A 144,179-nucleotide genomic window follows, 5' to 3' on the forward strand; every position below is an offset into this window, starting at 1 on the left:
TAAGGGACTCCCCATTTGGCCCCATAGGGCTGAATGGGAATTGGGAGCTCGGATGCCCCGGCACCGTTCGTAACGGTGCCAGTGCATCCACGAGTTGTGCTTGCAGGTGCCGCACTGCCCGCCAGGTTCGACCTGCCTGTTTGATCATGCTTTGCTCTATGTTTTCATAAATATAATTTAACCCACTTAAAATGCATTTTATAACAATGATAGATGCCCACATAATGGTATTTTCCAAGCTCTGTTATCGAAAAATCTTTTTGTAGTCCATGATTCACTAGAAGATTGTGATTTTTATACACGTGGGTCGGTTGCATTAATAGGCTTTACTCAAATTAATCTTTCCATCATGGAACGGCCCAGCGTGATAGCAGACGGGGTGTCTGAAGCAATCATATACTAAATTAAAATAAACGTATTTTATGGGAGAAAGTAGATTTGTTAAGCTTCAGAATGGGACTGGAGCTTACATGCCAACATGCCCGATTCCCGGCGGCAGCTGCATTGTCTGCTCTGGTTTTAATTTTGCATTCTGGGACTTGTAGACTCAGATTTCCCCATTAGAAGCCCAGGACTAAAAGTCCCAAAATGCAAGTGTTAAAACCATGACTGGATTAGCATCTCCCATTTGGACTGGGGCATGTTGGCCTGTAAGATGGAGGCTGCCCTATATTTACATCATTTAATGGAGACCATTTTTAAAGAATAGATTGTGAACACAGGACAAATTACCAATAATCAGAAATGCTGGTGAGGAACATAAAGCTCTATACAGGGGTGGACTAGCCTATAGGGTTGGCTTGGCTCATAAAATTGTCTCTGGCACCAATTAAAAGGTGGCCCACAGTTGCAAATGGCTATTCATTCCTTTTGTGACAGGCTCCGTAGTACACAAGGGGGAGGTTTTCTGATCAAATGTGGTGCAAATTGTGCATATTAAAGAATATTTATTGAGTTACACTGGTCAAAACTATTAGGCACATAGTGAAGTAACTTATCAAACTGGCCCACATTGGCCAAAGAAGTGGCCCACATTGACTCAAATAAAACGGGGCCACACCAGCATTTTGTGTTTTTGGTTTAGCCATGGGCCTAATGCCCTATAGGCCAGTCCGACCCTGCTGGCCTATAGGGAACAATGGAGTTTTCACAGTAGGCCTCTGCACCCTGGGCTTCTTTTGTGTAGTAACCTATTTTATTTCCACATTTTCCCATAGGTTTGGTCTTGCTGAAAATGTGTAATATGGGGCCACTTTGAAAGTTATTGCCAGGGCCTCTTTTGGTTCCCAGTCCAGCCCTGGCTGCGTGCAACAATGCAAGTGGCATAACCACTTTCCCAGTGTGTTGTCATCACTCAGAGTATGATTCCCATGGTGACCACACAGATGACGACAGTGGTGATATCTCTGCCAGTCTAGGACATTGACTATCTGGGATACTCCATCTTCACCATGCTGTGCTGTTTCTGCCCTCTGGGGCTAGTTGCTTGCATCTTCTCCATAAAGGTAAGCTGTTTATCCTTTCTTCTCCTTCACAGACACGGGACAGGTAGTTCCACTATGGAATTCACCCATTGTAACATGCACAGTTCATTAGATGAATCCTAATCCTGGTGAAAATCCCAAGATACCTGCTGCAAATAGTGGCCCTCATTCCAGGGAAACACTGAATCTGCTGACTGACTTCCTGGTGCCACCGGGACATTACAAGTCCCGAAAGCGCAGTAAGTGAGGCAGCGGTTTTGGTAACTCCTCATTGAGTGACATAGAACTCCATGGCAGTGGGGAGACGGAAGCACCGGCATTGTTTGTCACGGGGCCGGTGCTTCCATGAAAAGTCTGCCTGCAGGGGCCGTTGTGCCCGGCAGGTCTGACCCTGCCGGGCACAACGGCCCCTGCAGGCAGATTGGGAGTATGGCGGTCGGGAAACAAGTATGCCGGTAAGCTTACCGGCACCCTTGTTTCCGGACCGCCACACTTGGAATGAGGCCTTTGTATCCAATTGCGGCAAATGCAAGCTTTTACAAGAGCAAAGGGCTTTCTACTGTTCAAATAAACATGCAAACGGGAACAAAACAATACCATTATATACCAAGCGCTCCCGTTGATGTGCACAACCCCATGGGCCAGCAATAGGTCCAGGACAAAACATGTGCCAAAGTTCAACTGGAATTACCTGCCAGGGAAGACACTAACCTACCCAAGAACATGTATGAGTCTTCTCAGTAGGAATCGGTGGCGGATCTTGCCAAACATGCTTGATTACAGTCCCTGTGTTCCTGCCAGTGGACTCTAAGCGAGCCGCTAAACAGCACATCCAGACCTCATGGCATTCCTTGCTGCAGATTTTCAAGCGTTTCCCCACTTGCCCCTGACTGCAAGTATCGTCCCTGGTAAGAAGGATGGGCGTGGCAGGGTAGGAAAGGTTAGCCCTTTCTTTCTTTTTCTGGAGGGTACACAGTCAACGTAGAACAGAGATTTTATTTGTCTGAACTCGATGCAGAAACCACGTCAGTCTTTGCTGTTCTGCATCACTGAGGAGCTCTGTTCTTTCACCTGCTCGCCTCTGCCAGTCCTTTGGCGTTTTTACCAGTGGCGTCTCTAAAAGTCAGGCAGGCACCAAGAGCCATTGTAGATCATTATTATTGAAATTATTGTTATATATAGGGTAAAGTACGCATTGCGTATGTTATGAGGCCGAATTCCTTTATAAAGTCACAGCCTTCCCAGGGGACTTGCAATATCTTTTTATTACATATTTTAAGGGCAATAGTTTCCTTTCTAATTCATGTCCATAGACTGTTATCACCTTTATTTAATACCTGCCCTCTTGCCTAAAGTTATTTAAGAGATCTTTGAATGTAGAATTTGGTTGGATTTAAAAAACAATAAATTAAAACAAAATACAGAAACAAACAATATGCAGCTTCCAATGTGTTGCTGCAAACTCGTTTCAGCAGCCTAATGAAATGCTTTGAGAAAACGTTTTCATTATGTACTTTAAGTAATTATGTATAGATCCGTGCTCACGTGTTAAACTCCAGCAGTGCACAAATTAAATATACTACCACAAACAGATCCTTGTTAATTAATGGCTGTAAAACTAGTTTACAACCTCTGGCGTTTCAGAACAGAAAAGAAAAATCAAAAAAAGGCTGCCAGGGAAGGGAAAACACGTGACCCCGCGCCGGGTACTAATGGACCACAGCTTAAACCAGAATAGAAGTGGTTTTAAGTGCGCATGATAGTCTACTCCAGACTGCCCTAATTCCAGATTGACCATTATGGTTAGGGCGCGTATAGGTACCACTAAGAGTTTATTAAAGAACTTATTCTCACAAACCTTTAATTTACGCATCTTGCTGTGCCCCCACATTTCTGCTGAATACAAGACTACTGATTGTGTTAGGGCTCTGTAAAGCTCTAGTGCGGAATCCCACATTTTTTCAAATATTTAGGAGTGCCCCGGGGCACCTGTTCATAATCACTGTACACTTCTGGGTATGAGAGCTCCAATCCCTATGTATATTTGGCCGCACGCCCTAATATTCTTAAAAAGCAACAGTTTCGATGTTTGCTCCTTTAAATCTTTGTATTTCCTATGATAACATTATCTTTGTGTTTTATGCATTGGTTGCTAAATGCATATTACTGCTTAATGATGCAAATGCAATGCACGCCCTTCTTATAAGCTGCACGGTTGTAGGTCATAGAACTGCCTCATCAGCAAACCGTAATATACTATTGAGGTCATCATTTAATAATGGCACGTCTATTAGTATTCGCAAAAGGAATTTGTCAAGGGCATTAATAAACAGAGTAATAGGTATGCTGCCATTACACATCCCTGCCTTATCCTGTTGCCGACCATAACGGTCTCTCTCAGTTCATCATGCCGACCTGACAATTGATATTGATATTTTAGTTGTATCACGCTCGTACACAAGTGTTTCAGAGTGCGACAAGGCAAGGGAGAGGAAAAAGGGAGAACAAAAACAATGATCTTACTAGGCCCAGTGACATTGAGAACGCGCAAGTGCATGGGAGAGGGAAAGAGGGAACGTGCATGGAGGGGGGGGGGAGTGGAAAGTGCAGAGCAAGGAAAAAAGAACAGTACATACATAAATAAATAATAAATTTAACAAACAGTGGTAGTGCAGCCAGCAAATGGCAAGTGCTGGGTTTAGGGCAGCAGACAGGGTATGTCTGGTAAGTGCAGGAAGAGAAAAGGGGGGCTGTTTGGGTACAGATTACAGACCCCCAGTGCAAAGGGTGGCCCAGAGGCAGTGCAGGAGGGTGGCAGGGTGAGCAGGTACCTGGGCCCAGAAGACAGAAGGTAAGCCAGGTGCACAGTGCCGAGGGAGAACAGATCAGCAGGGGAGAGGAAGGGCGAAGGCAGAAGCAAAGAGGAAGGTCTTGAGGTGCTTCCGGAACCGGAGATGGTTCTCCTCAAGTTTCAGAGTGACAGGGAGGCTGTACTAGAGGGAGGCCCCACCCAAAAGATAGATACCTACCCCCAGCTTGTTTCTTTGAAAAACGACTGATCCTGAGGGAGTTAGAGGTAGAGGAGCGAAGAGCTTGAGAGAGGAGGTATTTGCGGAGGGATAGCTGAAGGTATATTGGACCCAGGCCCCAGAAAGCCTTGTGGACAATGCAGAGGGATACAATCCCAGGGCTTGAGGCCAAGGACAAGTCTCGCAGTCCTGTTCTGGATTAGGTGTAAAAGGAGGAGAGTAGAGGCAGGTAGATTTAGAAAGAGGCTGTTATAGTAGTCCAACCTAGAGAGAACCAGGGCGTGGGAGACAGTGAACTTCTGGTGGAAGGAGAGGAAAGGCAGAGTACCTCTTAGGAGGTGCAGTAGGAAGTAGGATTTTTTAGAGACATCAGAGATGTGGGCAGAAAAGGAAAGTGTGGAGTCGAAGGTGACCCCAAGGTTCTTGGCCTCACAGATGGGGATAAGAGGGGGGCCAAGAGAGGCCGGCCAGAGAGTGAGGGGGAAGGAGGGTGAAGGTGAACCGATGAAGAGGATCTCCGTCTTGTTGGCGTTCAGGCATAGATCGTTGACGGCACACCAATCTTGAATGGCAGTTTGGCAATCAGAGATGAGAGAAGGAGAGGAGGTGGCCGAGGGAAGCCTGCAGATGAGTTGAGTGTTGTCAGCATAGCACTGGAAATTGGAGCAGAAAATGGCTGTGCAGTGAGCGAGAGTTGCCAGGTATTGGTTGAAAAGCCAGGGTGAGAGGTTAGACCCCTGGAGAACACCACAAGTAGAAAGGGAAATAGATGATAGGAAGGACACAATTTGGACCTGGGAGGATCGATCAGAGAGGAAAGAGGTCAGCCAGGCCAGCGCCTGATCAGTGATACCCAGGTTGTCACGGCGACCATTGAGCAGGATGGTGTGGTTGACCGTGTTAAAAGTAGAGAAGAGATCAAGTAGGATGAGAACAGAGGGAATGTTAGAGCCAAGGCTGGAGAGCAGATCTTCACAAATGGTCAGAAGAGCAGTTTCCATGCTTCTGGCAGTTCTAATGGCAGACTGATGGTCGTGCAGACAGCCAACAGAATCGTAATGAAGGTTAAACTGAGAGATGGCCAGCTTTTCCGGGAGTTTGCCCAGGAAAGGAGTAATGGAAATTGGGTGATAGTTAGCCGGATAAGAAGGATCAGCTGTGGGGTTCTTGAGAAGAGGATGCATAAGGGTGTGCTTCAGAGGGAGGGGAAGGCTCCAGAGGCAAAGGAGAGGTTGCAGAAATCGGCCAGGGCCGGAGCAAGGGTATCAATGTGGTCCTTGATGGTTTTAGAGGAACAATGATGAACCTGTTTTGGTGAGGCTTTCATAGATCGGCCTTGTCTAGTGACCTTGTGATCAGGGGAGAAAAGAGGAAAAGAGGAGAAAGAGGGTGGGGGGTGGCTGAAGGAGGGTCAGCATGCATAGAAGGCGGGAGGAGAGGAGGGGAGGGGAGTAGTGGGTGGACAGGATGTCCTGGGCTTTTGAGATAAAGTGAGAGGCAAGGGCATCCCAAAGAGCTTGTGAGGCAACAGGAGGGGTAGAGACTGCAGCAGGATTGACCAACTCCTTGCAGATTTGAAAGAGTTCGGCCGATTTGTTAGAAGCCGCAGAAACACAGGTTTTAATGTGACCTCTCTTCTTAGTGAGGACAGAGAGTCTGAATTGCCTTTGGAGCAGTCGACAGGCCAGTTTTTCAGAGGATGAACAAGAAGCCCTCCATTTCCTCTCAGCCCTACACTTATGTTTAAGTTTAGCTAGGTCAGAGTCATACCCGGAATTGCACTTGGCTTTGAACTTCAAGCGGATCCTCATGGCAGGGGCAAGAGCATCAAGAGTATCAGAAATAGAAGAGTAGAGCAGTGACAGGGCTGTGTCAGGATGCGAGTCAGCCCGAGGTGGTGGGAGGAGGGGAGAAGGTGGTGGCAAAAGCCTCAACTGACACGTGCTTCATGGGCTTGATGTCCGAGAAGGTAGATGGCAGTGTTGGGGTAGGATTGGCCTGGGGGGAAAGAGAGGGAGAGATGAGAGGAGAGGAGGGAATGATCACTCCAGCAGAGAGGAATGGTCAGAGGAATGGAGAGGGAGAGGTCAGAGGAGATCAAGACATCAAGTGTGTGCCCTGCAGAATGAGGCGGGCCAGAGAGGAGGATAGAACAGGAGAGGGAGTCACAGAGGTCACAGAAAAGTGCACAGGAGGAACAAGGGGAGCCTAGATGGATATTGAGGTTACCAAGGAGGAGGAGTAGAGTGGTCGAGGCCAGGAGGTAGGAAGAGAGGTCCGCCCACTCAGGTGATTTGACCAGAGGGCCGGTAGATAGTAGCCATGGTAAGAGAGAGCCTGCACAAACAAGGCATTCAAAAGAGAAGTTGCTCTGAGTGGGATTGGTAGAGGCAGGAATCCACTCAGGACCGGGAGGTTCTGGGTGCGGAGAGGATCTTGAAGCCATCTGGGAGGAGAGTGTAAAAACACGTGACAGAGCTGGCCGTGAACCTTGTCTCAGTAAGAGCAAGGACATCGAGGTCAAGTTCTTCAAGGAGGTGACAGATGTCAGAGGAGTGTTTGACAGCAGAGCGAGAGTTGAGAGTGGCAAGGTGAAGAAGGTTGCCAGCCTTAAAGACCTTCCGGGGAGGGGTACAGATCAGAGGTACGCCATGCAGAGGAGAAGGAGCCCTAGGTGGGTCAGAGGAGGAGGAGAGAGAGGGCAAGGTAGCCAAAGGGTGAGAGGGGGGGACATCAGGAGAAGAAAATAAATTGATAGGGCGAGGGAAGCGCCAATCAAAGAGGAGGAGATTGGCCTGAGGGCCTTGGACCATGACGGTGCCATTAAGGTAGACATAAATGATGACTTTAGAGGAGTCGAAGGAAGCCATGAGAACTTCCCTCGAGTGCCAGGGAGAGGAAGAGACTGGACAGAGCACAGAGATCATATGAAGGGTCCATGGATCTGGTGAAGGAATGACAAGGAGGATGTTGGTGAGGGTCTGTCTGGAGGAAGCATTGGAGTAGGTGTCCAGGGTTGGAGGCCAAGATATCCTTTTTAAACTTCGTTCTACCAGACTTAGTAAGAAGGGAAGGATAGTCAATGGAGAAGCAGTTGGAAGAGATAGGAGAAACAGAAAGTGCCATGGGAGTGGTAGTGAAAGGAGGGAGAAGAAGGGGGCTAAGACAGGTAGGTGTGGACACAAGAGGGCGGTGAAGTCACTGGGCAGGAAAGTTACAGAGAGGCAACAGTTTACAAGCAAAGTATGGAGAAGTTAGTAATGGATAGTAAAATGTGACTTTCACATCAGAAGCAAAAACAGAGAAAATGTGACTATCAAACCAGAAGCAAAAACAGCAAAAAAATTGGCTTTCAAACCAAAAGCAAAAACTGCAAAATTTGACTTTTCAAACAAGAAGAAAAACAGCAAATTTTGACTTTCAAACCAGAAGCAAAAGCAGCAAAATTTTGACTTTCAAACCAGAAGCAAATACAGCAAAATTTTACTAAAAACAGAAAATGTTGAATTTTCAATTGGGTTCAGATGTTAGCAAAGGGTTTTGAGCAGCAATGTGAATCAGAATGACAGCATGTGAGGAACAGGCAAAAAGAACAGTGAAAGTCAAAGGTGGTAGAGTGAGTCCGGAATGGAGGGAACTAACCCATAATTAAGGAGGTGACAATGTCAAGGCAGTCCAGATTTCTTAGAGGGGTGTGGTGGCAGCATCATTGTAGATTAAGGTGCTCGGGAGTGGGGAGGAACACAAGTAGCGTGCTGGTAGCGGACAGGGAGCAGACAGGGGCCGTAGAAGCGTGCCTTTGAAACAGTGGGCCGGCTCTCACCTCCCGGTCCCACCGTTGGTTGTTGAAGGCAAGGCAGTCAATGGTGGGTTACTGATCAAGGCTAAAGCACTATTGTTGGTATAAAGTGCTTTAATACAGATGAGCAGCACAGGCTTGTCCAAAATCAGACAATGGCGACCACAGATGTCCTCGGTCAACATTGTCGAAGGCCGCGCTAATATCAACGAAGACCAAGTACAGGGGCATGCCCTTTTGGGCAATATATTTATGTGTGAATAAAGAGAGCCGGAAGGCCTACTCCATGGTGTCCACCCCCTTTAGGAATCCTGCCTGTATATGGTGCAATAGGATATATTCTTTATTCTGATAGAGAAGGCGGTTTGCCAACACCTTGGCATATACCTTAACAAGGCTGTCTAACAAAGATATTGGTTTGTAGATCAATGGATCAATGCTATTGCCCTATTTAAAAATCAGAACTATAATCACTGAACGCCAGGTAGTAGGTGGTTTGTCCTTCTCATTTATCGAGTTGAAAAAAGTAACTGCTGGGCGAGTAAGCAAGCCTGTACTCACTGACTCCAGATAAAATTGATTGGTGTATCCATGATATTGACACTCGAAAAAGTATGTGAGTGAAGAACAGTATTCACAGAATGTCCAATAAGGTAAATCACACCATCAAGGAGGAGGTCTCCAAGCTTATGAACCTAGGTGTAATTGAGCCTTCCAACAGCCCCACGGCTAGCCCAGTGGTACTGGTCCATAAAAGTCCATTAGTGGGAAAATCAAATCCACTTTTGTGTGGACTATGGGGGGCTCAATAATGTCACAAAGATAGATGTATAACCCATACCAATGCAGATGAGCTGATTGACCGGTTAGGAGATGCTACGTTTATGAGTAGGTGGGTTTTAGGCTCTAGGAGTGGAACCTGCCAGTGCTAAGCTCCAATTCTATTGTGATTGTGATTTGGGCAAGATCACAGGAGCAGTTTTGGGGTTTAGCCTAAGCCCCAGTTCGGTGAGTAGGAAAAAAGAGGTTTGTTGCTCCCGGCTATCTTGCTTGGAGTTTGTGAAATAAATATCTTTAACACTCTGGTTAGTACGAATTTAATTCGTTTATTGTTGGTGTTTTTCTTAGGTGATTTTTACATAAATACATGTGTTTTTGAGAAACACTATTTGGAACGTGACGAGCAAGTTTAGGTCAGCCGACACGTGTTTCGACCCTACGGTCGTTCTCAAGGCTGAACAATATACAATGGTGCCCAGTGTTGAGTAATTCGTGACAATTTAGTGACATGTTACATTATTTTCAGCAGTGGTGTTAAGGTGATGTGCAAACATAGTGACAGGTAATGACATGACATCAAAAAACATTGATGTGTCGGTATAAAGAAAGTTTGCAATTGGGAGAGAAGAAGGGGGGAGGAAGAGAAGAGAGAAGTAAGTAGCTGGTTGAAAATGTACTAATGGTAAAATAGATTGAGGTAATTGCCTCTTACCCAATTACGGTTGCTGTGTGCCCTCAGTGGGGTTCTGTAGTATTAAACTGTCCTTAAGGCAGTCGTGGCTCCTGTTGGGCCCTGGGGGGAATAAAGAGGGAGTTGGAGCTTGCATGTGGGCATTGCTCCAATTGATCCCCCAAGGTTCGTCAATGGTCCCGTTTGCCCTGTAAAGACATGTTGGCTCTGGTCGTTGCACATGAGCACTGTGGAAAACATCAAGGGCTTTTCTTGAATAGCCTTTGTGTGTTCCCAACCGATGTGCGTGTTGGTTGTAGCAATTGCAGTATCATCTAAGTATGGGGCTTTCAAGTGGTTGGACCCAAGCTGTGATTTCGGCTGGGGTTGTTGAAATGGATGGTCTGGGATGTACATCAGGGGCTCTTAGAGAAGTGCTCCTGTGTGTACCCAGCCATGTGGTGCATTGGATTCCATATCCTAGTTGTTGGAAAGGAATAAAGAAAATCATTGGATATAGCGCTAATTGCTAAGCACTGCCCATGGGTTGGCAAATGCTTACTGTCCCTGGGATGGGTGGGGAGGCTTACCTGTATGCTCTGTCTGGCGTCCCAGGCGGTGCTCTGCTGCTTCTGCACACCGCGCTGGGTGCCGCCATTAAGAGCTGTTTGTTTTCTTTTGACTCACGTTAGTCTTGGATCGCGCATGCGCGATGGTGTAGTGTCTTAGCGCTAGTTCTGGCGCATGCGCGTCGTAGTGTGCGACTTGCGCATGCGCCGCGGATCAGCGCAAGACACTCACCGAGTAAAGCTTGTGACTTAGAATTAGGAGCGGGGGCTGGTGGGCCCTAGCCAGTAGGCTGCGTGGCAGAAAGGGGATCGCTGGGGAAATCGAGTTATTGATGCGGTTGTGTGTTGAGGTAGTCTGTGGGGGTCAAGGGTGTGAAATGTGTTAGTATCATAAGGAGTATGACGGTTTAGGCCATACATGGGGTATAGCCCCTTGCTGAAGTGAGTCAGTTTGACATGGGTGCGTGTAAGTGGCATCACTTGCATCATGCCCATAATTGGGTCAATACATTTGAATAAAAGGTGTGTGTGGCATGGTCTCTTGTTGGGCCGTGTATACCCAAAACCTAAGGTCATGAGTCCCTGTGGGGGTAAAGGGATAGGAGGAAAAATAGAAAAGAGGAGGTTTACAAGAAGACATTTAAATCATGGTCTTTATTAAGGACATTTTTCACACATCTGAAATGGCAAATTAAACGTGCTTCCTCTTGTCTCAGTTTTTGGATTCTGTCTCCTCCTCTTGGGCCCAGCCGGACCGTCTTTAGCCCGATGAACCTTATGTCACTCTTGTTCTCCATTTGGTGATTCTTCTGCCAGTGGTTTGCCAACAGCAGTTTGGGGTCTTGTGAATATATACTATTCATGTGCTCTCTAATCCTGAAGCGTGTCTCACGGATGGTGCTGCCTATGTATATTTTATTGCAAACACAGATAATTGCATATATCACACATTTGCTTCTACAGTTGATGTGCTCAGTGATGTTGAAGATTGGGCAGCCTGAGAATTTGGCACATTTGGTCTGGGTTGCATGCTTGCACATTGAGCATGTCCCGCATTTCGTGAAACCAATTGGTGTCATTTTACTGAGCCAGTCCTGTGCCGTGATGTGTTTGTCTGCAAGAAAGGAGGGGCTCAGTAAGGTCCTTAGGGTTGGTGCTCTGCTGTATGACATGCTGGGATATGTTTCTAGTTGCGGCTTGATGTGTTCGTCCATGAGGAGTAGTCCCCAGTGCTTTCTCAAAAATTTTTGGAGTGCATAACTGTCTTTGTTGTATCTTGTTACGAATCTGATCGTTGGATTGTCATCCTGTCTTCTGGGTTTGGGTGAGAGCAATGTTGATCTTTCTAGTTGGCAAGCTTGTTTTCTTGCTTCTGCCAAGTTCACATGGGAATAGCCCCGACTTCTGAATCTTTGATCCAGCAGGTTGCATTCTTCTATGAACGATTTATCTGTGTTACAGTTCCTTCTTGAGAAAGTTTATGAGTATCTTTGACCTCATGGCAGGGTACTGGTAGGTCAGCCTAATGGACAAACAAAAAAAGAGGTCAGAATTCTCCACACAAGAAGGGTACTACCAGTTTACTCCGATGCCCTTTGGCTTCAAGAGTTCCCTTGCCACCTTTCAGAGGGTGGTGAATCAGGTCCTATCTTGGTTAGAAGTCTTCAGTGTTGCCTATATAAAAGGCTTCTGCAGTAAAGCTTGCTTGACTATCAAGGCATGCAAGTGCCAAATAGCGCAGCGTACTGTTACTTACCTGGGACATCATGTGGCTGGCGGTGACAAACAGCAACTTCAGGCCAAAGTCCAGGTAGTGGTAGATTGGGATATCCTCACTACCGGGACCTAGATAAGCGCCTTTTTTGGCCTTACCATTTACTACAGGCCTTTCATCAATGGATATGGGACCCTTGCTCTCAATGTTGTGACATCTAAGGAAATGCCGACGAAGGTCACTTGGACATCTGCCTGCCAAACATCTTTCTAATTCTTGAAGGGTGGTCTGTGCAAGGCCCCGGTTCTGAAGATCCTGCAATAGGGGCAATAGATCATCATACAGACAAACACTTGTGATTGGTGCAGTGTTAGAACAGCTAAACTCTGAGGGGGTGGGTGAAGGGAGAAGGTAGAGCAACCTTGCACATTTCTTAGCAGGCACTTGACCAAGTAAGAGAGCAACTGGGCCACCATTGAAGAGGAGGAATGTGTGGTCATGAGGACAGTTCGTAAGCTGAAAACCTACATATTTAGGTCTTATTTTACCATCCATACGGTCCAAAGAACTCTGAGGTGGCTCATGGCTATGGAGGGTGAGAACCCCGAGTTGTTGTGTTGTGCCATATCCCTACAGAGTTTGGACATGGACATCAAACATACCTGGTTCACAGCGTTTGGACATGCAGACGGCTTCAGTAGATACCATAGCCTTGTAATCCTCAATTACATAATGACATACCCTTAGAAGGGTGAGTATCAACCTTTTGGCTGGGAGTGTTTGAGAAATTGTCATCTGGCAAGGGTGTCAAAACCCTGGCTATTTTGATTTGATGTGTATTCATTAGTAAAAGGATGTGGGTAGCTCCATTTCAAGAAGGGAAAACTGTTGATCAGATTCCCATTCTCTAAACCTCTATGCTAAAGGCATTGTTGAACAGCTGCCTCAGAAGAGTGATGTACAGTACATGCTCTCCAGTGGCACATAGCAGGTTCAAGGGTCACATTTGCCCTCTTGACAGTTGCAGTGACCATCATTCTCTGCAGCGCAGGCACTGCATTTGAGAGATGCACCTCTTTTTCAAAAACAACATAACTAAAAGACTGCCCTCCTGTGGCAAGCTAAACTGTAAATATAAGCTATACCTGAGTTGGGGTATGGTGGCAATCAGCTCCCATAGTTATCCTGGCCACATCAATTTGAAATCAAGCATGTGTCAGTCCTGTAGAGGAGGAGCCAAGTACCCCTACTCCAACCGCCCCGCCCTTATTACCTGTCTGTTGGAAACCAGAGTATGAGACATACACGGAGCAGTTGAACAGACAAAGAGCAGAGCGTGGACTCTGTGCAGTACCAATAGGAATACCAATACCTACGAAAATCTGGGAGGCAAGGTACCAATTGAGAAAACCGTACCTGCATACAAGACAATATGATGGCTATTTAAATGAGATTTCTGAAGAAGCAGAGTAGATGGATGGTAAAGATGAATGGTGACGTCTCACAGAGAGAGATGGCGCACACAGAAGAGATGCAGAGAACAGAGAATGCAGATATTCTATAAGGCATCAAGAAAGTACCAAGGATAAGTGACATTTTGGGATTAAGGTGAAGAAGCTTATGCAAAAACAAGGGGGGGGACCTGGGAGTTTCTCTTCTTCTGGCCAATATCCCGGGTTAGAGTCTCAACCAGAGTCTTTAGCTCACCATCCTTTCACAAAAGAGAAATTTCCACTACATATCAGTCTTTGTCCTGCCCAAGGGCAGTCCAGCACCGAAATGCCTGGCAATTCTCTTCTGAACAAGAGTACCAACAGCAACCCCAGACACGTGTTTCGGCCTGGTTGGGCCTTGTCAGTGAGGTGAAGCTGTGCCTCTCTAAGAACAGTGAGCAAGGGTTCCACGTCTGGATTACCCTTGTAATTTAGGGTAAAAACCCAAAGCTACTTAATATGCAAAAACAAGGGGGGTTGTGGGGGTTTCTCTACTACCGGACAATATCCCGGTTTAGAGTCTCAACCAGAGTCTTTAGCTCACCATCCTTTCACAGAAGATACATTTCCACTAAATATCAGTCTTTGTCCTGCCCAAAGGCAGTCCAGCACCGAAATGCCTAGCAATTCTCTTCTGAATAAGAGTACCAACAGGAAACCTAGGCACGTGTTTCGGCCTGGTTGGGCCTCGTCAGTGAGGTGGAGCTCTGCCTCTCTAAGGAGAGTGAGCAAGGGTTCCACGTCTGAATTACGGTAGTAAGAAACATATGCCGCAGGAACAGATGAAGATATTAAGCTAGTTTATGCATGTACAGATGCAACAGAAATGCAAGCAGCAAAGTAATCTTAAAAGCTAGCTCAAGCTTTATAGTAAATAGATTGTGGTAAGAGCCAATACATATATAGCTGCATATGAACGAGTGAAAGATGAATGTTTCCACTACGCATTATAAGCAGTGCTGAACATTAAGCAAGAAGGCCGCATTTCAGTGTGTTGCAGTTAAAAAGCAAATTGAATTACAAAATGAATCTCATCGGAAGGAGTTGGATGAGCCAAGAAGCCATGGTCTTATCAAACTGGAATTGGCTGACATTGGATCCAAATCGTGTGAAAGAACAGAGACTCCTGTTCAGAAGGCTTGAGCAAAACAAAAAATGTCAGAGGACTATTAGAAAATAATATTAAATACACTGAAAGGCTCGATTCTATGGTCTCCAGTCATGTGGAAGAATGAAGTTGGCTGATTCGAGATGGTCACACCTACGCACAAGGGCAGGCTGTGCCCACACGTCTTAAATTTCTCAGAGCACAGGACAAACTCAAAGCCAATCTTCAAAGCACTAATTGACACTGGACCATTGAGGTGATGATGGATTGATACATTAATTGGTGGGAAGCTAGTGTTAAGACGAACACACCAGCACCTGGATGTTCAGTCTGCATGCTGCTAGACGTAGATGGAAAAGTACTGACGGGGGTTAGAAGCCAACCAATTGTAGAGGACCACGTAATTAAGGGTCCTATAATTTATGTAGCCAATGGAACGTTGTGTATTTAGTGACGTTCATAGTGGCCATTTTGAGGGGAGGGCTTAGTTGCCCCATCTGATGTTAAGTACCCTATCACTTTCCTTCACTGTTCTATACTGGGAAATGGATACATGAATTAGAAAAAATGACAGGAGGAAATACATTGGTTGCAGGTGTCATTAAGGGTCTTTTAATCGCCATGCTAGGTGAGAGAGCTGACGACGTGTGGACAAGGGCAGGGTACCCTGGTGTGACTACAGTCAACACTACTCACGACGGATCACCATTCAATAACTGTAGGATGCCAGTCTGGAAAGCGCTTCGAGTACTATATCCGGACACGTCTGATATGGGAGCTATAATGACAAAAAAGATGCAGGAAGGAGATGATCCATTGGTTTATATTAAACATTTTCAGGAATCTTGGGCCTTGGAAACGCTCGAATCTTGGGGAAAGTCTATACCGGTATTCTATCATATATTATGCGAAGGGCTACCAGAGCCAGTGCAGAAGCAGCTCAAGATGTTAGTGGGTATAGAAGCTAAACCGTGGTCGGAGATTCAGCTGACCATTGAGCATTACTGCAAACTCTTTCAGGAAAAGAATCGCAAGAAAGACGATATTCGAAAAGGCGAGGAGGCGAAGTTGGTGCAGAAAAAAACTGTCCAAATAAGCCATTAAAGGGGCAATGTTGACCAGCGTAGACGGATCGAATTCACAGCAGATGGTGAACATGCCGCAGGTGAATAATCAAAGGCAGTTCGATCAAAACAATAGTGGATATGCTCCACAAGGAAGAGGATTTCGGGGAAGGCGTTGGCAAGGTAATTCAGCAAAATTTGCAGAATAATCAGGGAAACCTTCAGAATAGTCAAGGTGGGTTTCGAAATATGCAGAATGGTAACCAGAGTATGCAAAATGGGCAGGTTAGGAGACCACCGCCTATCTGTTGGACTTGTGAAATGACAGGGCACTTTACTCGCACGTGTACAATTCAAGGGATGGTGAAAAATGGCTAGTTTTGAAGAGGGAGGATGTCAAATCCACCTACATATTCGCAGTAGAATGAAGAAGGATTTGCACAGAATCACGAGAGGGAATGTTTTCAATGTCTGCCAATGCCATGAATACTCAGGGGTTCACATGAGCTAAAAGCAGAGTTCCTTTCACTGAAGAATTACCAGTTTATATAGGAGAATGTGACATGAAGGTGCTGCTGCTATATTTGAGGCCAACACCTGTCAATATATTGGGATGAGATTTAATGACTACGTTGAATATGACAATCTCGTTCACTGATGAATGTATAGTATGTTCAACACCAGGAATGTATTATTTGAACGTGTGCGAAATGATTATGGCATTCGCAGGACAACTAGCTATGAGCGCGATTCCATTAGAACCAGAGGTTTTCCAGTACGGAGTATGCATTCTGTTATTGTGGCTACCAGGCCTAGCAGGCAGAGCAATGAGAACTAAAGATGAATTTTTGTTTAGATCAAGAATACCTATGATCGAAGAAAAGGGATGAGTTTTTCCCTTAGAGATACAAGCAGCCATAGTGCAGGGGGAAATGGTTTTGCTTGATGGACATGATGATGAAGGAAAATAATGGGGCACAGAAATTGCCATTGGGGAGGGTTACAGATCGACCAATATCACTGATGAAGATCTGTTTAGAGATCATCCACCGGATGACAAAGTAATATTTGAGATATGCATTACTTATTGGGTAAGAGTAAATAAAAGAGAAGTTCCTCAGAAAATGATGATAACACAAAAACGTCCTGAGTATTTGGATGATGACATGGCAAAAGGGGCAGTTTCATTATGACCGCCGGCCCCTATGACGTAGATCTGCTAAAGGGGGTTGGAGAAGTGAAGATTAAATTGAAACCAGGAGCAATTTTACCTCGAGCACGACAATATCCTATGTATCGAGAGGCAGATGAAGGTATTATTAAGACGATTTCCACTATGATGGATCAGGGCATCTTAGTGATGTCAGAGTCACCATGTAATATGTCAGTTTACCCTGTGAGAAAAGTAAAAGGGGTTGTGGTGTTTAGTGCAAGACCTTCGCCTGATAAACCAGATTGTAGAGGCCAAGTTCCCTCTAGTTCCTAGCCCATCTACGATCCTATGTAATATGCCTGTTGAAGCACGATATTTCACAGTGATTGATTTGAAAAATGTACTTGCAGGATCTGACGTCATTTACTTTTAGGCAAACTCGCCTGAAAAGCACTCATTTACCACAAGGGTATTGTGAGTCTCCATCAATTGTCAATAGAGTCCTTCAGATGGACTTAAGCAATATTGCTTTAGAAAGTGTTTTGTTGCAATACGTAGATGACATTTTAGTTTGCAGTACCTCAGAGGAAGAATGCAGACGCGATTCTGTCCAGCTGATGATTATACTCGCTGACAAAGGATATAAAGTTGACAAAGAAAAGTTACAATATTGTCAACAAGAAGTGTTATACATAGGCCAATTGATTTTGCATGAAGGAAAAAATGTTACCCCTGAAAGAGCTGAGGTTATTTTAAAAATAGCAAAGCCACACATATGATAAAACACATGTAGAGGTTTTTGGGATTATGCAATTATGTCAGATCATGGGTCTTTGACTACAGTTAATATATAAGTACTGTATTGCAGGCTTTAAAGAAAGCACAGGCAACACTTGAAAAAATTGTGTCAACTGAGGAAATGGAAGAAGGGTTTGACGAATTGAAAAAAGCAATTTGCACAGCTCCAATTTTAGGGATTCCTAATTATGCTGAGGAATTCTTTTTATTCTCACATACAGATGGCACTGTCATGACAGCAGTACTCACGAAGAGAACCACGTTGGGGTACAAGCACCTTACAGATTACAGTGGAATTTTAGACTCAGTAATGAGAGGTCATTTTCTCTGCGAACAAAGTTTAGCCGCCGTCGCGTTCGCCATAGAGATGGCTGCAAGCATAGTGATGGGATGCTCCATGATGTTATTTGTTGAGAATGCACTATTTGCCATTTTAGAAAAAAACAAAGGGCACGTTGACTTCTCAAAGGGCTTCTGCCTATGAGGTAATCATATCAAAGCCAGCGATCAAAATAGTTTGAAGTAAAATAGTGAATCCTGTCATGTTTGTAGCTGAACCAATGACAGAAGGAGAGCCCGTGCACGATTGCGCAAACTATGAAGAGTTCTGTGATGAACTCCCTAGAATAAAAGACAATGGGCCTCATTACGAGTCGGCCGGTCCAGAAAGAATGGTGGTGGTAAATCCGCCACAACCGTTCTTTCCAGACTGGCTGATCTCGAGTTCTGCAAGCAGGAGGTGTCACTCCCACCAGGTCTGGACCGCCTGCAGGTGGACGTGGAAACACCGGCACCATTACAGCATGGTGCCGGTGTTTCCACTTCCCCATTCCCATGGAGTCCTATGAGTCCTATGGTACTCCATGGGAATGGGGATTTACCGAATTCCGCCTCCGGAATTACCGGGTCACCAGGGTTGTAATGCCCCGGTGATTCTGGCAATCACGGAGGCGGAATGGTAATACGAGTCCAGCAGTAACCTACCGGTTTTTCTAAATCGGGTACCGCCGGACTCGTAATGAGGCCCGAAGGGCCTCATTATGAGTCAGCCAGTCCGGAAAGAACGGTGGTGGTAAATCCGCCACCACCGTTATTTCCGGACCGGCTGATCTCGAGTTCTGCAGGCGGGAGGTGTCACTCCCGCCAGTTCTGACCTGGCGGGTTTAACACTACCTGCCTGCAGGCGGACGTGGAAACCCCGGCACCATTATAGTATGGTGCCAGTGTTTCCACTTCCCCATTCCCAAGGACTCCTACGGGACTCCATGGGAATGGGGATTACCGAATTCCGCCTCCGGAATTACCTTGTCACCGGAGTTGTAATGCCCCGGTGATTCTGGGAATCACGGGGGCGGAATGGTAATACGAGTCCGGTGGTAACCTGCCAGTTTTTCCTGCACGGTTACCGCCGGACTCGTAATGAGGCCCAATGCATTATCAGGAAGAGAGATTGTTTTTATTGACGGTTCTACAAGGATTGATCAAAATAATGGACAGAGGTATACAGGTGCCACTCTGGTAAATCACACGGCCAATGGGGAATTTCGGGTGCTTATTAGTACTCGATTGCCATCTCATTATTCAGCACAGGCTGCAGAATTATTGGCTTTGATACTCCCGATCGAGAATCACGCATACCAGGAAGTAACAGAGTACAGCGACTCCGCCTATGTGACGTCAATGCTGCACGCAGGATTAGCACATTGGAAAAGGAGGGGCTACCTCAGAGCGGATGGCATGCCAGTGCAGCACGCCGCCTTATTGGATAGGCTTATTAAGGCACTACAACTACCAGTAGGCATTGTAGTCATTAAATGCACAGCCCACACTAAAGGGGCAGATTTTATCTCACGTGGAAATCAAGCAGCAGATGCTGAGGCCAAGCATGTAGCAATTACAGATAAAGAGATGATGAATTTTTAAACTTTCGATGTGAATGAAAAAATTATTGGTATTATGACTGTATCTGAAGGATACAACTTGTTGAAAACGCAGTTAATGGAGGTCCAGGGGGAAGCACCTCAAGAGGAAAAGAATTTGTGGTCACGAAGAGGGTGTTCTTTAAACCCCTCTGAAGCATTATGGCGACAGGACAGCACTGGTAAACTGCTGATGCCTATAGCCTTAATAAGGGTGGCGCTGGAACAGCTACACTACCCCGCACACGCGACTAGGGAGAATATCGCTGCAACTACTGTTGAGGATTGGATTGCGCCAAATTTAATGGAGCATGTTGCATTTTCTATGGTGAACTGTATTGTGTGTCAACAATTCATGGCTGGGCATACACTGTGCACAGTTAGGGGAGTCATTCCAAGACCTAATGGCCCTTTTCAGCACTTGCATATACAAGTATGTAATGTAAGTATGTAAGTTGCACATGATACAAGTATGTAATGGATATAGATACCTGATCATAGTGGTGTGTCCCTTCTCGAGATGGATAGAAGCAGGTCCATGTACACATCCAGATTCCACCTATGCAGCTAAATTTCTAGTGCAGGAAGTGTTTCTCAGTTGAGGGGTATGTGAAGTAATGAGGTCAGATAATGGCCCACATTTTGTAAATCAGACATTTGAGCAGATCAGCTTGTTGCTTGGTATAAAGCACAAGTTTTCTTCGGCTTATCATCCTCAAGGAAATGGAATCTGTGAGAGGCTCAATGGCTTGCTTAAAGAAAGAATAGCCAAGTTGAAGCTTACCTTGAAGAAAGGGTGGTTGCATTGCCTACCACTGGCATTATATGCTTTAAGGAACCAACCGGGTTCTGACCACCATCCCACACCCCAGGAAATAGTAACAGGGAGACAAATGAGGACACCTCTAATGCCTTTATCCAGAGTTAGAAGTGATGTTCAACCAACTGCAGAACTGTTAGGAATGGAATTGTGTGACTACATGAACTGTATAACTTCCAGTATTTCTGCCATTTCAGGACAGCTGAAGCTACACGGGTGTAGGGCAGTACAGGACACAGAAGGAGATTCTTCCACAGACCAATCTCAAAAACTTTGTGTTCCCCAACTTTTCCCCAGAGATGCGGTCTTAGTCCGCAACCACATAAGGAAAAAGTGGGACGAACCCCGTTTTAACGGTCTGTTCATTGTGGAAGACGTCATGCCGTCTGCTGTCAAAGTGCAGGGCAGGCATGCTTTGATTTTCCTTGGGACGTTAAAATCTTTGCTGGAGAAACTCCTCTGCCAGCACCCCTACACAAAGCAAGTACAAGCATCGGGGAAGAACCACAGCACATGCAGACAAGATCTATGATGAGAAAGAAGGACGCAGAAGCTAAAAAGTAGAAAGACAAAGAGTTCATTGGACTGTGGCTTGGTTCTGGACACTCCTTTTTTTTCAAAATCTTTTTTTGGAGTTTTATTCATACAAGCTTAAACAGGAAGCATATCAAGGCATTTCTTGCAGCTTGCATGAAAACAAGAAACCGTAAAGAAAGTAAAGGCAAAACACAGGAAAACAGAACTTAAGAACTTCAATTAACAGAAAATGTCTTTGGAGGAGGAGAACAAGCGAGAAGAGGGGCAGGTAGTGGAGATTTAGGCGTTTGTCGTTAGTTTAGTCTGGGGGGAGCGGCACCACCATTGACTGGGTGCAACTTTGGTCCGGAGAAAGATGCTATAAGACGTCGCAGGCTGGGGAATGGAGGGCCCAGTGCCCTAAAATGGGAGTTCATCCGCTGTTTAACACTTCTTGGAATGGCCTTTCAGTATTGCGCAGAGTAGGAGGTTGTCTTGCCTCTCCCGGGAATTGTTGCGTGTAGTCCAGGAAAGGGGTGACAAAGCAAAAACAAAGAGGTGATGGCTGGAAGGTTTAGACTGATTCTTAACCACTGGAGTTGCTCTGGGCAACCTTCCAGACCATCGTTCTTCGCCTGGCAAGCCATTACAGAAGGGGAAAAACCATATGCCAATTAGGCTTGCTCCCACCCCAAAAGGGGCAGTCCAGCCCGAACTGCTAGGTCACATCCCTTCTGCACGAGACCACAAGCATCCCAAAACATGTTTCGGCCTTGTGGGGCTCATCAGTGAGGAGTAGCTTGGGTCTCTAGGCCCAGCAGGCACAGGACCCACGTCTGGGCATACTCGTCCCACTTGGGGTGACAAAGCAAAAACAAAGAGGTGATGGCTGGAAGCTTTAGACTGAATCTTAAGTCACCCCGAGTGGGACGGGTATGCCCAGACGTGGGTCCCGAGTCTGCCGGGCCTAGAGACCCAAGCTACTCCTCACTGATGACGCCCAACAAGGCTGAAACATGTCTGGGGATGCTTGTGGTCTCGTGCAGAAGGGATGTGACCTAGCAGTTCGGGGTGGACTGCCCCTTTTGGGGTAGGACCAAGCCTGATTTGCATATGGTTTTTCCCCTTCTGTAATGGCTTGGCAGGCTGAAAAAAGATGGTCTGGAGGGTTGCCCAGAGCTTTGCCCGTGGTTATGATTAATTCAAAACCTTCCAGCCATCACCTTTCTGTTTTGCCAAAGTCACCCCGAGTGGGACAGGTATGTCCAGACGTGGGTCCCGAGTCTGCCTGGCCTAGAGACCCAAGCTACTCCTCACTGATGACGCCCAACAAGGCTGAAACATGTCTGGGGATGCTTGTGGTCTCGTGCAGAAGGGATGTGACCTAGCAGTTCGGGCTGGACTGCCCCTTTTGGGGTAGGACCAAGCCTGATTTGCATATGGTTTTTCCCCTTCTCTAATGGCTTGGCAGGCTGAAAAAAGATGATCTGGAGGGTTGCCCAGAGCTTTGCCCGTGGTTATGATTAATTCAAAACCTTCCAGCCATCACCTTTCTGTTTTACCAAAGTCACCCTGAGTGGGACGGGCATGCCCAGACGTGGGTCCCGAGTCTGCCGGGCCTAGGGACCCAAGCTACTCCTCACTGATGACGCCTAACAAGGCTGAAACATGTCTGTGGATGCTTGTGGTCTCGTGCAGAAGGGATGTGACCTAGAAGTTCGGGCTGGACTGCCCCTTTTGGGGTAGGACCAAGCCTGATTTGCATATGGTTTTTCCCCTTCTGTAAAGGCTTGGCAGGCTGAAAAAAGATGGTCTGGAGGGTTGCCCAGAGCTTTGCCCGTGGTTATGATTAATTCAAAACCTTCCAGCCATCACCTTTCTGTTTTGCCAAAGTCACCCCGAGTGGGACGGGTATGCCCAGACGTGGGTCTCGAGTCTGCCGGACCTAGAGACCCAAGCTACTCCTCATTGATGATGCCCAAAAAGGCTGAAACATGTCTGGGGATGCTTGTGGTCTCGTGCAGAAGGGATGTGACCTAGCAGTTCAGTCTGGACTGCCCCTTTTGGGGTAGGACCAAGCCTGATTTGCATATGGCTTTTCTTCTGCTGTAATGACTTGGCAGGCTGAAAAAAGAAAAAAGATTCTCTGGAGGGTAGCCCAGAGCTTTGCCCATGGTTATGATTAATTCAAAACCTTCCAGCCATCACCTTTCTGTTTTGTCCAGGAAAGGGGCCCATGTCTGGTTGAATTTAGGAGTGTTACCGAATCTGATGGCTGTAATATTTTCTGCCACCACTATTTCCCAGCACTTAGCCCACCACATTTGTGTGGCGGGGCCTTCAGGGTTTTTCCAGAGTCTGGCAATTGATATCTTCGCAACTGTTAGGAGGTGTGAGCATAAGTCTGACATATGTCCTGTTAGTGGGAATTGCCCCTCCCCAGAGGATCCTAGGAGGACGATTCCGGGTCCCATGGGATCATGAGGCCAGTTATTGATTTGATTTGCTCCAGGACCTCCTTCCAGAATTGAGTGGCCCTTGGGCAGGACCAGAGGAGATGAAACAACGAGCCCCTGTCAGGGCATCCTCTCCAGCACTATGGGGGAATGGATGGCTTGTATTTGTTCATGATCTCTGGGGTGCGGTACCATCTGTAACACATTTTAAATGCCCCTTCTTTGTTCTTCGTGCATTTTGAGCTTTTGTGCGCTCGGTCCAAATATGACTCTATTCCTCTGGCCCGATAGCTTTGCCGATGTCTTCTAGCATATAGGGCTCTTTTTTGGTCCGATCAGTTCTGTCTAATAGTTTGTATAGCGTTGAAATTTTCCCCTCCGGGGGGCTAGCGGTGAGTGTTTGTTCTAGGGCTGTTAGTTCCCTGCTGCTGTGTTTCTTGGCAGGTGCACTAGACAGCCAGTGCCTGAGTTGCGTGTATCAGAATCTCACCATCTCTGGCACCAGGAATTTGGTTTTGCAGGCTTCAAAGTTCAACAGGGTGCCGTTCTCGAAGAAGTCGGCCATAGTTTTCAGCCCGCCCTCCCGCCATCTGGCGAAGTTTTTTGGGGCCTTTCCGAGGGAAACGTCTGGGTTGTCCCAGAGAGGCGTGAGCGGGCCCATTGCACTCCTGCACTTCCATAAGCGTGCCGCCTTTTTCCAGCTTGTCACAGTATTCATTGTCGCAGGCAGTGGGCCCAAGTCCCGGGCGTAGCTGAGATCTTACATGTGTGGTAGCACCTTGATTGGATCTTTACACCAGTCTTCTTCTTATTTCAACCATCTGGGCCGGTTAGTGGTTATCTTCCAAGCGAAGGCCCGGGAAAGCTGAGCTGCGAGGCAGTACCTAGCCACATCCGGGACCCCCAGATCCCCCACTGCGAATCCCTTGAGCATAATACGCCTTGGAATATGCAATTTCTTGCCTTCCGAAACACATTTCAGGATATCTCTCTGTAGTTTGTGTATAGCTAACTTTTCGAAGGGTTATGGGAAGGGCCAGGCAGCAATAGAGCAGCCTCGGGATTAAATTAATCTTCAGTGCCATGATGCAGACGAACCATGAGATTTCTTGCCTTCGCCAGCGCTCAAGATCGCCTCTTAGGTCTTTGACCAGTGAGGGGAAGTTTGCTTTGTATATTTTTTCAGATTTACTAGGGATCTGGACCCCTAGGTAGCCTATCTGCGATTTGGCCCAAGGGATCGGATATGTTGCTTGCAGGCCCACCCTGAGTCATTTCGGAATATTGATGCCATTGCTGTAGACTTAGCGGTATTCACCGTAAACCCGGAGGCTTCCCTGAACTCCACCAGCTCTTGCCATAGGGCTGACATGGACTCTTCTGTGTGGGTTAACGTTAGCAGCACATCGTCCGTGGATAAGGCTGTCTTGTAAGATTCTCCCTTAAGTTCTAGGCCCTGGATGGCTGGATTGCGGCGAATCCTGCTAGCAAATGGCTCCATGGAAAGCACGAACACAAGAGGGGAGAACGGGCATCCTTGTCTGGACCCCTCCGGTGATGTGGATTTTGACTGATCTGGCCCCGTTCAGTTTCAGATGGGTGTTGATAGTTTGCTAGTGCCCATTTTACAAAGTTCGGCCCAAATCCGTAGTGGAGAAGGGTTTCTCTTATATAACCCCAGTCCAGCATGTCGAACGATTTCTGTGCGTCCAAAGAGAGGACAACTAGCTCTGTGCCCATCCTGTTGGCAGGCTCGATAATGTTTATGGTTCCTCGGGTGTTGTCCTGGGTTTTCCGGCCCGGGATGAAACCCGTCTGGTCTGGGTGGATGAGGTCTGGGAGGATCGGGGCTAATCTTTTTGCCAGGATTTTTGTGAATACTTTGGCATCATTGTTTAGTAGCGTGATGGGTCTGTATGACGAACATTGTGCCCGGTCTTTTCCTGGCTTCGGGATGAGGATAGTTGCCGACTCCTCCATGGAGGCCATAGTGGAGCCCGTCTCCAGGAACGAGTTGGATAGATTCGCCAGGTGTGGCACCAGGTTATGACCAAAATTCTTGTAGAATTGTGTTGAGAGCCCGTCTGGCACCGGGGACGTGTTTTTCAAGGAGCGGATCGTGTTTCTACCTCTTCCACTGTGATCAGGCGTTCCAGGGCTTCTAGTGATGGATTTGGCGGTAGTTTAGAGATTGAGGCTAGGAATTGTGGTATGGCCGTCACCTCTATTGGGGGTCCAGACATGACCTCCTTGTGGTACTGTGTCATTAAGTCAGCCAGGCATTGGATGTAGTTCCTCGCGTGCAGCTTCTTCAGCTTGTGCACTAGGAGACGGTTTGCTTTATTGCTATTGAGGTAGTAGAATTGTTTAGTGTAGGTTAGAGCCCTGGCTGCACGGTCAGCCTGGTGTATCTCCAGCACCATTTTCGCTCTTTTCAGTTCTCGTCTGATTGCTTTGTTGGGGCATTTTTTAAGACTGCTCTCGAGTTCCACCACTTTCTGCTCCAGCTTGGTTTGCTGCAGCTGGTTCAGCTGGCGGAGTCTACCCGTGGCATCCATCGCCACCCCCTGGATAACTGGTTTCATTACATCCCACACGGTTGCCAGAGGGGTTTCTTGAGACAGGTTCTCATTAAAGTAGTTTGTGAGCGCTTCCGCTAGTACTGAGCTGATAGCTCTGTCTGATAGGATCTGGTCCTGGATTTTCCATTGATTTTGGAGGGGCTTCGGGAATCCCTGCGCTCTTAGACTCAGAGTGACTGGCGCATGGTCTGAGATGGTGATATGCCCAATCTGGACGTCTTCCACACAAGGGACAAGGGTGTTTGCAGCTAGTACCAGATCGATCCGCGAGTAGTCTTTGTGGACGTGCGAAAAGAATGTATAGTCCCTCATACCCTGGTTCCGGAATCTCCACATGTCGATAGTTTCGGTTTCTCTCAGGAATTCGGCCATAATCAGGGCTTTGGTGAAATCTTCCCTTGATGGCGGGAGTGTTTTGTCCACGTTTGGGTCCGGAGAGAGGTTATAGTCGCCCCCTATCAACAGGTGACCTTTGGCGAATGTTGCTATAATTGGGAGCAGCTTGCGGAGAAAATGGCCTTGCTCTTTATTGGGACTTCATATGGCGAGTAGGATGATAGGCAATTCCACTAGGAGGCCCCTTAGGAGCAGGTATCGCCCTTCTGGATCCCTTTTTACCGTAACCTGTGTTAGTGGAAGGCTGCCAGTAAGTAAGATGGCGACTCCTCTTTTCTTCTGATTTGCCGAGGCAAAGTAGCGTTTCGGGTAGTGTCAGAAGTTTATCCGCTTCTCGTCTGTGAGATGAGTTTCCTGGAGGCAAACAATGTCGGAGCCCAGCTGGGCAAATCTGATTTCCACTAGTTTTCGCGTCATTTGGGCGTTCAAACCCCGGTTGTTGTCGTGAGTATTTTATCTTGGGAACCAATCAGGTAGATCTATGGTAGTGTGGACTGGTGTCTCCCCTGGGAATGGTATGACCTTGCCTCCTCTGTATTTCTTCTGTTGTACTTCCCCCACTGGAGGTACCCCCCTCCTCCCAGCCCATCCCCCCTCCAAAAGAATAGCAAAGCTTCTGGACCAGCCTTCAGCCAACGGGGCAGGCGGCTGGACCAACACTCCAACTCAGATGGAGGCAACAGCGCCTCTCATTTTTCCAGTGAAGTAGGATAGGGTTGTGGCACGGGCTATTCCGGCTTCCGGGGCCACGTGAGTACTGATGGAGCGAGGGTTCCTTGGACTCCTCCTGATGCTGCGGTGGGAACTGTTATTGCTGAGACAGCAGATCGGCTGGTCTGAGGAGATGTCTGAGATTTTAGCATGCCCTGTTAAATTGTGAAGCCACCCATTTTATATATGTTTTAAGGTTGCAGGGAGCCGCAGGGCTCAGTGGATATACGTGCGCCAGAGGACGGGGCTCCTTGCTCAGCAGCGGTTGTTTTTCTTGTTCTTAGCAGGGGGGCCTCGGAGTATATGAAATCTTTCAACTCGGGTCCAGGGATCCGTGGGCCCCCGACACCCCTCTTCACTGTTGTGTGTGGATTTGTCGGGTTCATCTGGCTCATTTTCTGGGTTCATGAAGCCCCCCTGCTTCTTTTGGGGAGAGGATGTGTCGGGTTTTACCTTCCCATGTGAAGGAGAGGGCTGTGGGGAAACCCCAGCGGTATGCGACCTTCCTTTCGCAAAGCCATTCAGTCAATGGTTTCAGGGCTTTTCTCTTTGCTAGGGTGATTGCTGCTAGGTCCTGGTACAGGGATATTGTGGCATCCCGGAAGTGTATGTGGGCTGAACCTCTGGCCTCCCGCATAATCTCTTCTTTGATTTCATAGAAATTGACCCTTACTAGGACGTCCGGAGGGGAGGCCGAGCTTTGTTTGGCTCTTGTTCGGTGGACCTTGTCAAGTTCTAGCGGGGCTCCATCCGGAAAGGTTAGAATTAATCGGAAAAGATTGTTGACGTAAGCCCCCAGTTCTTCATCGGGATGGTGATGGGAATTCCTCGCAGGCGGATATTATTGCGCCTGGATTGGTTTTCCGCATCTTCCTGTTTGTGCTCAAGGACCTCGCATATAGCTTCAAATGTAGCCAGTCTGTCTGCCCCTCCCCAATTTCAAAATTTTGTTCGAACAGGGAGGTTTCTATTTCCTCTGTTCTAGTTTTGATTTCCCCCACCCACATGTCTAGGGTCGTGATCTTTCCTTTTAGTTCTTCAGTCCCTTTGTGGTATTCCTTGGTGATGGCGGCTAGTAGATCTTGGAGGTCCCCTTTCGTGATTGCTTGTGCCGAATGTTCAGGGCTGGGTTCTATGTGTGGGCCAGGGGTTATGTCTTCGTTACGCTCTCCTCGCTTTGGTTTCTCCACCATGGTGGCCGACAGCAGGGCAGTGATGTCTGTCTGTTTCGTAGGCCTGGGGGTTCTGGACATCCTGTGTTACAGGTTATGGCCTTGTCCCTGGGGAAGGCTCGGGCTGCTAGTGTCCTGAACTGGTCCAGTGGAGTGGGGCTCTGAAATTCCCCCATTACAGGCCACTTAGTCTGTGCCTGTGCTAGCCTGGGCAGCAGCTGCGCTTGTCTTCCCATCCCGGATGCTCACTGAGAGGGCGCAGGGCTGGCGGGGTCTCCCGGCTCCAGAGATGGAGAGCCACCTCTGGGGAGTACAGCGTCCGTCACCTCCCAGGTTACTTCAAAGCGTCAGGGGTTGGAGGTACAGGTCGGGTCCCCCCAATCTCTCAGAACCAGATTGTTGCTTTGAGAGAGGGCACCCCAGGATTCCAAATTCGCTTCCAGCACCACCTCCCCGGGGAAGGGCCTGGATGGTGGTGCTTCGGAGCAGGTCACCTGCAGAGGGGGTGGGGGATGGGAACTTGACTGCGCTCTGCCCGGTCCGACAGGGATCTGCTGGGTTGATGCTATCCGACCCTGCTAGCAAGCCTCAGAGACTGGTGGGGGTGCAGAGTAGTTCATGTGGCGGGGGCCACCCCTTCTGTTGCTGGGTGTGCAGTAGAGCAGCAGGGCTTCCCAGGGTTGTCTGAGACCGGTGGAGGGGAACCGCCCAGGCTCCCGGCACTTGTAGGCAAGCAGTTAGGGATGCGTCATGTGCCGCCCTACCTTCGTCTGCAGCTTCGTCATTGCACTTGTGCGCGGGCTCGGCCAGCCAGCCCTCTCTCCTCGGGGACGGCCGGGGAGCCGCGTTTCAGTGCCACTGCTTCGTGACTTTGCATGCCTGATTCAGGCCACCTCGCTTGGTTGTAGAGGTGCTCCGGCTGGGGCTGCTGCTGGGGGGGAGCGAGGGGCAGTTGCGGGGGCGGGAATCCATTGGGCTGACTCACGCTCCGAGGGCTCCCCAAGTCTGCCAGGTGCAAAGGTGTCCCAGGGCTTCTGGATGGGGCTGCAGGTTCACCCCTGGCTCGCCCCGGGCAGCGTGTGGAAAGGAGGGGCCGATTGGCGGCCAGGATGCGGGGTGGGTCTCAAGTCGATCGCCCAAGGTGCTGCCAGCGGAGGGGTGGGAGCCGGAGCGGGAGTCCCACCGGTGTCCTCCGTGCACTCCCCCTGCAAGGGGCCACCGTAGCGGGGTCCGCTTGGCTTGCGTCTCGCTTGTGAAGGCTGTTCATTTGTCTCCAACAGGTTTCTGGGTTGCTGGCTTTTGGCTCTGCCTTTCTGAAGCCGGCTGGCAGCAATGCGATTGGGAAACTGGCAATTGGGGAACCTCCAGCTCTGAAACACTTGTGTACGAGCGCGATAGAAATAAAATATCAATCAAAAGGAGGCTATGCTCCAGCGGAAAACGAGGGTCCGGGCACCAGGTTACGCTGAGGCTGCAGTTGTAGGGGTGCTACGACTGGGGCTGCTGCCAGGGGGGTGTGAGGCGTAGTTGCAGGAGCGGGATTCCATAGGGCTGACTCACACTCTGAGGTCTCCCCAAGTCTGCCGGGTGCAAGGATGTTCCAGGGCTTCTGGATGGGGCTGCAGGTTTACCCCTGTTTGTTTGTCTCCGGCAGGTTTCTGGGTTGCTGGCCTTGGCTCTGCCTTTCTGCAGCCGGCTGGCGGCGATGCAATTGGGAGACCGGCAATTGGGAAACCACCGGCAACATGCAACACTGCTCCAAGGGTCCGGGCACCAGGATACGCTGTTACTGCTGTCTAGCAGGTTGCTTGCTCGGATCAGGCCGGCATCCGCAGGTCACTCAGCTTGAGGCCCTCCGAGGACTTCACAGCGCGGTTCAACTGCCATTTTGTGTACTCAGCGGTCAGCGGAGACCGCCTCATGGAGGGACCCGGCACAAACCGCGGGTTCCCGGTGGTTTCCACGGCTATAAATTGGACATTCTGCGCAGGGCCTCCTCTGCAGACGTAATCACCACAGAGTTTTCAAAAGTGGCCACTATCACTGGGTCATAATGCGTTGGGCACATGGACACAGCCGAGAGCTCTCACAGAGCCTGACCGACCATCATGGCGCCTAGCCACGCCCCCCTGGACACTCCTTTGAAGCCATTTATAAAAGGGTTAAGGGAAGCAAATTCGAACACTCTGTGCATATCAGTTGCAGGGTTAAGGGAAGCAATTTTGAACACTATGTGCATATCAGTTGCAGGGTCAAGGGAAGATCTGTATTCGTGAAGCCACAGTAGTTTATTGACTTTGGACTGAGGCAGGCTTAAGCCTTGATATGGAAGAGGATTATGCCAGATTCTGATCGTGGATACAGCAATTGGAAAAGGGTACAGTACCCAGACTCATTTAACACTGAGTTCCTGTTTGGATTTACCTATGGTGTTACCCAGTGATGACCTTTCTAGGCACGTTCTTACTTATTTTGAGTTGGTGTTGCATGCTTTCCCTTCATTGGTGGGGAGAACTACTCGCATGCCAGCTTTCTTACAAAATCCTAAGAATGTCGAAGTTATAAGAAGATTGCTTATAGGCATCACTGAACAATTCTTGTAGCTACCTGAGTACAGTGAGCAGAGTACAAATGCCCCTATCAACTGATGCAGCTCATAGACTAGTCAGTGTGGTGTTCTTTCGTCTGATTGAGGAGTACCTGCATCTTGTTGGAAGGCACACTGATGTGCTCACCTTTCTAAGGGATCAGAGAAATACTGCAAATCTGAATATGCTCTTGGAAGGCATTATCATCCAAGTGAGCATCTATGCTGAGCGAAATCACAGGTTGGTGTAGAAACTTTCCTTCGAGGGACAGATCGAAAGGTTGCTGATGAAAAAAGACTTTTGGTTCATGCTGAAAGAAATTCGACATGTCGTCTGGGATGCAGCAGATTCAAGGCATAGATTGGGAGATAATCTATGTAATTGAGCTCGTTTAGACTTATTGAGGTCGTTTTTCTTAATATTAAAGAGGCATCTACAGTTCGGACAGTGAAAGACTGGTTCCAGAGACACAGAGAAAGTTGTGTTTGTCATCCAGTAAGCAGATAACTGATCGAGGACGAGTCATTGAGTCAAGACAGCAGCTTCCAGAAGCAGTTCATAATGCTGATGTATTAAAATGTGAGTTTTTTCTCCCTTGGGTAATCAAGATGGGGAATCTCAGTAGCAATATAATATTACTGCATGAAGAGAGACGCTCACGTTGTCCAAGAAGTAAATGTTGTGGGGTGACAAATCTTTGTGTCATCTACACTTGCATTGTGTTCATACTCATACTGCTTTCATTGACTGTACGAACAGCGTCCTACAGTAGTGCAAATGGAGCTAAGACTCCTCTGCATGCTCCTGAGCAGAAGGAAAATGTATGTGTGGCAACTACTAGGCAGCCTAGACCCTATGTAGTCATTCCTGTTTTAAAGAAAGATGGCAAATTGCCTGAGCTTGAGATGGATGCCCCTAACAATCGTACACATGCAAAGAGGGTCTTAGAACTTATTTTTGGATGCCAGAGACAGGCTTGGCAAGACAGGCATGACAAGGGGTTGTTAGAGGCGGAGCCTACAGATGTAATGCATGCAAATACACCTGACCCAGTGACAATTGACCCAAAAGCAGTTTCAAAAAGAAGATCCCAGATGGAGATTATGCGAGACATTTTCATGCCAAAATGGGCTGCTGAGCAGATGAGACGTTCTGAACTTTCTCCAACTCAAGGAGCACATGTAGGTGTAGCCCGTCCACTGATAGATGTTCCAGTGATTTATCCAGTCAGAAGAAGCTATGTTGGCACACTTCATGATATGATTATGGAAGCTAACATGAAAATAATGAGACCTAAAAGAAGCACACAGGAAGATAATTATGAATTAAATGATTACCTGCACAGCATGGCACACTTGGGAAATAACATATGGTACCAACACATGACGGAAGTTGGGAGAAGACTTCAAAGGAGGAATGCTTTGTATGTGCACTCTTGCCATACATCATGGGGAAGTTGAAAATCTTCATAGCTGCTGAAATAGATGTCCTGACTGCACAGTGCATAGTGCATCTTGCATTCTGTAGTACAAGGGGCCAGTACATGGGCCGAACAGCCTCTCTCAAATGGGCAATTGAATGGACAGATCCAGATGAAGATGACTATATTCAAGATATAAAGACAAGAAACAACGCCAAGACGAGGAATCTTGTGGTCAGATATGAGAAACCTGGAGTAAAAGGAACTGGAATCAGACGGGAAGTGAATACAAGACTGAAAGTTCCAGGAAAGTCTGCAGAAGACATTTGTAGATGGAAGAACAGAGGCCAGATGCAGGTTTGGGGAACTGTCAAATCACCAGATGGCTGGGAAGAAGGTGTGGTGATCTTCAGAGACTGGGTAATAATGGGTCACTACCAGCCAACGATTGAACATGCACAAATGTTGTATAAGTCTTTATGGCTGAAACTTGCTAGGCTACTGACATGGGTCGAAGACAGAGGAGGACCCTTGCAAATAGTGACGTTAGAGAATGCAAAGCTGTGCTTCTGAAATAATGGAACAAGAGAATGGGAGAGAACCAGAAATGAGGTTGAATATTTGAAGCACCAGGCATGAACATTGGAACAGCAGTAATCATGGATCATTATTGGGCTTGTGGATCCAAGGCATACATGAAGCTACCTAAAGACTTGGGGGGAATATGCACATTGGTGAATGTCCATGTTCCAGCATTGGTGATTCCAAAAAGTGATCTGAATCTTGACAGTTTTCCAAAAACAGATGCTCACATGAGGAAGAAGAGATCTGTGGAGCTATTAAAGAGGATGAAGAGAGAGAACTATTTTCCAGCCAAGTCAATAGAAGCCTTTGACTCTATCCCATGTGAACACAGACTGTTCAGCCAGACTTCTTCAGTGTTCACAATGATTTTCATGCCAAGAATCCAGGTTGGAGCAAATACCAAGTGGCTTCAGATAACCAGAAGGGAATTGCTGCAGACAATTAACACTACCATAACGGGATTCAATGCAATCACAGAAGAGATGAGAGCCATAAGACTGATGACTCTCCAGAACAGATACGTCTTGGACATGATCACAGCTATGGATGGAGGTGTTTGTGCAGAAATTGGAGAATCATGTCACACATTTATACCTTCTCATGATGATGAGAATGGAACCTTGACAGAGGCCATAGACATGCTGACAAAACTCCATGGCCAGATAATAGACGAAGTAGAAGACATTGCTGATGACAGTTGGTTTGAATCACTCTTCTCTTGGGTTCCACAATGGATGGCAGACATGTTCAAGTTTCTTGGAGCCCTGATCGTGTTAATATTACTTGGATTCTGTGTGATCAAGATAATCTCACAGTGCAAGAAGACAGCAAAACAAGCCATAGGGATGAAGATTATGATTGACGTTGAACCAGGTTGGAAGCCCAAAGAGTTGACAGATGAAGAAATCAGAGATTTTGTGAAGGCCAGTATCCATGCACCTGAGGGAACGAAGTTCCTGTACCCAAAGAACCATAAGAAATATGTGGGAAGGTGGATCTATTGCAGTCGGATGGACAGTGCATGCTCATGACATGGAATAAGGATGAGCATGTGAAATCAGCAGGGTGCCTGAAGGGAGTCATGAAGATATGGATCCCAAGAAATCATTTCTTCAGACAAGGATGTCTAGATGTGAAGGATGATGAGAATGTGGTCGATGAATCGCCCATAGGGGGCAGTGTAGAGGAGGAGCCAAGTACTACCCCTACTGCAACTGCCCCGCCCTTATTACCTATCTGTTTGAAACCAGAGTATGAGGCATACACGGAGCAATTGAACAGACAAAGAGCAGAGCGTGGACTCTGTGCAGTACCAATAAGAATACCAATACCTGTGAAAATCTGGGAGGCAAGGTACCCATTGAGAAAACCGTACCTGCATACAAGACAATATGATGGCCATTTAAATGAGATTCCTGAAGAAGCAGAGCAGATGAATGGTAAAGATGAATGGAGATGCCACACAGAGAGAGATGACGCACACAGAAGAGATGCAGAGACCAGAGAATGCAGATATTCTATAAGGCATCCAGAAAGTACCAAGGATAAGTGACATCTTGGGATTAAGGAGAAGAGGCTTATGCCACAGGAACAGATGAAGATATTAAGCTAGTTTATACATGTACAGATGCAAGAGAAATGCAAGCAGCAAAGTAATCTTAAAAGCTAGCCTCAAGCTTTATAGTAAATAGATTGCGCTAAGCGCCAATATATTTATAGATGCATATGAACGAGTAAAGGATGGATGTTTCCACTATGCATTATAAGCAGTGCTGAACATTAAGCAAGAAAGCCTCATTTCAGTGTGTCACAGTTAAAAAGCAAATTGAATTACAAAATGAATCTCAGCGGAAGGAGTTTAATGAGCCAAGAAGCAAAGGTCTTATCAAACGGAATTGGCTGACATTGGATCCAAATCGTCTGAAAAAACAGCTACTCCTGTTCAGAAGGCTTGAGCAAAACAAAAAATGTCAGAGGACTATTAGAAAATAATATTAAATACAAGAAGAGGCTCGATTCTTTGGTCTCCAGTCACGTGGAAGAATGAAGTTGGCCGATCAAGTTGCCCACACTCCTTAAATTTCTCAGAGCACAGTACAAACTCAAGGCCAATCTTCAAAGCACTAATTGACACTGGACCATTGAGGTGATGATGGATTGATATATTAATTGGTGGGAAGCTAGTGTTAAGACGAACTCAACAGCACCTGGATGTTCAGTCTGCATGCTGCTAGACGTAGGTGGAAAAGTACTGACAGGGGTTAGAAGCCAACCAATTGTAGAGGACTGCGTAATTAAGGGTCCTATAGTTTGTGTAGCCAATGGAACGTTGTGCATTTAGTGACATTCATGGTGGCCATTTTGAGGGGAGGGCTTAGTTGCCCCACCTGATGTTAAGTACCCTATCACTTTCCTTCACTGTTCTATACTGATATGGAACTTATACCTAGATATTCACTTAGAGCCTATCACTCCCTCCAATAGGTTTTGTAGTTTGCCACGCAGGATGACATGGGTAAGTGACGCAGGTCAGCAAATCACTGATGATGATTTTGCATGATATAACCTCAGTTTTTACTAAAATAAGTTGATTAAGAGGATCGAGTGAGTGCTGATGTTCATTGTACTCCCTGTTTTAGATACTTAACATTAAAACAGACTCCCTTTTGCCAAACTACCTGAGTCGTCTTGATTATTGATGTATGAATAAAATCTGCATCCCCATCCATCTCCAGGGTATTGCTACTCATCTTAAAGGGCTGGGCAACCCTGTTCAGTCCTGTGAGACCAGTTTAGCTATGCAAGGGTTATGTGCATTTACCCCCCTAAACTGGCAAACTCTGATGCAGCCATCAAAACTCTTGCCTTGGGGAGTTGCCTCTCTTTGTTCCTTTTGTGAGGGCAGGTAACACTCTCCCCAGCATGGCAACTACTCCACAGGACACTGGCCTGGGAGCAGTAATTGTAGGTCGCACCCATTCACAAAAGGCTAGGCCCCACACCACGGTGCTCTATATCTAAAGGCCTTTAATTCTATTGATAAGTGGACGGGCCGTGTTAGTGTAGCCAGAGGGAGCTCTTTGCATGTGGAGAAAGGTTAGGATGGTTACACCATCTTGGTTTTCTCTGTCTCTATCTTTCCTTCCTGTGCCTCCACTTCCTGTTGCAAAAAGCACTTTGTGTGTGATGTCAGACAGCAAAGAGCATGTGTTCCTTGAAAAGCAATTGCACCCCTAAACCAGGCTAGCTTTAGTCCAGCCATCTGGAGATTGTTGGGGAAAGGGTCTCCCACCATGTCTTTGAATCATCCTGTGGACTTCAACACTTGAAGATTTCATTGGACCCAGTTGGGAGATCATCTCTTTTTAAAGTCCTACAGTTGTGAGGTGAAGATAGGTGTTCCAAGGCAGAGGCAAGTTCTGTCCCCTAACTATCACCAGGGAAAAGAGAGGGTGAACCGACGGTTGGAACAAGACTTGCAACTCTGCCAGCCACACTGCTGCCCAGCACCGTGCCTTGTAGAAGAATCACTGGATGGTGTGTGTTAGTCTACCCGTGTTTGGGAGCTGACAAAGTGACTCATCTTGTCCCTGAGACCCTAGAGTGGGACTCACAGCTCCTGAGAAGCAAGACAGCCAGGATTCCTACCATTTTGGAATCAAACTGCTTTAATCTGCCACTGGTCAAGAGTGCTGGGGGTGTTGGGAACCCACGGGGTGTTCCGGCACCATTCTGCGGCTCCTGCTTCCGTTTTGCCTGGCCACGCCCCCCTCACTACAGAAACGGCAGACCCACCCGCAGGGTGAAGCCTGCTGGTCAAGGGCGCTGGAGGTGTTGGGTACCCCGCGTTTTCTGGCTCAATTCTGCTGCTCCTGCTTCCGTTTTGCCTGGCCACACCCCCTGACTACAAAAACCACAGGCCCACCCCACAGGGTGAAACCGACTGGTCAACGGCGCTGGGGGTGTTGGCACCCATGGGGTGTTAGGCGTTCTTGAGGCACAGCACCTGCCAATATATCGTCACCTTAGGTCCACAGTCAACGCATTCAATCCTGCACCTGATTCTGCACGACAAGGAGAGGAGTCGCAACACTTGGTGGGAACTGCACTGTCCCAAACCAGAGCTGTGTTGCTCTACTCTGCTAGTTGGCTGGCCCTTGCTACGTCTTTCTGGCCCTCTGCAGCCCCCCACCCCTCTCTGTTTTCTGCCTCAACTCACCGGCCCACACGTGGTATCCAGTGACATCTAGTGACTGCTGCAAGCAGGGAAATTGGTAATCGGAATTCGGAAAGAATTCATACTATGGAGAGGACTCACCCCCACCCCCTCTCTTTTGCCTTTCTCTTTTTCAGGTATCCTCCTTGAGTCTAAGCCCGCGCCTGAGCTGAACCCGGATAAACAGAGTAGGAAAATCCTCAAACTTAAGTGTAAATTTAAAAAAGGGATATTGACGACCCATAGCTTGGCTAAAGTCTGCAATAAGACGCACCCTCAAAGCCCCCCCCCCCCCATGATCACAGGTGACACTTATGATTTAGTTAAAGAAATCAGCAACTTCTTGGGCAGTGCACTGGATACTGGGGGTAAACCCATTTCCTCTTCTATCTCTACTCCCATGTCGCCCTCCAGCCTTAGCAGTACTGAAGGAGTGACCCACAAGATCATGGCTCGTGCTGGTGAGAATGATGTGGCATTCGGTCCAGTTAATGCTGTTAGCAGTGCCATCAGTGGAGGACCCCCATTGGACTTGTGTGATGAAGGAAGGGAGGATAGGGGAAAAACCACTATGGGAGGTTTAGATCAAACAGCTTTGGCTGCCGTACCCCCATTTGTGTCTCCCTCTTCCATCATGCCCACCCTTGTGCAAGATCCTGAAGAGATCCCCTCCACAGAGGAGCTCCCTGTCCCTAGTACCGTCACCCTTGAAGATGGCATAGCCTCTAATCTTGCTGCACTTCACCCTCTGTGCACCACTGATTACAGCCCACTTACATCCGTATTCCTCCCCAGGCCTTTGGGCGTGGGGGGCAGTCGGCTCACGAGGCTATACAAATCTACTTGCTCATGGAGGTGTGTTAATGTACATGTGATAGGCTTCAGGGTGAGAACCAGAAGGACCTGATGGACTGAAGTCAGTAATACCTCAGCCCACTCAAGCAATCAACCTCTTGCACTTCCCTTATCAAGGACTTGGACCTGGCCGATGGCTGCAGCTGCAAGCACGTGCTGGTTGAGCTCGTTAGTTATAAAATGGCTCCTATTAGCTTTGATTGTACCTGGGGGAAGAGGTGATAGGAGAATATGAAGGGGTCTAATCCCTAGCACTGGATTAGCCCCAGACGTAGGACCCCATCATCTCCACGAGGAACTTGAAACATGTACCAACACAGATCCCCGAACATTGGCAATAATAATGTTGGCCCTTACCTTCTTACCAACAGGAATTATTTGGGCTTTACTCAGTGCCAGCCACATACACCCACTCCAAATTCAACGAATACCAGGGAGCAATTTGTCTGACAGCCCACTCCAAAGGAAACCAATGAGCCCCTTAAGCTCCATACCCTGCATGCAAAAAGGGGCCCTGGGGTCCGAAATAATGGAAGAAACTGTGTTTTTTTCCATGGACCTACCTTAGCCCATCATAGCGCTTCTCGTCTGGGTCCCCGGGTTAGTCTGATTACAACCTTGGGAGGGAAGGGAAACTGCATTCATGCATGGGGTACCCAAGTTGCACCATAACCAACGAGAACATGGGGATGCGCTCCTGAACAAATGCCTGCATTGGCTCCAACAACAACAAGAGGCTGCACATTTGTAACACAAGATGCCATAATGAGCTGCCACAGACTGCACCATGAGGGTGATCCCTTCAGTGCCACTGTGAAACTAGAATTCAGGAATCATAGAATGGCTAATGGGGTACTGGACAGTAATGTGGACCACACCTGGAATAAACCCAGCAAGATTTCCATTAACCTTATCCCTGCTCACAGTAATATTTCTCCACTTGGAAATCATTTCCATAATTCTGCTCTATCGGGTGCCGATTTAATCCCATTGGGGAATAGATTTATGGTTAATTAGTTTGGCAAATAACCTGATGGTTCTTTATTGTCCAAGCCTCTTTAACAGGGTGATCTTGTTTCCTGAATTTAATATTTACTGTGTTGTTATGTAACCTAACAGTTATTGTATTATATTAGGATGTACTTTGATGGCCAATGGCTGAATAAAGTTATTATGATGATGGTTTAACCTGCCACTCAAGTGTGCTCGACTGAGTTTGAAACACCAGGACCCTCCGGAGCTCCCTTTGGCACACATCACCTTTCGAACCACAGTCCGTCCATTCAAAGAATTTTGCCACAGCACCACGCCATATAAAGCACGATGTTGCCTCGACTCAAACATAGAAGTGCCACTGCATCTGCATTGCTCAAACCACCATTTGCACCACCTGCCTCTTCATTGCCGGTCAAGTGGATTTCTGAACTGCCACTTGCGTTTCTCCCAAACTGCATCCTTCAAGCCACATCGACCACCTTGCCTGTGCATCCGGTCATTATCCCATCTGCCGTATATCCCCAACTGTCGAGCCAAATCTGGCGACCTCCATGATCTTCACCACTTTAGCCTCCTTGAATCGCAGCATTCTTTCAGTTCGAGCCCGCTTCAACACCCTCTCACTGTTGGATGACTGTGACGGCCACATCTCAAACTGACCGAACAATGGCAAGGAGCCTTGCTCATTGTTGTAGAACCGTCAAGACAATGCAAAAGGTATTATAGCCTGTCTGATAACTGCCCCATATTCATTTTGGGCCCCAGAGTCTGGCTACATTACATTAATACATTTTTACAACTCAAGAACATATTCTTTGAACATGGTCGTTTTTAGTGCCTTTTCTCCCTTTGTCTCATTACTCAAAGTGCTGCATCTTGGCATCTTGCATATTTTGTATTCAATCTACAGGGGTGGGTATTTACAGTGGCTTCTCATTATTTCATATTGTACATGCTGTGTTTAATTAAAGTATATATTTTTTATAGAAACTTGATTGGACATTCCTTTATTTTGGACTATTATACTTTTCTGTTTGGTTTGCTACTGACTACATTCATACCCCTCTTGAGAATATAACCTTCCCATGGCCCACGTTACACAAAAGGCGGAGGAGGTATATCTCTTAACTGTGCCTGTTTTACATTTATGATCATGTCAGATCTCGGTTTGTAGAATTGAGAGGACTGACTGGGCACTTTAGCTTCGACCTTTCCAGGCACTCCTGTAATTCCGCATTCCGCTCTAAGAACGACTTTTAAGAAATGTCTGAAACTGTTTTTACTTGACTGTTACATTGTTTAATTTCTTTTATTAAGTGTGCTTGCCTGTTAATGTATCGTTTTGATCTTTTGTCTTTTCTCATATAAAGATGATCTTTTGTGTGGGCATTTTCTCATAGGGTATTTGTGAATAGTGTGTATACTGCATCTGGTAAGTGCTCCTCTTCGCCTCCTGAGAGTTAGGCCAGGGCTGTTCTGCCACACTAACACTTGGAGAGCCTGGTGAACTTGAGGGAATCATTGGTGCGCCTATGTCAGGAACACATACATAAAGATCCTGACCACAGGCTTAAGGAAAAGAGCAGGCTATGGGAGGTTGTATTAAATGTGGAGGAGGAGTTGGTGGTTGTTAGGCCATAATTCCACCGCTCGATATGTAAAGAATACCCCAAAATAGGTAAGAGGTTGTAAAACTGGAAAGGTTTCTGTAGTGTATCTAACGCAACTGAGAAGACAGTCTCCAGAGTTCACTATCCAAAGGGAAGGGAAGTCAGAAGGAAACTTTAGACTCAGTGAAATTGATTTTATAGGCAAACAATTAGGTCAGTATCCTTTTGAATTTAAAAAGAGAGGAACATAAATTACATTAACTCTGAGATTCCTGTTGATCCATATAATTTATAGAAAGAAAAGTAAACCAACCCTATGGATATTGCAATCTGAAAGGTCTAAAACAGTCTACAAAAGTAAATAATAAGTTAGGCGATGGCAAAGAGTAACTATCATTCCTATACACAATAAAAGTAGACCAACACGTCCGAGCATACCCTGCAACCAGAAGGCTTCAATGCAAAGTGAAACAAAACATCTGACAGAAACAAGTTTGTTGGTTTAGAACTAAAAATTACAAGTGCTGTCAGTTCTTCAGAGCCATGATTATTCTAACAACAGAACAATGCATACCTGCATCGCAGCCCTCTACACCAGGGCAACAGAGCTAGATGAGGAAGGAGACAAACATAAAAAAAGGAAAGCACAAGCCTTGCTTGTGTACTTGTTGCCAACGAGACACCCAAGGCCGCCTTATAAGGAAAAGAGGGAACACAAAACCTCTGACTAGATGGCAAGCTAAGGAAGAAGGAGAAAGAGGGCAAGTGAGAACTGTAAGAAGGCAAGAAGTGGCAGAGGCCAGTGGGACAGACCATCCTTGAAAAAAAGAAAATAGAGGTGTCGAAATGGAACGCGTTCAGTATACTCAGCAGACAACTAATTCCGGGACTGCTTCGTCCATGTACCCTCCACCCTACAATCCCATTCCACCAGGGTTTGCAATCGGACAGCCACCAATGTATAGTAATGCAGTCCCTGCCTACCAGTATCCACAGAACAATGTTGTCATCACTCAGAGTCCAATTCCCGTGGTGACCACACAGACGACGACAGTGGTGACATCTCTGCCGGTCTACGAGGTTGACTATCTGGGATACTCCATCTTCACCATGCTGTGCTGCTTCTGCCCTCTGGGGCTAGTTGCTTGCATCTTCTCCATGAAGGTAAGTTTGTTATCTTTTCTTCTCATTCACAGGCGGGGACAGGTAGTTCCACTATGGAATTCACCCATTGTAACATGCACAGTTCATTAGATGAGTCCTCATCCTGGTGAAAATCCCAAGATACCTGCCGCAAATCGTGTCTTTGAATCCAATTGCTGGAAATGGATGCTTTGTCATTCGGTTTCCAAGAGTCGAGGTGCACAACAACAGCAACGGGAATTCTACTGTTCAAATAAACATGCAAGCAGGACCAAAAAGATCCAATTATATACCAATTGCCAGTTTAAATATTCAACTGGAATCATACTCAATTTTCTCGAAAGCAGTCCTGTAGATGTGCACAACCCCACGGGCCAGCAATAGGTCCAGGAAAAAAACATGTGCCAAAGTTCAACTGGATTTCCTGCCAGGGAAGACACTAAACTACCCAAGAACATGTATGAGTCTTCTCAGTAGGAATCGGTGGCGGATCTTGCCAAACATGCTTGATTACAGTCCCTGTGTTCCTGCCAGTGATCTCTAAGTGAGCCGCTAAACAGCACATCCAGACCTCAAGGCATTCCTTGCTGCAGATTTTCAAGCGTTTCCCCACTTGCCCCTGACTGCAAGTATCGTCCCTGGTAAGAAGGATGGGCGTGGCAGGGTAGGAAAGGTTAGCCTTTTTTTTGTTTTTCTGGAGGGTGCATAGTCAACGTAGAACAGAGATTTTATTTGTCTGAACTCGATGCAGAAACCACGTCAGTCTTTGCTGTTCTGCATCACTGAGGAGCTGTGTTCTTCTTTCTCCAGCTCGCCTCTGCCAGTCCTTTGGCGTTTTTACCAATGGCGTCTGTAACAGTCAGGCAGGCACCAAGAGCCATTGTAGATCCTTATTAAATGTATTATTATATATAGATATATGGTAAAGTACCCCTTGCGTGTGTTATAAGGAGGCCGAGTTCCTGGATAAGGTCACAAAAATCCCACGGACTTGCAATATCTTTTTTACATATTGAACATTTTGTAAGGGCGATTTTATTCCTTATGATTCATGTCCATAGACTGTATCACCTTTATTTAATACTTGCCCTCTTGCCAAAACTAATTGAAGAGATATTTGAATGTAGAATCCGGATGGATTTTGAAAAAAACAAAAAAATATTCAGCTTCCAATGTGCTGCAGAAAACTCGTTTGAGCAGCTTAATGAAATGCTTTTAGAAAAAGTTTTCATTCTGTGCTTTAAAATACGTAATTATGTACAGATTCGTGCTCACGTGTTAAACTCCATGCGTGCGCACATTAAGGGGCCGATTCATGGAACAAACGTGCGCCGAAAATCTTCGCGCAAGCATGCGCAAGCGGAAAAAAACAGGCGCACGCGCACGCGTGCGATTCATGGAAGTCCCTGCGCGTGTTCACCGCGGGATGTGCGCCCAACCCATGCATGGCGCACAAGTCACTGCAACATCGCGAAAGGCGTGCGCGACGCGCACAGTGAAAGCGCACAACCTCAGCGCACACACCAGAAAGTGGGCGGGACATGGGGCGTAACGCGCGGAATGGGGAACAACACGGGAAAATAAGGGCGTAACTGGGGATGTACTGCAGGGAAGCAGACGGAACGCCCACACGCACTCGAACCACACGTATTCATGGAATCGAATAGGGCAAAGCCACGCACAGGCAAAGACACGCACAAGCTGAAACACGGCCGCCACACGAAGGCAGGCGGTAGAGTCCCAGCGCATCAAAAAAGTGGCGCGCGGGAAGTCAAATACGCGATTGAGCGGGGTATGTGGATTTCAGGGGTGCGCGAGAAATTCTACACGCGATTGGCCTGGGTACGTGTATTACAGGGGTGCGCGAGAAAATCTACACGCGATTGGTCTGGGTACGTGGATTTCAGGGGTGCGCGAGAAATGCTACACGCGATTGGCCTGGGTACGTCTATTACAGGGGTGCGCGAGAAAATGTACACGCGATTGGGCTGGGTACGTGGATTTCAGGGGTGCGCGAGGAATGCTACACGCGATTGGGCTGGGTACGTGTATTACAGGGGTGCGCGAGAAAATCTACACGCGAATGGGCTGGGTACGTGGATTTCAGGGGTGCGCGAGAAATGCTACACGCGATTGGCCTGGTACGTGTATTACAGGGGTGCGCGAGAAATCCTACACGCGATTGGGCCTGTGCGAGTGGGGCAGTGTATTACGTGGGTGTGCGGGAAGTTGAAGAGGTGAATTGCCAGTGTGGGTCCTCCGAGGTCTCCCCTCTACCCCCTCCACGACCTCTGCAGGCAGCCCACACCACAGGGGACTAGCCTGCACCCCTGGTCATGTCCCGCAGGCAGCCCATCCACCATGGGCATGCCCCCCAGCCAAGCCACATGTCCCCCTGCACCCCCACCCCCCAGCACTGTGGGGCACCTGCCAGCAGGCCCCCAACCATGTCCCACTCATGTCCCCCTGCACCCCCACCCCCCAGCACTGTGGGGCACCTGCCAGCAGGCCCCCAACCATATCCCCTTGCACCCCCACCCCCCAGCACTGTGGGGCACCTGCCAGCAGGCCCCCAACCATGTCCCACTCATGTCCCCCTGCACCCCCACCCCCCAGCACTGTGGGGCACCTGCCAGCAGGCCCCCAACCATGTCCCACTCATGTCCCCCTGCACCCCACCCCCCCAGCACTGTGGGGCACCTGCCAGCAGGCCCCCAACCATGTCCCACTCATGTCCCCCTGCACCCCCACCCCCCAGCACTGTGGGGCACCTGCCAGCAGGCCCCCAACCATATCCCCTTGCACCCCCACCCCCCAGCACTGTGGGGCACCTGCCAGCAGGCCCCCAACCATGTCCCACTCATGTCCCCTTGCACCCCCACCCCCCAGCACTGTGGGGCACCTGCCAGCAGGCCCCCAACCATATCCCCTTGCACCCCCACCCCCCAGCACTGTGGGGCACCTGCCAGCAGGCCCCCAACCATGTCCCACTCATGTCCCCCTGCACCCCCACCCCCCAGCAGGCCCCCACTCATGACCCCTTGCACCCCCACCCCCCAGCACTGTGGGGCACCTGCCAGCAGGCCCCCAACCATATCCCCTTGCACTTTTCCCTTCCCCCTACCCCTGCACTTGCACAATCTCAATGACACCTGGCCTAGTAGTACCGTTCTCTGTGTTCCCTTGTTCCCCCCCCCCTGCCTCATTGCGCCTTGGAATACTTGTGTATGGCCCATGTCATCTCACATGTCATATGTGTGCATTTTGGTTGCACAGGATAGCTTGTGTTTAAGTAGCTAGGGATGCAGACGATGTGGCACTTCCATGGCAACTATCTCAGGGTGGTAGGGTTGTGACAGTTGACTGTCACTTTGTCATCATCGATTGTCACCTGGTATGTGCCAGGCCTGTGTGCACTCCGCAGGGGTGGGAGTTTAGGTGAAAAATGTGGCCACAAGCTGGGTCCGGGCTTCCTCGCCACGTGCCCTGTCCCCTCCCATGGGCAGCGCCTGTGCCTGTGGTTGGGGATGTGGGGGCACCACCATGTCCACCGGGACGCCCTGCCGTGTTGCAACATTGTGCAGGACACATGCTGCCACAATGATCCTGCACACTACTGGTGGTGCATAGAGTAGTTGCCCACCAGAGCGGTCAAGGGAGCGGAAACGTGACTTGAGCACTCCGAATGTGCGCTCCACTATGCCCCTGGTTGCAATATGGGCAGTGTTGTATCTTACCTGGGGTGGTGTGGTGGGGTTCCGGATTGGTGTCATCATGTGTTTGCTCAGAGGGTAGGCACTGTCCCCTGGGGAGGTGATAATAATTGAGATTGTTAGGGTTTGGATATTTGTCTGTGTGTGACTTGCATGCATGTGCAAGGGCATTTGTACTCACCTAAGAGCCATGTGTCGCCATGCTGCCCAGCTTCCAGGGCCCGGCTCAGGGCGGACATTCTGTATATGAAACTGTCATGGGTGGAGCCAGGGTAGTTTGCATAGACAGAGGTGATGATTCCCTTTGCATCGCATACCACCTGTACATTGATGGAATGCCAGAGCTTGCGGTTTCGGTAGATGTGCTCAGTGGCCCTAGGTGGACGTAGGGCCACATGGGTGCAATCTATGGCACCGAGCACTTTGGGGAAGTGTGCCACCCTGTAAAAATCCAGGACAACGGCCTGCCTTTCTGCGGGTGTTCTGGGCATGTATATGTGCCTGCGGACTGAGGGGTGCGCTGTCATGATTGCCAGTACCTGGTGTAGGCAGCGTGACTGCGTGGCCTGTGAGACCCCCCCCACTATGGCAGTGGTCCGCTGAAACGACCCAGTGGCCAAAAAATGCAAGACATTGAGCACCTTCTCCAAGGGGCTCAATGCTTGGGAGCAAAGGGTGGGGGATGTGAGGTCATCTTCCCACTCCCTGACCAGGTCTAGGATGATATGGGGTGGAAACCTATACCTGCCGTAGACCTGGTCGTCAGGCATCCCAAAAAGGCTTGTCCGTGGTGCAAAAATGCGTGCCCTGGCTATTCTCCTCCTCCTGCGGTGTCCCACGATCAGTGCAGCAACAAATGGGGCATTCATCGTCGCTGTATATACGCGTTTGTTGTTTGCGCGCACTTTTATGCTGTCCGCGGGACGCCTCCGTGTGAGCGGACTCGTTGACGCCTGTGCACGTCTTTTGCCGTGCACGTGTTTCCCGTATTCGGGTGTCATCGCGTGTGATTGGAGGGGAGCGAGCGTACACGCGATTGGGCTGGGTACGTGTATTTCAGGGGTGCGCGTGAAGTTCCACACGCAAATAGCCTGGGCGCGTGTATTTCAGGGGTGCGCGTGAAGTTCCACACGCGATTTCAGCAGGGTACGTGTATTTCAGGGGTGCGCAATAAATTCTACACGCGATTGGGCTGGGTACGTGTGTTCCGGGGTGCCGTTAACTTTCACACGCGATTGGTTGAAATCCACGTGTGTTCTGTCATCACGTGCAATGAGGGATACACCCTCGCACGTCACGTCACAGACGCGCTCACGCGCTGAGGGCCTTTGGTCCAATGAAAATGCGTATGCGTGCAGACGCGCTTACGCGCTAAGGGCCTTTCCTCGAATTACACGCTGACGTGCAGATTTTTCACGTGCCAATTCACTCCGTATCAAGCTGGCCACGCGAATACACACGGAAGACCACGCTCCTGCCCAGAAGGCCGAATCACTGCCCCCCCAGTGCCCCGAGCAGCCTCCCACGTGCCATCTGCTGCTGCCTGCCTGCCTGCCTGCCTGCCTGCCTGCTGCCACCGTGCCCTGCCATTTGGTGCCTGCACATCAGCCATCTGCAGGGGTCCAGTTGCTGTGTCCACCCCTGCTGGAACAGTAGACTCCCGACTGGGATACCATCGCTCCACAGCCCAGCCCCAGGACCCAGTTGCCCACCCACGCCTGCCTCGGGGGTCGCCATGTCGGGGCAAGCACCATCTGAGACCAGTGGCGACCCCCAGCCAGAGAGGCAGAGGGCCACCAGCTTCAGTGAGAAGGAAGTTGGTGTCCTGGTGGAGCATGTCCTGGGGCATTATGATGCCCTCTTCGGAAGACCACGCGCCAACAAGGAAGGACGGGAGAGGATCTGGGACGATGTAGTGGTTGCCATCAACGCGGAGGGGGTGGCAACCCGCGACATCAAGCACATCAAGAAGCGCTGGGAGGACTTGAGGTCCAGGACCCTCAAAAAGGCCCGGCGCCTCGCGGAGGGGGGCCGGGCACGCCTGAGTGACATCCAGATGAGGGTCCTGGAACGCGTAGACCCAGCACTCCACGCCCAGATCCTTCGGAGGCAGACCCATCTGGAGTTGGCCGGTAAGTGGCCAAGCATTGCTGTGTGAGACAGGGCATGTTGCAGTGTGCTGGTTGTCTGATACCTGCCTGTATGTGTGACATAGGCCATGTACGTATGTGTGTGTGCAGGGACATCATGGTCAGGCATGTGAGTACAGTGATGTGTTCTATTGCAACATGGGGGGCTCTGTGCGGAATGGACACATGGAAGCATGGCAGTCTCTGTTCCTGGACATGGGTGGGGGTGAGGGATGGGTGCTGGTCCCATGTACACGTATGGTGTCCATGTGTGTGTGTCTGACCTGCGTGTCTGTGACTTGTCACCGCCATGGATGCATGACACATGTCTGTGACAATGTTCAGATTCACTGATGCAGCCTAGTCATCCTTGTATCCACTGCGTCTGTGGTGCACGAGGCCAGATGGATGGAACTACGGTGAGGTGTGTGCATGTGATGGAAAGACCCATGATGCATGTGACTTTGAAACCAACATTGTATGAATCATGAGTCCCTTGGTCATGTATGCCAATGTCCATGGCCTGCCCCATGCCTGTTACTGTATGTGTTTTGCCTGCACTGACCCATGTGTTGTGGAGGGACATGATGGGAGTGATGTATGACAGTGCCACTCATCTGCTGTTGCTTCCTGTCTAGGGGACCATTGTACAGTACCCTGATGCTTGTGTTCTATGTCTCCCTCTACACAGTGGCAAGTGAAGAAGAGGGCGGAGAAGGCGCTGTGGAGCAGAGCGGCGGGGATGCCGCCACGGCTGCAGCGGAAGGGGTGGGTGAGCCCCCACAGGGGCTTGCACCGGCGGAAGACGGCGAGGAGACATCCAGGTTGGTGGTTTCCACAGAGGGGGAGGAGGCCGCTACTGAGCCACACATGGGGCCTGGTGGGGGCATCCCCGCTGGTGCAAGTGGTGCAGTCCAGGGCCAGGGGCAGGAGGCAGCACAGGTCGCCGTGGAGGTGCCTGTGCATGTCACTGTCCCTGACACTGTGACTGCACCACCATGCACCAGCAGGGATGCCCCATCCCAGGCCCGTCCGCAGGTAGGGGAGATGTCCATGTCATCTGACACTCCTCTACCTGCGGACGAGGGGACCCCTGGCCGTGTGGAGAGGGTCCTGATTGGTGTCGCGTTGCGCACGGCTGGCATTCGTGATGAGGTGCATGCTTCCCGGGAGGAGCATGCACATCATCACGAAGAGCACCGTGCGTACGTGAACCATTTGGGAGCCGCCATGGTCGGGGGTTTCCTACATGTGTGTGGCCTTCTGGCGACCCTCTCCTCCTCTGTGGGGGCTATGCGCCAGTCGTGCTCCATGCCGTCTTCCGGCCCAGATGCCACCAGGGCCCCCTGTGGACCTGCCCCGACCAACGCAGCCAGCTCGGTGGGGACCCCATCCCTGCCACAGTCGGGAGTCGAAGGTCCAGCAGGGGTGGACACACCAGCAACTGTCCCCCTGCAGATGTAGGATGTGCCGGCATCATCTGGCAGGGCACGTGCACGACGGCATCGGTGGATTCCATCAGCCTGGATGCCGTCGTGCTGGCAGAGGCAGTGGCGTCGGAGGCAGCAGCAGGCTCGACGTGGGAGGCATCATGGCTCGGGGCCATCAAGATCAGAGGGGCAGGCATCGGCCGGAGGGCAGGTGAACCCTGGGATGGCAGTGTCTTCCGTGTGGGAGCAGTTGGTCCAGCGGATAGGTGCGGAGCGGCAGCGGGCGGAAGAGGAGCGGCTCACCATGGTCAGGGCGGAGTTCTCTATGTGTCGGGCGTTGAGGCGGGCTGAGTGCCTCGAGGAAGCTCGCAGGGAGTTTGAGGTGGACACGGGGTTGTCCCTGCGAGACCTCGGGGCCAGGACAGAGTCCCGCCTCCGGGACATCGACATGGAGTTCGATGATGCCCTGGCCGGCAACATCACAGAGTGAGCCGCAGGACTTGCCCGCTGCCATTGTATATAGTTCTTTAGTTAGTTAGTGTTAGGTTTCCTTTATTTTTTAAGTTTTTTTTGGACCGCTCGGACAATGGCCACTTTTCTGTATATATTTTTTTCATTAGTTAGTAGTAGTAGGTTTCATTTATGGTGTTGGGCTCATGGACCCTGGGATCTTCTTGTACATAGTTTGATGTTTGGAAAACATTTGTTGGATTTATATTTCCGTTCACCATGAGGCAATGGTTTTTCCTTATTTTTCCCCCCCATTATTTTGCTTTGGACTACATTAGTTTTTGGATTCCTTTCTTTTTTTGTTTTTTCTATTAGTTCTCGGACATGGACCATTAGTTTTGTCATCCCCATTGTTGTGTGTTTTATTTCTTTACTTCATTTTCATCTTTAATACATATATTTATAACTTAAATTTGTGGTATTTTCTCATTGGTTTCATGCATGTCATGATATGGGTTTTGACATTCACTTGCACCCATTGTGTATGTGTGTGTGACGGACATGTGTTCATTTACATACTTGCCATTGGGGTTGTATCATGTAATTGCATCTACTATGTGGGTGGATGCAATCCTTGGCTGGGTGTTTGTGCTGGGTATGCTGCCCATTACTGCCATGATTGCGTTTCGTCAGGACCTGGGGGCAGGGGGACATGAGTGGGGGCCTGCTGGCAGGTGCCCCACAGTGCTGGGGGGTGGGGGTGCAGGGGGACATGAGTGGGGGCCTGCTGGGGGGTGGGGGTGCAGGGGGACATGAGTGGGACATGGTTGGGGGCCTGCTGGCAGGTGCCCCACAGTGCTGGGGGGTGGGGGTGCAAGGGGATATGGTTGGGGGCCTGCTGGCAGGTGCCCCACAGTGCTGGGGGGTGGGGGTGCAAGGGGACATGAGTGGGACATGGTTGGGGGCCTGCTGGCAGGTGCCCCACAGTGCTGGGGGGTGGGGGTGCAGGGGGACATGAGTGGGACATGGTTGGGGGCCTGCTGGCAGGTGCCCCACAGTGCTGGGGGGTGGGGGTGCAGGGGGACATGAGTGGGACATGGTTGGGGGCCTGCTGGCAGGTGCCCCACAGTGCTGGGGGGTGGGGGTGCAAGGGGACATGAGTGGGGGCCTGCTGGGGGGTGGGGGTGCAAGGGGACATGGTTGGGGGCCTGCTGGCAGGTTCCCCACAGTGCTGGGGGGTGGGGGTGCAAGGGGATATGGTTGGGGGCCTGCTGGCAGGTGCCCCACAGTGCTGGGGGGTGGGGGTGCAAGGGGACATGAGTGGGGGCCTGCTGGGGGGTGGGGGTGCAAGGGGACATGGTTGGGGGCCTGCTGGCAGGTGCCCCACAGTGCTGGGGGGTGGGGGTGCAGGGGGACATGAGTGGGGGCCTGCTGGGGGGTGGGGGTGCAAGGGGACATGAGTGGGGGCCTGCTGGGGGGTGGGGGTGCAAGGGGACATGTGGCTTGGTGGGGGGCATGCCCATGGTGGATGTGCTGCCTGCGGGACATGACCAGGGGTGCAGGCTAGTCCCCTGTGGTGTGGGCTGCCTGCAGAGGTCGTGGAGGGGGTAGAGGGGAGACCTGGGAGGACCCACACTGGCAATTCACCTCTTCAACTTCCCGCACACCCACGTAATACACTGCCCCACTCGCACAGGCCCAATCGCGTGTAGAATTTCTCGCGCACCCCTGAAATCCACGTACCCAGGCCAATCGCGTGTAGAATTTCTCACGCACCCCTGAAATACACGTACCCTGCTGAAATCGCGTGTAGAATTTCTCGCGCACCCCTGAAATACACGCGCCCAGGCTATTCGCGTGTAGAATTTCTCGCGCACCCCTGAGATCCACGTACCCAGGCCAATCGCGTGTAGAATTTCTCGCGCACCCCTGAAATACACGTACCCTGCTGAAATCGCGTGTAGAATTTCTCGCGCACCCCTGAAATACACGCGCCCAGGCTATTCGCGTGTGGAACTTCACGCGAACCCCTGAAATACACGTAGCACGCTCCCCCAGGCCCGATCGCGTGAAGAAGTTCACGCGAACCCCTGAAATACACGTAGCACGCTCCCCCAGGCCCGATCGCGTGAATAAGTTCACGCGAACCCCTGAAATACACGTAGCCCGCTCCCCCAGGCCCGATCGCGTGACAAAGTTCACGCGAACCCCTGAAATACACGTAGCATGCTCCCCCAGGCCCGATCGCGTGAAAAAGTTCACGCGAACCCCTGAAATACACGTAGCCCGCTCCCCCAGGCCCGATCGCGTGAGTGACTTCAAGTGAACCCCTGGAATACACGTAGCCCGCTTGCCGTGCTGGTACAGGGTTTGCGCAGCCCTTTGCGCTGGATTGGGGATTTTGATGGCTTTTCCCTGCGCGGAAGGCGTTCTTGGGGGCGTAACTGGCGCTGCTGCAAGGTCGCTGCGCCACTATGCGCCACGGCTGGTTTTGGTGGCTGGAATCCATGAATACGCTGTGCGCGGAAATGGGTTTTGGCGCACGCGGCTGGCGCAGGGATTCGCACGCGCACACTGTGCGCCAGCCGCGTGCGCCACTTGTGCGCCGAGTTCTATGAATTGGCCCCTCAATATTTTACCATAAACAGTTCCTTGTTAATTAATGGCTGTAAAGTAGCACAGAAAACGAGTTTACAAGCATGGATTCTGAAAAGCTTGTCACAGCTTTTTATTAAGTGCTGCACTGGCAGCTGGAATTCTGTCTGCTCAGCGCTGGCTCAAGCAGCAGGCATTGTGACGTCGCAACTGAAACGCAATACCTGACTGAAGAGCAGTTCGGATGCCATGTTCTTATTGGCGGCCAGCTGTGATGTCAGAACTAGCCTGTAATAAGAACATTACTTCCAGGCTTTCATTTGGACACTGCCGGGTGCCATGCATTACATATTTCTTGCGGCATCTTTAATACTGTTCTTAATATGATATGAAACAGAATCCCTAGTCCACACACATGATCTTAACTAAGAATAGATAAAAGAGATTTTAAGAACGTGTGCCATACAAGTGTAATCAAATGATTCCTTCCAAGGGTCGTATTATCAATTTCACATTTGATGCCCTGCGAACCAACTGGAAGAGCAATGCATTTCTCATTGGACGGTGGCACCGCTAATGCTTGCGTCCATTTTTATCATTAAGTCGTCCTATCACATAATATCATTATACAACTGCATTAAATGATAACAAGACTTGGGAACGTGTTTTATGATTTCCACCATAACCCCTGTGCCCAGGGATGCATTGTTAACCAGTGACTCAGCTTAGCCTTTTGTTTACTTTAAGTCCAGTAAAAGGCAAAAACAAAATGCAGAAAGTGCTGGTAGGAAGCTAAAAGCTTCCACAGATTGCACAGTCTTGAAAACAGAACTTCCGGCTGTGCAGCCTCAGAAGCAAGACTGATGGAACTTCTATTGTCCTTCAAGATCATCAACAGTCCTGTTCAGCATTCCCAGCATCTCCTGTGGCTTGATGAGAACTGTTACACATTTAGCAGCAAGGACAATGTAGATGGCAGCAGACAACAGAATGTAACCCAATGAAGTGACATGAAATAACAAGTCTAATTGCCACTTTTCTGCCAGTTATTTCATAGTCCTGTAAAACAGGAGACAGGAGAAGTCTGGCGTGTCTAGCTGTCTTTTATTACCTTATAATTCATTTTATTTATTTCATTTACGTCCAAACCTTTAAGCATGGAATATTTTGCCACCCAAACAGATAGAATGGCTTTGACATTTTTAGGCCTGGACTTGTATCCCTACCTCTCCCAAAAAGGCAATCCCAGAAATGCCAAGCCCCCATCCCTTCCAGAGTCAGGTGTTAGTTAAACCTAAACTTTAGAAACTGTGTCCATCAACTTGAGATGGAAGCTCATTGGAGGCTGAGCCCCTTAGCCTGCTTTGGGACCCTGTACGTAATCTCCTCTTGAGCTTGAAGCTCATCTAGACCAAGTGCTTTCCCATGTGCCAACATTATCCCCCTGGACCAGACACAATGAAATGCCCTACATTTCACATAATTAGCCAACCCTATCTGAGAGGCTGGCAGAACATGCCCAAAGGGTTCCTTAAAACTCTAAGGGTTTTGGGCACTGATAAGAAGATCCTTCATGTAGGATCTCAGAAGTGTTGCTTTCGTCAGCCAACGAGTAATCAAAATAAATACTCCTGCATGACATTAAGCGTAGACTTGAAATCGACATTATTCCTGGCCAAGGTGTCAACAGAGGAGTTGGATGGAGTTTTTCTGGGCAAGGCCCAGAGTTATTCGTCAAAACCTGCTCTACAATTTCACTTGACTAATGGGACACGCTGGGACCACATTTTAAACCCATATATTAAAATGAAAGTACTTCATCCTCAAAGGGCTCAAAGGCAGAAGCAAAAGTTGAGGACCCATGAAAAGCAAGGTCAGTGAACGAGGGTTCGGAGCATTAACATTCCACTATAGCCCACAGCTGCGACTATAAGGCTATTTTTACACTGAGGGAAAGTTGTTCACATTCCAAAACTGGATTGGCGCATCAGCAGATTTCCCCTCAATAAAAACAAGAATTGGTAAAGCCAATACTTTTTGGCAGTTGTGTAGGCATGGCATAGGCATTTTCCAGGCACTACCATAAGGATACTTCCTGTCCGTAAGATGGCAATGCTGGTAAGTGGTGTAAGTAGCTGGGGATATTATGGCAGGGCCTGTTACCTGCTTATCTAATGCTTAGGCTAAGGCCAAAACTGTTGGCTTTGCCAAACATTGTTTCTAATAGGTATTCAAAACAAGCAACACATTCAAAGACAAACATATGCCTTCTAAATCAAATGCCTTAAGACATTTGTATTACTCCAGGAGCTCATTTAAGTTTCCATTTAAGCTATTATATTTCATGAATCGCCTTATAAATATCATTGACATCCCTTTAAAAGGCCAGAGCTATCACAGAGAGCTGGGGGAATAGGGCTGGGATGGAAGGTTGTGGGTAGGAATTCCATAGGATGTAACATTGCCATTGTTGGTGAAAATCCAAACAACTCCTCCAGGCCCCATCTCTTTGGGAGTTTCAGCAGTGTCGACCGTGGGCACCTATGAATACTTTCCTCACCCCCCCCCTTCTACAAACTTTCCCTTTTAACATCGCATGACCCTTCATTGACCCTATACCATCCTTAACACCTAGCTTTTCTTTATGGCATCCTGAATTTAAATATATTTGAATGGTACATTATAAATTACATTTAAAATAAAATATGTGGGCATGAAGGCCTTCGAAAGGCCCAATTCTGGCATGAGACACCATGTCCAAAAGGATCCAATCTCCGGGCCAAATGGCGGTGTGCAGGCTTATGATGAGAGGTTTTCTGCACAATGCAACACTCAAAGACCAAGAAAAAGTCCCCTCCATTTATTTCATCTTGGATATATTTGTGAATGCTTGCCAAAGCCAACTTTCACCTATCACTACCCAAATTGAAGAAAGATGGACATCTGTAGTACATGCCAGGAAATACATTAAAGAACTGTTCTATTTTTTTGCAGCACAGTCCACACAGTGGATTGCCTCTTAGTGTGTACATTATATTACATATTGTTAGCAATGACTTTATTCACCTTTGAGGCATCAGCAGCATATCTTTCTTGCAGAACCTCAAACCATGACACTGTACCCCGCGGTATGGGTCTGAAACACTGAGCTACCCTATTGGGCAATGATCATAAACATGTCTTCATTGCAAATTGCCTATCGACAAAAAGGTTTTACATTTAACTATCAATGAATGCAAACTGTATGTCAGTTAAAAGAAAACATAAAAGTAATTTACAAAAGAGAGCAATAAAATAATGCAATAAAATCCACAATAAGAATACACAACATAATGAAGATTGTCGAGGCTTAACAGCTCAGGCAGTCTTGATTCTATTAAAGAAAAGGAGGCGAGCATTATGCTTCAACTTCTTTAATTACTGCTCCCACAGCAATTCAACAAAACACATTTTTATTTTTTTTAAAACTTGGTAACACTGTTTTACGCTTCCATGCCCTGGAAGCTTCTGTAAACATAGGGGTAACATAGTTTTCAAAAAATAGCATAAAAAATGATATCAAATCGTTTTGAACTACTAATGTCCACAATCCGCTGTGCCTCTGTAGTCCTGCATCAGTCCCTTTGCCCAATGAGGGCTCACCCCTGTCCATAAGAAGGGCTCCGACTGCTCTCCAATCCTCTTTCTTTGGCTAGCGACCAATGTTCTTAACTCAAACTCCTCAGTCAACATAACTAACAACCATGGGAATGCAGTCCTTCCTCCCACCGAACTTTGGCGTAAGCTGCTGCAGTAGAACTTTCCCCCAAGAACTCCAAAATGCGGGAACACTGAAGACTTATTCATGTCTGCTTCTGGTCTTCCCCTCCAATTAATGGAAGACGAGAACGTAAGGGGGGGCTTTGCTCAACACAATACAACAGTACAGGTCATGCTTTGTCATGACCCACGAGGGTGAGATATAATGCTCGCCTCCTTGTCTTTAATAGAATCAAGACTGCCTGAGCTGTTAAGCCTGGACAATCTTCATTCTAATACAAGACGGAGGCGAGCATTATGCTTGTTCAAAGTCATTAATAACTCTATTAGCAATCTGTGAGACAGGTTTAAAATAGAAAGTCTTAAAGGTACGTTCATTAGACCAATCAGCTGACTTCATAATGTCTTGCAAGGATACTCCTGACGCAAATGCGCTGGATGCCATTGCGCCTCTCGCGGAGTGCGCCCCAAACCGTGACAAGTCTATTCCTGCCCACTGCATCACTTCTCTAACCCATCTCGCTATGGTGGCTGTCGCTAGTGCGTGAAAGGGCTTCCTACGCGCAATGAGCAACTGCGTCACACCTCTGGGCCTCAACGCTGCCGTAGCTGCTTCATAGTTCTTGATGCACTGCGCTACGCAAAGCTTAGCATTATCTGGGAAATAGGGATATGAAATAACTGCAGAGTCCGACTTCGTTCTATTCGCTATGGAGAAGGCCACGCCATCTGGGTAGAATATTTTTCTGTCTATTTCTAATGCCTTCACATCCGATACCCGTCTACACGCTATGAGACATAGGAGCATGGCTAGCTTCCCTGACAGTTGAGAGCGAGAAAGGTCTTTATTATCTGGCCAGGACATGAACAACTGAAACACTGAGCGTACATCCCATACTACAGGTATTTAGGTTCCGGTGGTTTCTTTAGCTTCACTCCTTTCAAAGGTCTAATCACTGCTGGGTGCTCCCCTATCGGGTGCCCCTCTACCTTGTCGTGACCTGCCGATATGGCTGATCTGTAAACTCCTAAAGTTCTGTAAGCACAGCCCTCGCTAAACCTTAGTGCTAGAAAGTTCAACATGTGAACTAGAGGGGCTGAAACGGGATCCACACCGACGGTTGTGCAGTACGACGACCATCGATCCCAAGCGGAACCGTAGCTCCTAATGGTGGAAGACGCCCATGAACTTCTAATACAGTCCGCATCGAGCTGCGAAATGCCTGGCAACTCCCAACATCGCCCGAAACCCTGCACGCTAGCAAGGTCAGTGTACCCTCTGCTATGAGCGGGTGAGCGTGCCCGACTGGGCTCAGCACAAGATCCGCTTCGTTGGGAATCACTCTCGGGAAATCCGTAGAAAGTTCTATCACTACTGGAAACCACAGTTGGGACTTCCACAATGGGACTACGAGAACCAGCTCTGCTCGGTCTCTCCTCGTCTGTGCTAACACTTGCGTCAACATGATAAATGGAGGGAAGGAGTATAGCACTCCTTCCGACCACTTCTGGAGAAAGGCGTCTGTCCCCGCTGCTTCCGGGTCTATCCTCCAGCTGTAAAACTTGGGCAACTGTGTGTTGAGTCTGGAGGCGAACAGGTCCAGGTTCAATGGGGCTCATAGATGCTGGAGCTTGTTGAAAATGGAAGGGAGTAGCCTCCAATTGCTGGAGTCTACCAGATATCGAGAATTCCAGTCTGCTATCTCGTTCTGAGCGCCTGGCAAGTATTCTGCTGCTACTGATATGTGTTGGCGCAGGCAATGATGCCAGAAATCCTTTGCTAACTCTGCTAACATTCTGGAAGATGTTCCCCCTAACTTGTTTATATAACGGACTGCCGAAATAGTGTCCATCTTGAGAAGGACACAGCAGTTCACTCGGTCCTTGGTGAATGCTTTCACTGCAAAAGAACCCGCTAACAACTCTAGGCAGTTTATGTGGAGCTTGAGCTCTTCTTGGGACCATTTTCCTCCTGTTTGGAGAATTCCGCAGCGTGTCCCCCAGCCTGCTCTGCTGGCGTCTGATTCCACTACTAACTCTGGGGAGTCCCCGAAAATCGCTCTGCCATTCCAGGCTTCCATATTCTGTAACCACCACTGTAGCTCTGTCATGGCTTCCTGATCTAGCGAAACCAGCTGCTGGTAATTCAGCCCTTCCCGGAGGTGTTTGATCTTTAACCGCTGAAGGGCCCTGTAGTGCAAAGGGCCCGGAAAGATTGCCTGAAAGGAAGCTGCAAGTAGACCCACTATACGGGCTAGATTGCAAAGCGAAATAACTTTCCTCGCTATAACCCCTCTGAGCTCCTTCCGAATCGCTCACACTTTGTGAGCTGGTAATTCTAGGACTGCCTTCTTGGTATCTATCACAAATCCTAAGAACTCTATCCTCTGCGAAGATCTGACTTCTCGGAATTGATGATGAAACCGAGAGATGTCACTAGCGTAGATACCCATTCTGCTTGGACCCGCAGTTGCGCTGCGCTCTGACCTAGAATCAATATATCGTCTAGGTAAATGATAATCCTTATCCCTCGCTCGCGGATAGCTGCTGCTACTGGGCGCATGAGCTTGGTGAAGGCCCACGGAGCGGAGGCCAGACTGAAGGGTAGGCAAGTGAACCTCCACACCTCGGCGCCCCACAGGAAACGCAGATATCTCCGATACTGAGCTGCTATCGGAACTGTGAGGTAGGCGTCCTTGAGATCCAGGCATACTAGCCAATCCCCTGTCCTGAGAAGATCTCGAAGAAGATGAATACCCTCGACCTTGAAATGCCTGTAAACTACCCATTCGTTCAGGCTCTTCAAATTTATTATGGGCCTCACTTTCTCTCCCCTGCGCACTAGGAACATGTTGCTGATAAAGCCTGTATCCTGCAGTAGCTCTCTTTCTATTCCCCCTTTGCCGGCTAGAATCTGTAGCTCGCTGAAGAGCTGGGCCTTTTCGCTCTGAGATTTGAACATCGGAACAGGGGTACGCGCTTGGATGGGAGAACCTATGAACTCTAGATGCATACCAGATACTGTCTGCAGAACCCACGCATCGCTGGAGAGCTCGCGCCAAGCCTGCCCAAACTCTGCCGTCCTGCCCCCTATTTTGTAGGGAATTGGGGTAGTACTCACTGATAGTAGCACCTTGCTGCCTGAAAGCTCCTCTCCCCTTCTGTTTCTAGGGAAACGGCTCCTTGTTGGGAAAAAATTGTCCTGCTGCCGAGATTCCCAGTATTGGGACCTTTGATTCTGAGGTCTTCTGTTGGAGTAGGAGCGACTGGATGCTCGACCTCTCTGGCGCCCGGTCCCGGAAAAAACACGGCTGGGGAAGATCCTTCTGATGGAGCTCTGTGCCTTCTCTAGGGCAGAGTAAGTCCCCACAAACTGATTCATTTCTTTCGCGAATGCGTCCCCGAACAACATTCCCTTCGCTCCTTCGCCTGCCTCGTACGAAGCGAGATCACTCAGTTTACTGTCAATTTTCAGTAGTACTCCGCGCCTTGTCTCTGAAGAGAGTGCGCAGTTTGCATTTCCTAGCAAGCAGACAGCACGTTGGGCCCAGATTGCTGGAACCTGGGGGTCAACCGGTGATCCTGTGTCAATGGCTCTCTCGGCCAAGTCCATGATCTTCGCGAGGGGTCCAGCGAGATCTAGTACCTTATCCTGGCACCCTCGCCAAGCCCTATCTACTCCTTTCCTAACATCCTTGGCGGTTTTCGTCACAAAGGTGACCATTTTTGGATCTAGGTCCGGAGTGTCTGTGACCTTGCCTGGCAGCTCTGGTCTGGGACATTCTGCTCGCATTTTTTACCTTACTTCTCGGTCGAGAGGCTTTCTCATGTGGAGAGTCATATACTGGGCGACTCTGGGTGAAGGCACCCAGTCTGTTGATCAAGGATGCCTGATCGCCTCTGGATCAAACATATCTCTCAATGGTTCCTCTTCCGGGAGTTGATCCTGTGCTCCAGGCTGACAAGGGGAGACCTCCTCGTCGCCGCTCTCGTCGTCTGGTGTATAACTGGCATCCTCCTTTTCCCCTAAATTATACACCCCTGGGGCAGGGGGTCGAGAGCCTGGCACCGTTGCCCTTTTCAGAAATGCTTCTTTTAGTCTGCTGACCGGGTCAACTGGCTCTTGAGGTGTTAATTCTACCTCTTCTGGTCTGCTTGGGGGCGTCATAGAGCATCTGCACTGCTGAGCCTTCTTACAGCCCTTCTGCTCAACCCATGGATTGGGGTGTCTCCCTGAGGTCCCCTCGCCAGGGCTAAGCGCCCTCCTCTTCCTGGACTGGTCCTGTTCTGCTTTCTGTTTATTAAAAATAGCCTCCAAATGATCGAGTCTTTGGGTGAGGAGGAGGACTCCTTCGGATACTGCTTGGGACAATGAATCCCCTAGGACCCTTTTGAAACTCAAGCTGAGGTCCTGGTCCTCCTCGATAGTCTCCTCTACCCACTCATCTGAAGTCCACTCCGGAGATGTGGATCTGGGTTCCTTGTACTGTGCCATACTGGAATGGGACCTCAGAGTACATTATATTTTCCTGTATAGTGTAAAGGAACACAACCTCCTTTTTTGTTTTATATACCCAGCTGAATGTAGAACACTCCAAATAGCCCAGACGACTCTCCTAGAACTTATCGTTCTACCGTTAGAACTCTTTAGCGGAGCTCCGTATCGCACGTCACTTCGTTCGCTCTCTCCTTCGTACTACGCAGTTTGAGCTGCGCGCAAAGGCTGATTGGCGTGCCCGCCCTCCCGCCGGGTCCTAAAGCCCGCGGGGGAAGGCCGCTCGACACACTCGCAAGAGTCGAGCTGAGGAGGCGGGGCTGGGGGCCTAATGCGAGCGCGATCGCCCGCGGCTCCGGCCCCGGCTCTTTGAGGATGTGGAAACCGAAAACAAGCGTCGGTGAAACGAAAGAGGAAAAAAGAAACGCAGCGTTTAATTTATATCTTTGACACCAATAATGGCTCAACACTAGCGCTACTAATAATCAAGTAGGTCAGGAAAGCGTGCCACACCTTTTAAATAAATCACAGTACGATCACACAATGAAGAGCAACACTCATGAGGTACTAATCTTATGGGAGCAGCAACAAAGAAAGAGGATTGGCGAGCAGTCGGAGCCCTTCTTATGGACAGGGGTGAGCCCTCATTGGGCAAAGGGACTGGTGCAGGACTACAGAGGCACAGAGGATTGTGGACATTAGTAGTTCAAAACGATTTGATATCATTTTTTATGCTATTTTTTGAATATGTTACCCCTATGTTAACAGAAGCTTCCAGGGCATGGAAGCGTAAAACAGTGTTACCAAGTTTTAAAAAAGAAATATGTGTTTTGTTAAATTTCTGTGGGAGCAGTAATTAAAGAAGTTAAAGCATAATGCTCACCTCCGTCTTGTCATAGAATAGAAATTTCATGTACATGGTAAATACTTAAAAATGAATGATTGCATAGCCTACAATAGCAATTATAACATTATTAAATCAATTACAATATTTTTTGTTGCAATTCCAACTCCAACTAAAAAGCTGGAAATCGCCTAGACTCTGAATATGCATTTGTTTTTTGTTTGTATAACTTCTGAGACCCTAGCACAGTATTAATGTTATTTGCCTTTAAGGTAGAAGCAAGCCATCTTCTTCTAAATTGGCTCAGGACTGGATAAAAAAAGAATATGGTATTCGTCCACCCCATCGGCTCCACACATCAGGCATCTCAAGTTTGCGTGAGCTGACCAATTTCTAGTTAAAAATGTATAGGTAATTTATCCAAGTGTAGTTTAATGTAGATGTTTCTTGCACCTATTGGTTTGATCCAGGAGAGGTATTGATCGCAGCCTAGATCCTGTTTAGTTTTAATATCGATGTAAAAGAGCTCTTACGCTGGTTTTTGCAAAACCAGTCCACTAGCGTCCAATCCTCATCGAAAACATTTAACTTGACATGGTCAACTCGAACCATTAATTCAGGGTTATGCATTAAAATCCCCAGTAACCAAAATGATATCTATTCTGGTATCATCTTCTGGAGTACTAACAGTGTCTAGTTATTCTGTCATGCAATAAATAGCCTACACAGCAGATAAACAACCAAATTACCAGATGTAAACATTGAAAAGACAAACATTTAGGCCACCAGGGAGACAGATCCTAAGGAGCTGCACGTGCCAGTGTTCATTTCCATGAATTTAGCATCCAGCTTAATTATTATCCAAATGATAAGCCTCCCATCGGACTGCCTGATGCCCCCTTGAGAGCAGGAACTACAAAGCTGGCATAATCACGCTCTGCTGGTATCCTACCTGCTCAGGTTTCCTGAAACAAAATTATATAAAATTCTTCCAAAAAGGCATGCCAATCTGGGCCATTTTCCTTGGAGCAAAGATATTGCCTTCCATGGGGTTTATGGGTGTACACTGGGAAGGCGGGCTGTCGTGTCAATCAACATCAGAGGTTCTTGTAGCCCCTTCCTTATTGTTAGCTTTATGGTTACTGGGCAAATGCCACATCAGGCTTGATTGCTGCCGCAATGGTAGGGGATGTATCCATTTAGTTGCACATTTTTTAGCTGTATGGAGGATGAAGTTTCAGACGGACATGAGTAGCAGGTGAGACATATATATTTGTTCAAGTCTCACTGATGTAGGCCACCAGTAGAGCGTCCTCCTCCCACAGCAGCTCTCTCAACAGTCACTCAGCTTCACTACTGCATTCTCACTCTAGATCACACGCAAAAACACACATTCCACACAGCCACACGCCCTTAAGTCTACTACAAACCTTCCTACCCTTAACAGCTGAAACAATCGCACACACACCGAAAGAAAGCTTTGAACAAACAAGAACAAATAATTACAGGGCTTAGCATGTTTGTTCTTCCTTATCACAAAGACCAAACACATAGGGCCTCATTACAAGTAAAACCGGCAGGCTGCTGCCAAACTTGTGAATTTTTCCGGCACTCGCGAATGGCCAATTACCGGACCCGGTATTTGCCCATTCACGGGTGCTGGAAAAAAATGCTCCCCATTCCCATTGAGCCCAATAGGGCTCAATGGGAATGGGGAGGTCGGATGCACCGCCACCATTCAGAATGGTGCCGGTGAATCGACAAGCTGTGCTCACGGGTGCCGCTCTGCCCGCCAGGACAGACCTAGTGGGCAGAAAGGCACCCACGAGCACATCTCATAGTTTGCCGGTCCAGGAACTACGGTACTGGCAAGCTTGCCGATATCGTAGTTTCCGGACCAGCAAACTTGTAATGAGGCCCATAGTCCTTGACACTTTCAGGTTGCCTTATTTGCCTAGCTGATCTCCTATCAACCACAACCATTTCACTATGCTCTCCACTAGCAGAGACCAAAGGCACACTCTGATCCCCTACCTTCACAACTCTAGTCTCATTCCAGATTCTACCATATTTTGTCATTACAGCATTACATTTGTCTCAAAGATGCAGGAAATTTCACTCTCACTAGATCACCCGTTTGCACACAACTTTTGACCACTTTCCTCTCATCATAACTAGCTTTGTTGACCATTTATCTCTCTCTGACACACAATCTGTCTCTCTGCACACACTCCCATGTCTATCTCACTCTCTTAATCCATTGGGGACACATTTTGCAATTTGCTTTCCTCCCCTTAGTTAACTCAAAGTCCGACACACCAGTCATCCCATGTGGAGAAAACCGATGCGCTTCGATCCTACTCCTTACAACTTCTTCACAATATTGTCCATTTGCCCACACCCATCTTATTCAATCTTTTATCACCTTGTTAAACCTCTCCATTGCCATGGGGATGATATATTTCAGTATATGTGTGCTCAACCCCATTCTCAACAAAATACTAACACATCTCGCTAGATTTAAACTGGACACCATTGTCTGTGATCACACAGACATGGGTACCCTTCCCGCTTGAGCACGTGTTACATAAACTCTATAATATCCTTGGTGGTGAGGCTCATAGTGACTTTCACCTCCACCCATTTTGACAATACATCAACCAGTACAATACAATATTTATGCAACTTTTTCTCCAAATAGGTCCTACATAGTCCATACCTACGTTCTAACCTTGGCATTTGAGGTACTTGAACCAAAGTCATCAGACTCTCTCTAGACACCAAACTTTCTTTGCTCTAAATTCAGTATACACAATTTCTCACAACTCGCTTGACCTCCAAGTCACACCCTGGCCACAAATACTCTACAAAAACCTCCTGCTTTGTCTTAGTAATCCCTTGATTCCCTTCATCAGTGAGTTCCACAATGCTTTTCCTCACACCACTGGGAGGTGTTATTCTGCCACCTCTCATAACACATTCCCCATTTCCATGCAGCTCATCTCTCACAACCCACAAACCTTGCAACTTTGTTCCCACCACACACATCTTCGTGATCATACCTTTCTCCGTGAGATCATCCCTCAAATTTCTTAGCCCCACATCCTGGACCATGCCTTCATCCCACTCCACCTTTGTCATCATCTTCTGATCCACATGTAATAAACATTCATGCTCACTGTCATCAACCTCATCTTCTTTACCCGGAACTAAATGGGACAAACAATCTGCAGGAATGTTCCTTTTTCCCGGCACATATTCAACTTCAAAGCGATACTCCTGGAGTGCCACAACCCATCTCTTTATCTTGGATGATACTCCATTCAACTCTTTCTTATGAAAGTTTTCTTTTAGTGGTTTGTGATCAGTCTGTATCATGGACCTCGAACCCCACAAGAATCTTCTAAATTTTCCAACAGCCCATTTAATTCCCAAAAACTCTTTTTTCAATGGTGGAATAGTTGAGTTCTGCCCCTTTAAGTGAATGTGAAACAAATGCAATTTGAATTGGTATTGTGCTTGTTGTACTTGTACTTTAATTTTTGAAACTGTGAAGTGTGTTTCTCAACCTTCAACCTTCAATTTTTTTAATTAACTAAATACAATTAAAAAAAAATGCAATGTTCTTCATGTCCTTCCATCTGTGTGAAAAAAGCTCCCAATCCTGTATTACTAGCATCCGTGGAGATAATGTTTTTTCCTGCCCATCTTAAAGTTCTGAAAAGAAGGAGTGCTCTCTAAAGCCCATTTGATACCCGTACATTCTGAGGAACATTATTATTATTTAATGTATTTGATCATGCATCATGACCGCAGGCCTCAGTGCACACGGAAAAGAAACACAGATCACGTACAAGTACAAATAGAAGATAAGATCAGTAGCCAGATATGAGACAGAGAGGGAGAACGCCTAGTCCTTTGAATTAAAGAGATAGGTTTTTATTGCTCTCTTAAAGCTCGTAAAACATGGAATTCTACATAGGTTGTTAGGTATAGAGTTCCACAGACTGGGTGCGCACACATTAAAATTGGTGCCACCAGAGTTTTTTTTATTTGTGTCTAGGATTAACTAGTCTTTTGGTGGCATTGGAACATAAAGTTCTCACAACAAGGGCCCTATGTATGCGTTTTGTCAGGCACTCTGGTGCCTTACCCGTCATACATTTATGGGTAAGAGTGAACATTCTGTGGGATATTCAATGGACTATAGGGAGCCAGTCTATAGATCTCCTTGTCTCTGTCATATGGTTCCTTCCATTCATCCCACACACTTCTCTCACAGCACCTTTCTGGGCTGTCTGCAGGATTTTCACATTGTTTTGGGACGTACCCACCCATAAACTATTACAGTAATCAATGCAGATATTGACCAATGCAGAAGCCACCAAGGTTAGATTACTCGTAGACCGGTAGGGTTTGACTTGTCTGATCATTTTACTAACGTAGGCTTTTACCTGTAGGATGTATTTTTTTATATTCAGTCCCGAATCAAGGACGACCCCCAGGGTCTTCACAAATGGGCTGACCTGAATGACACAGTTGGAGATTTTTAAATGACTATATTTTGCATCCAGCCTCTTTATCCATTGATCTGAGCCCTCAATCAGTCACTTGGTCTTGTCATTGTTCAAGGCGAGTGAGTTTATGATCATCCATTTCTGGATACGATCATATATCCCATTAACAGTGGTGGTGTCTAGCTTGTGGTTCACTGTCAGCTCAAAGACCAGCTGGGTGTCGTCGGCATAGCTGGCACTTACTGAGGAGTTCATCCTCAGTAAGTGAATTAAGGCAGAATTCTGGGATAGTTTTTAATTTGGATTTCAGTGCCATGTCAGCATTAGAAGGGCGGTCAGCACAATCAGCTAGATTTTGGTGGCAGATTTTGATCGCCTCTTGATGAGATCTAATTTTTGTGAAAAAAAATCCTGGATTTTTTTGCATCCGGTTTTGCTTTTGTAATCAACCAAGCGTGCACCCATTGTTCCCTCTAATTCTTCCGGAATGCAAAACAGCTCTCTTTTATCTAATTTTGCTTTAGATATTCTGTTGTCAAAGGTTTTTCTTCTTAGCACAGAGGCTGGCCTTTTTGTACTCGACTGCAGCAGTTCGATATTTGGCCACTCTGCCTGGGCTGGAATTTTTCCTCCATAACCTTTCAGACATTGTTCTGTGTTCTATTACCTCAAGTGAGAACCAGGTCTGACCAGTAGCTTCAGTTTTAACTTTCATGTCCGAGCAAGGGGCTAATCTATTAATAACTGTGGTGGTTATATCGAAAAATCACAAACTAAAATGTTTGTTTCTTTAGTTTGTATTATATTAGAGAACAGATGTAGAGCAAGATATGCAAATGCCTCAGGGAGGCCTTCCTAGGATTTCTTGCTCTAATTTTCAATCTCAGATATTCACTGACCTTTTTGTATGTAGCTGGAAGTATGATGTTAATGGGGATCAAGTAGTGATCTGTCCGAAGACTAGGGGAGACTATTGCGGTTTTCGTCTGGAGATTATGGGTTAACACCCAGTCCAAGATATGTCCTTTTCTATGTGTGGGTTCCTTAATCAGCTGAGTAAACCAAATGGCATTGAAGGCAGTGAGTAAAAACAATGCATTGAGGTCAGTACTATTCTGTTCCCAGAGATTAAAGTCTTGCATAGTAATAGTAGGAGTAGTAGATTTAGTAAATTCACCAATCAGGGATAGGAAATCTTCCTCAAATAAGGGCAGAGAAACTGGTGGTCGATATAGAGTTAGTAGGCTAAAAGAGGTATTGTGATCAACCTGCAATTTAATCAGCGAATATTCACATTTGTCCAGGGTATTCAGGCAGAGCATGTGAGTATTTAAATAATCTTTAATAATTAATGCTACCCCTCCCCTTTTCCCTCAATACGGTTGGTTCTGATACTTTTGTAACTAAGTGGAGTGGCCAACTGGGCAGCATGGCTACTAGTCATAGATAACTTTGTTTCTGTGAGTCAAATAATGTCTAAATCTTCTATTAAGTCTGCCACCTCGTGGCATGTTTGACTATGGATTGTGCATTTAGCAAGGCTACCTTCAGCAAGTCATTGGGAATTCGATTGATCTGGGAGTCCACTAAAAAGGAGCCTCATTCTTTAACAATAAACTCATGTTAACTGTCTTGTCCGCTCTGTCACTGAAAGGCACAGGAGACCCCACACTCTAGATTAGGGTATTACCGTAATAATTCATCTTGGAAAGGAAATCCAGAGGAAGCAATTTTCAAAAAGGGTGTATTAAGGATTTTATTAGACCCAATACATTTTTTCTTTGTGAGTTTAGTCACGAATTAATCTGCACTGTAGCAATTTTTATTTTATATAGCAGGAATATTTTAAAAACATCACAATTTAGTAAAAATCATCCTAATAAATCATACAACCATTTATCCGCATTCATACCACATCCATCCAAAAACTCATACACCTCATCAACAAATACAAGGTAAAAACATATAGCAAATATAACAATTCATCCACAATTTCATAACAATACAATCAATTTTTGTGCAAAACAACGCATAGTGCAAGGCCACAACAGGTTTTTAAGTGGACAGCAGCAACAACACTTAATGCATGACCATGGTACATTTTGAAAGCAGTGGTCAGCAGTCAGGATAGGCCAAACAGAATCCTCATAAGCGGCCTTATCCTAGGTTTTTCTCGACCGGTTTCGACGTGTAAACGATGGTTTAAAATGTCTTCATCAGGAGATTAAGGGTAGTTGTCTAAAATCAAACACAAATATAGGGGCCCATCAATTCCCTGTCCAGCACTAATTGCAAGTGAAAGAAGAAAAAGAAGAGGCCAAGTGCAAGAAAAGAGGAAAAAAGAAATAAATACATCACTCCACAACACTAGAATGCAGACATGAATTGTTCTGCTGCTGTCCTGCTAGGAGTAACCCAATGTCTGCATCTATTGGGATTAAAGAACTCAGGGTGTCATGCATGGAGTGCTACCAAAGAAAATCAGTGTCCCTAGACCAACCAGGTGTGGATCATGAGTAAGGCAGAAAGTCAAATTTATTTAATCCAGCTCAAGTGAAAAAGATCAAATGGGAAGGTAACAATACCCACATGCAAGTGTTTTAGAAAGCCTTTTTTGAGGACAAAACTTTTAAAGAACCAACCTTGTCAATTGTAATTCGAATCGGTCCATTCAGTAAATTTTGTGCGAAACAGAACCACTGTCATACAATTTGGCAATGTTCTGGTAGATGTTCCTGCAAGTCAGATGGCTAGAGTTGGACTCTAATCTATAGGGGTTGTAAATAAAGTAGTATCAGAGACCCTAAACAGAATAGTTTCATAATATTGCATGAATGTCTTATCCTTATGTAGGGGAAAGAAAGGGGTTGCCCAACATTTTGAATGAATCAGGAATAGTAGTCGGGCATGCCGAGGAAAGAACATATCTGTTCCTTGTCACTCGGTTCCCCCACACTACTCATGTTCGCCAACATCTTTTTCTTCACATTGATCCCTTTTGTTGACACTCTGTGACCTAGGTACTCAATGTATTCCTGATTGAATCTGCACTTATCTTGACTCAATGTAAGGACCTTTGCCATTAACATGCCTGTCACTGTTTTCAGTCTTTGATCATGTGTTATCTGATCAAGTCAAAACACCAATATATAGTCCTAGGAACATATATGTCCTTGCTCATCCTTGAATATCTCATGCATTATCCTTTTAAAAACAGATGCTGCTGATACAACACCAAACAGCGTCCTCACACATTGGAAAAGTCCCTGTGGAGTAATAAAGGCTGTCAGCTGTTTGGACTCATGATGCAGTTGTATTTGGTGATATGCTGAAGTGAGGTTGAGCGAGAAAAACAGACAACCTCTCCTTGTGTCAAAAGCATTTCAGCGATATTTGGAAGGTGATAGTGATCTGGTATTACACACCTATTCAGAGCTCGGAGATCAACACAAAGCCTCAGCTTATTATTGGGTTTTGCCACCACTACCAGTGGTAACAGCCACTCCGAAGATTAATTTCTCTCAGTTATTCCATCCTGCTCCAGTTGCAAAAGGTCTTTTTGGACCTGATCTCTCAGTGTCATAGGAATAGACCTCACTTTATGCACAACAGGCTTTGATCCTCGTACTAGAAGTATTCTAAACACAAATCCATTTAAGCGGCCTATGGTTGAATGGAACAGTTGTGAGTGTAACCTGTCGATATCACAAAGAAGTACACATTCATCATTGTTGGGATTCAACCTGATGTTCATCTTCTTCTGCCTTAGCCAACTCAGCAAAGGAACGGTTCCTATTTCTGTGACATACACCTTTCCAGGTGCAGATCTCCATTTGAATTGAATTTTTCCCTTGAACCATTCTAACACATTGATGTAGGCACCCCTGCATGCCCAAGGGTTTATGTCAACTTCCTTCAAGAGCATATTTGGAAATATATTCTCAAATATCATCTTTTTCACATGGGGTGCATTTTCCCCCTGAATCTATCATATTATTAACTTGATAGCCATTGATCAATACAAGATCCCTAGGCCCTTTGAAATCCTCATCTTCATCATCAACAGCGAAGACCACTTCCTCCGCTGAACATTCATCTCTAAAGTCCTTACGTATTTGGTGGTATGTTCAACTTCCTTAGCAATGCGTAACACTTCTTCTAAGGAAGGATTGCCCTTTTCCCAAAAACGTTTTGCCATCTCAGGATTCCAGCATAAAATGATCCCTCAAACGCTCATCAGTCTGTTGGCCAAAATTGCAGCTTCTCGCCAACCCTTTAAGGGCTGTGATGAATGCCTCCAAAGTCTCTTCTTCCTTCTGTGACCTCTTGCCAAATGTATAGCATTCCAATATTATGCTGAGCTTTGTCTCATAATGTCTGTCCAACTTTATAATACATTTCTCATATTCATTGAGGCCACCGGCGTCCTTATCACAAAGCTTTCGTAGGTTGTTGAACTTTTCTTGTCCTGGCAGCCCCAGGCAATGCATTAGTAGGGATTTTGTTTCTTTGTGTGCTAAAATTCATTCCACACATAGCTGCTGCACAATGCTCAAAGGATTTCTTCCATCGTGTCCAAGGAACCGGGGTGGGGGTCCCTTGCCCAGGAGGAAACATAAGAGGGGAAGCAATATTTTACATCATATCTATGCTTGTATGATCAACAGTCACAATACTAAAACACTCTTTTCACTGTGATTTTTCTTTACTGTTTGGCTTTAAAAATGGATGCTGAACAAGCCTTCACTTTGTGCTTTTTTCCCTTTATATTGTGTTGCACTCAATATATATTGCCCCTTCAAACATAGAACATTAAAATCTGTGGCCATAGTGTACGAAAAGGAATATATTCCCGGCTGGTCTGCCCCTGCTCCCCACAAACCCCATCGACACGCCCCTGCCACATGCAATACAACCCCCCAAACAAACACACCTGCTGTTAAGGGAACATTCAGTGCAGTGCACTCAAGTGCACATTTTCAACTTCTTCCTACACTTTTATTTTAAAACGAAACCATTCCGGAATGGTTACTTTTTAACATAAAAGTACAGGAACGGTAAAACATATTTTAAAAAAGTATAGGAGCAGCTCACCCAACTGCTCCCACCTGCTTCGACCACTGGCTAAAACTCCTCCTTTCAGTGCCTTTTATTTATTTTCCCCCTTTTTACATTTTCTTGTATGCATGAAATACACACTTACAAGATTGTCACAGCCCTCGAAGAGTTGAAATAATGCGAAGGCACTACATCCAAACTGAAATGTAGATACTTAAACGGTTCCAGTGTGCACGACGCTGTCTCCTTAGCTGGGATCAGGCATGCACTGCAGGGCCTCGACAGGAGCCCTATTGTTGATATGTTATCAAGCAACTGGAGACCTGTGCCGGGAGCATAAAAACGTGAGTGAGTCCTTTCTTCTAATGTGCTCAAAGTTTGTACAGCAGATATGCTCAAGCACGGATAATGCACCAGTTTGCCCAAAAGCCACACAAAGGGGAACAATGTCCAAATAAAAGAAGTGCTGTGCCTATGAGGACCAAGGGCAATACTGGACGCTCTTACCAGTGGAAGTGGAGCTAGTAACACGATACGGAGCACAACACAGGAGATTGTCTTCTCCTCAGCAACGTGGCTTTGTGCTGGTGGGCGCTCGTCACCAAAGTTGAAGTATCTGACGGATGCGAGTAGCAGTTGAGACATATCATTTTTCAAGTGTCAGTGATGTAGCCCACCACCAGAGCATCATCCTCTCACAGCAGTTCTCTCAACAGTCACCTGGCTACACTCCTGCATTCTCATTCAGATCCAACCCAAACACACACATTTCACACAGCGACACGTCATCAAGCATACTACAGAGGAGTTCTGTGAAGGTGAGCTCCTAAAGTCGAGGATTGTTAATGAAGATTACCCATGCTTGCTGCGCAGGGATTCTTGATTCTATTAAAGACTAGGTGGCCAGCAATATGCTTCAACTTCTTTAATATCAACTCTTCAGCAGTTTCAACAAATCAAAGGAAAAAACTGAAAAAGTCTTCAACCACTCCTTTTTTTTCCTTCCCACTGTCTCTGTAGTCCTTGACAGTGCCAGCCCAGAATATGTGCCACTTCCTGTCTGTGGACTCCTCCTCTTATTTGGATGCTCTGAACTGCACCCTCGCTGTAAACGTTTGCTTCACGAAACGTTTCAACTTGAACTTCTGGCTTTCAACTGCCTTGCCCTGGCTGCATCTCGGCTGCGCGTCTTCGCTCCCTCTAGGATCTGCTGGCTATTCTGTCTCGCAGCTCAATTATTCTTCTGGTCATCTCCTATGGAGCATACAAGACATAGCATTAGGGTGGAGTCTGTATACTGCTATTCCATTCATATCTGCGTTTGTTTATTAATTATACAGTACATGCATAGGGTGGGAAATGAATGCTTGCCTCCTAGTCTTTAATAGAATCAAGACTCCCTGCATTCCAGCCCATTGAGAAGATCCCGGAGAAGAAGATGCCGGTCATCTCCCTGAGACTGTCCCCTCTGGATGCGAACAAAGGGGGGGGGGGCATTGAAGTCCTCCACGGCACGGATATTTCCTCTGCGGAGGATCAGGAGCTCGCTACCTCCAGACCATCCAGGAGATTGTTGGCGACAAGGGAAACATCAGGATCACGGCCTACGACGATGGCGCTGATGAGGGCGATGATGAGGGCAACGATGATGAAGATACGGTTGAGGAAGACAGAGGGCCTCTGGACGACGAGACCCCTGGCCCTGCACCTTTACCCAAGCTGCCTGCCTCTGTCCCTACACCGCAACTGCCACCTAGACATCTGTCAGTGGGCATTCTACAAACCCTCCAAACTTGTATCTGAGATACAGAAGGGGATGCCGGTGACGCCGCCTCCCACTCATCCAGGAGCGCTGGTGCCTGCCACCCCACTGACGACGGGGGAACCGCCATCCAAGAAGAGGAAAAGGCACCCGATGCCTCCTTGACACTCATCTCTTCCCTCTCCCCTGCCCCACACTGGTGAGATGGGGTCGGACACAGCGACGACGATGGGCACGAAAGACGACGGTGGGATGGGTGACCTCCCATCACCTCCCCCCAGATCCTCTCTGCCGGATGAGATAGGCTGCGATGGGAAGGTGAGTTTTCAACTCTGCAGCGACAACCGTCAAGGCCGCCCTTGCTATCATAGCGAGCTATAGGGAGCTGTGGTTCAAGCTCGCACCTATGCTGGACTTCCTTCCGACGATAAGAGGTCAGCAACGTTGGAAATTCTACAAGAGGGCGTGGTGGCATCGGACCACACCATCACGGTGGCCACAAACATCACAGATGTGGGTTTCCGTCAGATGGGATATGGCGTTTGCCTTCGTCGCCGTGGCTGGCTCAAGGCCACCAACCATCGACAGGAGGTCCAGACAAGGGTTTTGGCTCTGCCCTTTGATGGAAACAATCGTTTTGGGAAGACTGTGGACGAGTCCCTACAAGTCATCAAGGCGGACACGTAGACGGCACGTGCCCTAGGCACGCTACAGCAGCGTCGGCTGTCCTTTTGGTCCTCAGGAAGCAAGTGTCTCTGATCTTTGAAGGGCTATGGCAGAGGTTTCTCTTCTTACCGCCAACCCTCCCACTCCTCGGCCCAAGAAACCAACAGGGGCCACTCCAAGGCCTTTGTAGGAGGACGCCAGAGAAGCTGCCAGAGAAGGGGCTTAGGATGAGGGCAGTATGACCCAGTGTGTTTGGTTGTTAGGAGAAAGACAGTTCAGAAATGGAACTGAAACTGATTTTTTATTTACTGAGGATTCCCAGCCTGGCGACGGGGAATAATCATGAGCATGTGAATCCATGCCAGACCCATGCTGGAGAACAACAGTTACAGGTAATTAACTTGTTCCGTCCCCTGCACGGCTGGGTCTATCCTCCAGCTGAAATAGCTTTTTGTCTGCGTGTTCAGTCATGACACAAACAGGTCCATGTGCACCGGTCCCCAAAGACGGTCCAGCTGTTAGAATATTTCTACGCTCAGTTTCCATTCGCTGTAATCCGACAGGTACCAGGAGTTCCAGTCTGATATCATGTTGAGCGTCCCTGGCAGGTATCCTGCTGTAACCTTTGTCCCTGGCTGCAGGCAAAAGTGCCAGAAGTCCTTTGCTAGCTCCGCTAGGAGTTTGGATTTGGTTCCACCCAGGTGATTGATGTACCTGACTGCTGATATATTGTCCATCTTGAGCAAGACATAGGAGCTGACTCTCTGTTTCTTGAAAGCTCTGATCGCAAAGGATCCCGCTAGCAGCTCTAAACAGTTTATGTGAAGCCACAGTTATTGTGCGCTCAATTTCCCCCTTGTCTTCAGTGATATGCATCTCGCTCCCCAGCCTATGTGGCTGGTGTCTGATTCTATTATCAGATCTGGTTGATCTCCGAATATGGCACGCCAATTCCAGGCGTCCATATTCTTCAACCACCACTTTAGTTCTGTGATGGAATCTTGGTCTAGGGGTACTAATTGGTGATATCTCAGACCCTGTTGTAGGTGTCTGATCTTTAGTCTCTGCAGGGCCTGATAATGCAAGGGCCCTGGGAATATGGCCTGAATGGATGATGTTAGCAGTCCTACTATTCCCGCTAGGACTGTTTGCTCAGACAAGCTCTGATCTCTTTTTTGATGTCCCTGATCTTTCTGCTTGGCAACTCTAGAGTTGCCTTCTTGGTGTATAGTACGAATCCCAGAAAGTCCAGTTTTCGGGCAGGCATCATATCTGAGTTGTCTTGATTTGCTAGGAACCCTAGCGAGGAGAGAAGCTCCTTCACCTATGTGGTCTGATCTATCAGTGTCTCTCGATCTTCAGCTAGCAACAGAAAGTCGTCTAAGTATATGATAATTCGGATCCCTTTCTCCCTGATCGCTGCTTCTACTGGTCTCATGAGCTTGGTAAATGCCCATATCACTGAAACTAGCCCGAAGGGCATTGTTTGAATTGCCAGAACTGGTCGTTACAGCTGAAAGCCAGGAATGGTCGGAACTCTGTCTGCACTTTTAATGTGAAATAGGCATTTTTCAGATCTATTCTTGTTAGCCAATCTTCTTCTCTTAACGTGTCTCTCAGCTGATGTATTCCTTCCATCTTGAAATGGCAGTATACAATCCAGCTGTCCAGATCCTTCAGGTTTATGACCGGCCGCACCTTCTCTTTCCTGTGCACCAAAAACATATTGCTTGCAAATCTCGGGCTTCACCTACATCGCTCGATGGCTCTCTTCTGCACGAGCTGTCTTAGCTCGCAATGAAAACTTTCCTTCTCTGGTCGTGCTATGTGTATCATGCGCGGCCTGCTGTCTTGCTCTGGTTCCTGCACAAACTCTAGCTGCAGTCCTCTGCCTGTTTGCAATATGCATGCATCGCTGGAAAGCGTGTGACAGTTGTGCCAATAATGCTGTGTTCTCCCTCCCACTGGTGGATAATTGCAAGTTCTCACCTGTGGCAGAGCCTTGGCCTCGTCCTGGGACTCTGCCTCTGCAGCCTTGTGAGAATCATCCTCTGCTGGGAAAGAAGGAGTCCTGCTGCTTGTTCTCCCAGTATTGGGCTCTGTTTTTGTGAGGTCTTCTACCTCTGTGGAAGCGACTGGCTGCTCGACCTCGATAGCGGCAGGTCCCGGCAAAAACTCTGCCTGGGAATATTTTACGTATTGATGCTTGCACTTTCTCGAAAGACGTGTAGGTCCCCACAAATCTCCCCATTTCTTTGCTGAAGGTTTCTCCGAAGAGAGGAGCCTGCGTTGCTTCCCATATTTCATACGTGGCTAGGTCACTAGGTCACCTAGCTTTGCATCTATTTTAAGTAGGAGTCTGCTTCCCCTTTCTGAGGACATGGCACAATTCGTATTCCCCAGTAGGCATACCGCCCTTTGGGCCCAATTCGGAAGAGCCTGTGGGTCGACTATATTTGTATTTGTTAGGTGTCCTTGGCTCGTTAGGCCAGGTCCATTATTTTGGCTAGCAGACCTGTGAGGACTAACACCTTCTCTTGACAGCTCCTCCATGACGTGTCTATGCCCTTGCATGGATCCTTGTTAGTCTTAGTAATGAACGCTAGCATTTTAGGGTCCAACTCTGGCATTTCCGCTACCTTGCCTGTTAGATCCGGTCACGGGCATTCCGCTCTCATGCACTGTCTCACTTCTTTGTCCAGTGCTTTCCTGACCCTTAAGGCCATATATTTTGTCACCCTGTTGGAGGGTTGCCAGTCTGAAGATCTGGTGTTTCTAATGTCCTCCGGCTCAAACATGTCTGTTATCTCCTCCTGCTCATCCTGTAGATGTTTCTCTTTTCGGGCTCTCTTACCCCCTTGGAGCTTCTACAAATCTTCCTCTGTTCTCTCTTCTTCATCTTGAGAGGATTGATTGACATCTGTCGGCTCCTCTTCTGAGCCTGAGTCATCATTTCCCATATTGTAGTCACCTGGGGATGGGGTCATGAGGGTTGGCACTGTCGACCTCTGCATGAAAGCTTCCCTCAGCTTTCCTAACGAGTCGACTGCCTCGGGGGCTTCTCTGTCTGCCCCGTAAATATGACCGGGGGGTCAGCAGAGGCTTTCATCTTGCAGGCATGCTTCCATTAGTCTCGTTGCTCTTGCAGGGCTGGCTCAGGGTGGATTCCAGGGTTGCCAGCCTGTCTTGTAAGCGTTTCACCCCTTGTGCCACTGCATCGACCAACAAGCTTCCTAGCACCTCTTTAAAGCTGGTGCCAGGTCCTGAGCCTGTTCCTCTTAGCTCCATTCAAACTCAGACATATTTGTGTTGGGTGCTCTGTGCCTGGTACCTCTGGATGCAGGTTTATGTGCATGTCCACTGCTGCGTTGTGGCAGATGCTTGTATGTATATTATTATTGCTTTATTTTCTTTTTCTTATCCTTTCTTTTTTTTCGTGGCTATCACCTTACTTCCTCTTTGCCCTTTCTTGGTTCTCTTATTACACTCCTGTGTGCTGTGTTAGTCTGAGCTTTGGGGACTGTTTTCTCCATTCTATGCCTGTCTCCCATTGTCCCCTGCAATGTTGGGCTTACAGCATAGATCATTCGATCCGTTTTCTGGAAGCGCGCTGGGCTCTTAGACGTTTGCACGCATTCATAATTATTCACCGCCGGGCCTGGCCGTTCAAAATTCTTTCCTTGTCCGTCATTTCAGGCTGACATGGCTTCTGGCTTGCTGGAAGAGGAAGCGCTCTGCTGGCTCCTCCTTGCCAAAGGAGGGGTCGTTCGCGCTCCTCTTGTGTGTCTCGATTGCTCCAGCGCGCCTCCGTGAGGGTGCGGGCCGGAACGCTTATGCTGAGAGTGCAGGAGGACGGGCCCCTGGACGTGTCGGGTATGCGCCATGGAACCCGTCTGCCTCACGCTGCACTTCCCGTTCGCTGTGTGGTCTCCGGGGGTAAGGAAAAGGTGTTGCGTATCATGCTACGCACTACATGTTACTCTCCCTCCCCTGTCTGCCTATGTGTTGGCTGTGTTTCAAGTTATACGCGCTAACGTAGGAAATAAAAATGTTATCATAATTGTAGTTAGCATACCTTTGCTAGTATACGTTCCTTTTAAACTAATCTTTCCGTTTTCTAACGTGAATCTCAATTTTAAGGGTAAAACATCACATTTGAAATGCACTGGAGAAAAAAAGGTACTTATCTGCTGAAGAGCAGGAAAAGAAGAGGAGTAGTCCACAGACAGGAAGTGGCACGTAGACTGGGCTGACACTGTCAAGGACTACAGAGACAGTAGGAGATGTCGTTTTTAAGAAAGGAAAAAAAAAGGAGTGGTTAAAGACTTTTTCAGTTTTTTTCCTTTGATTTGTTCAAACTGCTAAAGAGTTGATATTAAAGAAGTTGAAGCATAATGCTCGCCTCCAATCTTGACATAGAATTCCTCTGCCAGGTCAGATGAAAGTAATAATTAAATGCTGTCATATTAGAAGTCCTTCTGTCCAGGCATCCTGGTGGCTTTTCACACTATCACATCTAGTAACTTATAAAAATCCCCTAACATGCCTACGCCAGTGGGAACATTTATTTACCAGTGATTCTGCATTTTCGTAAGAGCCTCCAGCAAATTTTGGGACATGTGTATGCGCATGCATTATCAATTCAGTTTGCATTGTCACTCATTTTGGACAACTTTTGCTTTAAAGACTCATTTTGTACCTGAATAAATATGTTTAATGACACATGGAAGAGTAAATATTCTGATTGACGAACATCGATCATTATATCCTGCTAATGCACACTAGAGCAATAGAATAACCTCATGGCTGCATCCCTTGCAGCTCTTCCTCTAAACATGGGGGTGCTTGCACAGGTTGATATATAATTAGCATAACAATGCAAGTGTACTCAGAAGTGATCATATCCAGCTGTGAGATTGTCTCAATGCCAATTGGCTGGACTTCATGTACCAGAATACATTAATACATGTGATGCGAGTTTGAATGCAGGAGTATACCAAAAGCATTGCGCTTCCTGTCGGGTGAAAATAGTGAGTTACACACTATTAAGTCCTTGCTAGTCCATAAACTAGCATCTTCATTTTCTACTGTTCTGCACACATCTGACAACGTTAGTTCACACAGACGAACAGATTTGACTCACAACAACAGACCAATGAGTTAAGGGCAGGCTCCCCAGATCTGTGTGTCCTTTGCAGGTTTAACTCCTTTCATAATTCCGAGGTCGATGAAATGAGTACTAACTTTAACTGAGAAATTATATTTGTAGAGTACATACATACATATAATATCCTTGTAAGTATGTTTGCAAAAATAAACATACTTTATAAATGTCTTATTAGTCTTACAAACTTCCAAAACGTTGCATCTTTCTGCTTCAATAGGTGTGCACTCGACTAGCAACTACGTCATGCTGTTGGGATCTGTCTTTTTTTAGTCAATGGTTGTGTTCAGGCGTGCACAGGATCATGGGAGAAATATTAACTTTGGGTCCCTGGACTATCATTTGCAGTATGACCCTTCCTTGCCTTGTTGCAAAGCAGCACGTTTGCACTATATTAAATGCGGTAAAAGATAAGTTCTCGTGGCCAGGGCACACATTGTGGGTTCTGGGAATGTTGGTTCCAATCCGTGCCTCCCCAGATGACATCATCCTTTGATCCCAGGGAACATGATATACTCTCTACAGGGCTGGATTCCCTGATCTCCAAAAAGTGATATGCTTAACAATGGGCAAAGTCAAATTCTTTTTTGAGAACCATATAAATAACTTCACTGTTATATTTTCGTGTTAGTCGATGAACAGTTATATAGAACGATAGGGGATTTCTGACAACAAGCATGAGTTTCCACATCAGAGACTCTTACAACTTCGAAGCCTTGCCGGGGCCATACTCTGAGTTTTAGCCAAATACATGCAGAGTATGCAGAGAGCAATACTGCTGTGCATTTCAGATCTGGGTTGTGCAAGCATGGGATAAACATTTGCCAGGCATTGCCATAATTGAACTACCTGGCCATAAAATGTCAATAGTTGGAAAATGGTGTGATTACCTGGGCATATGATAGCAGTGACTGATGTATGGCTATTTTTAACTGTAGCCAAGCCAACATTGTTGTCTTTGCCAGGGCTTGTTAGTTTGGGCTATTAGGTGGTGCTGAAGGGGCTACTTTTAAGCCAATAGTACTGTCATTTAAATAAGAGCATTACCACAAGAGCTTCAAATATGGTCTTTGAATGAGGGTCTGTAATGTGTGTCAATGGAGATGACATTTGTGGAGGGATACACAGTTGTTTGTTTATTGAATACCTTCCATTCTCAATCCCTAGCCATGCTAATCCCTATGGAAAATGCCACCCATTCTTGCACATCTCTAAGGAAGCTCTCAGGAAACAACCCAAAACTAGCGGCCATCTTTGAATGGGAACGATAGCATGCATCGTCCAAATAAAATGATACATTGTTTAAAATAGCTAAAATAATTTGCATTTTAGGAGCTTGATTTGATTTGCAATGAAATGAGGGCTGGTTTGTTGTGAAATCATATTAAATTCACCATTACTATAAGTAAAGTGCCCTTGATCCCATCTTCCAATGATAATGCACTACAGTGTATAGGGTGGGGCTCTCTAGCAGTCACTCCAATTATCAGCAGAGAACAATCCGGCCATCAAAGTCTCCCCGCCACAAGAACCGAAGACTCAGCCATGGGGCAAAGTTACTGTCTCTTATTAGCAAACAAATGACAGGGGTCACACCAGAAAACAAGTATCCTCTGGAGCTCTCGTCTTCTACGCATGTGTCATACAGTGTTATTCCGATGGGACGTCACAAATACAGGCTCCATCCCAGAAACCAAACACAACTTGACAATGGTCTGTTTGGATACGATACATAGGGCAACTATTGGGTTAGTTCTACAATTGGATAGCCATGTCAAGTGGTCCCTCCTAGGAACATCTCTACTTGTATCAATCTACAATGCTGCAGGGTCACAGAGAGACCATTGGCCCTTGAAACAATGTATCCCCATGTAAAAGGTGAATCTGGATTAGTCAGACTGTGTCCTCCCATCCCTGGAACCCTGGACAGTTATCAGACTGAGTGTACCTTTTCAAGGCAATGGAAATAAACATGGAGGTGCAAACTGTTCCCTAATATTGCAATCTCTGACCACCTAAGGCTGGGAGAGTGCAGTCAGTTAGCAGCTTGTGGGTAACACTTGTAGCATTTTTCCCTTCTGGTTCTACAGGAACAGTCCTCTTTTCACCTACCATGGTTGAATGGGCATTGTCCTGTTAGGCTGGGTCACTTTTGTGGAGACCAGAAAATTAAGCTATCCTGCTTGTAATTATGAGGATTTTAGCCTGACTTTCTGCAGGTGGCACATTGTCTTGGTAACTGGACGTTTTCTGTCTCCAATTATACTTGGCTGGGTGCCTCGTTTCTGCTTGCCTCTGGCTGTGGAGATCATGTAAGATTTTTCATGTACTCGAAGTCTGTCTCTCTTCTGCCATCCATTTCAGAGACTTATTGCTTCTATATAATTCTCTATGGCTTCTCCATGTTAATAGCAGTCAAGCATTTGCAAGCTAAATATATGAACTCTTTGCATCATGTGGTTTCAGCTTTGGTGAATGATATGCATATGTATGTGTGTCCGTCCTCTACCTGCGTGGGTCATAAGAATGTGATTCATGCCTATTTACAATAAACTAGTGCATGTTTGTGTAACTTCATGAATGGATGAATATGTACTTCATGTATAATGCAGCTACGTCATGATGTCAGTGATGACATCATTGATTTCTGGCTTTGCAGTCAGTCGACTTGCTCGATAAATGTAATTTCCATATCGTCCAAATCATCGATTGGGTATGGTCTGAATGGCTGGCTGAGTGAATAACGCTTCTCACCCCTGTGATACATTGAAGTTTGTGATGTGGTGATGGGCCTAGAAGTGAGGAACACCTGTTGTTTCTCTAGCCTCGTGCTGAGGGTTGTGTGGGGGACATGAGGGTTAGATTTAGCCCACGATCTACAATAGTTAAAATGTTTTATTTTGGCCAACGCCTTGTGCATTTCATGTAGAAGCAGCAATCCAGTCACCTTTTTTCCTAAAAGCATGAGAACACAAAGCTCTGTGCGTGCCTGTTACTCTAGGTCACCATGTTCATGAACTACCACACACCAGTATGACAACAGCTCAGCTCTTAAACTCATTCAGGTTCCTCACACATTAGTTGATAACCCTGACAGCACGTATCCCAATAAAGAAAGGGGGTTTAAGAAAGGAAAGGAAAGTGTTTGAGGCTAGGGCTGCCTCCCATCGGAGCATTTCGAGTTCCTTGCAGCGTGGGCGTTGCTAGGGTGCTGATGGAGATAACCCTCATGGCTCCACAGGGGGACCGCAAACTTTGCATGTGAATTCACTGACTCAACACATTGCCTTTGAAAGGAGGGCAGATTGGCACTTCGATTTGTGGATTTCTTGATGTTTATGTGAGACACTTGAATTTGTGGGCATTGACTGCAATGACTTGATGACTCTATGCAGTGGATCATCTGCGCTGGAACTGCAATCCAAGGACCAGGTATCAGACACAGGGAGGCAGGCCGTTATTGTATGAACAAAGCTGTTAAAAGCAGCAGCTAGTGTATTGGTTTGGTCCCAGGGGGCAATGTTCATTGACTCCTGGACGACTTTAGAGAATGAGGATGGAACAGACACCCAAATGTTAGAAGTTGATAAAAGACTTCATCTGCATTTTCCATCACAAACAGGTCAGTGATTTATTCATCTCAAGCACACGCTTCTTACCTGACCCACCGCAGTGTTTTACTTTAGCTCTGCTTTCTTGCCGCCTTGCAGCGTTGCCTTGCAGGCCTTTCCCCTCCTCACCTCGCTTTCTGCTTCCCTCTTCCTGACCTCCTCCATGCCCACCCACTCCTCTGATTGGGCCTAGGCCCATATTTAGTCACTAGTATAGGGCAGGCCCCTGTCCGTGCAGCCCCTGTGGCGAAGGGCCTGAGGCAAAGGTCTGCTCCTACAGTAGCAGCTCCAGACCACATTTGCCTGTGTTCGCATGCAGCGCTGCCGTCAACCAGCAGTGACTGACAAGATAAGAAAAGTGCAGGCAGGGGGAACAGCCATTACTGCTCCCTATTAAACTGTCCCACCTCTCTTATTACTCCTTTTACCAATGCTATAGTCTGCTGTACCTCTCCCGCAATTGTATGTTGTCCATAGCGGGTATTTAGGCCCTATCCAGGTAACTCGCACCTAGGTGTTTTTGCTTTTTCTGCTGTATGCACTCCCTTGCCTACCCTATCCTCAAACGTGCAAGTGAACCTGTTCACTTGCACTTTATGTACCCTTCTCCTCCCTCCCGCCTGAGTTTTACCCTTTCCTCCCCACACTGCACTTCTCACCATCTCCCCTCATTTCTGTTACTGCCCTTGCATGCTCTGAATTGTCTCACAACCTAGTAGGAATGTTACTGTTTGTCTTCTTGCCTGCTCATCCCAACCTACACCTCCCCTCGCCCCTTGGCCCTCTCCCCTCATTTCTGTTACTGCACTTGCACACTACAAATTGTCTCATGACCTAGTAGGAATGTAATTGATTGTCTTCTTCCATGTTAATCCACAACGTACACTCCCCCCTTTCCCCTCCTTCCTATTACTGCACTTGCACCTTCCAAATTGTCGATTGGCCTAGTAGGGACATTATTGTCTGTCTTCTTCCTTTTTTCCCCTCCTCTTCCTTCACCTCCCACTCTCCTGCCGTCTTGTACGGTGCTTGCATGATCTGAATGTCTCAAGACCTAGTAGGAACATTATTGTTTTGTTTTTTTCTTCCCTGTACATGCCACCATGTGGCTGTATAGGTGCATTATAAATACACAATAAATAAAATAAAATAAATAAATAATGGAAACCCCTGCATCATCTTCCTCAAAGGAACTTGCACGAATAGGGGCATAAGACACATTTGTTCCCAAAGGGGTAACAGTGGCCTCTCCTCTAGAGGATGAAATTGCCACACTCATAGGGTGCTACAGATATTAATTTGGTAGCCCCTAAACCAATGAGGACCTGGCTGGGTGGGCTATCTTGCTAACCCACTAAGGGAAAGTTGGGTAAATAAAAGAGATTGACACCGTGGTGGGAAAAAATGTATTTTGTATTTGTTGTTTAAAGGTGTATATTTTACTATAGAACTTACCATTTGACCTCCTAGGACCAATGACTGTCATCCAGCTCCCCCCTTGGAACCCTAGGAAAATGCATTGGAAAACATATTCAGAGTGAAGAGTGGGGGAGAGGGGAAGAAGGAGACCAGAGAAGATGCGCCCTTAGGGCTGTGACCTCAAGCCACCCCTGGGAATAAAATAGCCTGAGAAGGTTGGTACTTTTATGACAGGAGACACCCAGCAAGATCTGCAAGCCCACTCACTGCTGCATGCCTGCAGCTCAGGCCATGTGGACAGTGTGACCTGCGAACAGCTGAGTGGCCAGCAGTGCAGCGTTGACCGACCAGAGGCCAGTCGGAGCAGGCCAAAGAAACAGAAGGCCCAAGCCACGAGGGGATGGTGGTCCCAGGAAGATTAGGACTTCCAAGGCCAGGCCGCATGAGCAGGACAGCCTGGATCAGTCAGTGGGACTTTGGCGCTTGTTGGGCCAACCTGGGGCTAGTTGGGGTGGGCCCAAAAAGTGGAATTGTGCCAACATGCCAGCTATCAGGTGTGTAGGCAGACAAAGAGAGACATTCTTGGGCTGTGTCCTCAAGGACTGGTTAACATTCTTTGGTGCCTGCTGGGAGAGCCAATAGGACTGGGATGGGTCCTCCTGTCAGCACCACTCTGGTGCGATGATGTGTGGGCGGGCCACGCTCCTGGTATCCTATGCAGGTAGCAAATTAAAGCAACAGGGCGCAGCAAGAAGATAAATAGTGCACCAGTGAATACAGCGTCTCAAGAGGGCATGAGCAGGAAGTTGAAAGGAGCATTGGGACAGAGAGGTGAACACAGCGCCCAATAGGACAACAAGGATCTGCGAAAATAAATAAATTCTGCCTGGCTGGTGGAGGTGACTATGTGAGGCGCCCCATGAGGGAACAGCTCGCTGCAGGGACAAAAGGCTACACCTATGATGGACCGGCTCCTCCAGAGCAGCAGAGAGGGGCAGGCCTTGCCGCAACACGGTTCTGTTCCCTGGAAGCTGAAGCCCAGAAATAACTGATGCAATGATAAACTGATGTTGTAGCTGATTAATACCTGTATATGTTTATTTGCCTAGGTATGCAGTTATTTAATTATGTATTTATATATGTATAGTTAGAGAGGTATTTGGGTATAAGAAGATTGGGAATTGGGACATTAGTGCATTGCTGTGCGAGAACTGGTAGAGATGGTGGCCAGCCAGAGGCCATCCTAGAAGAGGGACTTCCCACTGAAGTCATCCTCTGGCCCCTCCTCTCTGTGGGTTGTGCCCTTTGATAGAGGAGGGGTTAGCGGAACAGGCCCCAGGGAGGAGGACCACTCCAAGGTAAGGGCAAAAAAGGGGAGGCTGTTAGAAGTTAAGAATGTCTAAAGGTCATCAGGGTTGTTGTTTATTAAATGAAAGGGGGACACAGTTAGGGCCCAAACAAATACTATCTTACTCAAAAAGGAGGGTTTTTAAACATTTCCTGAAGATAAAATGGCATTTTTCCTTCGCAATCCAATAGGAATTTCTTTCCACACCGGTGCAACCAATACGGGGAATGGATCTGCATTCCCTCTGACTCTTTTAAATCTGGATTAATGATCTGTTGCGCATTACAAGACCGCAGGGAGTGGCAATGCTTATAAAATTCAAATGTTTCTTTCAAATAGCCAGGGGCAACTCCAAACAAGCATTTGTGTCCCAGAGTAAGGATTTTAAATTGAAATCGTGCCCTCAAAGTGAGCCAGTGGAGCTCTTTCCGGGCCCTAGATACTGTTTCTCTCTTGGAGATATTGCAGACTATACGGACAGTGTCGTTCTGGATTCTATGAAGCCTCCCCAAGCATTCTTTACTTGCCCCTCCTAAAAGGAAGTTACAATAATCAAGCCTCTGTAATATAATAGCCTGGACCAGCTTTTCACTGTTTTTTGAGTGACTAATGGGCTAATCTGCCGCAGTACCTTCAACTAATAATACACATTTTTTCCACGTAGTTCACGTGGGCATCTACATTCAAGGATGCTTCCATGTAGATGCCTAAGGTTGTTACCTGGTCTACGACTGGAATTCGGTATCCTTCAATTTCAAACCCTTTGTAGGCGTGGCTCGGGTTTGCCCTAGATTGCTTTGACCCGTAGACCATCAGCTCGGTTTATGCGCTATTCAAACAGAGCCAATTTGTTGTCATCCAGTTTTTAATAACTCTGTATACTTGATTCAATGGTCTAGTACATGATCAACACTAAGCTCCATAATCAGCTGTATGTCATCAGCGTAATTAGTGAACTGTAGGCCGAGTTTTTCCATGTTAAGACACAATGGTTTAATATGAATATTAAACAATGACGGGGACAGCCTTGTGGCACCCCATGGAAGATATGAGATGGTTACGATGGAGCATCAACCCACCAAATCCTGGATTTCCTACCATTAGGTGTTGTAAGTGAAGAGGGTACAGCCCACCTACTGTTGTGTAGGACAAGGAATAACATCTTATTTTAGTTTGAAGGTTGCCGAGCGCCCCTCTCTGTTTTGGGGGGGTGGTGTTGAGTGGTCCCTCCATAGCCTGAGGGTAAGGATCAGGCACAAGCTAATACCAGGGCTAGAATGTCCTTTCTTGCAAGCTAATGTCTTGCCTTTTTTAGAGGAGACACCAAGCCTCGAGCAAAGGCACTACTGCCTTTGAACCGGCTGAAGCGTGCTCATTGCAGAACTAGCAAACTTCAAACATGGATTAAAGACAGTTTTATTACACGGATTTCTGTCAGGTTTTCCCCTTGAACTTGCCTTATTAGGTTTATGTTGTCTATGTCTGTCTGTTAATGGGTCCATGGCTGCAGGCCAGTTCCCAGCGCTATACAAATGAATAAAGTAAAGTGAAGAAGCTCACATCGAGAGAATACGTAATGAGTTAAGCAGTAGAGAGATGAGACGGAAAGTGCCAAACAGACCACAGGAGAATGGTCAATGAGGCAAACTTGTATATGCACCAGGGCAACAGCGGAAACTGGCACCACAGGTAAAATAAAGCCAGAGCAGGGCATTTGAGTTGCCTTGCGGCTGCAGTGCGAAACAGAGAAACAGAAGACATTATAGAAAGGGCAAAGGGCAACCATAGCTTATTAACAATTAGAAATTGAAATATATTTTACAATAAATGCTTGAAAAGTGAAAAGCAAGTAACAAGGATTACTTAGCTTGTGCTGGTCAATCAGCAAAGAAAAGGATATAGGAATAACCCTGTACTGTGTGGTGCCTGTGTGACTGTTATTGATTGGCTGCTTAGTGGCCATGACATAGTCCTCCATAGTGGACTAAGAACATTTTTTTTTCTGTTTTTTCTTTTCAAAGAAAGGGCCTCATTACGACTTTGGAGGCAGCCATGCCCTTAATAAGGGCATGGCTGCCTCCAAAATCGTGTCTGGGTCTGGGTTCCCTGAATGGGGAAATACCGGGCCATTCCAACTTTGGAGGGCCCGGTATTTCCTCCTTCAGGGAACCCGGACCCGGTCCTTCCCCATTCACATCCCATTCGAGCCCCCATAGGGCTCAATGGGAATGGGGAGGGAGCTAACAACGGGCCCGTTAATAAGTGACATAGAGGCTGTAGAGGGATGTGACATCCTGAGGGCGAGTCATTTCAAACTGCGTAGGCGCATCAAGGCACCCTCTCACTCAGCTCCCCTGCGTTTAGTTGATACCTTGTTCCAGGAAGTTTCTGCGCTTTAATAATATGACCAATTCATGTTGTGAGGTCTGTATGACAATGATTTTCACTCCAGACCTGTAATTACTTACTTTAGTAATCAGGTCATTTGTTTGCCACCAGTAATGTGACCTTTCCTATAACACGTTGTCATGTATTCATGAGGCATAATTCAATATCTTATGTTGTGCCATTGTATCTGACAACGGCGTCCAGACATATTATCGGTCTATAAAACATCACATTGAAAATAGAGATCACATATTGATTTATTTTAAATATCGATTGAGAAAAAAGTCCTATTGCAGGTTAGTTATGGAAAGAATCAATTCTTTTAAAGTAGAGGCATTGGGTGGAGGCAGTTGGGGAAAGAGAAGGAGCAGTAAGTGAGCTTTGGGGGTTGTCCTCCTGTAAATATTTGAATAAAATGAATCATATATATGTATAATTAAACTTAATGAAAAACATTGAACATACATATAATTCATCTGCGTTGGAAAGGACATAACACACATTGGGCCTCATCACGACTTTGGAGATAGCCATGGCGCTATTGGCGCCATGGCTGCCTCCAAAGCCGGGTCCGGAATGGGGAATTACCGGGCCATTCCGAGTTTGGAGGGCCCGGTAATTCCTCCTACTGGGAACCCGGGCCCGGACCTTCCCCATTTGAGCCCCCAAAGGCCTCAATGGGAATGGGTGCGGGAGCTAACAATGGGCCAATTACGACTGGCCCGTTGATAGATCCCTGGTCCACTCGCGGGACCCGCTATGGACGTCTGGTAAGACCAGACGTCAACATCGGGTTCCGTGAGGGGACCTCGTAATATTGCGGAATGGTGTTAACTGGTCCGCCTCCATTTGCGGCACCCGTTAACCCATTCCGCAATTCTTATAATGAGGCCCATTGTTTAACTGTCGTGTTATCCTAGAAAAGTCCACTAGATGGCACAGCATGACAGAGAAACAATATGTTGACTTAAAAAATGAGAACGAAATTCAGTGACTGTAAGGCGACTTAAGGTCTTGTACGGGCATCCGTAATGAAGGGTAGATGGAGAAAAGGGCAATTCCTGTTGACCTGTATGGACCGGGAGGACCCAGGGCCCAAACCCCTCCTCAGACAACAGGCAAGCATGCGCCAACATGTGTTTTCTTCCTCTGTCCCCACAGGCCATCCCCACCATCACCAGGCAACCCCAACGTTAAGAACACCGTCCCTCCTCTAAGGGATGGACCCCGCAATGCAGCAACCTCACCCACATCAGCCTCAGTCCCACCAGCACGCCCTCACTGCCCACAACACAGAAGTTGATGCTCGCCAACATCTGGTCAGCTATCACCCAAGCAGCAGACATCGATGACCTCTTCACCACACATGACCTTTATGCCATCATCATATCCGAGACCTAGCTGATGCCCACCTCCAACCACATACTAGACATTCTTGTACCCGACGGCTACATCATCCAACACAGAGCCTGGCCGTACAACACAGGTGGAGGCCTCGCAGTCACCCACAAGACTTTGTGGCCCTGCACCAGACTTGATGTCAACAACATTGGCTCCTTCAAAGTCCTCTCCTGCCACTCCCGGCTCCCCCTAATGGACACAGCCACCTTCCAGCTCATCTACAGACCACCCAAACGCAACACTGCCTTCATCAGAGACTTCACCGACCTGGTTTCCACCATTTCCATCTTGTACGTCAACAACATCTTCCTAGGCGACTTCAAACTCCCAGGCAACAAGGCAACCAAACTGATGAAGGAAGCTCTCCTCGGCCTTCTCGACACCCTCAGCATCACACAGCACATAAAAAACCCAACGCACGAGAAAGGTAACATCCTGGACATAATCATAACTGCACTGCCTTCCCTCCACTACATCTCTCCTCTCGCCCTTGGTTGGTCTGACTGCCAAGCGGTGCCTTTCAATATCGTGCACACCGCCCCAGTTAAGCACTCCCATCAGACAAACCTTCAAGTCCTTCAAGAATTTCCCGGTGGAAGCCCTCACGGAAGACCTTGCCAACTTCCACCTCACATGGACCGAACACCTCCAAACGAACTGCGACTCTCTATTGGAAGCACTCAACCGCGTCCTCTCAGCCTCCATTGACCGACATGTGCCACTGAAACAAAGCACTTGCTAACCAAAACTGTCAGCACCCTAGCACACGCAAGAATTCAACTTCAGCAAAAGAGTCATCAGGAAACAAGAGAAAACCTGAAGCCGCTCCAGGACCGTACCTGACCTGGCGCTCCTCAAGGAACTTTGATCAACCCGACGACAACTAATCAACACAGTCAATCCCTGCTACTATCAGAACACCATAGCAGAAGTCAGCAACAAAAGTAGAGATCTTTTAAAATCGGTCAAGCACTGCGTCAACCCGCTACCCGACCCTGCCATAGCACATTCCATTGAAAAATCTACTGCCATCAACATTTTCTTCATCGACACAATCCGCAAGATTCACCAGCACATAGACACCAGCTCTATATCCACAGACCCACCTCACGTCCCTCCTCCCGAAAACTCCACGCCCTGGACAACATTCAAGACACTCTCTACAGAGGACCTGGTAGAAATTCTGGCTGCCCTCAAAACGACATCATATACAGACAATAACCCCCCAGCATCCATCCTCAAGACCCTGCATGAAGATGGTCTCCTTTCCTACCTGGAGCTCATCAACAGATCCCTAACTCAAGGCACCTTCCCATCGACCCTAAAGACAGGAAAAATCCCCCCTCTACTAAAAAAAACACACTCTGGATACTGATAACCTGGGTAACTATCGCCCCATCACCCATTTTCCATACTAGGTAAGATCATGAAGAAGGTTCATAGTGATAGTTTCGACAGTCATAGTGTCGAAATACAAAGGTTTTGACACAAAAGGATCAACATTTTTTTTTCGAATGCACGTTTTTTTGGGGTTTTTTTGGGTTTTTTTTGGGGGGGGTCCACCCCCAAACCCCAATTTTTTTGGGAAAAACCACCAATTTTACTATAGGAACCAAAAAATAAACATTTACATAAAAAAAATGCATTCACATTTTTTTTTCCGATCATTTTGTTTGGAAACTATTGTATTTCGAAGCTATGTTTTCGATACTTTGACTGGACACCCATTAAGAAAGCTGTAGCTGTGCAACTGCAGCAACACATCAACACCAACAATCTCCTCCAAGGAGACGGCAACCATACAGAAGGTGGTCGAAGATGCCCTCAACATCCTTGATGATGGTCAGTAGACCAGCAGGCGCTCACAGCCACCCTACATCAGCACGTGGGGATCAGTGACATTGGGCCTCATTACGACCCAGGCGGTAAGTTACCGCCTGGGTCGTACCTTTACCGCCATGGCGTAAACTACGTTTACGCCATGGTGGTTGGTGGATTTACCGCCCCATTCCAAGGTGAGTGGGGCGGTAAATCCCCATTTCCCATTTATCCTTCCCCATTCCCATTTTTGCCCCATAGGGCATAATGGGAGTGGGGAAGGAGATAATTACGCCACCGTAAATTACGGTGCCGTAATTATCTCCAAGGTCCCTTAGCGCCATGGATTTTAACGCCTGCAAAAAGCAGGCGTTAAACTCACCATGGCACTAAGGGACCTTGTAATCAGGCGTTAAGGGTCAGCGCCATTTACGGCGCCGTAAACCCCTTAACGCCTGGGTTGGAATGAGGCCCATTGTCCTATGCTGGTTCAAGTCCTACCTCATCAACCGCCAGCAGTTTGTTCAGCTGGAATTCTCGACATCGCCAATGCTATCTGTCACCTGTGGAGACCCACAGGGTTCCATCCTCTCCCCAGTGATATTCAATCTATACATGGAGCACCTGTGGGCCCTCCTAGCCACACACAACATCCACATCCATCAATATGCTGATGACACAAAGCTATACCTCACGATCGACTCCATCAAGGACATCCACAAGCTCAAAACCTGTCGCTCGCTGATCCAGTCTAGAATGTCCAGTGCATACTTGAGGGTCAACCCCTCCAAGACCAAATTTCTATTCCTAATCCTCCAGCACACCTGCTTCTCGCAGCCACTCATCGAACAGCCTGGAACAATGTCGGAGGCTGAGCAGTAAATCTTCAAACACGCCCATTTGTGCCCAATCGCCTACAAAAACAACTGGCTGTGCGCAACAGCGCGCGCGCACGGCGAAGAGTACCGTAGAGTACCAGACTGCAGACGCCTGGACTCTTTTTGCTGTCTACTCTTGGATCCCTAAAATTGGATTTATTTGGACTTCGTTTTCTTTTCCTTTTTTTTCAGGTTGGACTCACTTTAAATGCTTTATATAATGGCTGTGACCATCATATACTGAGGTAATATATTTAAAATCGTTATTTTTAACTCTTTCCTTTAGTAAATCTTCAAACACACCCATTTGTGCCCAATCGCCTACAAAAACAACTGGCCGCGCGCGCAAGCGCGCGCGCACCACGAAGAGTACCGTAGAGTACCAGACTGCAGGACTGCAGTTCTGCGGTCTGGGCTCTACGCTCTTCTGCCCATTCATAGCTATATATAAGGAAGCGAGATGCTAGTAAGAAATCCTGTTTATTTCACTCTTTTTTTTTTGTCTTCCTCCTTTTTTTTTTCTTTTCTGTTCTTTTTCTCTTCCCTCCCCCTTTATTACATTACATCCAGAGCACATATAAATGTCTGTTTACAAGCTGACTTCAGATATGCCTCACTCTGTAAACTTACCAAAGTCCGTACTAGCGGGTCTAGGCTTGCCAGAAGACGAATGCTATCTAGTTTCACGCTCGCGGTCTGAAACGCTAACAGCCAAAGACTGCCAACGTGCTACAGCTCATTTTTACCCTGTTGAAAAAAGCTCAGTTCACTTTGAATCTGTCGGAAGAAACTTAACTGTGCGAACAGGCTCTGTAACAGGAGCGGAGCCCCCAGCAATAGAAATGAGCACAACAAAGCCCTTTACTAATGAAATTGGAAAGCAAATGATGTCCTATGCCCTCTCGGATGTCACGATGCAAAAATGTGACATGCTAAAGGGGATAAATGATGCCACTGATACTTTATTTACTCCACCCCATTCACTAATGCATGAGGGAGAGATTAGGACTGTTGTGCAATTTCACCAACCTGATTTGAACACTATCCCTCCACTGTACTCTCAAATCACTGCACAAAGTCTCTCCTCTGCAGCCCCCTTAACGGGGCTCCCTCAAACCATCCCTGACTCTTTGACCCAGCCTAATGTTAACCCCAACATTAGTGTAGAGTCCATATCAAGGCTATCGGGCTCACCAGCCCTATTCTCTACAGAACAAGAAAATAAACAAGATCTAGCCCTTGACTCTTCATTTGTAGCTTCCTATAACAAACCTACTCTACGTCCCTCCTTTGGTTTTCCATCAGTGAATGCAACTAATCTGGATGCGGCTTTAGTAGCCATTAATACAAGTATTTTTACTCTGACTAAATTGTATGAAGGAGTGGAAAAGAAGTTAGCTACGCATCTAAACAACCCTGTAATCCTAATGAACAAAGTTGATTGGTTGGTATGGAATCTCCCATTGATGCTAACATCTGTATCTGTCAATACAAGCATAGAACCACCTGAGGCAACACCGGCTGAGGGACCAGGTGATGAAATTGAATTAGATCCTGATTTTTCACATTCTCCATCTAATGAATTGGAATCAGAATCACCTACTTTAACTGCCAAGCCAACTCCTGAGGTAATTATAGTGGAGGACTCCATCTTAAACCCTCTCCTATATGAAATCTTCCGCCCAGGAGGAAACATTTCTAAAAAAAACACAAAAAAAACAGGAAACGTACCTCGCATCCTTTAGAACAACCAGGTTAAAAAGAAAATAATAATAAAAATAAAAAATAAAAAAATATGGTCCAAACTAAGAGAAACAATCAGAACTCTAAAAGAAAACAATACCATTCCTAATGATGGAAAAGGAAACTCTATACTAGAGATTCCTGATTAACCAATTTGCCTAATTTCTGAGAACCTGCACCCTAGTGGAAAAAAAAATGACCCAAGATCACCTGTTCCACCAAATCCGATGTTGCTAAAGGCTACCAACCAGATATATCATCACATGAATGTGATTCTGAGAAAATAGTTGGAGATGTGTCAAATGTAGAATCTGACCTAATGAATATGTCTGTTTACTCAACTCATCCATTACCTAACATTGATGTTATTCACCATAGCCTTCACCACGCCCAACAAGATAAACCTGTCTCAAACAGACAATGTTTGTTAAACTCAATAAAGATGATCTGATCTTTAAAACTATGGACCAAAAACGTCTAGAGCTTACCACCATTAACCAGATCATTGAATCAATTGGGTTTAAGAACCTTACGGATGTCGAAGTCAAATCAATCAAAACCTCTCAGGTTGACAACTCAGGAAATCTATCTTTGCAGATGAATACCCAATCCCGGACACTTGGAAATGAGGCAGCAAGAATTGAAGAAATAGAGAAATCAGATATGCTCTCCCTGGTCTAAACGATGAAACCCTAATTGCAACAATGATAGACAGAGTCTATGAAGACCCATTTCCAAATAGGAATACAATCTTAACTATACTGCACTCTATATCCTCTCTTCAGTTAATTCACTCAAGTGATATAGATCGGATAAAATATCCAATTCCCTCGAATCAAGATATAGTTGAGATTGTGATCCCGTCAAAGATGATAAAAAATGTAATATGGCTTGAGAGGTTTGCTTTATTTAGAATAGGGCTCAAATTAGAAGCTAAAGCCCCGCCGCCTGTTCAGAAACAGAAAATGACAAACCATTTGGCCTCCACCGGTGGGTCAAATGAGAAAGACTCTCAATGCTGCTGCAAATGCAATAACTCCTCTTTACAAGCAAATCAAGGGTCTAAAGTAATCAACCCGAAATTGCGATGGTTATGGGTTTCGAATGCACGAGATTACTCTGACCAGCGAGAAAAATAGCATCTATCTCTAGAGCCAACTCACTCATGTTCATTAATCTGTTGGAATACAAGAGGATTTAGCCATCTTCTCAACCAACTACCTAAGGCAGTTCATAATGTAGAGATAGCACTATTCCAAGAAGTGTGGCTAACCTCGAATCCGATATGGATAGACCATCAAGTTTCATCTGTTCTAGCAATTAAACCAACCAAAGGCCGCCCAATGGCTGGCCTTCTAGTAGCTATCGGAACCGATTCTCAACTCAATCTTATTCCTTGGTTAACTCTGGACCCAGGAATCCAAGTAGTTAGAATCACGACTAACAACTGTGTCCATCCCTTATACCCTGAGTCTGCGATTATTAACATATATTGGAACCCTTTGGCTTCAAAGGAGGACATTTTTCTCTCTAAAATAGAAACCATACTCGATTGTATAGCCTTGGATACCTCTATCAAAACAACGATAATTGCTGGTGATTTTAATGTGAACCGTCTAACTACCTCAACGAAACATCTTAAGTGTAGAGCACTGATGTGGCAATTGTTAATGGAGACTCGAAGAATGAGGATGCTTAATGGTTCTTCAATTCACAACTCTCCTCAGGCTCCTACATGGTCGAGAGGTACTTCATAGTCAGTGATTGACTATATTTATATATCGGAAGATGCTAATAAAAGAATAGCTAGCTTTGAAGTTCTCCCATCAGCTGATAGTGATCACAATCAGTTAGTGACCAGATGGTTGCCTCACCAGCTAAAAGAAATCACTTTACTATCCACATAAAATCCAATCAAGTAAAAATATGAATAGACTCAAGTGGTTCCCTTCTAGGATAAGAAATCTAGAAAATATGATCCCTAAAAAACCTCATTTAGCTACTTCAGTTGAAGGAGAACATTACTCCGATTACATTCGGTTAATAGCTCAATCACAAACGAAGATCGCGTTTGCCAAAATACATTATAAATCCAAATTCAATAACGAAATTGCAGAATTAAAAAAGAAATATCGAAAAAAATATGTAAACTCTCAAAATTGAATGACAATGGTGAAAAAAAGAATGTTAAAACAAAATATAGAAACTCGATAAGAGCCATCAAAAATAAAGAAAGCCAGGAGACTGCTGAATTAATGTTGAAAGCTGTTATGACAAAATCCACTAGAGAAATTTGGCAGTTGATTAATGAGTCTCCGAGTAAAATCCACAAGTCCTGCGACTTAAACACAATCGATGTAGCAAAATGGAACACTCACTTTTCTGAATTAATAAAAATCTCTTTAATTGACCAACAATTCAATTTGAATGAACCACCGGATTTGGAACCCTTTATTTTTGACAAATTAGATATTCGTGTTGATTATTAAAAAACGTAGTAATTCAAGAGCCCCTGGCCCTGATAATTTATCTAATGCAACTATTAAAGTCTATCCGGAACAGTCGGCGCAGCTCTTATTAACATTATTCAAGCAAATTATTGATTAAAAAAAGATACCCCCCTTGTGGCAGAAGGCCATAGTGATTCCAATTTATAAAAAAGGGGACAGACAAGATCCCAGTAATTATAGGCCTATTGCCCTATTAGATGTCCCCGGAGAAATTATGGCAAAACTCATACTTCGAGATTTTATTAAATGTTCAGTGGAAAAATCAATTGGCGATAAATATCAATCAGGGTTTTTACCAGGAATTGGTACTGTTTTAAATCTAATGATTTTAGCAGCGATCAAAACTCAAGCAATTTTAAAGAAACAACCGTTTTTTATTGCTTTAATCGATTTTAAACAAGTTTTTGACTCTGTTTCGAGAGATGTTTTATGGCTAAAACTATTATCCTCTTCATGTCCTCCTTATCTTATATATTTGATCCAGCAATTTTATTCTAATAACTCGATCAGTGTCAAATTAACTACAGATGGTCTTTTAACGGATCCTATATCAGTCAACATGGGGCTGAAACAAGGATGTCCTTTTGCATCATTTCTTTTTAATTTCTATATAGGTGACATTTTAGAAGACTTAATTAATATCCGCTCTTTCCCTCCAAAACTACAAAATACACCAGTGCCTTATTTAATCTATGCTGACGACTTGGTACTATTAGACAGGACTCCAATAGGTCTACAGAGAAAATTGACAGCTTTAGGCACATATGCTAATGCTAATAACCTAAGAATTAACGCTAATAAATCGAATATTCTAATTTTCCACCATAGTCCTCCAAAAAATGGATATCGATTCAATTGGTCTATTCTTTCTCTCCCAATTGCTCAGAGGTCTCATTACACCTACCTAGGCGTAAATATTTACAATAGTCGATCTGACTATCCTTACAAGGTGGAGATGATTAATAAGATGAAGCTATTGGCCATCCAAGGTAAATGACTTCAAAAAAAATATGGGAGATTTTCAGTTAACCCGGTTATTTTGTTTTATAACCAAAAAGTGATACCAAAGATAATATATGGCAGTGAAGCTAAAGTACTTACTGAATTCCCAAAATGGGAATTCTTAGAGGATATATTTTGGAAATCAGTGTTACCGCTACCACAATCAACCCCAATACAGATGATAAGGTATGAACTCAGACTCATATCACTCAGAGCTGCTGCGGCATGGCATCTATTAGCCACGTTTAGGAAATGTAAATTAGCGTCACCTGAAGTGAACAACCTATTTCCTGTGCTAAATATGCTACTACTATCTTCTGAATCTGGTCCCCTGAATTTCTGGAAACAAACTTGCTTAACAATAATGAACCAAACTGACATCTCTATGGAATTATTACTTGACAACCCTGTAAGAGCTAAGGTTACACTGTATGCTTGGGACTAGATAACTATGAGAGAAGACTGTATGAAATACTCTGTTTACAAAAATGGTGCTTTTCTGATCGAATCTGTCTATGAGCTCCCTGATTATTCGAAGAAATTTCCCAGTAGAGACTATGCTGACCAGATTATGAGAATGTGATTTAATTTATGTCTTACAAAAGTGAAAATAGCATCCTATTCACCTATTCCAAATCAAGATATTACCTGTCGCTTTTGTCAAGCTGGATGTAATGAAACCCTAAAACATATTATTACTGAATGTCCAGGTCTATTATTTGAAAGAATATTTTATTTTCAAAGGTTTTTTTAAAAACAATGTTTTTCTAACACATGATACTATGTGGATTAAGATATTTAATACCTCTCGGGTCTCACTGAATATATATCTAAATACAATTCCTGATGAAACTGAATTTATTCAGCACGACTTAGACATGAGGTGTTAATCTGATGACTGTGTTGATTTTAGAATTTTATAAATGATCATGTGATAACTGAGAATGTTAACGAAAGATTGTAACTATTAACTAAGTAACTCACTCGAATGAAGAACATATTAATTTTAACTATATGAAATGAAAAAATGTTTTATATTAATTGCTTTTAGACTGGTATTTATGAAAGATGTGTTTTAATAGAATTGTAAGTTGATGAAATGATATTGAAAAAGTTGTAAAAAATCAACTAAAACAATAAACAGAATAAAACAAATATATATATATTTTTACTCCTAATCAACAACACCGAACACTCAGACATACAGACCTGGCTATCAACCATGAACTTTGAGGGCTTCACAGCCGAGTTTACCTCCTGCGCCAAGTCCCTTTAGTTACACATCAGTAAACACATCTCCTTCAAGACACACATAGCTAAGAAAACTCAGACAGCTTGGTATCAGCTCCTTCTCCTACAGAAAGTCAAGACCTTTCTCCCTCCGGACAGCTTTAGATCCACCATTGATGCCTTGGTCCGATTCCCACCTGGATCGGGTCAATGCCCTCCACGAAGCCCTCCCGCCATCATCATTGTGCCCTTGAGAAGTGGCCTTCACGTGGCTGTGTGTCTCATCAAGGATCCACACAGGGAAAACCACATCACCCCAACCCGCATTGACCTTCACTGGCTCCCACTGCACGCACAAATCACCTTCGAGTCTTGCTGCATCATCCATAAAGCAGTCCCCCTCAAGTCACCCATCTACATAGCAGAGAAACTCAGCATCTCTGGCGGGCAGCGCACCACCAGAAGCCAGTACATGTGCAGACTTGAAAGCCGCCACAGCAAAAGGAAAGGACCAGAAAACATGTATTCTGTGGCTAGTCGCCAAGACTATGAAACCTCCTCCCTGTCAGCATCAGACTCTCTATCATGCTCCTAGAAATTCAGAAAAGAACTCAAGGCCCACCTCTTCAAGGAGTCTTTCCTCTTCAACACCTAGGCTATAACTTTGCCCCATACCACCTTAGATGTCGCCCACCCCTCTCCTGTCCTCCACCCTGTACAGCTGTACCCCTCCTCTGTGACCTTCTATATCCTGCACCCGCTTTATATCTGTTCTGTTGTTACGACACAGAACAGATATACTGGCACAATGTGCATATATAACTTGTGCTGCCCCTCGTACTTCTTTGGTTGGTGGTCGTTTTAGAATTCTAGAAGAGCAGAATTATGGGTATCTACTTAACTACTATATTGTTAATATTGGGAGCTGTACTTTCTTTGACTATTCTGTTTTTATGCTCAAATATTATCTCTACAAGAAAATAAATATGCATAAATGCCAAACAAGACAGTGAGAGCATTATTGTGTTTATATTTATGAGAGGAAATTCTCAAAAATATTTCTTGGTGCATCACTTGCACCAAAAGTCTGAGGCCCTTTTTTATAAAGGATATCTGATACACTTCTTGCAAGCAAGGGGGCATTTCTGGGAATTTTAAAACACCCCCCAAATGCATAAATGGGATGTGCTTTAAAATGCACAGGAAGAAAAAAAACATTCCCCTGCTCCTGTCTGGAAAAAAGCAGAGGGGTATATACCATGCATGGCAATGCCATTTCTGACCCTGTCAAGGAGTTATTATATGTGGAATAGCAGAAGTTTGGACCACAGCAGACCCCCTTCTATTTCTATCTCCCACACAGGGATAGGAATGTTTATTTTTTTATGTTCAATGCATTTCCCATTAACAAGCCCTTTTTTCTCTCTCTCTCTCTCTCTCTCTCTCTCTCTCTCTCTCTCTCTCTCTCTCTCTCTTTCTCACTCTCTCTCTCTTTTTTCAAAGTCAACATTTCTGTCTGTTGTAGAGGAATGGGACAGGCATTTGCTAGGCACTGTCTTAATGGTACTCCATGGCCATAAGATGGCAACAGCTGACAAATGGTGTGAGTACCTCAGCATGTAATACCAGTGCCAGGCAAATGCCTATTTAATGCCTATACAAGAGCCACCCATGTCAAGTGTGCCAATGCTTGGTTGCAACATCATTTAAGTGCAAGCAACTGATTCAAGGATCAACATATTATAGCAACCAAGATCTATCCCAATACAGCTAAACATCAGGCTATCAGGAGACATGTATCCCCTCGGATTTGGATTTTATGTAGGCCAATTGTGCATATGTCACTGTTATTCAAGCTAATCAAATTCACTGTAGCTGCCTCTTGCATGCATGAGCTGCAGTCAAAAGTATGAACTGGGTGTGCATACAGACCTCGACTGTAGATGCATTGGCGCAAGGAAGGGGCATAATACTTACAATGAGCCCCACTGAGCTACAAGTCCCAGAATACAGAGAGGTGTTGGCTGTAAACCCAACATTGTCTCGAGATAGGCCAGTTTGCAGCTTGCATGGCCACTTGCCAAGTATTTCCTCTACATAATTAGTTAGTTAGGCATTATGGGAAAAAAGAAACCTACCAACCAATGTACAACTGTGCAAAGTTAGAAATAGAAACGGAGAGACGTATACATGGTTTATGCTCGGTTCTGTAGTATAACTTTCATATGATGTCTACGTACATAAAGCAGGAACGCAAATGTAACCAGGTGCTACACGCACTAACATGGAATGATGAAATTTGCACGCCTAGTTAACACTGATGTTCTTAGGTTGCTGCTGGCGTTATTGACTCTAAAAGTATACATTTATATTCTGAAATAAAATTCTCAGTCTAAGAGGAACGTAGAAATTAGACACACACACAATGGTGTTGCCATTAATAGTCACATAACACAAAGAGACAGCTTTTCCTCTCCAGGGTGTAAGCATATTAATAATTGGTGAAATGCCTGACATCAGGATGCAGGGTTGAAAGAAAGGAAGAGTTTTCATGCCACAGAAAAAAGCCTGCAGAAGAGTTTGGAAAATAAACCCGTGAGAATGCCAACAGTTCATTGGAAGATCTATCTACGTGGGTGAGGAGGCTTGTTTTTCTTGAAAACTGATTCTCTCGGTCGCCCTGTGTAAAAGAAATAGGGCAGATGACAAGGGTACACTCACACAGCGGTCTTTTTGATTGCAAAAAGCAAAAGGTTTACGCTGTACTAAAAACAGAAAGAACAGAGCAACATATGGGACGAGTCCAGTATGTTTTTTTAAATAAAGGTATGAGTAGCACAGTATTATAAAAACAAAAACAGCTTTTCATATTTTCGATGGTTAGCATGTGAATATTAGCCTGCGCCACATTCAGATAGAGATTCGAATATTAGCCTGCGCCACATTCAGATAGAGATGCGAATATTAGCCTGCGCCACATTCAGATAGAGATGCGAATATTAGCCTGCGCCACATTGAGATACAGGCGTGACTACTAGCATGCGCCACATTGGGATAGAGATGTGAATATCAGCCTGCGTCACATCTTGACAGAATTGTGAAGATTAGCATTGCGACACATCTAGACAGAATTGTAATACTAGCTTGCGTCACATCCAGAGAGAATAGTAAAGATTAGTTAGCGTCACATCTAGTCAGAACTGCGAAGATTAGCATTACGCCACATCTAGACAGGATTGTGAAGATTAGAATGCGTCCCTTCTAAATTACTGATGCCACTAACCAACCCCACTAAACAATCTCACCCCTCTGCATACACCTCTCACACTCTACACAAACACAACCACACCTCCAAAGCACTACAAACCGCACACACTTCACTACATCTCACCAACAAAACATAACACACATAGCCTCACACAACAACACATGACGGCTACCAACCGAAAAAGCACACCTAAGCTCAGCGAACAGTGTTAACCGCACTGAGGCTGCCAACAGCACATCTCAGCTCTCTTGCTCTTTTTCCCGCTCAAAATTACTAACCCATCCCATCCTCTTTCATTTTCAGAGATCCGCCAGAGCGCCAGGGGATCACTACGGTGGTGAGAGTGCGCGGTATAAATATCCTTTAACATTACCATTAACATGTGGATCCACGTCATGTCACAATTAGAAAGAACTGGGGCTGGATTATTTGCCAACAGTGCTTTGTAACCAAACTATAAGTCCCAGGATGCAAATGGGCGTTGCTTGAAACGCAAGGACTGGCTCAATGGTGGGCACTTAGCAGCTTTGATATATCCTTTTTTTTGTTAAGTTTTTTCCTCTCAACGCAATTAGGTTGTTGCAAAATAAGAGATACCAATACATTTAAAACTGTAAAAAGGAGTATAAGAAACACTGAAATCTATATGCTTGCCACAGTTCACTGTAGCACTAAACCTTAAACACGATGGGCCTCATTACAAGTGTGGCAGTAAGGGGTTAAAGGCGCCGGTAAGGATGCCGGTGTCGTTAACCCCTTACCGCCCCATTACGAGGTCCCTTAGCGGGAGGCGCTAAGGGACCAGGGAGCTAATAACGTGCCTGTTATTAACGGGCCCGTTATTAGCTCCCTCCCCATTCCCATTGAGCCCTATGGGTGCTCGAATGGGAATGGGGATGGGTATTTTGAATGGGGACTTACCGGGTCCTCCAAGGTTGGAATGACCCGGTAAATCCCCATTCAAGGAACCCGGACAAAACATTGGAGGCAGCCATGGCGCTAATAGCACAATGGCTACCTCCAAACTCGTAATGACCCCCAATGTCTTCGTTCATACAGCAATCACACAAATGTAGCCTGAAGCTACGTACACCAATACAATGCGTGCTTAATGCACATTCCACAAGCAGTTAACACTGATGCTCTTAAATTGGCGCTTCTGTCCTTGACTGACATTTGTGATACAGTGATAGATACACTGAAGGGAAATTCTATAGGCACATTAAACATTTGCTAAGGTGCACATCTGAAAGTCTTGCAGTCAGAAGTGCTGAATGAATGTCATGGGCCAGTAGAAAATTAAACTGTTATGTATGGGATGATAACATCACCATGATTCCCACAGCTGCCGATGCACAATCATTCACTTTGAGATCAATCAGCAGAAATCAGTGGACCGTTTTACGAGTTTGGCGGTAATTCGGCAGTAATTCCATTAAATTACCACCAAACTCGATTACGTTACTGCCACTTGGTTCCATGTGTTAAACACAGGTTTTATAAGTGGTGGTAATTCCCCATTTTTGAGGTCCGGGACTCCATGGGGATTTTTGGCAGATTTACCGCTGGCAAAATTACTGCACTGTAAATTCATCGATTTTTGGAGGTAAAGTGGAATATTTACCTCCAGCAACAAGCTTGAGGTGGTAAATTTGCCAAAAAGTATAATTTGGTGGTGCAGGAAAAATGGCGGTAAATCAACTACTGCCAAAAAAGTGGCGGTAAAAGGCTTACTGGCAATTTTTTTTCCCCTGCACCACCAACATTATGGGCCTCATTACAATTTTGGAGGCAGCCATGCCCTTAATAAGGGCATGGCTGCCTCCAAAATCGAGTCTGGGTTCCCTGAATGGGGAAATACCGGGCCATTCCGAGTATGGAGGGCCCGGTATTTCCTCCTTCAGGGAACCCGGGCCCGGTCCTTCCCCATTCCCATTCGAGCCCTCATAGGGCTCAATGGGAATGGGGAGGGAGCTAACAACGGGCCCATTACGAACGGGCCTGTTGTTAGCTCCATGGTCCCCTCGCGGGACCCGCTATGGACGTCTCGATAAACCAGACGTCCAGAGTGGGTCCCGCGAGGGGAACTCGTAATTGTGCGGAGTGGGTTTTATGGCGCCGGCACCATTACCGGCGCCATAAAACCCATTCCGCACATCTCATAATGAGGCCCTATGGCATTATTATACCGTGAGTTGTTTTCCATCTGCAATGAAGCCATTGGGCCTCATTACACGGTAGGCGCTAAAAAATGTGATTTACCGTCATGGCGCTATTAGCGTGTCCGCCATCGTAGGAGACCGCTAATAGCGTTCCATTACGAGTTAGCGGACACGCGCATAGGGCCATGCCGGTAAATGACCCTACCGCCATGGCGGAAAAGCACCTTACCGGCTCCGACCAAAGTGCTGATAGCACCTCCGCCCTCATGCTGCACGCTATTAGCGGTCACCGCTGTTAGCGGTCACTGCTATTAGCGGTCACCGTAAAACACCGGAACCGGAAATAGCGTCATCGCACCGGAACGGGAAAGAGCCTGGCGGCCATCTTTAAAAACACAATCCATTGCCATCCCCTGCACTCAGGACCTGCAGCAACACCACGACTGGCAAAACCACATCCCAGAAGAACAAACAATGCCCAAGGCCCTAAAGAAAGCCAATGCGCGCCAGCGCAAAGAACGCTTCTCAAACGAGGAATTGAAAATGCTGGCAGACACCCTGGCTGCAAATGCAGACGTAGTGTTCGCTAGCGACATGCGGCGCCCGGCACTCCTGAGAAAAAAGGAAATCTGGGCTGAGGTGGCGCAGAAAGTCAGTGCGGTGGGCTTCACCCCCCGCACCGTAAAGGACGTACGCAAGCGGTGGGATGATCTGCGCCTCCGTGTACGCAGCATTTTATCGGCCAACAGGAATCTGGCCATGGGCACAGGAGGCGGAGGTGGATCCCCGATGAAGATGCAGGAGTGGGAGGAGACATGTGCCAGCACCATTGGCATAGAATCCATCGAGGGAGTGGGCCGAATGGAGTGTGGTGTGGCAACAACGTCAGACGGAGGTGAGTGACCACGCAAGACACAGCAATGCCAAGCATGAGTCCCTCCCCCAAATGTGAATTGGGAATCAGCTAATGGATGGGGTCATCACACACACATGTACACAACCCTGCATATATGCCCTGCACATCCCCACACAACCACATGCATGCAGCACCTCACACACGTGTCACCCTGACACATGTCCGGATGACCCACCCATCTGGCCAACAACCTGCAGGCCCAAAGTAGATGTCCAAATCCAAAGAACTGCAGCAACAACAACATATGCATGATGCACGTTGACCCATCACTGATGTTATCCCTGTCTTGCTCCCCCACAGGGTCACAATCTGACAGTGAGGAGCTGGACTCTGCAACGCAGGCCCCACCACCCAAAAAGCAGGCCAAGGGAAAGGATGCAGGCACCAGGCCCAGTACATCGAGGGGCACTGGGATATCTGGAGTGGCCCAGCGTTCAAAAGCCACCCACGCAACGACCACACCAAGGGTCGAAATGCCATCCGACACTGTGGCAGCACCCCCACCACCCACCCCCACCACTCAGGAGCCAGTGCCAGAAGGCACACCGTCCGCAGCCAATAGCTCCGTTGGGGAAGCAGCAGCCACGGCACCTATGAGTGATGTGGACGACCCATGTCCGACACCGGAAGGGCAGCGTACACCCAGCCCCCAGCTGTCCCCACTCCACAGCCCATGCAACACATCCAATGGCAGCATCCATGAGGTGCATGCCGGAGATGCAATGGATGGGTCATTCAGTCCCGTGGCGAGCTCACCTGATGTCGGCCACATGCAGCAAGCTGCGCCGAGGAGTAACAGGGGCAGGGCCGCAGACGACACCATGAGCCTGATACGCCAGCGCCAGGAGGAGCTCAATGCCCTGGTTGCCCGGCAAGTGAGCGAGGCTGCCTCGACCAGGGAGGAGATCCGGGTGTTGTCAAGGGACATGAAAGCTGCCATGGACAGCAACACGACGCGCCTATGTGACGAGATGGCCGCTGTGAGGCAGGTCCTAACGCGCATTGCTGAGGCGATGGAGAGCATGCGTCACTCACAGGGAGCAGATCAACCAGCCACGCCCTCGTCTACTAGCTCCGACCAGACAACCATCCTGCGCAGGTCCAGCCGGTCCTTGCGGCGGTCAGACTCACAACCCCCCAATGGTGGTAGTGGAGGAGGGAAGTAGGGCCAGCCTGTCCCTGTTGACACTTGGGAACTAATGCAGCACTGATGTGCACACCATGTTCGGTGGAGTTGTGGGGGGAGGGGGGTGAGGGTGTTCGGTGGAGTTGTGGGGGGAGGGGGGTGAGGGTGTTTGGGGGAGTTGTGGGGGGAGGGGGGTGAGGGTTGTTGGGGTGGAGGGTACATGCACGTTTGAATGTCATAATGCTCAATACACACGTAATGGCATGGATAATCACATGACTGGACATTGATAATTGTGTATGTGTGCTTTATTGTTGAAGGGTGCACTGTGATTATGTCCTCCATACACCCCGTGCCCTGAGCTGAACACCAATTGCACCCTCCTAATCCATGTGCATCAGAAACAATGGTCTATCAGGTGCTGCCGCACAGCACGTCCCTCATGGGCATCGCCACCTGCATGACCTGCAGCCCCCTCTCCTCCATCCTCATCCCCGTCATCATCCTCAGACGGTGGTCGCAGTTCTATGTCAGGGGGCATTGGCACATTCCGTCTGATACACATATTGTGAAGCATGACACATGCCATGGTGATCTTGGCCACCTTCTCATGCCCGTACAGGAGTGCCCCGTCCGACCTGCTGAGGCACCGGAAGCGTTCCTTCAATAGGCCGAATGTCTGCTCGATCACCACGCGGGTACGGGTGTGTGCATGATTGTAGTCCTCTTCGTGCCTGTTCTGTGGGTTCCGCACAGGGGTAAGGAGCCACCTCTTCAGGGGATAACCTGCATCACCTGCATGGGTGCAACAATGGGTATGTGTAAGTGTCTACATAATGTGGAGCGTGCTCATATCACACAAACAAACATTGCATATTCAACGACATCCACTGATCCAAGCACGCATGGCAATCAGGGTAACTGCAATGTGGAAAGGTGAGGTGGTCCTTGCAAGTGGACATGCACCATGCATGCATACAGCAGGGATTGCCATGTCCCGCCAGAGTTTAAGTGATTTGTGTTTCCTGGCCCTGGCAACGTTAGTGCCACACTGCTAGTACACTGCCATTCCTTAGTTGATGTCCCCATGCTGTTTGATGGCAATTCTGTGGTGGGGTACGGGTGTGCCTCACCACAATGGCTACAGGGGATCCATTTGTATGCACTCATGTGCGCGGACCATTTCTGATGTTGTTCAGCGTACATTTCAGTTGTGATTTTGATATGCATGTTGCTGATTTGTGTAATGGGGGAATGGTGTGTTGTGCGGTGTGCATGTTGTTTGGAATGGCCTGTTTGGCGTAATGGATTGATATGTTTGCCGTGGCACTCACTTCCGGCATGTGGTTTTGTCTCTGGTCCATTGTGGGCTGCCTCACTGTACAGTGATGCAAATATGTATGTCCATTCTTCTCATGACACAAGTTCACGCCCAGTTGGAGTATGCATCCCCCCCCCCCATTCACGCCCAGTTGGAGTATGCATCTCCCCCCCCCATTCACGCCCAGTTGGAGTATGCATCTCCCCCCCCCCATTCACGCCCAGTTGGAGTATGCATCTCCCCCCCCCTCTCACAATCCACATCACACTGACATGTGGTCGGCCTGCTACTCACCAAGTAGCCACCAACGTTGTCCAGCATGTCGCTCCATGTATCGTGGTATTGTCGAGTTCCGCAGGACCATTGCATCATGGGTTGAACCGGGATATCGGGCACAGCAATGTGTGATGATCTTATTGGAGTCACATACCATTTGGACGTTGATGGAGTGGTATTGCTTTCTGTTACGGTACACTACCTCATTGGCATGTGGGACCAGCAGTTCTACATGGGTACAGTCGATGGCCCCGATGCAACTTGGGATGCCTGCCAGTGAATGGAAGCCAACTTTGGTGTTGGAGATCTCCTGGGCAGTCCGTGGCATGTATATGTGTTGACTTGTGTGCTGCAGGAGGGCATCGAGCACCTGGTTCAGTGTGCGTGAGAATACTGGTTGTGATATGCCATGCATCTGACCTACCGTATGCTGGTAGGTGCCTGTGGCCAAGAAGTGGAGCACTGTTACTACCTTCAGTAGAGGGGGGATGGCAGTACGGATGTCAATGAGACTCACAATGTCGCTGTATATCATGTCTACTATGGTGGTGATGGTATCCCAGTCCAGACGGTACAGGGTGTGTATCTGCTCAGGGGTTAGGTTGACTGGACTGGCTCTGATCCTGGGAATTGGTGGCTGCCTCTGTGGTATCACTAGGTGCACTGGTGGTGCTTGCTGCGCCTGTCTTGCCCTCCTCCTCCTCCTCCTGCGTCTCCTCTGTGCTGCCTGTTGTTGTAGCTGCTGCACAGCAATCATGTCCTCTAGCCCATGTAATGCTGCTAGTATTGCATCCATCTTGGTGTGGGAATGGGTGTGGGGAGGGGTGTGGTGTGCTCTTTTGTGCTGCCAGTCTCCATTGCCTCCACCTGTGCTGATTTTGTCCACCTGTGGCAGGTGGGAACTCTGCTGTGCTCTTTTAACGTGTGGTTCGCGATGCCGGTATTAGCGCCTTGCCAGTAAGGGTTCTTTGGGTCTACTACACGCCGGTATTGCCATGTACGCATGGCTCGTGATGCCGTGATATTAGCGCTATGCCGCTATTTCCGGTCTGAGGGGCCGCGCGCTCACGGACTTGCCGCTAATAGTGCCACCGTACTTTGCGGTGCCGCTAATAGCGGTATGTCCGGTTCGTGATTGGGGAGGGGATTTACCGATACCGGTAATCCCTTACCGGTAACGGTATGTCCCTACCGCCTACCGTGTAATGAGGCCCATTACCTTTCAGAAGACTGATTCCAAAAAACAAGGTTATCTCCATAACAGCATGTATTCTGATGTTACTGCATACAAGAGCAAGCCCAGATAAATCCAGTGGGGCGAGAGATTGTTTTGGGTTTTGAGCGATGGGCGGTGTCCCTCCTTCCCATCTCCCTCCTACCTGTATTCCTGTGGCAACTACGGTCCATTGGGGATAAGGCTGGCTGACAAAGCATGTGGCAAAGATCAAACGGTGTCACTGACACATTCAGTAAATATGTGTTTTTTCAGAGTTGCCATTCCAGAATCATTTGACTGTCCATATATCAATATAAAACGTAAAACAATGGTTATCAAAAGTGGAACACATACACACTTGTACACTTACTGAAGTACACACAACTATATTGACACAATGCCACATTCATCAAACAAGTACAGTCAGTGGCAAACCAATACCAAGACACGTCGACTTAACCTGCAGACCCTGACCTTTTCTTTGTCTTTCTTTCTCTCTCCTCAGACGCGGGAAAGCAACCGGAGGGGGGATGTTGCCAACGCCCGTCAGAACTCGAGGACCGCCAAGATTCTGAATAACGTCACTCTAGGCATCGGAATCGCGATTGCTGTGGCATACGTCACTTGCGTCATATACTACTTAGTACGAGGACAAATTTCCTCCAGCAGCAGCAGCAGCAGCTACAGCTGCAGCTCTTCCTACTACGGCTACTACTACTGTTATTATTAAGCGCAAGAAAATGCATAAAGAAGCATTTCTTTTGACGGAAAATGAGAAGATTCGATTTTCCTTTTTAAGACTTTTTGTTTCTTATACGTAATATAACATTGAAAAAAGCTTAAATGAACAAAATATTTCCAGGGGCTTGTTGGCCTAACCTTTTTTTTGTATTAAAGGTGACCAATATTACGGTAGAACACGCGTTCATTTACCTCAGTTTAAAAGCCTTTGTACTGCTCCAAGTGTGAAATCATGTCGACAGTACTATTTCAAGATATAGGGCCGGATTCATGGAATATTTGCCTGGTTCAAAGTGAATTTGCACGGCTGAAAAGTGACTTTTCACTGCCGACACAAACCCTGATTCGTGGAAACGTGCTAAGTGTCTTTTTGCAGTGCAAAGTCCGTGCAAAGTCAGTGCATAGTCATTTTTGCAGTGCAAAATGACCTTGCACGGACTTTGCACTGCAAAAATACACTTTGCACGGTTCCACGAATCAGGGTTTGTGTCGGCAGTGCAAAGTCGATTTTCAGCAGCGCAAATTCACTTTGAACCGGGCAAATATTCCATTAATCGGGCCCATAGTCACTGTGGAGATTAACACGCGCCAAACATTGGGATCAATGCTTTTCTTTTATTCTTTGCACACTGTCTACCAACACTACCTTCCTGCTCTGCACAACCCAGCATCCAATTGGACGCACTTTCCAACCTCACAGGGGCAAGGTAGAGAAAGCAGCAGAGGTTTCCACCGGTGAACAAGCACGCTGTCATGTCAACAATAGGCCAATGGCAATTTCAAATGTTGAGGGGGTAGGTTGGGCATGAAAGGAAATCATTTAGAGCTATTGTATGCTTTTCGAATAGAAAATCAAGTTTATACCTACTTGCTTACTAATTACACTAATAAACATGCTACCAACATCTTTAAAATAATAAATGAAAATGTCAATAATGTGCTAGCATTCATGTCGGTGTGATGAGGGTGTGCACGTGGCTGCCTCTCCAGGGCCACACACATCTTGGTATATTTCAGTACCTATGTGTGCTGTCACAGAGCTTGGCGGATTCTGCAAAAAGCAAAACACCAGAAATATGGTCTTGAAGGGTTTTATTAGGGATGTTTACAAAAACTGGTCAACAAAATTGTAACAAATGACACACACTACACGGGATGCCTCTTTCTCTTCCAAAGTCTAAAAAGTCTCCCAGGATCTCGCCTGAATTTGCTGGATTTTCCCTGGGTCACTCAAAGCTCAGGACGCGATTCTCAACTGGTGCTAAGTACTGAAAAGGTCATTAAAAGCGTTACTTAAGACTTATTCTGAAGGTGGCGCATTCTTTCAAAGTCGGTAGGAATGCGCCACTTTCGGAATACATGTGGCAGTTGCTAGGATGGGTTGGAAACCAACCTAGCAACCGCCCCATTCGTTACCTGCCTCGTTAGACTGGTATTCTTGTGGCACTCCTCCAGGTTTAAATGTGCGCTAAACTTGCGCACATATACGGTACCATTTTGGTGTCGTTATTCTGGAGGAGTGCCACAGGAAGCCAGTCGCAGTGTGATCCACAGTGCCATCCCACAGTCTGTGCTGCTTGCAATACTGGTGTATAGCTAGAGGCATCTGTCCTCTATGCAGGACATAGCGCCATGAGGCCGCCAAAATAGAAGTAGTTGCACTTGCACTATGCAATGCCACTTGCCATGACAGTCCCCTCAGACCCCCGATGTCCATAGCCTGAAGCACGTGTCCCTCTGTTACCCGCACAGTCCCTCGCCGAACACCTGATGTTATGTTATTAGTCGTTTATTCAGCACAAATCACTACTTTAGTGGTCTTGAAACGCCTGGAATATTAGCCCCGCTAAGGGGGGTCCGTCCCTTTTAATGTCGGCCTTTAAACTGATGCACCTGTGCCGAGTTACCTGCGCTCCCAAACCTGACCCTGACCCATCAGTCATTGTCAGATGCCCTGTTCCCTGTTTTGCCTGAACGTGTCCCGGGGCGCCTATGTCCCCATTCCCCCACACACCTGATACCCCTGACTAGTCTGAATTAATTACGCTATTAGCCCTCATTCTGGGGGCGCAATGTCCCTAGCATGGCTGTGTCCCCGATTTTCGGCTGGGGTGCCTCTGCAGACCCCTTTGATTGAGCCGGGGGTTGCAGCTTCCTTATGCAGCGTTTAATATCGCCTTGCTTCAAAGCGCGAAAAAAAGGGAAGCAAAGAGGGGAAAGGGCGGGGGGGGGGGGTGCACGAAAGTGAATCGGGGAAGTGATAGGAGGATTTGATGGTGGGAAAGACATTTGGGGTGACAGTGAAAAAGGGGACTGTTCTCTGCAGCATTTTTGTAAAATAATGAATATGTCCTAATTTTACAAAAATGCTGCAGAGATTTCGACCATTATGCCAAAAACAGGCGCAATGCTGATGGTGCACTGTCGTGCACTACAAGGACACCCAGGCCCACTTGAGAATAGTGGTGGAGGCTGGGAGTCCTGATTTGGCACAGTGAATCATGCTCTTTAGCACGTTCACTGCGCCAAGTTAAGAATCGGGCCCCTAGAGACATGTCTGCAGTAACGGGCGCAATCCTGAAATCTCGGCAGCATTTTTGTGAAAATAACGACATATTCGATATTTTACAAAAATGCTGCCGAAAACAGTGGTGTACCTATTTTAAGGAATAGCATTGAATTAAGCATTGGGTGCAGAGATGTCTCTATTAGGATACATTTAAATATTTAAATGTATCCTAAAAGAGACATCTCTGCACCCAATGCTTAATTCTTGTGGCACTCCTCCAGAATAACGGCACCAAAATTGTACCGTATATGTGCGCGACTTTAGCGCAGATATAAAACTGGAGGAGTGCCACAAGAATACCAGTCCAAAGAGGCAGGTAACGAATGTGGCGGTTGCTACGTTTGTTTCCAACCCATCCTAGCAACCGCCACATGTATTCCGAAAGTGGCGCATTCCTACTGAGTTCGGTAAAATGCACCACCTTCAGAATTGGTCTTAAGTACGGAAAAGGTAGTTAACGCTTTTAACGACCTTTTCGGTACTTAACACCAGTTGAGAATCAGGCCTTAGGTGTCTTGCACCTCCCCTGTCTCCGGGATCCAACTCTACTACCTACCAGCTCACTCAAGCTTCCCACATCAACGTCTTGCCACATGTTTGCACCAAAGAGAACCTCTGCTAGTCTATCTCACCTCTCTTCATCATTCTTGTGTTGTTCCTCCTTAAGGCTTCACCATGTTCTCGTTCCTTCACCCCTCGCAGGGTCACCATTTTCAGGCTATGTATTCGCCTCTACCACCTCAGTATTCTTTGGGTCTAAAGCACTCTCTCGTGCATCCTCCCGCACTTGAATATTCTCCTTCCCTCTCCTGATTTCACCTCCATCCACCTCTCTCTTTATCTTCTCCTATCCTCATTTGATGTTTTCCCCAACCACCTCACTCTCTCTCTCTCTTATCCTCAACTCCTATTTAGCACCACCAAGCACCACCATTTCTCTTCTATCCTCCTTTAAAGCATCTCCGTCCACCTCTTTGGCTCTCCTCCTTTGACGTCACCTACAACTAGCCCTCCACTGTCATTACCCTCCTCTCTCCTCCTGGCCTCCCTCCTGCCCTCCCATCCCCTCTCTCATCATGCTCCTCATTCCTTCTGCTTCACTAATCCACTCTCTCTCTCTGAATGATCTCTCTTCTAACGATCTCCACATGTGTTCTTGCTCCTTCTCCAAATATAGCTTGGACTGCTGCTCTGCTTACTCCCTCTAACAATCGCATAAACATTCTATTGTCACAGACATTCAAATTGTCAGACTGATTCACAAATTGAGGTTATTCATATTTAATGTTCAAAGACAGCCAACATGTATTTCAACTCTTTCAATGTCTTTCTCAGGGCTGTATAACATAGTATATTACGTGCCAAAAATACAATATAATACATAAACATATGTCCATCATGTTCATCAAAAAACAAAAAAGCGATTTTGCAAATCATAAACATATATACCATAATATAGAGACACAATCCAATACGATTTGAACTGGATAATCCCAGCTCTTTAAGATGAGTAGCAATTACCCTGGAGATGGATGGGGATACAGATTTTATTCATATTTCAATAATCAAAATGACTCAGGTAGTTGGCAAAAGGATAACTGTTTTAATATCAATTATCTATAACAGGGAGTACAACGAACATCAACAAACTCGCTCGATCCTCTTACTCAACATATTTCACAACAAACTGAGATATATATACTCAAAAGTCATCATCAGTGACGTTAACCTACGTGTCACTGACGTCATCCTATGTGGCAAACTACAAAAACTTATGAGTATGGGTGAAAGGCTCTTACTGATCATCTAAGTATATGATCCATACTAGTCTAAGAGAGTGAAAGTATGTGATTGGTTACTAAACATCAGGTGGGGCAACTAAGCCTTCCCCTAAAAATGACCACTATGAACATCACTAAATGTACAATGTCACATTGGTTACACAAGCTATAGGACTCTTAATAACGCAGTCCCCTACAATTGGTTGGCACTCTAACCTTTGTCAGTATTTTTCCATCTACGTCTAGCAGCACGCAGGCTGGCCATCCAGGTGCTGGTGAGCTCGTCTTAACCATAGCTTCCCACCAATTAACATATCAATCCATCATCACCTCAGTGGTCTACTGTCAATTAGGCTTTGAAGCTCGGCCTTGAGAGTGTTCTTAGCTCTGAGAAATTCAGGAAGTGAAGGCACGCTCTGCCCTTGTACATAGGTGTGAGCATTTTGTTCGTCCAACTTCGTCTTTCCACGTGACTGGAGACCATGAAATCGAGCTTCTAGTGTCTTTAAAATACTGTTTTTGAATGGACCTCTGACGTCTTTTTTTTGTTTTGTTCATGTCTTCTGAACAGGAGCTCTGTTCTTTCACATGATTTGTATCCAATGTCAGTTTGCTCCAGTCTGATAAGACGTTGGCTTCTTTGGCTCATCCAACTTTTGCCTTTTCGAGATTCACTGTGTAATTCAAGTTTTGCTTTTTACTGCTACACACTAGAAATGAGGCCTTCTTGCTAAAGTCCAGCACTGCTATAATGCGTAGTGGAAACATCCCTCCTTTATTTGATCATTTACATATATGTATATATTGGCACTTGCCGCAATCTATTCACTATAAAGCTAGCCTCAAGATTGCTTCGTCTGGTTGTGTTTCTGCTGCATCTGTACACGTGTAAAATAGCTTGATGTCTTCATCAGTTCTGTGGCATAAGCTACTTCACCTTGATCCCAAGATGTCACTTATCCTGAATACTTTCTCGATGCTTTATAGAATATCTTCATTATCTTATATCTCTACATCCTTTATGTACGTCAGCTCAACTCTTTGTGACGTCACCATTCGTCTGTGCCGTTTATTTGCTCTGCTTCTTCAGGAATCTCATTGGAACGACCATCATATTTCCTCGTATGTAGGTATGGCTTCCTCAATGAGAATCTTGATTCCAGGATTCTCCTTGGTGTCGGTATTCTTAAAGGTACTGCACGATTTTCACCCTCTGATTCCCAACATATAGGTATTATGGGTGAAACAGTTGAGGTGGGGGTACTTGGCTCCTCCGCTACAGATTCATACACAAATTACCATAATATATAAAGAACCAGCACAAACTTATATATCACCCATACAATTTTCAAAATGTTGATTAATTGCACTAATCCACAAGTTAAAAAACATGCAAAAACCCCAAATTATGAGAAAAAGTAAAATAAAAAAAACAAATCCCCTAAGGAATGGAAACAAATCACATCAAGGGAGTAGGGGAAAGGGAGCGGGAGAGAGAGAGAGAACACTGCATATTATCATCACAAAGTAATTAAAATTTGATTGTTTCTTGAGACAAACAATTATCAACTAATGCTTTCCCACAGACTAATATTGGCCATAGAAGTCCTCATCATTCTCTTATCAATCATTCCTGGATATCCGTATGTGATGTTTAATCCAGAATTAAACTATTAATTTGCTGCTACAATCTGAGGGTCAAGTGCCCTTGTTAACCATAAAACTCATATGCACATTGTAGACAGGAAAAATGAGGGAGTTCTAAGTAAATATCTATTAGATTTAAGTCTTTCCATACCTCCTCATAAAGAGTGCCTTCGGACACTACTTACTTCAACTTGAATTTTAATTCAAAGTTTCCTGTTGGGTTTGCGGGGTTCTGCGTGTATTGTAAGCACATGCAGATATCCAGGAAGGATTAATAAGAGGATGAGGACCTCTATGGGCAAAATTAGTCTGTGGGAAAACATTAGTTAGTCAAAGATATTTCACTTTTCCTAACAGGATGCAGGGAGTGAACTAAAGTGAGTCATAATTGTCAAGGCGAAGCGTATATTGGATCCATAAAGATGAATCAGTGAATATGATCCTAAACTTATTAGGGATAGCAAGACGGGTGATTAAGTGAGGGTGATAGGTACACGTGTTAGGTGATTGAATAGATGTCTCAAAAATGAATGTGAGGAATCACTAATGGAGATATGGAGGTCATTGGTATTCACACGGTGGAACACATTCAAGGTGATTAACCAATGCGGACACATGTTTGAATAAGAGACATATGTAGGTCCTTTGAACCAAGGGAATATTAACACTAATAAAAGCTCCAAAGGTGGAGGTTATGAGGAATTGGGATGGTGTTGGGCATGAGTGGCACCAAGGCAGCCATTAGTGTTTGTCTCAATAATCAATCAAATTTAAATTACTTTGTGATGATACTAAGCAGTGTTCTCTCTCTCTCTCCCTCTCCCCTTCCCCTACTGCCTTGTTTTGATTTGTTTCCATTCCCTATAATTTGGTTTTTATTTTATTTGTGTTCTTTTTCTCATAATTTGGGATTTTGCATGTATTTAACTTGTGGTTTAATGTAATTAATCAACTTTTGGAAACTCGTATGGATGATATATATGCTTGTGCTGGTTTTGTATATATTATGGTAACTTGTGTATGAATCCGAAATGGATTGTGTCTCTATGTTATGGTATATATGTTTATGAATTGCAAAATCACTTTTTGGTTTTTTGATGATCTTGCTAGACAAATTTGTATGCATCATGTTGTATTTTTTGTTTGACATGTAATTTTCTATGTTATACAGTCCTGAGGATGACCTTGAAAGAGTTGAAACAGTTGTTGGCTGTCCGAACTATACAGTGAATCAACTCATTGGTGTGGCCTTGGGCTTAGGTCATAGGCTCTTAACCAACCCTGCTTGCATGCTCCCATCGTTGTAGTGATGACAAGAGCATCCGATCTTTTTTGTAGTTCATACAAAAGTAGTGAACTGAACCAGATATTGTCCCCATCTGTTCTAGATCCTTATGCAAATAACCACAACTTAAATAAGATCCTTGCCCCACCCTCGTGTATGGCCCTGGCTTAATGAGTGTACAACATGGTGGACAGTTGTATGTTGCTCTCTTGGTCCCGCCATCTCTTTCTGTGAACATGGACTGAGACTTTATCATGGCCTGGTGCCATCTTGTTTTATTTCCTTTGTCACATGCAGGACCCGGCACAGCGGAGCTGAACTCTCTGCATTTGCACTCTGTCTGGCATGCTTATGATACAGAGCTGGCAAATGGAACTGTCATGGCAGGTGGTGGACCATGCAGACAGGGATGACTCTTTTTTTACTGGTTCTCTGCTTTCATCATTCATGTGCTTCGAAAAGTGACTCCATTACTTCACTTGGACTGAAGATACCAGGCTCTCTGTGCACTTCCCCCAGCAGGGCTTACTACTTTGGAGTATCTCATGCCTTGGACTATTATAATTAGTATAATAATAATGCCTTCGGGTACATTAAATCCATACACTGTTGTAGGATCAGCAAGCCACTGGCTATCATATGGGTCTACATAAGGGGTAGAATTATATAGTTGAAGTTAATGTGAAAAGCCTCTACCCAACAACTGGGTCTCATGGGGCTCCTCTCAACACCTTTGGCCTAGCATTGCGCTATGAGTGGTGCAATTGGCCCCCTCGACCATCAACGTAAGAAATAGGCAGGAGACACTGACGCAGAATCTTGATATATGTATTCCTGTGACTGTCACAGTAGTTGTCTGTGTATGTTTTCATTAGGATCTCCCCACCCTTCCTTGCCTTCTAACGTGGGTGTCTCTGAGACAGTCTTTCAACTATATCCCAATATGAGCACACACCTTTCATTCTGACTCAACATGCAGGTGTGTTTAAGGGTTACACGTCTGGGGATGCTTGTGCTTGCATGCAGAAGGGACGTAACTAAGCAGTTTGGGCTGGACTGTCCCTTTTGGGATGGGGCCAAGCCTGATTTGCATATGGTTTTTCCCCTTTTGTAATGGCTTGGCAGGCAAGGAACGATGGTCTGGAGCGTTGCCCAGAGCAATGCCAGAGATTAAGATTAATTCTAAACCTTCCAGCCATCACCTCTTTAGTTTTTATAAGGTTTGCAGTTGGCCCTGTGAATGCAGATGTTCTAGGTGTTGTTTTCTTTCTTGCTATTCAGTGACGTGAGCTCCTGTAATTTGCACATTATTCTGAAATGAATGCTTAGAATAGGCTCTGTAGCGTTCTTTTAAATTTCAGTTAATAACTGCACACTTTAAATATAATGAGATTATTATTAGTGTGTTGTGTATTTCTCTGTTAAAGTTACTTCCAGTACATAAGTGCACCGTTTTAGTTAAGCCATGCGAGTTGTTGAGGCAGTGGTTCTGTGAGAGGCACCAGAGAGTTAAGTAGTGAAGTATTCCCAAGTCACAGCAGGAGCCGCAGTACTAAGTCTGCTGGACCACGTAGGTGGTGGGTAAGAGGAGTTGCCTCCAGGGCCTCCTAAGGAATTAGAGCTGAGGAAAGAAAGATGGGCCTTTTGCCAGTAAGCAGCTGCTTCAGGAAGGTTAGTTCCAGGTGTCAGCTATTGCTTCTGGAGCCCCCATCAGCACTGATGGAGCCTTGAGCTACTGCACAGACTTCCCATGCCTAGCAGCAACTGTGGACTGGCCTACAGGTGACTCTGGAGATTTTCCGTTAGGTCTCTGTACCCTTGGCCTGTTTTGTATGGTAATCTATTTTATTTCCAAACTTTCTCATAGAGAAAGGGTTGGGCTTGCTGAAAATGTGTAATATGGGGCCACTTTGAAAATAATTCTTAGGACCTCTTCTGATTCCCAGTCAACCCCTGCGTAGCAACGGCCCTGGTTCGACTAGTTGTAGTCATTATTTGACAAAGGCCTGCTCTTATCTGATGTGAAGAAAATGTGACGATCCACCAAAAAACCTTGGAAGCTTTGTGTCGGTTTGCATGCGAAAAATGCAGCTATCACAGATCTTATCACGCCACTGTTAAAACATTGTAGGGTCTTGTCGGAAGCAATTGTTACACAATGAGCTATGGCTACCAAAGAGCTTCCCAATGAAATGCTCCAACAAAGAGAGTGTTGCATTTAAGTACTTGCAAGGCACCAGTGTAAAATCTGCTGGGCATGTGGGTGAGGTAGGGGTTGTCTTCCATGTCTGATGGAGATTCGTGGTAGGGGGAGGTAGGGGTTGTCTTCCATGTCTGATGGAGATTGGCGATTGGGTGAGGTAGGGGTTGTCTTCCATGCCTGTTGGACTTTGGCGGTAGGTTGAGGTAGGGGTTGTCTTCTATGTCTGATGGAGATTGGGGGTTGGGTGAGGTAGGGGTTGTCTTCCATGTCTGATGGAGATTGGCAGTAGGGTGAGGTAGGGGTTTACTTCCATGTCTGATGGAGATTGGAAATAGGGTGAGGTAGGGCTTGTCTTCCATGTCTGATGGAGATTGGCAGTAGGGTAGGGCAGGGGCTGTCTTCCATATCTGATGGAGATTGGCAGTAGGGTGAGGAAGGGGGGACTCACGGCAGGAAGCAGCCCCTTCAGAATGGTTAGTCAGAGGGGGTTGCTGCTGCTGCTGCCTGTGGCTTCCCATTGGTGCATGACCCAGGGCCGTCGTACAGACAGCCCATGCCTAGTGCCAGCTGCGTCTGTATCTGCACACCAAAAAGGGCTGGCCTAGTTTAGAAAGCCCTAGCTTGAATTCCAACCCCTCCCTATCAGCTATTCCCAACTTCTTTCTGCAGTTATGTGCACAGTGGTGGGAGGACAGCCAATTGATGACAGGGCCTTAAGAATTCGCACATGAAGGTTAGCGATAGGCTGAAACTCAAAATGACAAACACTGCTTGTCAGTCACCCAAAGGCATGATATTGAGCTGCCAAGTAGCCGCTGCCATTTTTTTAATCAATCGGCAATCTGCCTGTCCCTGCTTTTGAATCAAAGGTCTCAGCTGGATGATGGAAACCCAGACTTGTAAAAGGGAAACATAGATAGCAAAGCAAGTACCAGAATATACATTCTTGGCATTCTAAGACAGGACTGACTGAAAGTGTCACATGACAGGGATCACGCAAAATATCTATCATCAGCCCTTACAAAATTATGCAGGGTAAAATGACAGCTTTGTAGATGGGGAAAAGACTCTGTGTGAGGGAATGTGACAGCCTGAGTAGTAAAGATACTGAGAACATTAGACAGGTTGTCTTGTCTGTATGCACGAGACAGAACATGTCCATAGAAGGATGTGAATACCTACAGCAAGGAAGGAAATTATGCCAGAGGAAATAATGTGATTTTTTGAGAAGGAATAGAAATCACTAAGCAAGAAGGCCTGTTTGCAAACTCCTCCCGACCCCTGTAAAGTGTACTTCTTTTAGGGGTCTTGGGGACCTGCAAATGGAAATGTGAACTAACTGGTCTTTTTTTTTAGATGTTGGGACCCATGGAGTAGGAATCATGGGGAGCTATATGGGCTCCTCCTCTGCCACTTAACAGTGATGGGCCTCGTCATGAGTTGGGCGGTAGCCCTTAAATGCAGCAGTAACAGTGTTACTGCAGCATTTTCTGCTCCCCCCAATCTTGAGTCTGGTGCATTTACCCCCAGGTCAGAGCTGGGGGTAGAAACGCTGGGAAAATGGCAAGTTTTGGTGCAATTCTTGCCAGCGGTATTACAGCATGGTAATTGCACCAAAATGTACCCAATGCGGAATTGGAAGTTATATTTAGCGCCCAGCCCGTGATCTGGTGGTAATACTGCCGGATGGGTGGGCGCTAATGCAAATAAAGATGGGTGTTATCCCAGTCGGGATACAGCCCAACTCGTGATGAGGCCCATAGTGACACCTGTGTGTGAAAGTTATGATGTTCGGTGCAGTGAGAGCCACTATAGCTGCTTGGTGAGAGGAAGATGGGGTCAATCTTGGCAGACCCATGACAGAGAGGTTTGGTGATCTCAGGCGGTGGGGGTTTAACTTGGGCCACCAGTCATGTTCACTCCAGGGTGCTGCTCGATCCCATGTGTGCACAGCAAGTGCACGTGCTAAGAAGGCTGATGATTGCCCCCTTTGTGTAGCAGGGAGAGCAAGAGTGGAGGAGTGGTTCTATCACTTGCCATGGAAGGCAAGCAGCAAAATGAAACCAACTAGACGATTACAAGCCGTAGGGCCCCTCACACAAGGCCCAAAGAGGCCCGGAAGAGACTGAGGAAGATAGTAGAGAGATCATTCAGGTGTTCTGACAGAATGTGAGCTAAATTGAAGGTGTATTATAAAGATCAAAGATATGTACTTATGGACTCAGAAGTGGCTACCCCCTTTCTGGAGAATGCCCATTCATAGGCTCCCAACTGCTGATCTATGGTGGACAGTGCATTTGCCAGAGCATGTTTATGGAGTTTGCACAGAGAATTTAACTATTTAATGATGCTCTTGATTGCTATTTAGTAATAAAAAACTGGGAGTAGGGAGTAAGGGGTCTCACAATGTTATGTTATGTTGATTTATACCATGCACCACTACCACTCATGTGCAATCTCCAGGCGCTCACGTAGCTCTGCAAGAAAAGAGGGCAGGTGTGTTAGTGAGGATAGGATAGATTCAGAAACAGGAGGAATTGGTGTCTGCGTGTGTTGTCTTTACATGTGAGAGTGGTTCGGGAGGCCCCACTTGTTGCAACTGTATGAGTAGGACTCAGTGACTTGGATGAATGCTAGTGTTTGTGTTGGGTGTGTGGGTCGTATGAGGTTAGAGTGGGATTGTGGTTGTGCTCACTGGTTAGTTGTATCTGGAAGGGGGTCCAGAGTCGTGAATATGGACTGGATGATTATCCTATTATTGCTTTTAAATATGTGCACATATTTATCCAGTCAAAGATCACAAGGCGGAGATTCCAAGATGGCCGCCATACGGAGAGCACAATGATCGATGCTCTCCCGACTCTCGGAACTGAAAGGGTGAAAAAAGTAGACTGATTCACCCTCCCCAGATGAAACGCAGATGCAGAAAAGTGCCCAAAAATGAAGGGAAAAGAAGCAACCCCTCGAAGCCGACTCGGAAGGGAGAATTAGGCAGACCCCGGCACAATTGAGGAAGGAGCAGTCAGTGTTAGCTTGGCCCACGGCATCACAAAGTTATACGCGGAACGAAAACAACCATCTGGATGACTGGTGAAGGGTGCGGGGTCCGTGGACAAGCCTACAGAGGTCAGGCACTTAAATCGAATGGAGGGAGCGACGGAGACGAGGGGAAATCCTCCAGCCCAGACGTGGTAAAAGGCATGAGCCCTCCACAAACGCCTCCAGCTAGCAGCGGAACGACAGCAGAAAACACACAAAAGCAGGGTAAGGCGAGGGGGCTCAGACTGGGAAAAGACTACAGAAGGATCAGACATCGGCATAGAGGAGAAGCTGGCACAACCTTCCCCCAGTATTAAGAACAAGCCCAGCCCACCGGACCACAGTGCACGCCAGAGCGGCACCCATAAAACCCAAGACAGGTGAAGGAAGGACTCAGTTGAGCCTCAACAACATTGATAGGAGTCTGACTCCCTCACTACAGCACCGACATAGCCCACACCCTCCCGGAGCTACAAGTGGGGGGAATCATCAAGGCAGGACAAACACGGCATAAAGCAGAGGAAGAGAAGGCTGTGTAGTCAGCGGGGGAAATCATGTCCAAAGCAAAAGCTAAGGATGCCATGCTGACTGCAAAAACCACACAAAAAACCCAAGAGGCCAGTATTCAAAAGATGTGGGGATGCAAAATGATGTCCCCCCTACCAAATGAAAATATCCAGGGAAATACAGAACATGGGGACCTCCAACCACCAGAAACACGAGAACAAAATTACAGGAACAATCCAAAAACAAATGGATCACATGAGAGAGGATTTGGCAGAGGCATTACAGGACATCAACAGGGACATAAGCAAAATACAAGAAAGATGGACACCATTGAGAGAGTGCTCCAAGATCTAGTGGAGGACTCTAGACAGATGGACATGCTGATGGAGCAATTGGCAAATTCAATGCATAACCTCGAGCCGCAAACCGAGAACCTGGAAAATAGGTTCAGAAGATCCAATATTTGGATAAAATGCCTAACAGAGGAGGTGTCGGACAAAGACCTAAGGCAATCAGTGATCAACATATTCAATGACCTGCAGGAAATGGAAAACGCGCTGAACGAGCAGTGGGTGTGATGAGATTGTAGCTAAAGATGATTAATGCCCATTATAAAATGCCTGCAAATGAAAGCTTTCATTGTAAAGTGCCTGTGTGTGTATATGGAGAAGGAGTTCACTAGGTCCATTCTTCTAATCAGACTTGCTTGGTTATTGGTTGCTAGAGAACGAGAGAGGAAGGAGAGGAGTCGGAGAACGACGGTTATACATGGGCCTACTAAGATAAGAAAGGACGGAGAGAAGTTTATACAGCCCGTTGCTGACTTGGATGTGCCGTTGCGATCCATGAAAGGTTTATCTTACAGTTGTTGTGGTGATCGTTGTCACTGTGGGGAAATCGTAATGAAGGCGAGCGCTGTTGCGCTGTGAAGAGTTTCCAAGAAGAGTTGATGTGCGTTTGAGAAATACACCGTCTACGAGATTATTGAAGGATCGTCCCTGGGTGTGACAGGCTCCGTCACGAGAGGCATTGCAGGGGCAGAGGCGTATCTTTTCTTTGGCTGATCTCGTCACGGGAGGGGAGTCACCCTTTCAAACAGCTGACTTCCAGGTAATACTACGGCATAAAGGAATCACGCTAGCAGCAACGAGGAGCCAACTCGAAGGGACGGAGTATACGAAGCACTTTTACAAAGGAAACAGCTGATCCAGTGTTCAAAAGGAGTTATGTCGAGAGAGAGGCAAAATACATGAAGTAAGTCGATGGTGGAAAGGGAGACGCTCTGAAGTTTCTTATGACTGGCGAGGAACTAACTGATTAAGAGGCTGTAAAAGCTGTTTACAGCACATAAAGTCTCTTCTGCAGACTAATCAAAGGTTCATACTGTATATGTGAAAACAAAACCATACTTTAAGCATAGACTGGGAAAATACCTACCCTAATGGATAGTACAATGTTCAAATCCCTTCAAAATTAAATAAGAGAAGAGATGTCAAGATAAATCGTTTTATTAAGGCTGGACTCAGCAAGGAAAACAATTAAAGAAAAGTCGGGATATATAAAGAGGCAGAAACAAGGCAAAAGGGAAATGAAGAAAACAAAGAGGGACAGATGAAAGTAAAGATCAGAAGGATTCGACAGCAATAACTAAAGTAACAGAGAGACAGTAGCAAGAAGCTGAAAGAATAAATAAACAGTGAGATTTTCCAAAGACACTTACCTGAAAATAATCTTTGAGAAAGGTTCTTTCATCAGAGAAGAGTTGAAGACACTAGGAGAAAGACGTATCCTTTGTTCTTAAAGGGGAAAGAAAAAGAAAGGTTCTGGTTAATAAAATTGTTGGGTAACTTATATAACCCATAAACTACGTAGTGACTCAGTCTCTTTATTATATCACATTAGTAAAATCCTCACATTTGGTGTTAGAAGTGGGATAAAGAAAACGCCATAGAAGAACTTATTAAAACTTTGAGTGAGGGCCAGCAATTCCTGCAACAAGCTTTACAAATACAGAGCCAACAGGCTCAAGAGGACAGACTAGCATTGCAGCAAGCCCTACAACTACAACAAGCTCAATTACTGGAAGCCACGAATATTAGAAATCATCCTCAAGTTCCAACCTCCATATTACAAAAATATACTGCCGGTGAGGATCCTGCCCATTTCTTCGTGAATTTTGAGCGAGTAGCCCGGAATGCACAATGGCCAACCGAGAGATGGTGCCACTACATCGCACCATTAATGACCGGAGAAATGCAGTGCGCTTACCAAGCGGCAAAACCCGACCGGAGAGACAAATTACAGTGATAAGAGGAAAGTTGTGTTGGAAAGACTAGGGCATGATGAGGAAACATATAGAATCAAGTTCAGAGAAGTTAAGTTGACTGGCGAAGAAACTCCCAGACAATTGTTTTATAGGGTGAAGGAGCTTGCTGAAAAGTGGTTACAGTCTTCTACATCCTCACCTAGTGAGATAACAGAGAAAATAGTCTGGGAACAATTTGTTGAAGCACTTCCCGGACCCGTGCAACGATGGGTCAAACAACATCATAGACCCTTGTTGGCTGAGGCTGTTGACATTGCATCAGCCTATCAGAAATCCGGGCAAGGCAAGATGCTATCATATATGAATCATACCAGGCCTAATGTCACCATGAACAAACCTCTGAATCAGACAAGGTGGCCGAACTCCATGTTATGAAAATCAGAAACTGAAAATATTGATTCCAGGCCTAGTAGCAAAGGACTGACTAACTACAGACAAGTGCAAACTGCAACCCGAGGTCCTCAGTTCTTCGACTGCGGAGAGTGGGGACATCTAGCTAGGTTTTGTCCCAGGAAAGTGAAAACTGAACCGATGGATGTTGGAGTTGTTGAATCAATAAAGGACACTGAATACACTGAACAAACTGGAGGAAGATAGTCCCAGTATTTATATACCTGTGATGCAGAAGTAGATGGGAAAACAACTCGAGCATTGGTCGATTCAGGGAGTCTGCAAACAGCCGTGACCTCTGACTTGGTAGGTGAAGATTTTTATTCTTCAGGGGAAATACCAATTAGTTGTGTTCATGGGATATAAGGTCATACCCTTCAAAACAGATTCAGATAAAGTTAGCTGGAGAAACTATGGGCGTAAGAGCCGTTGTGTTACCCTCGTTATCTAAACCTTTACTGGTTGGATCAGACATACCAAATTTTTCTAAATTAGTCAACAAAATAGAGAAGAGCTGGTTAGAAACAGCCCCATTTTACGACCAAGAAATCTTCAGTCCGCCTCTTAAAAGACCAAAGAGTAAAACGCTCAAGAGGTTCCTTAAGAGAGATTGGAAAACGAAGAATGTTCTCCCTGTAGCTGTAGATTGGAGGTTAGACGAAGAAGGAGATAGCTTTCGATCGGCACAATAGTTGGATCCTTTTCTACAATATGCTAGGGAGCGTGCCTCAGAAAATCCAACAGGTCAAGGTCCTTGTTTCATTAAACAGAATGGTCTCTATTATAGACTAACTAAGTCTCGAGATGATGAGGAACTAAAACAGTTGTTGATTCCAAATAAATATTGCAGAACTGTATTGGAAGTTGCTCATTTACAGGTTGGTGAAGGACACTTGGGAACCGAGAAAACATCTCAGAAAATCTTGTCTAGATTCTACTGGCCAGGAGTCTATAGTCAAGTCGTTAAGTTTTGCCAATCCTGTGAAGAGTGCCAGAAAAAGAACAGAGTGAATGTGAAGAAAGCTCCATTACAGTCTATGCCATTGGTGTTGGAGCCTTTTAGTAGGATAGGTATGGATATTGTAGGGCCTTTGGAACCATCCAGAAGAGGTCATCAATACATTCTAGTAATAGTAGACTATGCAAAACGATATCCTGAAGCTTTCGCATTAAAGGCCACCAACACCCAACAGATTTGTGATGCTCTGATTCCTTTCATAGGTAGAGTCGTGATTCCCAAAGAGATTGTGACTGATCGTGGATCAAACTTCATGTCTAAAATCCTTAAACAAGTATGCAAAACTTTAAAAATGGATCATCTTAAGACAGCGGTATACCACCCTCAAACAGATGTTTTAGTACAACGCTATAACCAGACCATTAAACAGATGCTGAGGAAGTGTACTTCTCCCGAAAATAGAGACTGGGACAGAATACTACCTTGGATTCTTATGACTTTAAGGAACACTCCTCAATCCTCCACCGGTTTTTCACCTTTCGAGCTTCTTTTCGGGAGACCAGTACGACCTCTCTTGGATATTTTAAAGGAAAACTAGGAGGAACAACTGTCACAGGAGTTAACTCTTACTGAGTTTGCCTCTTAATTACAAGAGAGAGTAGAGAAACTACAGGCCATCGCTAGGGATAACCTTTTTCAAGCCCAGGAGAAACAAGAGAAATATTATAATCAAAACACTCGTCTCAGAGGTTTTAAAACGGCCGATCATGCTTTAGTATTATTACCCACCTCTGAAAATAAAATGTTGGCCGCCTGGAGAGGACCAAATAAAATTGAGGAAGTTTTGGGTCCTCTGACGTACAAAGTGAGACAACCGGAAAGCAGAGTTCCTCTTCAGACCTATCATGTAAATCTCCTTAAAAAATGGAAACCTCCAACTCAGACAGTGGCGATGATAAGTCTTAATGAGATGCAAGAAGAACATTTCCCACAAACTGAGGAAAAGCTAGGGGTGGAGAGTCTGAATATTAATCAAGATTTGTCGTCAGTCCACAAAGAGGAATTATCATTGCTATTGGATACTTTCGGTGAAGTGTTCTCTTCTTTGCCCGGAAGGACTAATCTGACTTATCACCATATATCTACAAAGCCTGAGACCACAGTAAGACTAAGACCATACAGAATACCCGAGGCGAAGATCAAAGCCATTAATCAAGAGGTCCAAGAGATGTTGGACTTACGAGTAATTGAACCATCACATAGTGACTGGAGTTCACCCGTGGTTTTGTTTCCAAAACCTGATGGTACTGTCAGGTTCTGCATGGATTTTCGGAAGTTAAACGAGGTATCTAAATTTGACGCTTATCCAATGCCGAGAATAGAGGATTTGCTAAACAATCTGGAAAAAGCAAGATTTCTGACAACAATAGACCTTACCAAAGGATACTGGGAAATACCATTATTTCCACCAGATAAGGAAAAAACTGCATTTACCACACCCACAGGGCTATATCAGTTCACAGTATTGCCGTTCGGATTGCATGGAGCCCCAGCTACCTTCCAAAGATTGATGAACTATATTATAAAAGGACACGAGCAATATGTTGGAGCGTATTTAGACGACATCATAGTTGTCTGAATACCTGGCCTGAACACCTCGCACACTTAGAGGCCATACTTAGAACACTAAAGCAAGCAGGATTACATGTGAGTCCCAAAAAACCACATATTGCAAACTTCCATACCAGTTATTTGGGCTATTATGTGGGTCAAGGAATCATTAAACCACAAGAGGAGAAATTGAAAGCTATTGAACAATTGAGATTCCCAGAAAATCCTAGACAAGTACGAGAATTTTTGTGCTTTGTAGGCTATTACAGGAGGTTTATTACACTTTTTTCTACCTTGGCTGCTCCTTTAACAGATTTGTTGAAGAAAACATCACCTTCAAAAAAGTTTTGGCAAACAGAGGAGACACAAAAAGCCTTCAACTCTCTAAAAGAAGCCCTAACCAATAACGCCATTTTACATTGCCCAGATTATGATGCTCTGTTTTTTCTTCATACCGATGCCTCTGGTACAGGCCTCGGGGCCGTATTATTCCAAAACCAGGGAGAAAAGGAAAGACCGATTCTATTTATAAGCAGAAAACTACTTCCCCACGAATTACAATATCCAATGCTAGAGAAAGAGTGTTTAGCTGTCAAATGGGCAATTGTAGCTTTGAGATATTATCTACTTGGTAGAGAGTTCACTTTGATAACAGATCATGCTCCCCTGGTGTGGCTCGCATGAAACAAAGACACAAACCAAAGGGTACTCAGGTGGTTTCTTTCTCTCCAGCCCTTCTCTTTTAAAACCATTCATAAACCGGTTCGTTAACTAACTCAAGCTGATTATTTGTCCAGAGCTAAAACCCTTCCCAAGCGTAAGGGCTTAGTAGAGGGGGTGTGTGATGAGATTGTAGCTAAACATGATTATTGCCCATTATAAAATGCCTGCAAATGAAAGCTTTTATTGTAACATGCCCGTGTGTGTACATGGAGAAGGAGTTCACTAGGTCCATTCTTCTAATCAGACTTGCTTGGTTATTGGTTGCTAGGGAACGAGAGAGGAAGGAGAGGAGTCGGAGAACGACGGTTATACATGGGCCTACTAAGATAAGAAAGGATGGAGAGAACTTTATACAGCCCGTTGCTGATTTGGATGTGCCGTTGCGATCCATAAAAGGTTTATCTTACAGTCGTTGTGGTGATCATTGTCGCCATGGGGAAATCGTATTAAAGGCGAGCGCCGTTGCGCTGCAAAGAGTTTCTAGGCACAGTTGATGTGCCGTTTGAGAAAAACACTGTGTACGAGATGATTGAAGGATCGTCCATGGGTGTGACAGGCTCCGTCACCAGAGGCATTGCAGGGACGGAGGCCTATTCTTTTTTTTGGCTGATCTCGTCACGGGAGGGGAGTCGCCCTTTCAAACAGCTGACTTCCAGCTGATACTACGGCGTAAAGGAATCACGCTAGCGGGAAGGAGGAGCCAACTCAAAGGGACGGAGTGTGCGAAGCACTTTTACAAAGGACACAGCTGATCCAGTGTTCAAAAGGAGTTATGTCGAGAGAGAGGCAAAAGACATGAAGTAAGTCGATGGTGGAAAGGGAGATGCTCTGAAGTTTCGTATGACTGGCGAGGAACAAACTGATTAAGAGGCTGTAAAAGCTGTTTACAGCACATAAAGGCTCTTCTGCAGACTAATCAAAGGTTCATACTGTATATGTGAAAAAAAACCATACTTTAAGCATAGAAAGTCTCTGGGAAAATACCTACCCTAATGGTTAGTACAATGTTCAAATACCTTCAAAATTAAATAAGAGAAGAGATGTCAAGATAAATCGTTTCATTAAGGCTGGACTCAGGAAGGAAAACAATTAAAGAAAAGTCGGAAATAAAGAGGCAGAAACAAGGCAAAAGGAAAATGAAGAAAACAAAGAGGGACAGATGAAAGTAAAGATCAGAAGGATTCGACCGCAATAACTAAAGTAACAGAGAGACAGTAACAAGAAGCTGAAAGAATAGATAGACAGTGAGATTTTCTAAAGACACTTACCTGAACATAATCTTTGAGAAAGTTTCTTTCATCAGAGAAGAGTTGAAGACACTAGGAGAAAGACGTATCCTTTGTTCTTAAAGCTGAAAGAAAAAGAAAGGTTCCAGTTAATATAATTGTTGGGTAACTTATATAACCCATAAACTACGTAGTGGCTCAGTCTCTTTATTAAATCACATAGGTAAAATCCTCACAGTGGGCCCATGCAGAACCGAGCCAGGAGCAAGGCCAAGGGATGTCCTGGAGCATTCCACGACTATGCTATGAAAGAAAAAATTCTGACAGCAGCACAAAAATCAAGCCAGATAAAGTATAATGGATCAGAAATCTTGCTGTTTCAGGATTTGTCCTAAATGACTCTCACCAAAAGGAAGCAAATGACACCTGTCACAAGGGTCCTCCGAGACAAAGACATCCGTTACCGGTGGACCTTCCCGTTTGGGATGGTCTTTGATTGACAAGGGAACCAGCAGAGGATAGGCTCATACGAAGAAGGAGCACCTCTCCTTGGCATCGAAGATGAGGAACAATTAGGGAAAAAACCTACAGCAAACAGCCAAAACAAACCTCAGAGTTGGGAATGGTCCACAACCACAACAAGGCCAAAAAGAAACAAGAAAGGAGGGTACCAGCCAAATCTGAAAGGCCCATCGACCTGAAGACGAGGGGCGAGACACTACATATTCGTAAGAAACATAATCTGGGGAAATGTATAAAGAGGCACAAGGGGCCAAATGAAAATAAGGAAGTCTTGGGGAGGGTGACTATAGTTAAAAAGATGAACGGTTTCGGGGGCGGGGGAGCAGGATCTTGGAATGGGTCTGGGGAAACCCGCTGGCGCACGCACTGCAGGGAGCAAGGGGCTCAATCCTCGAGGAGGCAAATCGAGGGGGGCTAGAGGCCGATTGGGAACACCCAGTGCAGGGGGAGGGAAGGAACAAGGGAGAGGGAGGGGGTAGTGATGTGAGGGGGGCTGATGGGGGAGGGGGGGAGTAGCAGGGAAGAAGGAGGGGGTCCAGATGGGACATAAGAAAGAGAACCTCTGATGCTATAACAACCCCTGGAAATGTCTAACCACAAGGGGCTATCCATTATCCCAGTAAACATTACTGGGCTGAACTCCCCAGCAAAAAGGAAAAAGGTGGAGCAGTATCTCAGCGAGGGGTCGGATATTGTCACCATACCGGAGACTCGTGTGCAGATCAGGGACAGGCATAGGGTGGGAATACGTGGCTTCTCCCAAGTATATCAAGCAAATGATAGGACTAAGAAGGGAGGAGTAATGATAGCCCTGCGAAACAATATAGACCTCACAGTTATGGGGAGCGAGAGGGATTCCCAAGGGAGATACCTAGCATTAAATTTGAAAGGGAGAGCGGAGGGATAGATAATAGCTACTCTATACACCCCCAACTCGGGACAAGACCGATTTCTTCAAGCCACTCTTGCTGAACTAGAGAAATTTGCAAAGGGCCCCATAATACTCATGGCAAATTCAACATGGCATGGGACATGGGGAAAGATAGGGGTAGAGAGTATCCAGGGGCACAGGGTAAACCCTCAAAGGAACTGGGGGAAAAAATTGAGAGGCTGGTGGTAGTTGACCTGTGGAGGGAACGGGAAGGGGACACAGAGGGGTACACCATTTTTTGCCATGTCCACCAAACCTCGTCTAGGATTGACTACATCTGGGCATCGCTGTTATAACTAGACAGGGTCACTGACATGAAAGTAGGCACCATGGTTCTGTCAGAATATGCACCAATAAGGTTGGCTATTAGGAGAAACAGGGGCCCATTAGGGATGTGGAAATGGCGATATCAGCGTACTTGATCAAAGGTGGTAGGTTGAAGGTGGAGATTAGGAAAGAGATCAGTGAATTTATTTGCAATAAAAGCGATAAAGATACATCCCAACAAACCAGCTGGTATGCATTTAAGCCGACAGTAAGAGGAAAGATTATTACGATCAAAGTGTGCAGAGATAGATTAATCAGGATATTGGAAAAAGACTTAGAGGATAATTAAAAAAGGTGATGAGCCGGATGGGGTTGGGAGTGAGCGGGGAAACAAAAAGGGAGTATAAAGCATTAAAGGGACAATAAATTAGAGTTATTACAGAATAGAGCAGTGGAACACTCCCTTCTATTTCTAAAGCAAACATACTATGTTAAAGCAAATAAAGCCAATCGATTGTTAGCTAGGATGCTAAGGAAGGAAGAAAAGGCTAAAACGATACTGAAGATAAATATAGAAGGAGTGGGCATGAGCACGAACTCGAGAGATATTGTCCGGGAGTTCACTAGATTTTTTTCCCATCTATACACTTCGGAGCAGTCCAGGGAGGAGCAACACCAGGTTACCTAGAGGGCATGACCTTAACACAAATAAGGGAAGAAGAAAGGGGGCATTGGAAAAAGACATTACAAGTGAAGAGGTACGTAAAGCCATAACTTCAATCTTCCTAAATAAGTCCCCGGGCTCCGATGGATTCACATCGGAATTTTATAGATCCTTTAGGGAAGCCCTAATCCCGTCTCTAGTCCCACTATTCAACGACTTTCCATGGAAGAGGCAAAGGTGGTGCTATTCCCAAAGCCAGGTAAGGACCCAACAACCGGTGGTTCTTACGGACTGATCACCCTAATAAATGTAGATGCTACGCTGTATACGAAAGTGCTGGCAAACCAGCTAGAACACATTCTCCCACAAATTATTAGCATGGACCAGTCGGGTTTCATAAAGGGTCGACAGATGAACAACAACACAAGGAGGATTGCACACCTCATAGAAAAAGTTAATGAAAAAGAAAGGCTTTCAACAGGGTGGAATGGCTGTTTTTATTCATCACTGTGAAAAAGATGGGCTTTGGCGAGAGGTTACTATCCAAGGTCAAAGCAAACTACCAGAACCCGTTGTTACGCCTAGTGATAAAGGATCATCTGTCAGAGCCCAGAAGGGTCCAGAGGGGCACAAAACAAGGATGTCCCTCTCGCCACTCTTGTACGCGATTCACTTGGAGCCCCTACTGGCAGCAATAAGGTCCAATAAGGAAATAGAGGTGATACCATTCGGAGGAAGGGAACACAAAATAGCTGCCTTAGCAGACGACACATTAATTATCGTCCAGAACCCGGAATCATCCATTAGGGCTATGGAGGGAGAGCTGCAGAAGTTCAAAGAGGTGGCGGGACTTAAAATAAATACCCATAAATCTGAAATCCAAATTCTTAGGACACCACTCGACAAGGAGAGGGAGCTGAGGAAGGAACTCCCATACAGGTGGGTTTATTCAGCCATAAAATATCTGGGGATCAACCTCTGGCAAACTACCCACCACTACTAGAAAAAATTTAAAAAAACAAGCTGGTGGATTGGGGCCCACTCTCTATCACATGGATGGGGAGAATCAATGTATTAAAAATGGTAGTTCTTCCCAATTGCTATACTACTATATGGCCTTCCCCATACGAGTACCTCCCTCCTTCTTTAGAACCCTCAAGTAACATACAGGGAGATTCATTTGGAACCACAAAAACCAAGATTGGCGAGAAGGATGATCAAGATGCCTAAGAACCAAGGGGGAATGGGGGAACTGGACTTTGAAGTATACTACCTAGCATGACATGTGAGAGTAATTAGAGGTTGGTTGAGTGATGATAGTGACAAGGTGTGGAGGCAAATGGATGGGGCAGTGGTAGGGGAGAACCAAGTTGAGGTCCTCTGGAAGCCAAAGGAAGATAGACTCCCCAATATGTACAACAGTAGGCTAACCTCTGAGGTAGGGGAATTATGAGATTAATTGAATAGGTGAGCTCACTTTACCACACACCCATCCCTGTGTATGCCCATATTTGGTAACTCGCACTTCTCCCCAGGGTTGAGTGGGAAGAGATTTGGTAATTGGCAGCAGGGAGGATGTCATAAAATCTGGGACATGTTTGAGGGAACAGAAAGTAAATCATTCACCCAGTGTAAAGAAGACTTCATAGTCTACTTCTGAGTAGACGAAAATGAGAGGTACAAATACGCCCAATTGAGACATTGTGTGATGCAGCTGTTAATGAGGGATGGAGCGACGCAATCTCTGACCCCATTTGAGAAATATTTGGTGACAGAAACAGGGAACAAACACTTGTGAGGACAATTTACTCTATGGCAAAACAAGGGGAGGACCCCGGGGAGAGGAAATATATGGTGAAATGGGAAGAGGGGATAGGACACCAGCTAGACAAAGCAGATTGGACACAATTGTGGAAACATATTCCCAAGCTTGTGAGGTCTCTCCAAACCCAATAAATCTGGGTGAAACTCATTCTACAATGGCACCTAACTCCAGCTAAGTTGCATAAAATGTACAAGTCAGTACCCAATTTGTGTTGGAGGGAATGTGGGATGCTGGAACTTGGATTCACATCTGGTGGGAATGCCCACACATTCAGACGTTCTGGGGGATCATTCAGGAAGCAATACAGGAGTCTCTGGAAGTGAAGGTAGGGGGTAATGTGGGGCTGTAGATCCTCGCAGTGGGAATAGGTTGGGAGGATCGACCAACGAACACTGAACGTAAGCTTATGTGATTCTAATGATGGTGGGAGCCTTAGTGGTGGCTTAAAATTGGAAAACTAAATACCTGCCAAGGGAACATGAATGGGTGGGAAGAATATGGAACATTGCAGCCTTGAAATGGGTATCCTACTCTCTACAGGGGGATCACCAAGGCTTCTTGGTAGACTGGAGTATGGTGCTGGGATTTCTTCAGAGAGTGGCCAGGGCTGCCTGGTGCCCGAGATGAATGAGGATTTTGGGACTAATCTAAAACCACGAACAATGTGGGTCAAATGAATGAGTGGCACAACTCTCAAGGGCTAGAGATAGTAGAGCTCTGAAGGAGCTGGACACGTCTGTGAAGACTCTGATCTCAGAGGGGTGTGTAAGGCGACATTTCTGGACCAGAACTGGACCAGAGGAAGGGGAAGAGTAAGGGGGGCAAAGGGCTAATGTTGTACTTAATATAAAATTACCAATAAAAATGTACGCGCAAAAAAGATCACAAGGCAAGTGGCAAAAAACTGATTACAAATTGTTTCTTTTGTAGGTAGTCTTTTAGATCTCCTTAAGTACTACTTGGGAACGTTAAAAAGAAATAATGTCCCCTCCATGCACAGTTCTGCTTCCAACCGCTTCTCGTCAGATCCCTCTGGGCTCTCGAAGTGGTCGGAATGTCCCTCTTACAGCATAGACAGCATGAGCAGGTTCTGAATGTTACATGCATCCTGCCCCCTACAAACAGCCAGTACATGTGAAAACTATATTGAACAATGCTATAACCTATCCTTCGCCAGACAACCCGGTAGCATCATTCCCTGGCTCCCCTCCTTGCCTACACCCTTCCCTGATGGAATCACCTTCAGATAGTAGAGACTGTGAGGTACTGTCTGGTAAGAGCAACTTATCTTCTGACATCCTCCATTACTCACTGACATTTCCCTGCGTTTGGCCATTTCTCTCCTAATTATCCCCTCCCTGTTAAAGTTTCATACAGACCCATCCTCCAATCTCATAACATTCGAGAACACTTCAACATCCTTATTGGGATCAGTGAACTTGCAGTCATCCTTGGCTCAAACTTTTCTTGCTCTATCATAATCCCCAGGAGCCCACTCAGAGTCACGTCTGATTATTTCTCTGGTGTGATACCTCTTGTAATTTGTTTTAGCTTGCTGCAGCCATTCCCCAACCTCCTGTTCAGTTACCTCTTCCTTCCCTAACAAAGTTTTCACCCACCCAAGATTTCATTATTATTATTTATTTATTTGTATATGGTTTTAAAAAAACCTTTACAAAATTGAGTGAGATTAGAAAGACAACTTTGCAAGTAGATACATATGATAATTAAAATTGATACAAAATTTCACATGATTTCACAATTATAATTCAACAAAAAAACAATTTTCTCAAATTTACAAAAGCAAAACAGAGAATATTAATACAAAATGTTCCTCTAAAACTACTAAAATTCACTATCATTTCAATTAAAATGTCTACTCTCAAGACAGACTAAAATTGGACAAAGGTACATTATTGGATAGTTGGCAGCTTAAGACTCAGATTCATACTCCAGTGCATCAGCCCAAAAAGAACAGTTTTCACAAATATACCAAAGCAGAGAAAGAGAATATTAATACAAGATGTTCCTCTAAAACCTCTAAGATTCAATATCATTTCAATTAAGATTTTTACTCTCAAAACAGACTAAAATAGACAGGGAAGTTTTATTGTATAATTTACCAACTTAATACTCAAATTCATAATCCAATGCATCAGCCTATAACAATTTCATTTCTGATAACCAACATGTAGAAAAATCTAAAAAAGTCCGCACTCTGTCTTAAGGAATCTTATAATCGCAAGTTGCAATGGGATATTTTTATCATATAACATGTGTTTCCAGACCTGATTCAAGTCAACTTTTGAAACATCAAAGACAAAGCGAGAAAAATAATGGAGTCTCTTCGAACTCAGAATCAGACAATCTAACAGCAAATGTCTCAATGTTTCTTTTGCGTCCGGATCCTGACAAAATCTGCACAGTATAATGGAGGCCGGTGGTTTTGCTCTTACAGTCAATATTTCTCCGGTTAGCAGAACATTGAATCTGAATTTCATATATAGATTTCTCCACCCTCTATTAGGAAATACATATAAATAGGGTTCCATGGATCCCATATATTTATAATGGGACACCATGTGAGAGTACATCCTATATTGAGACATTTTCTGAGTTGTATTGAGCCAATCATTGTTTTGCAATTGTTGTTTCACTTTTTTGACATTAAAAATCAGTGTGTTCAAGGATGCTCCAACGGAACACATCAGAATCTGACAGATTTCCATTAACTTCCTCGATGATGTCGATTTTGGTGTGCCTTGTTTTCAGAAAATCTGCCAATTCATTATACAAGTTATTTTCAGATTGAGAAATCAATTAACGAAATAGCAGCAAGCATTTCCACTCTACTATGCTCTTTAATGATTGTAATCCAAATTCATAGCGAATGGCTGCAATCGGGATGCATTTAGGAAGGCGGAGGTTTTTTTCTCTCAGGATCTTCGCCTCTAATTTATCTACGTCCAGATTACCCATAATAAAAGGTATTTCACTACTGTATATGATTTTAGGGATAGTTTTTAGTTTGTAAAATCTTATATATGGGGTATAAAAGAATCCACCATATTTGCGATCCACTATACGCAATTGTGTCATACAAGTTTTGGCTTTTGACAGGAAGTAATTTTGCACTTGAGCAATGTTCAGTTTGCCACTCACAAAAAAACCTAAATATGTCATTGAGTTTTTAACTCCTAATTTAATCTTATTCAAAAACAGGCTATTTATAGAGACTTTTCTCTTTCCACTAAGGCACAAAATGTGCAATTTCTGAGTATTTACTGCTAAACCATTATTTGACATATAAGTTCCAAATGCAGTTAACAAGTGCTGTAGACCCACTGGGGTCATATCAAACAATAAAAAGTCACCAACACATTTTTTTCCCTTCTAGCTTCGGTTGAATAAATGAGGCCTTCACTAATAATGGTCCGATGCCAGAAGTGTGCAAGTTATACAAGGTTGGGGCAAAGATGCAACCTTGTCTAAGGCCATTAGATGTCTTGATTGGCGTAGATAAGAGGCCTTCATTGTTCAATCTAATTTGTATCGTAGAGCCTTTGTGTAGATGAATCAAAATATCTAAAAGATCCTGTGGTAGACCCAGTACATACAATTTCTTCCAGAGTATAGAGCGATTCACAAGGTCAAACGCAAGGGAGAGATCCATACTAGCCAAATAAACCGGGTTTGCCCCTTTTTTCCATCCCAGTTCTTGCAATAATGATGATCAATAGTCCCCCCGCCAAGGTGCCAATTCCTTTCCTGGAGCCAAATTGAGCAGATGATAGAATCTGGTTTCTAACTGCCCATTGTTCAATTTGGTATAAAATATAAAATAAAACTTGCATATATTTTGGAATCAGAATCCAAAAGAACAATTTGATGGTAATTTGATGGCAAGGATCTATCCCCCTTCTTGTAAATAGCAATTATATAACTCATGTTCCATGAACTGGGAATGCTCTTTGTATTGTTTATATCCTGGAAGAGAAGAAATAGGGCCTTTGACCACTTATCAGGATTGCCCTTCAAAAGGACATTAGAAAGCCCATTAGGTCCTGCCGCTCTAGAGGAACTGGCTTTAACAATTCTCTCTCTAATCATTTCAATTGAGAAATTACATTTCCATTGCAGAACTATGCGATCGTAAGATGTTTGCTCTAGCCTCTCACTACTCGCATACAGATTTTTATAATGTCCCACCCATAAATGTTCTCGAATAGGGTTTAGATTCCGTTCTACTACCGGTTTACAGGTTCTATTTCTTATTTGCCAAAACTGTCTCACAGAGTTCACTTTCAGCAAAGCTAGCATTTCCTCATTATCTGCTTGGAACAACATATGTTCATAACCTTTAAGCCAGTTCTTATACGTTAGTTTCAAATGTTTGGCCCCCTCAGTCCTCGCTGTTTCAGGTATTTTCAATAATTTGAGTTGTCTTAATGATCTGCGAAAAGGCACCTTGCTGGCTCGCACAATAGGATCATATTTATGACGATGCTTATTCTTAGCCTGTTTTTTCCCTATGGTTTTTACTGAACTTTCAATTACATTTTTGACATATTGGCCGAAATGTTCGTGAGAAAACCTAATTTTCTTTTATTCAAAAGTAGAATCCTCATGATTTTCACAAAATAGATTATAGCACCGTTGGACGTTACCAGGATGCCAAGTAAACCTATTGTTGCCCATATTCAAAACCAAATTGCTGGACATCTGCTCAGCTACCTCCCTGGATCTAGAAATGAGCAGGTGCAGCTCAAGGATCCTATGGTCACTCATCTGTGTAGTTCGAACCATGAAAGTCTCCGCCAAATTGAAAATATGCTCAGATACAAAAATATTATCTATTGCTGAAGTCCTACCACGAAGTGACCAAGTTATATAGGGTTCCTCTAATGTCATCATTTGATGAGCCGATTTTACCCCCAAACTTTAAACAATATATTCCAACCCATTCAATCTCATTTTTTATATGTCGCACTCAGGGATTGTTGGTCCAAACTCTCAATGTGGTCGCCCATGACATTCATTGGGGCTCCATACCAACTCCCTCACTTTCCATATCAGAATTCATATTAGTGTTTAAATCCACCATTAGCAGAATTTGCAGACCAACATATTTAGAGAAACACTGCTCCATAATTTCTTCCATCTTTATGGTCATCTCGTGAAGTTTGGAGCCGGGCGTCCAATAGCTATTCCAGATTAATATATATATGAAATGCTATCCAACTTTACCAATGCCCCAAGAACATGAGGGGGAATTGTAAAGATTTCCAACAGATGCATATCCGCGCAAAGCTTGACTGCTAAGAGTAGACCCCCCCTTGGACGGCCTAGCCTACCCTTGATGGCCAGAATTCGGTGACACTCATAACCATCAAGCTGCACGTGGGAGGTCATCCATGTTTCCTGAATGCATAAGATATTCTTGTTGCGCAATACAGCGCATAACTCTGAGGAAGAAAACAGATGACAATTTCCTTGTGAATTCCAGGACAATATAGAAAATATATTATCCAAGCCTATATTTGTTGTGTGAGATTTTGTAACTGGGAGATAGAGTCTCGAAGGCTCAGTGCAAGCCATCTCCAGCTTGAATCCTGTTCCTTGAGGCTCTGTGCTTCTTTTTTTTTATTTTGGCCTCCAGTGAGTCCCGATCCCTGCAATTCATATCCAGGATATCCCTCTTGCTGTTGCAACCCATCACCAAAAATGAGTATATCAAAACTCCTCTTGTTAAATTGATCTAACTCTGCTAAAACGTTTTGAAATACCAGTTTTGAGTGAAAGACAATTCTCACATGATCAAAACACTGAGGGTGGATACAATCTATCCTTTTGATGTCTGCTAAAGTAAGGTTTGCCAATGGGGGGATATCGTTAAAAAGTTGTAACGCCCTATGCCTATTCAAGGCTGGTTGCATACCGCAGTCAAATAGGGAGTACAATAGAATACTGGGGAAATCTAAAAGACACGGTTTCCTCCATGGAATATGTTTGAATTCCGTATCCAGATAGTTTTTGGGAAACCTTTTTCCGGGCCCACCAGCAGATTCTCCCAAGGGCCGTAATGAGGAATTATCCAAGGGATGAATGTTCACTGGCCGATTATCTGTTACTTCCAAAATAGGTGGAGTTGAAGGGGGTTTATCAAAGGGAGGAGTATTACCTGACGTGTTTCTATCTGTGACTTCCAGAGTAGGCTTAATCGGTAAAGATGTATTCGTAGGCAAGGTTTTATCCGTTACTTCCATACGGGGAAGTAGGGGTAAAGTTTCTAATGCTAAGATCAGCTTTTGTGCCAACCCTCCCCTGTAGTTCCATCAGTTTCCGAAATCAGGATCTTTATGGGCCAAACTTAAAGTTTTATCCTCTGATGGAAATCTACCCTTCATAGCCTCTTCAACTGCTTTACGGATCTCATGAGCCACTTCGTCCTTACTCATTATGATTCTTGACGGTGGTTCACTCTCAATTGCTATTTCCTCTGGTGAATTAGATGTCTCCATCGTACCACCAGCCAACAATTGACTAAGAGGCGGCTTGGCGGTCGCTGGAGGAGTGGCTTTTACCTGGGGCACACTTGCATGTAAAGACAGTGCACTAGTCACCTTATTAGGATTAGGTGCGGTAGACTTCAAGAACAAACCATAGCTTTCTCTTAGTTCCCCACTTGGGATAAATTTGTTCCTTTCTAGACAATTTTCTTTAGAGGCCATATTCCTTGTGTCTGAATTTGTTTTGTGAGTCATTTCTTCCGATAAAGTATTTGAGGGGAGGCTATATACACCTCCCTCAAAATTGGAGGTAACAAGAGATGGCTCAATTATTTCTACCTCTACATCATCAAGTGAAGCCTTTTCATCTCTAATAAAGTTTCTCCAGGTATGTTTGTGAAATGTATTCCTTTGTTTAACCAACGTTAAGGTGCCACCCTTCTTATTTTTCCTATTTTTTGGTTATTTTTTTTTTTTTTATCCGTCTCACGCTTTTTGGCAAACTGTTTTTTTATTTGTAGCCATTAAACCAAGGGTACTGGAGTTTACTGTGGGCATAATCAGAGGATTTGAGTCGAAATATGCAGGAGGTCCCAAAGCTCGAATTGAAAATTACGCACTTAGCTGGTAGCTTCTTTACGTGAAATAAGTGTAGCCCTTCTCTATAAATAAGTTAGAGAAACGGCTCCCTTTAGGCGTTCGAGCTGCCCAAGACAGCCGCAGACAGCCCTTAAACAACAGCGCTTTCACAAAAAGCATGCGCGCATAAAGCGCGAGTTTTCAAGTATAAATGAATGCTGGGAAATATGGGCGCGGCCACCAACACTTCAGAAAAGTTTCAAGCAAAAGTCTCTGTAAATAAATAAATAATTGCAATTAGCAAAGAATCGGTTTACTGCCTCTGACTCTGCCGCGTGTATTGCAGTATGTTCAATCCGTACCAAAGAGCAAATGTTCTCCGTAGATGAAAGCACGTGAAGAGCAGCGTCTCCAGCCGCAGACAGCCCTTAAACAACAGCGCTTGCGCATAAAGCGCGAGTTTTCCAGTATAAATGAATGCTGGGAAATATGGGCGGGGACACCAACACTTCAGAAAAGTTTCAATCAAAAGTCTCTGTAAACAAATAAATAATTGCAATTAGCAGAGAATCGGTTTACTGCCTCTGACTCTGCCGCATGTATTGCAGTATGTTCAATCCGTACCAAAGAGCAAATGTTCTCCGTAGATGAAAGCATGTGAAGAGCTGCATCTCCAGCCGCAGACAGCCCTTAAACAACAACGCTTTCACAAAAAAGCACGTGTGCATAAAGCGCAAGTTTTCCAGTATAAATGAATGCTGGGAAATATGGGCGGGGACACCAACACTTCAGAAAAGTTTCAAGCAAAAGTCTCAAAGAGCAAATGTTCCCCGTAGATGAAAGCACGTGAAGAGCAGCGTCTCCTGCCGCAGACAGCCCTTAAAGAACAGCGCTTTCACAAAAAGCCAGAATTTAATGTTGAGTTAAAGTTCCTTTCCCACATTAAACGGTAGGGTGAAACACCTGTCGACACACTGGGTATGATCTCACATGCCAAATCATGTTTTTGTGCGCTATGTGTAAGTCTATGTTGTTTCTTACCACCTGCTCTATGGTTCCTACTATCACCCTGTTAAATCTCTCACCTAATCCAATAGATTCGGGATGGAAATTTGAGGAAAACCTGCATCTAATTCCTTTATTCAAGGCATATGCTTCCACCTTCTCTCTCCTAAATATCTGCCCATTGCCACTCCCCATTTCCAAAGGATTACCTTCTATCCTGAAAGTTTGCTCCATAAACTGTATCATCTCGCCACCCATGACACCTCTGACTAACTTTATAAAGGGCCCATTAAAAAGGAAAACACACCAACATAATTTTAAACATATTTCTATCCCTTACTGTGTGATAAGTACCAAGGTTGCTGATGCCAAACCTCAGTTACGTACCTTCCGGTGGATTAACAGGACATATCTCTCACCTATGTGGCTTAATTCTTTCATTGGAGTTGCTACACAACCAAAATTCCCTCACTGCCTTCCACCAGTGAGTCTACATCAGGCCACCAGTACCTCTCCCCTGCTTTCCTTTTTGTTCCCATTATTCCTGTGTGTCCTTCAAGTGCCTTATGGACTAACCTGTCCCTGAGCATTGTGGGCACTGTCAAATGTGTCCTGATAACAGCATGTCCTCCTCTATGGACCACTTGTCTCTGCATCCACTTATTGACTTTGGAGACAGACCTGTCAGTTCCCAACCCAAGTGCAACCACTACACTTGCCACAATTACTTCCTTTTATTCATTAGACTCGTCACCCCTGAATGCAATCTTGGCAGGAAATATGCTAACTTGTTATGAACACCTGGAACATATTTTGAAGTCATACTCTTGCAAGCTGACACTTAAGCTATCCTTCGACATTCCCTTGACAGTGAGTACTTCGAGCAATGGTCTGTGATCGGGTCTTATGTAAAATCGCTTCACCCATACATATTTCTTGAAGAATTCTAGTCCCATACACATGCTAGTAGTTCTCTCTATTACTGAGTATCTGCAATAGTATCTGTTTCCTCCTCCATCCTCCCCTGCACCTCCTTCTGTACACTTGCATGACCTAAATTTACTAAGCATAGTAAGTTCTGTCTTGTCCCCCCTTTGTTTCCCCTCCCTAATCTGGTTGCGCCTGATACACTTCATGCTCTTGCACTAGGAGAAATGCAGCCAGGCCTAGTATGCTAGTTACTTCTTTCTTAGATCATGCGGAAACTTCAAGGCCGAAGAATGACTACTGTATTCCCTTGTTCCCTTCCCGCCTTTGAGCACTTTGAAGCACTTCACTTGTGTATAAGCGCTGTACAAATAAACAATTACAATTACAATTGCAGTTACAAATCTAGACAATCCCTCGCACACTGATCTAGATGCCTGACAAACAGGGCAAAAGTCCAGGGTACACGCGGGTGGACGGAGTCCACACACTTTTTTCAGACGGTGGACTCAGTCCCCCCCAGCTAAAATGAGGAACATTGAAAGTCTTCCTTGAATTTATGAATTAAAGCCGATCTCTAACCGCAGTCGTCAGGTTTGCAAGCCGGACACTCCACCACTGCACTATATAACTTGATGAAAGATAGCAGACAAGTAAAGGTGAAATGTCCCATTTCATTACAGCAAGTTCCAGGGAAAACATTTGGATTGGTTCTTGGAGTTTAAAACATGCACACCATTTAATGTTTTCAAAAACACAATTAGAAGAAAATATCCTCTCTTGGTTTTGTCTGTGTGTTGATTTTATGAAAGGCAATGCCATTCGTCTTGTGCAATTTGGATGGTTATGCAAAGCCAATTTAATGAAATGTGCATATTTCACCTTGATATGCTAATTTCTGGCGATGTCACATCCCATTGCATTTGTTGATGAGTCCCCCAATTTTATTTTTAGGACTTGACCCCTGAAATGACCTTCTCTTCCTGAGACAGTACAGCAGTGAACTTATTCAAACTTTCATCCCTGTGATGGTGTCCATTTCTTTATATTACAATCCCTCCTTTATTTCTTTAATACATGTTTTGCACTTATTAGCCCACAAAAAGTAGACATTTGTGTTAAGTAAATTGCGTATTGGATGGCACACCTCTGCAAAACCCTTGATAAACTTACTGAAAAATTCACCCATTCCTTAAAATGCCCTCACCTCATACTTGTTTGTGGAATTGAGTGCCTCCTTATTGGTCATCACAGCATCCACTTTGGGCCTGTAGCCCCTTCCACAGATGATGTAACCCAAATATTCTACCTCTGATGCTTTGAATTTAAAGATGCTTATTTCCACTTGTCCTTTCAAAAAGCCTAAGACGTCAACTAGGTTCATGGAATCCATTTGAGCGCATGGCTAATTATTCTCTGAAACAGTGTAGCTGCAAACGGTGTGATAAATAGTCATCTATTTGCCCTCTTCTATCAACAAAATCTGATTATAAGCATTTGAAATGGTGTAAGATGAACACCTGTCCACCATAGCCTTAAACTGAATCGCCTCTATCTTTACCAAACACCTATACATTCTGTTCCGCTCTGGTTTTGCAGGTAGTCCTGGACTGATATCACATGTTCTCCATTTTAGCTTTCATTATTCTGTACCCCTGCCACTTTGTTCTTTAGTTGGGACACTGCCGCAAAATGTCCTTGGTCTCCACAAGTGGCAAAGTTTTGATCTATGGCAGGGATATATTGAGAGCTAGCTATATTCCCTTGCCCCCCTCATCTGAAGCATTTGCAATTTTTGGAGTCTGTTTTTTTCTTTAATGTATTCTTCTTCCTCTAGCTATGTCTCATCTACTTTCTTCTTCAGCACTGTCCACACTACATTCACTTGCAAGGACTGATTTATATTATTATCTCACACATTCTCAGCCAGTTCCACCTTCTTTGTGATAGCTAGTGTTTCTTCAAGTCTTGGGTTTCCACACATCCATAACTGTTCTGTGCTGTAGTGATATTAGTGTGAATAAAGATATGATCTCGTATTAACTCCTCAAGGACAATGCCACTGCCCAAATTGCATGAAATC

At 46.0% G+C, this 144,179-nt stretch overlaps 1 protein-coding gene across 1 annotated transcript; it reads left to right on the forward strand.

Moving 5' to 3' along the window:
- The first annotated feature begins 41,255 nt into the window (after positions 1 to 41,255).
- Positions 41,256 to 108,771, forward strand: LOC138570162 (interferon-induced transmembrane protein 1-like). The gene is made up of 2 exons (XM_069648867.1): positions 41,256 to 41,667; positions 108,367 to 108,771. The coding sequence occupies exons 1-2, from the start codon at positions 41,350 to 41,352 to the stop codon at positions 108,589 to 108,591; spliced, it is 543 nt and encodes a 180-aa protein (XP_069504968.1). The 5' UTR covers positions 41,256 to 41,349; the 3' UTR covers positions 108,592 to 108,771.
- Positions 108,772 to 144,179: the final 35,408 nt, after the last annotated feature.

The sequence above is a fragment of the Ambystoma mexicanum genome, chromosome 1p (assembly GCF_040938575.1).
Source record: "Ambystoma mexicanum isolate Mex_15411 chromosome 1p, UKY_AmexF1_1, whole genome shotgun sequence".
Lineage (NCBI taxonomy): Eukaryota > Metazoa > Chordata > Amphibia > Caudata > Ambystomatidae > Ambystoma > Ambystoma mexicanum.

Excerpts from the sequence above, each read along its gene's own strand:
- LOC138570162 (XM_069648867.1), top strand. The coding sequence starts at position 41,350 with ATGGAACGCGTTCAGTATACTCAGCAGACAACTAATTCCGGGACTGCT. Across the intron at positions 41,668-108,366 it reads CTTGCATCTTCTCCATGAAG|ACGCGGGAAAGCAACCGGAG; the intron begins GTAAGTTTGTTA and ends CTCTCTCCTCAG.